The 111,529-nt window shown below is 46.1% G+C and overlaps 1 protein-coding gene across 7 annotated transcripts; it reads right to left on the reverse strand.

Moving 5' to 3' along the window:
- Window positions 1-790: 790 nt before the first annotated feature.
- Window positions 791-79,048, reverse strand: LOC143822371 (gamma-aminobutyric acid receptor subunit alpha-3-like). Of its 7 annotated transcripts, none has more exons than XM_077307414.1 (11): window positions 78,951-79,048; window positions 69,316-69,450; window positions 63,588-63,709; window positions 46,674-46,744; window positions 37,736-37,956; window positions 36,851-36,933; window positions 32,297-32,431; window positions 31,331-31,483; window positions 27,974-28,185; window positions 24,510-24,731; window positions 791-1,185 (listed from the first exon to the last, which is right to left on the reverse strand). In XM_077307414.1, exons 2-11 carry the CDS (start codon window positions 69,405-69,407, stop codon window positions 1,048-1,050), a joined length of 1,449 nt encoding a protein of 482 aa, XP_077163529.1. In that variant the 5' UTR covers window positions 69,408-69,450; window positions 78,951-79,048; the 3' UTR covers window positions 791-1,047. The 7 variants fall into 7 exon arrangements, with proteins under 7 accessions (XP_077163529.1, XP_077163530.1, XP_077163531.1 ...); XM_077307415.1 differs by lacking the exon at window positions 78,951-79,048 and adding an exon at window positions 77,618-77,706; XM_077307416.1 differs by lacking the exon at window positions 78,951-79,048 and adding an exon at window positions 78,561-78,830 and having other exon boundaries at window positions 792-1,185; window positions 46,674-46,741.
- Window positions 79,049-111,529: the final 32,481 nt, after the last annotated feature.

Here is a 111,529-nt window from a genome sequence, read left to right on the forward strand (position 1 = left end):
GTCTCCAGGGGCCTGTTGTTATATTTGTGTTCCTACTTTATTTATACTTTGCCACCTTTTCTATTAGTTGTTGGATTTCAAGGATTTTTCCTTTCCTGTTCTCCTCCTCCCTGTTGTTTTTGAAATTATTTATCAATATCAATTAATTGTTATTAATAATATTAATAGTAAAAGAGTGCAAAATGACCATAGTAGAAATGAAATTCCTTTGTCATGTGGCACCACATGGAATTTAAGTGATCTTGGCTATAAGCATAGAATGAGGCAAAATATAAATAAATAAGTAAATAAACAGCAATCTGATCCAGCCTCATTGTCTTCTTGCTCTTGATTCCCTCTGTGTATGTGATTCCTGAGTCTTGCGCTATTTATTGTTCATTTAGAAAATCTTTGAGCAGCTTGAGGTGGCACGCAAACAATACAATAAAATAACCAAAACAGCATAAGGGTTTTTTTTGTGTGAAAACCAAGCAATAAAACTAAGCGGGGGCATATGAATAGCTTACAGTAGCCTAAAAATGATATTTATTAAGCAGTCCTCAGAGTGGAATCATACCATATGAACAGCTAAAAAGAGTAAAATCCCTCAAAAGCCTCTGTTTTTTTAAAAAGGGAAGGTTTTCGCATGACGCCTAAAAGAGAGTAAGGTAAGTGTCAAGAGATTCTCAAAGGCAAGAGCAGTTCATTGCCAACGTGCCCCCACTTGCAAGGGGGAGCACAGAGAGAAGAGCTTGGGAAGGTAGTCCCTTTTGCCTTTCCTGCTCTGCTCTGCTCTATAGCCTCCAGCCTTTCCTGCTCTGCTCATTTCACCACAGCTGTGCCAGAGCACTGGGTTCACATTAAGATATACTGATTGAAATCCCTGCTTAGCTGCAAAGCTCACAGGGCAAACCCTGGGGCAAATTTTTCCCTCTGAATGAGGCTTAAATGCCAATTTTGAACTCCTTGGGAAAAGGGCAGGATCCAAGTCACACAGAAATAGCCACCCTGCGTTGTCCTGGCTGAACACTCAAGTCCCATCATCTTGCAATTAGCAAAGTGCTGGTGTCACAGTGAGGTGATCAATTTGTTCCACTGTTCTGCTAGGCCTCTGGAGTGGTGGAGTTTCATTAGAAGCACAGACTGCTGGCAGTTCCGCAATTTGGCCTCTCTCTTCCCTTCTGTTCTGGTCATGGAACTCTGCTCCTGGCCATGAAATAGGAAGATTGTTAATGTGACTGAAGTTCATAAGGCTCCCTCTTCCACCAGCTCAGGTTTGAGGGTATTCCCCAGGGAACACTTCGAGGGATGCTGCATACTTCCCAGACTCATTTTCCCTCTCATCTGTATTTCCCCTGGTATTAGCATTATTAGTCAAAACCAGGGCCTAGTCTGCACACATAGGATAATGCACTTTCAATGTGCTTTGGCAGCTGGATTCTTCTGTGCAGAACAGGAAAATCTACTTCTAAAGTGCATTGAAAGTGCATTATCTATTGTGTGCAGACTAGGCCCAGGTCTGCAGCTACTTTGGCCCTCTTAAATAGCAATCCTCTTTCCTGCTTTTCTCCCTTACAGAGAAGAGACTCTCAAGGCCCAACCAGCTGTGAGTTCCACAGCCAAAGAACTCACTCATTTATAAAATTCACTCTTTAGGTGTACGTAGCTTGAGAAATCATAGAATCATAGAATGTTAGAGTTTGAAGAAACCTCCTGGGTCATTTAGTCCAGCTCCCTACACATTCACAACCGTATCACTCATCCACTGTAACTTTCCTAGTAGTGACCAGAACTGTAAACATGATCCAAGGAAATATCAGCCACGGCAAGTTTGACATAACCATTTGTTTCTGTTCTGGTTCTGAAATGATTTGATTGATTTCAGATTTTTGTATTCAAAATCTGCTGACACTTCTGTACTTGGTCCACAACCTAGTAGGTTCTTTAGAATACTGGATCATAAAGTGTTTTTACCTCCTATCTGTTCCACTTAATATTTCTGGTAAGGCTTTGGAGGAGGAGCATGTCTTGTGGCTTAAGTGCCACTCAGTGCTTAACACCCAATCTGGGTGGCTGTCCCGCCCCTGAGTGCATCCTCCTCCAACCGGCTTGCCTGTCTGTCCAGCAGCCAGCCAATCACCTTCCGTCCCCCACCCCTGACCACCCCCTCCTCCTTCAACTTCCCTCTGAGGCTTGGAGGTTGTAGATCCCTGCTGAGTGAGAACTTCCCCTGCCGGTGAATTCCCTAACAGCTGCCTTTCCAGGTCCTGGGGGAGGGAGAGGCTGTCCGCAGAATTCTTCCACTCCACCCCCCAATCTAGTGCCCATTGTATTCCTGAATGCAATGGGCTTGGCCCCTAGTCTAATCAGAATATCCTACATTTCCTCTGACCTTTGATTTAGCCCTTAATAAAGAGGTTTGCAGCATATTAACTAACAGTGACTAAAGAAAACAAAATTAGGTTCTCTGGTTGTCAGCAGGGGAATATTTTTGTTCCAGATACTTGTTCCCGCAGAGAAAGAGGTTCCAAGCATCACCTGTGTTTGTGTGGGATGAGTCCACCAGACAAATGCCCAAACCGGCATTTAATTTCATCTGTACTGCTGTATTCAGGATGCTGGGAACATAAAGAGTTCTCCAGGGAATGAAATTCTTTCCTGTTCCCTCAGGGCAAAAGAGGGATTTCCTGCTCCAACTGGCTGCAGAACAGTGCTTTGGATTTCACTTTCCGAAACTGTGGTGGAGCCCCTTTTCCCACACTCCACTGGTCCCTTCCCATCTCACCTGCAGGGGCCTCCATAGCCAAGAAGTTGCCATGACAACACAGCTAGTCAGCCCAAGCCATTTGTTGTTCAAAGGACACCATGACCAGCTGGAACCCAAGCACGGTACATGTTTCATTTCCGAAAACAATGGGGTTTTGAATAGAAAAGGAGAGTAGGTCAGGACAATCGAACTACCTGGTCCTCAAAGAAATAGATTTGCATCGTGGACTACAAAATGTCTACCAGGCCTGGAGAGTAATATTTCCACACATCCTTCATGCTTATATAAGTACCGGTTGCTTGCCTGCTCTTGGTTTTTTCTCCTTGTGTTGAGGTAACATCCCATGCAACTGTACACAAGAGTTCAGTGGAGACTGGAACAGTAGCCTCCCAATGCTCTCAGCTCATGGCTGGGAGCTGCCTTTCCCTACTGGCAGTGATGTGTCAGAACTTTCACACAAGCTGTCGTCTGGTGCCTGAATCTGCGTTGCCCCTACCTGAAGTTTGATAGCGAGACTAAAAGCATTGGCTTTGTTTGCCAAGAATTGTATTCTCAACAAACAGCATGTATGTGATGTGCAAGGTTATATTTCAGGCAACACTTCAGTACAGTTCAGCATACTTCTTAGCGACCAGCCTGACTTTTGTGAAGCAATTAAGTTTTGCTGTTGTTGACAATTGTGTCCGAAGGCTGTAAGTCCCAGTGCTGGAACACATGCAGATAGGTGTCTATGATACGGAACCAAGACTTTTGTCACCACGCAACCTTGAGTCCTTGATGGCCCAATGGTTCTGCCAGTCATGAGAAGAAATGGAATGACATTCAGCCAAGCGATTGAGATCTAGTTCACGTAAGGGGTGTTGTGTCTGATGGATCCAGACCAGGGGTAGACAAACTGCGGCCCTCCAGATGTCCGTGGACTACAATTCCCAGGAGCCCCTGCCAGCGACTGTTGGCAGGGGCTTCTGGGAATTGTAGTCCATGGACATCTGGAGGGCCACAGTTTGACTACCCCATATAACAAGCTTTTTAAAACCCAGATGTTCAATAAATACAGATAACAATCAAACCAAACACATTTGTCTGAGAAAGGGCAGTTTTGCAGGTAAAAAGCCAGCAATTGAAACTCCCCCTCCAAAATGTTTGGCAGCTTGTGAATGCTGGCAGGGGCTCCTGGGAATTGTAGTCCACGGACATCTCGAGGGCCGCAGTTTGACTACCCCTGATCCAGACAGAGCTTGCTGTGCGGCAAAGCAATAATGTGACTGATTCATATGGCATCATTTGCTGCCCCAGTGCAAAAACTTCCAAAATGGAAGAGCACCCCAAAGGCAGTCTTCGATGCTGTTGTTGACCTCAATGCTGGGCCACACTTGCTCCCTGGAAGGCCACGCAACAGAGGAAGACCTGTCAGCCGTAATACAGTAGAAGAAAAAAGTCTCAAGCTGGCGTTGGCAAAGTGATTTAATGTTCAAACCAAATTCACAATATCCAAAGCAATTTCAAAATGGATTCCCAGGTATATGTCCATTTTCGGTTTCTTCATCAGTGAATTCTAAATCTCAGTGTTGTAATAAAATACTCTAATAATGTTTTTTGGTTGTTGAATATAACTCAGTCTCTATAATACCTTGGGTGTGTAATTCAATCCCAAACTGGTCTCATAAATTCAAATTTGTAGGGGATCTACTAATATTAGCTTCACTACATGTAATTCCTCTATAAGCAATGACCCCTGGAACGCCACGGTCAGGCAGATGATGGATTGCACAATTGGACTCTCATTGGGAAGAAAGGTGATGTGTAAATGAAGTAAATAAACAAATTAAAAAGGACCGAGGGATGTTCCACTTTCTCTTTTCTCCTCCAACTAAACAATGTTTTCTTCCTGAAGATTGCAGCACTCCTTCATTGATCTCCCTGCAAATGACAAGTAAGGAACTCAGGAGAAAGAGAACACCCCCCCCCCCAAATTTCACAACAATCTTTTCCAGTAAGGATGTTTCCCATTGGCGGAACATGTTCCAACCAAGGTGTTAATGCTATTTCCAAACATAATTCCAGAGTAATAGCCATGTTTATCATTTGAATAAAAATCAAGCAGGATTCCAGTACCGCCTTAAAAGATGAACATTCATTCCAGCATAAGCTTTTGTTAGTTAGAACTCACTTCATCAGATGCAAAGAGTGTCCATCTGATGCAGCTATATTTATAAGTGTTTCAGCAACAGAATAGGGGGAGAAGTGGGAAGAAGGCGCTAATGTCTCTCACCCTTAACAAATGTTAAATAGAATCATAGACTCATATGACCTCCAGGGTCGAGCCTCACCCCCTGCAGAATATAGAAAACTCACAACTATCTGCCCACCCACAGTGAGCCCAATTCCATGTCCAGTTGATGCCCCCCCTCCCCCTGCAAAACCAGATTTCCTGGCCAGTCTGGCCTGGAGGAAATTCGCCTCCCAATCCCAAAATAGGGCATGCAAGAAAGGGCCACAAGAGCCACACATGGATACAACCCTTCCTGCCCACCCACTCACAGTCTGCCTAAGTTAACAGAATCAGCATTTCTATGAAGTGGCTATCTCACCTGTGCTTAAAAACCTCCAAGGAAGGAGAACTTGCCACCTCTTTAGGGAGCCTGTTCCACTGAGGAACCACTCATTCATCTGTATCATTGCATGGTCCCTGCATTCTCTAATGCCTTAGTGAATTGGAGTAACATGTCTCCCACTCTTTATTTCTTTGTAACATCTCTACTCATACACACGCATGCACACTCTTCCCCTGACTCCAACGTATCTGATGAAGAGTGCTCTGGCTTATGCAAATTTATGTTCATAGAATCATAGAATCATAGAATCATAGAGTTGGAAGGGGCCATACAGGCCATCTAGTCCAACCCCCTGCTCAACGCAGGATCAGCCCAAAGCATCCTAAAGCATCCAAGAAAAGTGTGTATCCAACCTTTGCTTGAAGACTTCCAGTGAGGGGGCACTCACCACCTCCTTAGGCAGCCTATGTTGGAATAAGTTTTGTCAACTTTTAAAGTGACACAGGAGAAAGTACACCATACCTGCAATAGGCGTGCCATTCCAAGGACACAGGAGATTCTTAGAAAAAGATTTCCACAGAATTCATAACTCCTGGGAGTGTGCCCAGACTTTCTCCCTTTTTAATGTCCTCTCAAGTCCGGACCAGCATGTGACCTCCTAGTGTCAGATGTTGAGGACTAGTCTCACATGTTAGAAAGTCTTCACGTCTACTACAAAATGTGATGTGAGTTTGTGCCTCCTGGATGCACATGGACTGTATTCTGCTTGTGACTGTGGCATGCAGAAGGAAGGGGCTTCAACCTCCCCCCCATCCCTTCCCCATTTTTGCATCTTGAATGTGATTTGCATCCAGAAGATACCAAGTTCAATCCCCAACCTCTCCACTGTAAAGGATGAGGGACCAGGTGATGTGAAAGACCTCCGCTTGAGACCCTGGAGAGCCACTACCAGTTTGAGTTGATAGACCAGTGGTCTGAACGCATGTAAAGGAGCTGTGAGTGTTGTTTTGTCCTGCCAGCCAGCAAGGCCTTGATGCAACATTCTGAGGGGATCCAGAAGGAAGCGGGATGGGCTCTTTTTTCTCCTGCGGTTACCAAGCTGTAGGTTATGCATTTGATTTCTGCTTGCCCACACCCAACCCAGACAATTTCCTGGTTTTTTGCTTTGGTGAAGAAGGAAGCGGCTATCAGAAATGCTATTGATCTCTACCCTTAACAAATGGGGTATCTAAAAGAATCTTCTTTCAAGGGAACCTACCCAGACTCTGAGATTATCTGTTTCCCATTCTTATTGAGTCTTTTCAGTAGCATCAATCAGAAATAGGAATAACCTCCCCTGGGAAATTCTGTTGTCATGCTTCCCAACAGTTTTTGTGAAGGTGGCCAAACACACCTATTTCCCTGAGTGTCGTGGCTATTTCAGACTCTTTTCTGATCTCTTCTGACTTCTAACTTTTACCTGTCAACTGTTTTAGACATTCTGAAATGGGTTTTATTGTGGTTCTTTGGGTTATTGTTTTATTATATTTGCATTTGATACTCTGTAAACCACTTAGGTGGTACATTGTGCAAAAAGCTGGAATGTAGGTATTGTTAACAGACAAAGCATAGGGGTGCACATGACCAAATAAAAGAGCTCTCCCAACCCCTTGTGTTTTTGCCATTAGAAGGATTTGCAGGAGTGTGATGACTCTAGGACATGTACATAGTACAACTGAAAGCACCCACTGCTCTCCTGAACGCTTCTCAGGGACCGATATCAGTAGCAGCTAGGGACTCCTGAGATGTGGTCTGCAGCCTGTTTACCCATACTGGGAAAACCCCTCCTCTATATGTGTAAAGTGGCAATTGAAGCTGGGTCAGAGCTTAAGAGCTGCAGCGTGGCCTGGGAGCCTGATAAGGCTACTTGCAAAAGCCACCATGTATGAGAATCTGGCCCCTGATAGCCCAGGCTAGCCCAATCTGGTCAGAACTCAGAACTTTGTTTCTTTGAGGTGCCGCTAGACTCTGTTTTAATTTCCTGTTACAATTACGCATCGCTTCCAGTCAGACAGCTGCATCATCTCCCTATGTGGCCTACCAGATGTGTCAATTGTGCAAATCTATAAGGAAAAAAAATAGCTCAGTTTTCTGTTAAAATATGAATTTTATTGGTTTGCTTCTGTTGGATTTCGAGTGTGTGCAGAGTGAGTGCCAATATGATTCACTTTGGCAAGGAGGCCGGGCAGACCCAGCTCACAGATCTTGGAAGAGGAGGACGTGATTAGAAAGATCCTCATCCACTCAGATTGGTGGTTTGGCCCACCTGGTTTCCACGGCTGATTCTTCTTTTCCATTGCATTACCACAGTTGGTAGCAGTAGTATTTATTTTTCCCCTTTCCCCAAAAACAGTTTACATTGCTTTAACTTATTGAAAAAGCTAAGAGCTGAAAAAAATGCAGGACTAAAAATCCTGCCAGTTAAAACCAGCTGAATGAGGTCTCCAGCAGATGCTGAAAAATACAATTCAGAATACAAACAGGCATTAAACATGGCACCAGAAGCAGTCGAAACACCGATCTCAGACAGGAGAGAAAGAGAGAGAGAAAGAGAGAGAGAAAGAGAAAGAGAGAGAGAGTCACAGTTTCCATAAGTTACACCCCTTAAGAAGGTGGCTATCAGCCAGCTCAAAAAAAGAAAATACAACCAAAAAATAAAGGAGGAGATGTACCTTTTTTCTAATCACAAAATATTTACAGCTGTGGTCTGAGGGATATTCGGAGGATTGTCATGCATTCAACTACTGCTGGCTTGTTTCTCTCTCTTCAGTTGAGTAAGGACAGTCCCATGTGAGATGAGAGAGGAAACACAAGGAGGCCAGGCGGGAGCGGACACAACGTAAGGCAGTTGGATAAGGGCCTCTTGGGGACATTCTTGCTGCTGTGATGGACTGTCCTGGTACTTCACTCATGGCTAGAACCCACATGGGACACCAGCACTGCAGCTAATAAAAATGGCTGGTGCCACCATCTAGAGACTTGGCTAGACCCTACCCCACACAGACATCTGATCTGAGGAATCTGTGAGGGACTTAGGAGACGTCATTCTTTCTCCAACGTTGTCAAATGCCAAGTTGAAGGGTGAGCAATAAGTTGCATCCAGCTGGCCAACCCCTTCCCCATGGAAACCACTTCCTCCTCCTCTTTCTCGTGAAATGGCTAACCTGCAAGTGAGTGGCCACAGATATGAGGCTCTGCTAGGCAGGAGACATGTCTGGCTAAGCTAAGCAGAGTCTTTGGGCCTTACATTTCCTGCCACCAGTATTAACGCATCTTAGATTATAAGGTCCTTAGCAGAAACCAGGTAATGGAATAATTCTTGAAGCGGGGAGGAAGTGTCAGACTTAACTAAATCTGTCATGGACTTCTGGCCCCTCTGCATCAAATGAGAAAGACCCATGTACATAGTGTGAAAGAAATACACTGGATTTCTTCTTTTCCTGTTTCTTTTTTTGGAGTGGTGTTGGTGTTGGTGGTAATGAAAATATGAATATGAAAACTGAGAAAGAGGAGGAAGTGATAAAAGCAGAGCTTGAAAAACCCACAGTGTCTGTTCTTTTTAGGAGGAAAGGCAGATTTCAAGTTGGCAAGGAGCCAATGACTTTGTGTTGCGTTTCGTAAACAGGATAAGATAACTGGACCTATATCAGAATCGCTGCTTCACCATCTGTTTTCCTGGTCAGAATAATGGTCTCTATATGGCGGAGGATACCTTGACATGCCAGTTCAGATAGGGTGCAAATGAGGAGCATGGCAAGGATGATAGACGCAAGAACTCCCTCCCACCCATGCTTAGGACAATGTATCAATGATCCAGCTATTCCTAGCCATTGCTAAGGCAGAAATGAGGGTGCAATTGCTAGGTGTTGTCTGCGAGATCAGCTGTGGCAACTATTGCATGGAAATCTTCATGACATAGCTGGATCTCTCTCCTTCAGCATCGGCACATCCTGAGACTGAAAAAATTCTATAAGAGCAAGCCAATGTTGCCTTCCCTGATCAATCAGTTCTGTCAGATGTTTTCTTGCCCGTTACTCTGCTCACCTGGAATTAACATGGTTGAAAGAGAGGATGTAAATTGGCTTTTCTTGTGGCTGGCTAGAAAGATCTGTGCATTCAGTTTGCAAGAAAAGGAAGAAACTAATGTGTATTTCTCGGCCTAGATCGAAGATGTGGATTCTCATATTATTCTAGCACAAGAAGTTTCTAGAGATGGGGAGCTGTGGCTGAAGGCCATCTAATGCAAACTTCTGTCTTGAGGCATCCTTATTAATACAGCAGAACAAAGACTGGTTCATAGGGTTGTTAGCTTTGGGTTGGGATCTACCTGGAGACTTTGAGGGTAGAGCTGGGAATGAGTGAGATTTGGGGTGGGAACGGACCTGAGTGGAGTATAATGCTGTGGAGTCCCCCTTCCAAAGCAGCCATTTCCCCCAGAAGAACTGATCTCTGTCACCTGGAGGTGAGCTATAATTCCAGGAGATCACCATGTCTCACCTGGATCCTGGCATCCCTACTGGTTTATAATAACCAGTGGTCCATCTAGTACAGCATTCTTCTTCACACAGTAGCCAGTCAGTTGCCCTGGAGGGCCAAGAAACAGAACTTTGAACCTAGGGTTACCAGCCTCCAGGTGCTGGTTGGAGTTCTCCTGCTATTACAATTGATCTCGAGATATCAATAATCAATGCCAGCATCAATACTAATATCAGTTTACCTGGAGAGTGCACTCTATGGCATTATATCCCGCAAAGGCCCCTCCTTTCTCTAAATCTTGCTGTCCCCAAGCTCCACTCCCAAAATCTCCTTATATTTCCCAACCGAAAGCTGGCAACCCTAATTGAACCTGAAGCCATCTGGTGTTGCTTCCTGGTATTCTTATATTAACTGCTTTTCTATGTGGAGGAGCCATTTAGTCACCATGGCAAGTGGAAAGAACACTGAGTTACTTCAGACGACTCCCATTAGCTGAAGTGGACAGGGTGCTAACTGCAATGAGGTCAACCACTTGCCCACTAGACCCATGCCCATCGTGGCTCCTAAAAACAAGGGGCATAAGAATACGAGCCACCCTCTGGGAAATAATCAACCTCTCTCTCTCAATGGGAGAATTCCAGAAAGGATTAAAAGAGGCAGTGGTATCCCTGTTGCTCAAAAAACCATCCCTGGACCTGCAGAAGCCTGACAACTACTGCCCTGTTCCGCACCTAGAGTTCCTGGAGAAGTTAGTTGAACAGGCTGCTGGGGACCAAATATCAGCATTCTTGGAGGAAACTTCAGTCCTTGACCCATTCCAGTCAGGTTTCCAAATGTGCTATATGAACAGACTGGATGTAGCCAGGATGAAATGTCCCTGGGCAGCACTAATGTAGGAATCCTCTGGCAATTCTGAATTTTCTTGAGGGCGGTCCCTGTTTTTTTTTTGGGGGGGGGGGAGGGGGTGCTCCTGTGTCCAGTGATGAGAACTCTCCATTTTGATTTGATCTTGTCAAGTGGTTGATGAAAGTGCCAAATGGCCACTTCCCGTGTCCTGTGTCATAATGTGGCAATATGAGTCAGAGGCTGGGACATCTGCTCAGTCTTCAGAGGTCTGAAAGTCATTCTCATTTTCAGCAGTGCCCCATTGCTCAGCTCGCTAATAAAAAGGTGGCATCAGTAAAACCAGTGTCCCTCCTTGACCAATTTTCCTGACCAATGCTTGGTGGCACTCCTAGCAGTGTCCTTGGTTGAAGCATCAAATATTGACTATGAATGCAAATCTGATTATCCTCTACCTTGTATAGAAAGGCCCTTTCACTTTGTTACTTTTTTTAAATTTCATTTTTTCACACAGAGGAAAACATTACAAAAATCCTGACATTCCCCCCTGCCCTAGAAGAAAAATGTCCACCCCCCCTCACCCTTTAAACTCAAAGGATTTATGAGCTACAAAATTAGAACCCCTGTAGCATTTGGCTGCCTGAACAATAACAAGGTCAAGCACTAAATATTTATACCTTGCAGCCATCAATATCATACCAAGTCACGGCCTCTTTCCAGTTTAGCTTCATATACTCACAAAGATTGTTTTAATTTGGCGTCACTAAAGTGTTTAAGCTTTCATGAATGGCGGCTGCTTTAACCCCCTCCCCTGCCCAGAGGCCAAAATGAAGACCTTGTTGCCTCGGAGGCAAGCGCTGAAGGGCAATTCTCAAGTGGAACCGGCCTGAAAGAAGCTATCAGAGCATCTTGATCTCTTTTATATTCTTATTTTGTGTGTGTGCATGTATGTGTGTGTGTGTGTGTGTGTGTGTGTACGGGGGGGGGGTACATTTTTGTTATAGCTAGTAGAGTTGCTCATGCCAGAGTTGATTCTTTTTTCCCTCAATGCAAAAGCAGCTTCCACCCCCCCCCCCCCCGCAAGCACACCCACTGGAGCTTTTTGCTAGCCAGAAAGAAGAAAAATTACAGAGGAATATCAGGAAAAAGGAGGGAAGTGACAGGGGAATGAAGGCAGTATTCATCTTGCTTTCCCCTCCCCAGCTGCCTTATATTCTTTCTCATCTATTATCGAGAAAAAAACCTCACAACTTATTAAACAACAGGTACGCAATTGCACAAAGCCTTGGTTTCTACTTGGACTTGTTTTTTCCTACTGCACAAAACTGAGTCCAGCTGCATGTTAGAATAGACTCTGTTTCTCCTGTGGATCGTCCTTACTCTGGGAGATGGGCTGTTCTTGTCGTCCCCTTGCTGTGTACCTCCCCCCCCCCCCCCTCTTGCATCTCACTGCTTCTTTTCATAATTTCTCCATTTTGCCTAATGTGGTGCATTCAAATGCTGGCTTTCCTCATCCTCCTCACCTATTCTGACTTCTGTGTCTCACTCCTCACTTGTATCCAGTTCTACGGTCTTTCCAATGAAGTTTCTTTCTTTCTCGTATAAAATGTTATTGGCCATGGGTCTCTTCCTGAACTCCCACCCACATGTTTTTTTGTGGAAGGCAGAAGGGGAAATTGGACTTCCCTTGGTGATTTCCCATTTTCATCACAATTAGTTTCCATCTTTAATACATTTCTGCATGTGAAATTTGGGCTGCTCATTTGGTCTGTCCTTCAATTTTGCACCTGGCCATTCCTTCATGGCCTACATATCACAAGGATTTCTTTCCTCCCTGTTCCCACCTCTCCATCTTCCTTTCTTCATATTTGCCCTGTAATGATTTTAATAGACAAGCTAATGTAGCTTCACAATTACTGTGTGATGATTTCTCTCTCTAAATCCTAAGATTTTCTTCTCTTCCCCCAACACTCTTACAGCTGTCTCTTAGATCTTGTCCTTACCCACTGCTGTCTTTTTGTGACTTGAGTGTATCCCCCATTCTTTTATCAACTAATGATTTTAAGTAGTGCTACATTAAATTTTCATGCAATTTTTACTGCAGAAGCCACCATTTTGAGGAATGGGTTCAAAGGCTGGCCCAATCTTTTCTTTCATGGATTTTTGTGCCAAATCAGTTCACAGCTATTATGTGCCCGCTCTGCCCTGGCTTAAGCACCATTTTTTTTTAAAAAAAGAAAAACCTTGAAAAGAATTCATCATTATGTGATCCCAGCCAATCAAGTTTCATATGGTGAACATGATGACATCATGCAGCCGGTAGACAATTAAAACAGCAGTCCAACCGAGATTAGCCAAATTTATTGCTGCATAAACTTATGTGAGTCAGATCTCGCTTGATTGGATGCTCTAACTCACTAAAATTCATGCTGGAATACATGCTGTTAGTCTTTAAAGTGTCTCTGGACTTTTGCTTTATTCAGCCGCTACAGACTGTTTTGAAGGACTTAGTACGCGTGGACATTGGCGTGTGTGCAGTATATCACACCAAGTCAAGCTTTCTCAACCAGGGTTTTGTGAAACCCTGGGGTTTCTTTACAGCCCTGGAAGAGTTTTCTGAATAGGTGGGAGTTAATTAATTTAATATATTTTTTAATAATCGCTAAACATTTATTGGGAGATATGATGATATATGGTCATGTTGACCTCCCCTCACTCAAAATGGCTGATGATGGGCCTGGAGGGGGTGGGAAGGGGAAGGGTCCCCAGTGGGAGTGAACACAGCTATGCTTCCCTACCATATTCTGCACCATTGTGCCACTTCTGGGGTTTCTTGAAGTAAAAAAGTTGAGAAAGGTCTCAGTGCATATAAGGTGTTATCTCCTTGAGGGGATGCCTCTTGTGGGTTTAACCTGGGAGATGCCCTCTGATCCCTCCTTTCTCTCACACGCTTAGTCCTCTCTCTCTGCACATGGCCTTCCATGGGGATGAATGTATCCGCAGCTCTCTTTGAAGATGCAGTGCCTTCATACTCCCATGATGCTGGCCAAGCTGGCCATTTGTGATAGGGAAAGTATTCTTTAGGTTAGGCTACCTTTCTCTTCTTTCACCTGCAACCTGAATGCGAACTGGATCTATTTGAATAAATACAAGTTTACTTCCCCCCCCCCCCCGCTATATACTTCTTTGGATATTTATTTACTGCACTCAGTATCACTGGGCAAAACTTTGCTATATTATCCAAATCCCTAAACTAAAAATGCTACCAATCTGGAATTATCATCATACAGAACAGGGGTGGACAATGGTGGCCCTCCAGATGTCCATGGACTACAATTCCCATGAGCCCCCACCACTCTGTGGGATCACATGCTGGCAAGGGCTCATGGGAATTATAGTCCATGGATATCTAACGAGCCACAGTTTGGCCACCCCTGAGGTAGACAAATCACGAGGCCCAGATGGCACATGTTCAAGTGCAATGGCACCTGGTTTTTGGCCACTGTATGACATGGAATGTTGGACCATATGAGCCATTGGCCTGATCCTACCTGGCTTCTCTTAAGTAAGATTTGGTTCTATCCTGGAGGGCAAACAAAGCCTTCCCCTTGCCCTAAGACTGACCAGGAAGAGGAGAAATAGCCCAGAAAATTGATGCTATTGCCAAGACTTTTGCTTTGATCCAGCACTACAACTGCATATAGTTATGTGTGACTACCTGGGGCAGAATGTGGATGGGATGTACATTTGGAGGCTCACTCCACTGAAAGACACACTATGTGGATGGACAACATCCACATCTACAGACACTTCTAGATAGGGATGTTTCCATCCATCCTTCTATCCATTCAAATGTATATCCCTATCTTATTCTGTCCCAGAATGTCACACTGCTGGATCAGGGAGAGGGAACATGGATCTGGTTGCCTCTGCAGTAGAAAAGTATTTCTTATTCCTTCCACACCTGCATCCTTGCAATTCTCACAATGAAGGAAAAGAGGGGCACATTTCATTGGGAAGGGGAGAGGAAACATTTGCAAAACATGTGCATTTTAGCTCCACAACACATTTAATTCCAGCTGCCTGGTCCCTGCACAAATTATTTTTGTTCTTTTCTTCCCCTCTGTCCCCCCTCCCCATTTTAAAAATTCTCTTTTCTTTGATGTTTAACCTGCACATTTTTTTCTTCCTTGATCTTTTTGCTTCAATCACAAGATCCCCCCTGCTTGGTTTGCTTCATTTACATTGGCGCTACCAAATGATCACAAGGAAGAAAAATCTCAGTCTTGTTTTGGACTTGCTCTGCAATTGTTTGTCTCTTGCTGCGTCCGCTCCTAATTTTCTCTAGTTTGATATAATCGTCTTCATTTTCCCCTTGTTTATTTTCTGCCTTCAATGATCTTTCCCCACTCCCATTCCTTCCTTTTTATCATTACTTCAAGTTTCCTGAATATTTTATTAAGACCTGTCATTCATCATATGTCATATTTTTACTCCTGCAGTTCCTTATCCTTCTTCCTGCCTCTTCCATTTCCTTCTTCTTTTGTTCTAGCTTTTCTTACCAAAGTAGATTTCATACTTTTCTTCTCTAGGCATGCCTCTGGATCAGTTTCCTGCCATTTGACTCTTAACCTTATTAATTGAAATTTGACCAGTCCCTCTTTCACAATGATTGTCCCATTTCTCTTGTGTATTTTCTTTATGACTGTTGTAGATTTCCACCATCCCCCCCGCTGAAAAAAACCCAAGTTTGGGATCTAACTTTGCAGAGGTAGTCAAACTACAGCCCTCCAGATGTCCATGGACTACAATTCCCATGAGCCCCTGCCAGCGACCGCTAGCAGGGGCTCATGGGAATTGTAGTCCATGGACATCTGGAGGGCCGCAGTTTGACTACCCCAAGGTCTCCAGTGATTTTTTTCTGTATCAGTTATATCACTGTTCACTAATATTCTTTGGTTTCTGATCTTAATACTTCCTTTGATCCTTCCATTTATTTCCCCTCCTAGTCACAGAAGAAATAAAGTCTTTAGATTTCAAAAATCCATTCATTTATTATGTTTGATGTTGCTAAATCTCTTGTACAGACCTTAGTCATCGTAGAACTTCACTATTGAAATTTTCCCCTGATTGGTTTTTCACATTCTCACATTAAACCTTTGATTTCAGTACTTAATTCTGCAGCCTGTATTAATTTTCTTGCCCATTATTTTGATCAACTTGTACTCCTTTAACATGCTTGGTCTCCATCAGCGTCTTGTTCTTCGACAGATTCAAAATGAGCACATTAATTTTAAATCTTTCTAAAGTTTTGCCTTTTCTGATTCCCCCTTTCTCTACATTCACCTGCCCATACCAGCCATTCTTCTGAACCAACAGTGCAATCCCGTTTCTACCAGTGTAGGCAAGTTGAACAAGGATTTGGCATTGGTCAGTGTTACCACAGCCCTTTCTGAATCCTGCTTGGATCCGGTGTATAATTCAGATTCAACCAAAGTAATTAACTGTTTTACGGCTCTCATGGTACTTTTAACATAATATTTAATATTTATATCTGTGTTTATTTGTATATTGTATACTGTTTCACTTGTGATGGCCAATGGCTAGATACAATAAACTTGACTGCAGCACTATTATATGGAGTTGCCACTGGAGACTCACTGGTGACATATGGCTGCCTATCCCATTGGGAACTCATGAAAAATTTCATGTGTAGTTTGGCCCTATGTCCATTGACTTCAATGGAGTTAGAAGAATGTACACGACATATCTTCTCCGCAAGGCTACTTACCATCATTTCTTGTCTTCACCATAGCTATTCCCTGCCCATTCAATCTGCTGTCTCACCCCCCGCATCTTCCAAACAATAGTTGAGATGTGCATGTTTAATAATGCTGTTGTATCCCTTCCTGTCACATGGGTAGCATCAATTTCCTATTCCTTTTTTTTCTTCCCAGGACTCTGTCCTGTAGATTTCCCTTTCAGCTGATGAACTAGAACAGCAGTGCAACTGAAAATTAGGTCAACTTGGATGATTCCAGCCTCCTACCACCCTTCTCCCAAATCTTTGAATTTACTTGCAAAATGTGCACATCTCAGTTATTGTTTAGAAGATTGGTGTGTGGGTGTATGTGTGGGGGGGGGGAGACAACAAGACAGCAGAATGAATGGGCAAGGAAAGGCTATGGGGAAGCCAAGAAATGATGGTAAGGAACCTTGCAGAGAAGATATGCTGTGTACATTCTTCTAACTTCATTTTGGGTTGGGGAAAATAGTGTCATGGGATTGGTGGGACACAGGTCTTCCTTCTTCTCCCAGAATCTTCCTTCCTTCTCCCAGAATCTGCCTCTACTAACCAAGTTCCCTTGGGAAACTTGCAGTTCGTGTATGGCTGCAATCCCTCTGGTGAATACTTGATAAATGTGGTGTCTAGTTTGGCCAAACCTTTCTGAGTTGGATCTGTCAATTTTGCCTGCATTGTTAGTGTTGTGTATTATTCTTCTGATCATAGTATGCTGTGCTTTTATTAAAAAACCTTGACTGGGGCCATAAGGACATAAAAGAAGCCATGCTGGACCAGGCCAATGGCTCGTCCAGTCCAACACCTTCTGAAGAATTACTTCCCTTTATCTGTTCTAAGCCCGCTAGTCATTCATTTCATTGAGTTCCCACAACTTCCTGTATTGTGACAAAGGGAGAAAAGTACTTCTTTGTCTGCCTTCTCTGTCCCGTGTGTAATTTTATAAATCTCTGTCATGTCACCCCTCAATCATCATTTTTCCAAACTAAAGAGCCCCAACCTCTTTAACCTTTCTTTAACCTTTCTTCATGGGGAAGGTTCTCCATCCCCTTATGCCATTTCAGTTGCCCTTTCCTGCACCTTTTCTAGTGCTATAATAGCTTTTTTGCAGTCTGGTGACCAGAACTTTGCCCACTGTTCCAAATGAGGCTGCACCATAGATTTATCCTGGCTGATTTGTTTTCAGTCCCCTTCTTAATAATCCCCAGCATAGCATCTGTCTTTTCTTATTGCCTTCACACACTCATGCCACATCTGTGGTTAATTACCTATCAGAACTCCATGATGTGGAGTTATTGCCAGCCCAAACCCCAGTTACAGCATGGAGATGTTGCACACTAAAGTTCATATGCAGAAAAACCTTTGACATGAATGCTCTAGCAAACATTTAATAAAAATTAACTTCCTCCAAGCTTCTTACAGACTTCTATCCCATAAACCAATTTCTCCACTAAAGGAGCTCTTGCCTTTAAGAAACACTCCACTCTAACACTCTTTTCCCTTTAGCAGCAAGTCTATCCTTTTAACACTGTTGTCCTGGAAGCAGCTCTATCTTTTTAAGAGTATTACTATCTTAAACCTCTTATTTGACAGTCTTAAGTGTCTCTATCCCTTTCAAAGTCTTCTGCTGTAGCTTCTTTTGCATTTTTTGAGACATTGCTTTGCTAGACTAGATGAGAAGTTTTATCTCCACTGAAGTCCAGAACATAGGTATCTCCTAAATGGGTCTCAATAGATGCAACTATCTTCCCTGCTGCTTATCCTCAGTATCAGTCTATGCTACCCTTGAATTTTTTTTTGGGGGGGGGAGGGACAGGTTACCATAGCTGACAGTTTGAAGTCACATTCCCACGAATCATTTCAGACCTTGAATGAAAGCTGTAAAAAGCAGTGATTCTCAGATATCCTTGTGCTTGAGTCATAATCTGATCGCACTAAAAAAAGAGAACCTTTTATTGAGTGCTTGAAATTGTTTTAAACTACATTACAAATGTTTGGTCCATGCTAGTCTCTTTCTTGTTGCTGTTCCTGTTCCCTTCTCCCATTTGCCAAACCCATCTAACAGAAAAAAATTAACTTACAAAACTGGCGATTTCCTTGACTATCCTGATTCTCATGACTTGGGAGAGAGGAGATTACAACCTTCCCCTTTTTTCCCACCTGACTTGAAAAGCTGTCTTTTCTAAACTGGCTTCCAAATACATTGCACATTCTTGCACTGCTGTCTGGGAATTGTAGTTTAATACTGTAAATTCTGAGGACATTTCCGCACATATAAAAAAATAGCGTTACGCTAGCATAATGATGTAGCTCTAAATATAATCGCGCCTCCGGCCACTCCTCACCTTCTTCCTGTCATGTTTTTGTCTGCTGTCTTTTTGCACTTTTTATACTTCACATTGCCTGCTTGAAATGGTGGAGGAGAGCAAAGTACACATGACTCTCTTCTGCCTGTCAATCAAGCAAGGCAACCAATCCCCTTTCTCAATGTTTTAAAGGGCCTGCAATGTCACTTTAAAAAATGCAAACTTTCTCTGTTGAAATGCCTATGCATCTAATCATAGGCACATAGTGTTTTTTGAATGCCACCCATTATAGAATCACAGGTCTTGAAACTTAAGAAAACTAACCTCGTTCCTGATCTTTTTTGGGGGGTGGGAACTTTAGAGAAGCATGCTTTGTGTGACAACTTTGGGAGAAATTTATTTTTGGCTTTGCCTACATGCTTGTATGCCTTTTCATTGCTCTAGGCAGTTCACTTAAAAAAAAACTCCCATCCCTTGAAGAAGGGAGAGGGAGGGAGGTGTGAGGGTGGGACATTGGAGGCAGAGATAGCGCTTCTTCGCCTCCATATATTTCTTTGGCTGGTGGCCCACTGGTTGCTCTCCTGTAGGTCGCTCTACATAGGTTGGGGAATCCACTTTATGTGATTTCCCAAATTCCACTTTAAAATGGTGGATGTAGCGAGCAGTTTGCTGCTTGGATGCTGGATATTGGTGACATCATGTGGAATGTCTGGAATATAACAACTACCTAAGGTAAGCATTACACTATATTTATAGGGTACATCCTGAACAGGGGCCAGCAGTGGCCATTTGGCCAACCATCTTGCCAAATAATGCTAATTGCACAGACATGAATCCACTCAAAATACCCTTTTTTACCCAACACATGAGAATGCACTGTTGAATGAGAACGGGGCAAATGCAGCGAGTGGTGGTTTTTGGGATTATATTTTAAACTATGGGCTCCAAATCAGACAATTTTTAGATTAATTGGAGCAGCACCGTACAGACCTTCTTTACCACCTAGCAAGCCCCAGAATTCTAGGGATTAGAGCATTTTAAAACTATAGACCACTGAGGAAGACCCTTTGGGTCGAAACATGTTTGGTCTCAGTTCCATGTGTAGTTGTGAAATGATATATGGCATACCAGAGGTAGTCAACCTGTGGTCCTCCAGATGTTCATGGACTACAATACCCATGAGCTCCTGCCAGCATTTGATGGCAGGGGCTCATGGGAATTGTAGTCCATGAATATCTGGCGGACCACAGGTTGACTACCCCTGTGGTATACAATTGTGAATTATTCTAAGTTTTACATTTTTGACTTGTGCCGTTTACTGTAATAAGTCTTTGTATTTTCAAATTATACTTGTAGCTCAACCTTCGGGTTCCTAACCTGTCCACTCAAAACACTGACAGCTTTCAAAGATTAACAGATCATTAATGTGAATGCAGGGCGTGCTGCGCTTGAAGGTGACTACGTCCTTTGTGAAAATCGAGTAATCATTATTGTAAATCGGCTGTACTCTTCCCCTCTGGCATTCCCAGGTGAAGAGCCCAGTGTCCCGTCTGGCTTGCCTCTCTACCAAACTTCCTATGCTTCTTGTGCTCACAAAGTTTTCTTGCTGCATATCACAAAAAAAAAACCCTGCAAGCAGCAAAGATAAGAGTTGAAGAAGGAAAGCAAAACCCCAGAGCAGAGCCCCAACCACTGTTACGGATGAGGAGTTGAAAACAGATAAATTCCTTCAGAGATATCAAACTTCCTGCTAATGAAGAAACACAACAACATCTCACGGAGAACTGTGTGGTTTTGTGTTTGTCTGGGGAACTGGAAGTAGAACTGCCACCTTCTTTATTGGCCCTGCGGCTCCGAGACTTTTCACAGAGCTTCTTATTTGCGTGCCAGCAAAAAGTGTCGCTTCTTATAAGTTTGAGTGAGGAAGAAAGTGGGAACTCTGAGATTACGATGCTGTTGTATTTCTCCAGTGGAGCTGGAGGGAGTGGAAGGATTTCTTTCTGAAGGAATCAAAGAAAGAGGCATCCCCTGGGGGGAAGAAAACCCCGAACTGCTTAGTCTTATCTAAAGATATATGGAAAATGGCAGGCAGTGTGCTGGGGGACGATTAGGAAAAAGAGTGTGAAATTACTGACTGCATCCCTAGGAAGGAAAGCTCAAATTCTATGAAAGGTAGATCCAGTCTAAGCCGACCGAAGTAATCATTGCATAGGACTGCACTGTAAGCCTCTGCTGCCAACGCAGCTAATCTCCCTCTCCTCCCTCCCCTCCATCCTTATTAAAAGCAGGTAAGAAAAGCCTTTCCACTGTTTGGTAGACCACCGAATGCTCCCTGGCAAGCATTCAGCAGAGTAGGAAGAAGCAGGGAGTCTTGGCAAGAGAATTTTTTAAAAAGAAACAGCAGCTCTGTTGCAACAAGTGAGGGATGGAGACACAGGCGTCAGCATGAGCCTGAGCTGGCCGGCAGTCCGTGAGGATAAGAGGGAAGGTAGATCTCTGCGGGACATGCCAGCGGTGCCCCTCCTGCCTCCTAAGCTCCCGTGCACCTTCACCCACCTGTGGGGGAAGTAACGGAAGTGAAACAGATGGGCTTCAGATGGGCTCGGGAGCTCTTTGTGTCCTAAGTCCAGTTAGAACATCTTTGCATAGATATTTGCAGCCAAGGGCCGGATAGCACAGAGAGGAAAGGACAAGGTGGCCACCTACAGGAAGAAGACTTGACAGAGGAAGCTCCTTCAGTTCCGGCTGAGGTCTACGATGGTGTGAAGAAGCCTGATTTCGTGCACAAAGCGACTCAGGCAGCGCCCTGGACCTGTGTAAAACAGGACAGCTTTGCTTCCATTCCAGAAAGCAAGCTCTTTCCGTGGAGAAAGCCAGTTTCACTGCCGCAAAATCCTATTTTGAATAAGGCAGACCAGGAATGTGGGAGGGAGGAGAAGGAGGAGGAGGTGGTGGAACAAAGAGTCACCCAGAAAACATGCGCTGGAACTCAGCACCCCCAATTCCAGTTGAGCCCTTTCCTCCACACAGCATGTCAGAGACTCTGGATGGGACAGATGGGGTGGGTGTCGGGGTGCTCCCTGAGACTCACTCATGGCAGGAGCGCCTTTTGGGTGGCGCGGTGTCAAGACTAATGAGATTTGCTGGATGCATTCAGGTTGTTTACCTCAGATGTTTACACGTTTAATAATTTAGAGAGGGGACACATTAAGCAGACATCAAAAGATAGCATGCAGCACTCATCTGTTGACGGCAGGAAAGCTGCGATGGGCCCAGGAATTTGCTTCTCTCGCCTCAAAGCAGATTAAGGGGATGGGCATCTGCAGCCCTTTAGAACATGTCGCTTATCAATCCCCCAGACAGCCTGGCGATTATGCAAGGCTTACATAGCAGCTTGCGTTCAATGTAATTTATATTGTCCAGAGATTATATTTTGCATTAGAATGTAGTTGTTTTCATGAGATCAGTTACTTCTGTTGAAATACTTTGGGGATGATCTGCACAGAGGAAGACATGAGCCCCAAATTGGTTTCCACCTCCCGTGGATTTTCAGGTCCTGAGCCGAAGCTGGGAAATTCAGAGGCTTCAGCTAGTGTTGCATTAAAAAAAGTTATTTATGCATAATTAGTTATGCCAGAATGTGTATGCACATCCCATTGCAGAGAGGTTCTAGAGGGGAGGCCTACAGGGATCTCCTTTATTAAAGGTAGTAGGGTCAGTTACGGGGAAAGCTATTTCCAGATATTTTAAGATCTGCAGCTTCAAACTCTCTAAATAAATGCAATAATTAATGATTAAGACAGTCAATGTCTCATGCTCTCCATCTTCAAATCTCTCTCTGTCTCTTTAGTGAATGCACACACTCAAACACCCCTTCTCCATTACCAGACTAGCTTTTAAGTGGTGAAATTAATGTCAGCGCATACATCCACACCTTTCTAAGTTGTTATTGGTGCTGTTTTCCAAAATTCTGATTGGCTGTATATTGTAAATTCTGATCTGTCAACTTCTTTGAGGGTGCATAGCTCAAAAGTGTGCTAGATAAAATAAGTTCTCATGCTAATTTTGTGTGTGTGTGTGTGTGTGTGTGTTAAACCAGCTACTTCATGATGCATCTCAAGGTGCCCCCTTTTGAGTGCATGAGTGCAAGAAAGCAAGCCTGGTATTATGGGATGAGGTAGAGGGGAAACAAAAGAAGCCATTGGATGGGCAACATCTGGTTGGATGAAATGAGCCCCAGCAGGAAGTGCACAATACTTAATTCTGGGAAAGTGAGTGCAAAATTAAAGAATTGCAACAAGAGCCTTGCTTCCTTCCTTTGCAAAAATATGCAAAAGATGGCAGCTTTTTCTGCATCTGTGGCCTGCCTCTGCCCCAAAGGGAAATTTACAGCTGGGGAAACAGAGAATGACTTGCTCAGCATGACTCCAGCACCAGCCCAAGCTGTGTTAACTGAGGGCTTCCTGGGGCCACTTCAGAGAGAGAAAGAGAGAGAGAGAGAGAGAGAGAGAGAGAGAGAGAGCTATTGTGTTATCTGAAAGCCCCTAAAAGAATGTATGGACTACGGACACTCCATGAAAGGGCAAAATGGACATGCACAAAATGATGTACTCATGCATACAAATGCATAAATGCATTCTCAATAAACCATTGCACATGGCTGTTTTTCAATGTGCACGTAGGTTTTGTGGGAAGAAAAAGACACAAAGGGGTAGAATGCTGCAATGTGTGCCTGCACAGCTAACTTTGTGACATCAGGAAACTCAGTTCATAACATCGGCAGGGGAATAATGCATAGATGCCACCTTGTGACCTGGAACGGGTAATCCAGAACCACAAAGTCCAGAGCAAGAGAATTTCCTAAGCACCCCGAGGAGAACAAGGGATGCAATGTAATACTGCCGACAGGTGGCTAAAGAGGGTGCCTTTGCCAGTTGAGTGCTATAGCCTGCTCATGCGGAATCACTGATGTGCATATTTGAACTTAACAACCGCAGAACTTTGCACCAAGCCCAGCCTGGTGCACTTCCGGGTTAGGAGGTCTCGACTCCCTCTTCCCACCCCTTTCTTTGTGACAGCCCTCCAGTGGAGCTTGCTTGCTTTCCCAAAGGGAACTTCTTTCTCTCTGAGGCACCCAAGCCTGATCAGATTAGTCACCATTAGCCTGGCTGACCAGATTGCAGCAGGGGCCAGAGGACTTCTGCTTGCAAGAAAGAAAACTGGAATGACCAGGGCAGTCCATCAGAGGGCAGGGGAGGCCTGGGAAGAGAAACAGCTCAGCTCTCCTCAGCAGAATTAGCATGGAAGGCAAGGGGCAGGCAGCCAGCTTCCAGGGAGGGGGCAGGCAGGGGAAGCTGGGAAGGTGGACATTAGATTCACCAGGTTAGAGGCACACTTTCCCATGGAACCTCCCCCCTCCTCAACAATACAAACAGAACCAAACAGAAGAAATTAAAGGTCCTTGTAAAATCACAGTTTGGTTTGTGTGGGGGAGAGTCAGGAACTCAACAGAAGAAAATCAGAAAAAAGAGAAAACGAATCTCTAATCAGCCAAGTGATCAAGGAACCCCACAGAGATTCCTCCGCCTGGTTCACATGAGCAGAGGGAAGGTTTTATGTGCCTTGTCTCATTGTTTGGCGATGATGCCCTTGATGGCTGACTCCCGGTTTACATAGGTAGCCCAGTACACCATATTGAAAATGGCGAACAAGACAGGAAAGACGATGCGGGACATTTTGTCTACCTTGCTGACACTGTTGTAGGTCTTCTTGTTCTCAGGGGGCTTCTCTTCCATTCGGGGCACCTTAGGAGGGACAACAACAGCAGCGGGTGTGGTTGTGGTGGCACCAGCGCTCTTGGCAATGGTGGGCAAGCCTGGTTCCTTGGTGATGTTGAGGGCATATGTCGTTCCCACAATGTTATAAGTGTTGTTGGTTTTCTTTGCCAGCGTGACAGGCTCTTTCTTCTGAGAAGGAAAGGAAAGAACCTCTGTATATTGGCATGATTGTATAGATGAAAGATGCACTTATATACAGCAATGAGAAATGGCTGCTGTTGCAGAAATAAATCCACCAAGGCCCATTCCTCATACTCTGTTAGAAGTAATCCCCAAATGTGGCACCCATGGGTGCCATGGTGCCTGCCAATGGGTTTCCAGGTGACCTTTGGCTCCTTCAACATTCTCTTCCCTAAAGCAAATATGGCATTTACGGCAGTAAGATTTTGACAAATATTGGATGCCATTGCTTTTTGAAGTAATGTGCCTTTCATGGCTTATATATTAAAACCATGCTGAGTGACAACCATGGTATGTTGCAGGTGAGCTTCATTGGCTAGTGGTATAGCTTAGATAAACATTCAAAATTATCTGTGTGACAGGATATGCACAGTAGGACTTCTTAGCATGTGCACTGATGAACAAGCTAATTGACCTCTCATCTCGCAAAAACTGCTTCTCAGTCACAGGCATTCCCAGATCTCATTTTGTGATGTGTAAAAAGTCAGATAGTGAAAGCAGGCAGCTGCTGACTCTCTTGGCTGGAGACTGTATTATTGCTGAACTAGTGCCATCATTTATAACTGAACTGTCCAAAGCAGCCTTTCTCAACTTTTTTTTTACCATTGAACCCCCCTGAATTATTCTTTAGGCTTCAAGAAATCCCAGAAGTGATGCAAAATGCTGAATATTATTAGGAAGCAAGGCTGTGTATATGCCCATCTGGGGCACGTCCCCTCCCTACCATTCCAGGCCTATCATCAGCCATTGGGGGGAGCAGGTCAACATGAGCATACATGGTCATATCACCCAATAATTATTTAACAGATTTAAAAAATATATTAAAAATTAATTAACTCCCACCCATTCAGGGAACCCTTCCAGGGCCATCAAGAAATTCCAGGGTTTCATGAAACCCAAGTTCAGAAAACCTGGTCCAGAGGAAAATTCATTCACACATTATGTTCGGATCCTTTCCAACCTCCATCCCATCCCTCAAGACACTAGGGTGGAGGCAAAGGCGAACAACCCACCTCCAATACTGATGCTGTGTAATGCCAGGGTGATTAATAATAAGACCCACATCTTGCAAGACTACTTTGCAAATAACACTGTGGACCTGGCATGTGTGATGGAGACATGCGTCAGGGAGGGTGTGACAGTCTCCCTTGAAGAGCTAGCCCCTGCTGGGTTCTCTGTCTTGGACTATGCAGTGGAGAGGTTTTCTCCTTCAGGGCTCTTCCAATTCTGTCAGTCCCAGGAACTGAATGTGTAGGCCTCTAGTGGACCTCAACTGAGAGTGGGGCCATCTAGTTGGTGTACTGTGCACCCAATGCACCTCTAGATGCCCTGCCAACCATGCTAGAGGAGGTTGAGGACAGATACTACTGTTCCCTAGACTTTTAATTCTGGGAGACTTTAATGTCCATGCTGAGCTACCACCCTCTAGAAATGGGCTGGACCAGTGTCAACCATGGCAATGCTAGGGCTCTCGTAATTTGTTGTTGGCCATACCCATCAAGCAGGCCATACCCTGGTCCTCATTTTCAGCATGGGGCTGAACATGGATCAGCTAAGGCCATGCCATGGTCAGACAACTATGCCCTAAGGGCCTGGCTAAGGCTGCCACTCCCTCCTCAATTGGTCACCAAGCAGATTTCAGGTCTCCCGCAGAGACTTATGGATCCGATTGTATTCCTGAATGCTCTGTGGAACCCAGTGCCTCCAGGCACTTCTCTAAATGGTCTGGTCAGTGACTGGCACAACAGAATGCTGGCCACCATTGATGAGAAAGCTCTTCGACTTCCTCTTTGCTCCCGTCTCAAGCTGGCCCCTTGGTATACCGAGGAGCTTCCCAAGAAGAAATGGGAACAGAGTTGAATAGAGTGAGTCTGGAGGAAGACTCATGATGAAGCTTCAAGAACATCTTATAGAATTCAGTTGAGAATTCAGGTGGTGAAGTTGGCAAAATGCAAATTTTACTCGCCCACAATCTAACTCATGCCCAGCACAATTATTTAGAATAGTTTGATCTCTTACTGCCCTGGAGGAAGGGTGCCAAAATAATAACTGATTGGACATCAACTGTGAGGCATTTGCAAGTCATTTTGCAGACAAAATCTTGACACTCCGCCACGACCTCCCTCAAACCTTAGTTGCAGAAAGTGAACTAAAGTCCCCTTGGCCATCTTTGGAGAGTACCCTAAGTAACTTCATACAACTCATCCTGACTGAAGTGGACAAGATGCTAAAGGCAGTGAAGCTAACCACATGCCTTTTGGACCCTTGCCCATCATGGCTGCTAAACACAACTGATATAAGAATAATATCCCCCCTTCATGAGATAGTAAAACTTTCTCTCTCAACAGGAGAATTCCTGGAAGGGCTAAAAGAGGTAGTAGTTTGAGCACTGCTATTGTCCCATCTTGCACTTAGTGTTTCTGGGGAAGATGCTTGAAAGAGCTGTCGTGTACCAACTGTCAGCATTCTTGGAAGAAGCTTCAGTCTTAGACCCATCCCTGTCAGCCTGGCCATGGGATAGAAACAGCGCTAGTTGCCCTGATGGATGATCTCCATCACCAGTTGTACTGGGATGGCACTGCTCGTGTTATTAGATCTCTCAGCAACATTTGACACAGTTGACCATGAGTTTCTAGCTCACTGCCTCGCTGATGCCGGGATTAGAGGGACTGCCCTTCAGTGACTGATCTCCTTTCTCTGGGATTGTAGACAGAGAACCTGAATCAGTCACCTTCCATTGGCCCCCCAGCCTCCCTCCCATGAAAACAACCACCCATTTGTCCAACCCATGAGGCTGTCAGTATGCTGTTCTCACCATTGTTCTATTGCTCTATTATATTATTCTGTTTGTTATCACTGTATTGTTACTGTTTATAACTACTGAGTTACTTGTATTGTTTCCCTGCTTTATGTAAACTGCCCTGAGCCTCAGGGGAGGGCAGTAAAGAAATATAATAAACAAACAAACAAACAAATAATAAATAATCCATATCACACAATGATAGTGCAATATCCAACTCTCCTGTGGATGTATACTGGGTCTACTTGATGGACTCCAAGCATCACTGCTGATGAATTCAAAATTCGGTACTGTTTGGAGAAAAATTGGACACTTTGGACATCCCTACCGAAAAGTGAGGTATATTTATGCCTGGCTGGCCCTTTTGGCCATCCCTTCTCCATGATCTCACCTTCAGTTCCTGAGCCTCCAGAACCTTCTTGCCGTCCCAGGCCCAGCTGCGTTTTGTGAAGTAGTTGACTGCTGCAAATTCAATCAGTGCAGAAAACACAAAGGCATAACAGACAGCCATGAACCAGTCCATAGCTGTTGCATATGCCACTTTCGGCAAGGAGTTTCTTGCGCTGATGCTCAGAGTAGTCATGGTAAGCACGGTGGTGACACCTGCAGAAACAAAACCAGAGAATTTGTTGCTGAAAAGGGCAAAGTGTTTCTCTCAAGCTGACTTGACCGGCTTGCTATGTACACTCCTCCTTTGGCCGCTCTGCCACAGAAGCCTCCACCCTGAGATGCTATGAAAGATGCATCAAAGGTCAAAGGAACTGGTGTCACTACTGGCCACAGCCTGGTTGATGTTAGTGGGACTGTGTCCCACTGTACTATCATCACATTTATCCACAAGCACCTTTTATACCTGATGGCAGGCACTGAGGCCAATTGTAAAGGAAACAGGAAGCTGGTAAAAAGGGAAAGGCACCTCAGTGTCAGACCTCAGATCAGTACCTGTTTCCTCCACCCATGAGTGCAGCAACTGCATTTTCCCCATGCCTCTGTTTTCTTAACTATCCAGACAATTCCAGCTGTCCATTATGAAGAGGCTTGATGGCATCTGGCCAGGAGGACCCACCTGTCCTGTTTCAGGGCATAACAAGGGAGAAAGGCTGCCTTTACTAGGCAAAGACATAGGGAGGTGTTTGCTGCTTTTGGCTTTGAGCAACAACTATTCTGAGGAAGTGTGCATGCGCATGAAAGCTCACACCTTGAACAAAACTTTGTTTGGACTCACAATTTGTTTAACCAGTCTTAAGGCAACTTGAAGATCTGGCTGATAGATGGGAAAAGGACTCTGGCTGTGTACATAATTCCCACCTGAGGAGGCAGGAGGGAGAATCTGGAGATGCCCACTGGATTGGATTAGACCAGGGGTAGTCAAACTGCGGCCCTCCAGATGTCCATGGACTACAATTCCCAGGAGCCCCTGCCAGCAAATGCTGGCAGGGGCTCCTGGGAATTGTAGTCCATGGACATCTGGAGGGCCGCAGTTTGACTACCCCTGGATTAGACTGTGCTGTAAACATCTTGAAAGGAAGGGCTGGTTGGGTAGCAGGAGCATTTAAATCATTCCAAGTACAACCTATTCCATACCTGACTAGGAATGATTCATTAGAAGACTCAGGTAAGGGTGCAGTAAAACTAGAATATCCACTTGCATGACTTCTAGCCATACCATCTTGTATGGCTTCACCCCACGGTGCTGTGATGGGAAGTGGAGAAAAAGGGGGCACAGTAAGCTTGCAGTGGACATGGCCCTGACCAGAAAATGTGGGGAGGCAGCTGATCTTTCTGCTACTGAAAACTCAGCCATAATTTGCACATGCAGATACATTGTCCTTTTGGATTCTCACTCTGAGTCCCCAAAGCAAGATGCAGTCTGGGATACTAGAAAATGCAGCCTCTAATATCAGGGAGGTTGGTTTTCCTTTGCAGACATTTTAAAGATGTGTATGTACTTTTCAAGGAAAGCTGAGACTGAAGTCCAAAGCATGGGTTAGATTCTGGTCTTTTCACTCAGTTGCCGTACTTACTACAGCCCTGTCTCACATGGTTATGTCCATTCAAGATAAAGATCCTATGATATCTGGCATAGCCTTTTTGATGGTCAACCAAGGTACCTCCTTCACATTTTCACCAGGAGCAAAGCTGTTTGGCATTGATAAATTCATCCAGTGAGTGGCAGATTTATACTAGATTATGGCTCTTCTAAGATTTCTAGGTCACCTCCCCCAGCTGGTGGCCGTTTCCACAGGACTGTCCTTCAACAAAGCAACAATTTGTAGGCTTTCAGTCCCAGCATCAAGAAAGATACCGGCAGTAACCAGACAGGAAGTAAATATCTGCATTCAGTAAATACCTGCATTAATTTAGACATGACACCTAGGAGAAAGCTCCTGCTACAGAGAAAATGTCATATTCTTAGGTTATATGAGCACATACAATTTTAAAAAGTCAATGCTCTTTTCTCTCTGGATCCCCCAGAACCTATTTCTGGTGGAAAGGAGATGTAAGGAAGGCTCTTCCTCCCCTCTCCAGCCATGAATGCCCCCTGTCCACATCTAACAGTGCAGGAGTGGCAGGATATAAATTTAAATAGAAATAAATAGAAATAAATAAAAAATAATAATTTGTTCTGACAGACTGACTCTCAGAGGGTATGTGGGACACGTATCTGCTCTGGAATGGCTTTGTCAGGGCCTCTCCCTCCCTCCCTCCCTAACACACACACACACACACACAGAAACTGCCTTCCCTCCCTCCCATTTCACCCCTTACCTGTTGGTTTCCCAACCTCCTCCCTATTTCCTCTCCCTTCCCGCCCTCACAAACACACACACACAAACACACACACAGACTCCCTCCCCTTCCCCCCCTCCCATTTTCCCCTTTACCTATCGGTTTCCCAACCTCCCTCCCTCCAAGCAAGCAAACAGATGCACACACACACACACTCCCTCCCTTTCCCCTCCTGCTTACTTGCTCCTCTGCTGCTGCCTTGGCACACCTGCGAGTATGCATGTGCATGCACACAAGTGTGTGTAAACGTGTGCACTCTTTTCCCCCTCCCCCCCTCCTATTTACCTGCTCCTCCTCTGCTGTCTCGGCCCCCATGGGTTGCACAGTGGCTACCTAGACCCCAGAGGCTGGCACAACTGCCGTGAAGGCCTCGGGGGCAGGACAGCAGCTGTGAATACCTTGAGGGTAGGGCAGCCACTACCTCAGCCCCCATGGGGCTTGCAGCAGCTGCCCAGGCCTCAGAAGCCAGCACAGCCACTGGCTGGGCCATCCATCTTCTGGCTTGCTTCGTGGGTGGAACGACAGACATCATGTCCATCTGCATTTCCGTTGCACAAGGCATGCAAGAAGATGTGTCCCACATCAAAAACCAAGATTCCTTTATGTGTGTTCAATGTCACCACTTCTTGACCCTAGTTGCTGGGCTCTCCCTTATAATCCTTCCCACCATCCCATTCTCTACGGGACACAAACTCAGTTCTCACTTCTGTTATTTGTTCCTTTATCATTTGTATGCCAATTTGCTGCTATTTACATGTCTTGCCAATTGTAGTCCATGGACATGGCGTTTGCTGGCAGGGGCTCATGGGACCTGTAGTCCACGGACATCTGGAGGGCCGCAGTTTGACTGCCCCTGGTTTAAACCTTATCGAAATGGAATTACAGAGAGTCATGCAGAAGGTACTCTTGTCCCTTCCCCCCGTGGGCTGCCCTGAGGTCCTTTACACCAGAAACTCACCAAATACAGTTCGTGCTGGGACACTCTCCCTGTTGAGCCAGAAGGACACCTGGGACAGGATGACGGTCATGATGCAGGGCAAGTAGGTCTGGATCACAAAGTAGCCGATCTTGCGCTTGAGATGGAAGTAAGTGATCATCATAACATACACCCCTGGAGGAACCAGTAAGGGAGGCAAGGGGAAAGGGACACATCACTCAATGCAGTTGCTGAATCCATGCTTTGCTAACCGGGAAGGCCATCTGGAGAGGGGAGGCAAATCTCCCGTGTCCGGAAACACTGCCAGGGCATGTTGTGATTACTGACTGCCTCTAAAGAATCCAGCGGAATGCAGGGCAAACGGTTCCAAAAGCAATCGTGGGCCAGTCCTGTAATCCTCTCACAGATGTTCTGAAGCCCTTTGCCCTTGCAGCCTGGACAATGTGTCCCGAGGGCAAGGAGGCAGCTGTGCTTCTCATTGGCTCCTGGTGTGTGTGTGTGAGGGGGGGGGAGGAACTCCTACAGGGCAAAGGCACCTATCAAGGACAAGGGCTTGGCTCCCATGCTTGACTCACCAGGAGTCTTGAAGTCTTGAAACTGGCCTGACTTCCAATGAGATGCAAGGGAGAGAAGAAATCTCCTCTGGAATACTCCCATCTGCTGCCAGCATTTGTGGCCACTTCCCTACCACTCCCCTACTCTCCTAGACCAAGGGTTTGTCTCACACTAGAGATGGTGCTTAATTATCTCCACATGATTGCCTTGGCTGGATCAGAAAACGTGTTTCTCTCTGTTCCCTCTAGGCGTCTGGCAGTTAAGGGCCTCCCCTCCATCTGCACCCTCACCCAGCCTTGACTGAGGTTTAGGACCCTGACATCGATGAACTAGGATTGCGGCTCATGCCAGTTGTGGGGAAATTGCCCTCCTGAGCCCTTCTGCCATGATGCGGCTGGCTGCAGCCCCAGAAGAACCAGGTTGCTCTCTTGCCTGTGCTAGTTTCAATGTCCTCTCTTGAAACAACATGGCCCAAAAGGTCGTACTGATTGAGACGTGACCCTCCTTCTGCCACCTCCACTTTCCCCAGGGTCCAGTTGTAGTTCACCTCGGACTTGGTGTAGGCATCTAGGGAGGAAGGAGAAAAGAAAGACTGTGAGTTGCCATCTGCAGCCCCTGCCCAACCTAAATTGGGGCATAATTTGCACTGAGAGCTGGTAAAGGCCACCAATGCAACTCCAAGGTCAGGAATGAAGGCAGGAATCAACCCTGCCATGCCTGGCACAGAAAGGTCCAGAACCACCCTGTCTCTGCATGAAGACTGGATGTGAGCCAGTTAGAAAACAGGTCCCTCTCGATCAGGCTTCCTCAACCAGGATTTTGTAAAATCCTGGGGTTTCTTGACAGCCCTGGAAGGGTTCCCTGGATGAGTGAGAGTTAATTAATGCTTACATATATTTTTAAAGTAAAAAATTCATGGAGTGATATGATCACTTACGGCCATGTCGAACCCCTCTCCTAAAATGGCCACTGATGGGCCTGGAGGGGGTGTGAAGGGAAGAGGCCCCGGGTTGGTGTGTCCACAGCTATGTTTCCTAGCCATGTTCTGCATGATCTGGGGTTTCTTGAAACCTAAAGAATGTTTCGGGGGATTCTCAATGATAAAAAAGTTGAGCCAATCTGCTCTAGAGCCTTCAGTCTAGTAAGGGTTCAAGCCCTTTGAGTTCTTTGCCTTCCTATTCCCACTCCGGCACCAAACTACAGTGCCCCCAGCTGGAATAGAGTGGATATAATTTTCAGGTGCATGCCGGCCCAAAACTACAGCGCCTATTCAGCCTAGGAACCCGCACAACCTACAGATGACTGGGTAGCTCTCCAAGGCTTCTCCCTTACAAGCTCACTCCATTCCCTGAAACAGCCACAGGAAAGGGACTTCCTGACCTTGAGACAGGCAAGGCTGCTAATCATGGGGTTCTCTCCACCCAGTGCTGCTGCTCTAGGCAAACAAAGGAAAGCTAACCAACAGCTGAGGAAGCACATGGTTATGTGGGATGCAGCCAGGAATTCCAGGTCATTAAAAAAAAAAAACACCACCTGCTTATCCTCCCAATGAAATAAAAATATGCTGGCAAATATTTATTGTAGGGAAGTGTGCTTCATTATCATTTTAATTGCTGGAGTAGACTGAAATAGTGATCTGGTGGTGACTTTGAATACACAAAGATGGGGCTGCCAGGCTGCTCTCAGGGGCAGGAAGGCACCACCCCTGGGCTGAAAGATCTGAACTGACTGCCCCTTCCCTGCTTGGCCCACAATAAGATCTTTCTTCCTGAAAGAAAGGGAGGCAGGGGTAGTCAACCTGTGGCCCTCCAGATGTCCATGGACTACAATCCCCAGGAGCCCATGCCAGTGAACTCTGGCAGGGGCTCATGGGAATTGTAGTCCATGGACATCTGGAGGACCACAGGTTGACTACCCCTGGACTAGAGCATTCTCTCAGCAAAGGGGACAAATGTATTGGGAACAAGAGGGGAATTAAATAGTTAAAATTATATATTTAAAATATAGTAGGCCATTTTTAGGACATTATAAATGAAAATAAGGCTATAAATAAAACCTTACCATCCTTAATTAATTCCCTTGGTGGCTCTTTAGGCCTCATAGTGGTCAGAATCTTTAGAAACTTGAAAGTTAGCCTGTTAAAAAGCAACAGACTCAAATCTAGCTAGAGAGGTTTGACTGGGAGACTTTGGGCTAGTCACAGTTCTCTTAGAGCTGTTCTCACAAATCATTTCTCTTAGAGCTCTCTCAGACCCACCTACCTCAGAGGGTGTTTGTTATGGGGAGAGGAAGGGAATGGTGTTTTTAAGCCTCTTTGAAATTCCTCTGAGTAGTGAAAAGTGGGGTGTAAAACCCCAGCTCTTCTTCTTTTTCTTAGAGAATCCTGGGCTGTACATGCAGAAATTGTCATCTTGTGTGTGAATGGCCTCACTTCACCGGCCAATTGAACAGCCCTCATGTATGGCGTAGTTGTCTGAGTTCTGGACTGGGGCCCAGGAGACCAAGTTCAAGTCTCCACTCAGTCATGAAGCTCATGGGATGATCTCGGCCAGTCACCCGCCTCACAGAACTGCTGACAAGACAAAATTCAGGAATCTGTGCTCCTTGAGGGAATGGTGGGATACAGAAGTGATCAGGAAGCACTATGGACTTTGTTACACAACCCAAATCTCTCCCTCCAGAGGCTACAAGCTCTTAGGGACTTTACCTGAAGGTCAATTAGGGATGCTTCAAAATTCATGGCAAACAGGTGCGCATGCCTTGTTGGACCACTGCAATCACTCATGAGCCAGCCAATGCTTGGATGCAGCCTGTCCACTGCCTTGTGAGCAGAACAGCCATCTAACAGATCTGTGGCTGCACAGGAGCTGTGAGAGCGGACGTGTATTTCCTTCTGGCAGAGGAGTCATTTCCCCCTTGCAAGTGTTTTGCATCTGCATCGTATGTGAAATCAATTCTCCCCGAGTGCCACGGATGGCCAGGTCGGGTAATTAAATAACATGGCAGGGGAACCAGGCCTTTCAAAAGGTGGTTCAGAAATGTGCATGCACAAAACAACTTCGATGATGCCAATTTAAATGAACACCGCTCTGTAGGGCTTCCAGCCCCATCCTCCAATGTTTATTTATAATCACTGATGGATGGATTGTGTGGCTCACTATTTATTCATACAATTGACTGTCAAGTATCTTGTGGCGATAACAAGCCTGTGGGACCGCGGGGAACTCGAATTCTCATGGAGCTGTGTGAGGACATGTATGTGTCAAGTGCTGCTAATTACCCTGTACTGTGCTTTTTCCTGCTTGAATACATGAAAAGTAGCCCAAATGAACAGATTCAAACTGATCACAAATGTCTGAGTAACTAACAACAACAACAACAACAAAAAACCAGCTCCATGTTTGTGAGCTGTACTGGTGGGTGTTTGAACACCCCAGTCCCAAGCATTCTTTATATTGCATGCCTCCTAAACAATGCTCAATTCTCATCAACTCACTAAAGAGGGTGTATTTTAATCAATCTAGGAGGGCATCTTTGTCTGCATTCCTGGGAAGTCCTTTGAATTAGAAACTTCCCCTTTTCCATGGACAGTCAGAATTTGTTGTCTTCATGACTGGCACAAGGTATTAAATCTGCATGGAACTTGTCCTAGGGTTCTATAGGGCATGGTCCTCCCCTTGATGCTATTTGCTCTTTATTTAAAGCCCGCAGGAGAAGTCATTTATAGCTCTGAATTGGTTGTCACCAGCATGCTGATGACATCCACCTCAGCCTCTGTATGTCCACATTTTGTGACTATGCAGTCAAGTCTGACTGCTGTGAACAAAATAAAATGGAATCCTGATAAGATGGAAATAATGTTGGGTGGGAAAACTGAGGCCCTGAAGGACAATGTGCTTCTCACTTTCAATGGAATTCAGCTGGCCTTTGCTGATTCAGTTAGGAGCCTAAGGAGAAACTGCTGAAACTAGTTAATATAGCCACGAAAAATGCTTTCTTCCAACTTTGGCTCCTTCCCTGATTTAGCTGGTCTAGTCAGCTATATCCAGGCAATAGTAGCATCAAGGTTAGACTATTATAATGCATTATTATACAAAGGTTTGCCCTTGAAGTTACCTTGGAGATTCCATTTGGTACAGAATGCCACAGCTTCTTTATTAATAGGAGCTAGGTGGAGCATGCATATTACAGCCATTCTGCAGTCACTCCATTGGCTTCCCTTCGATTACCAGGTTCCATCTATCTCTCTCTCTCTTCCTATGTTCTACCCTGACAGCTTTGCTTGTCGGTTAAAGGCCTTTAGCTGGTGCCACCCTCCAAATGGACAAGAGGCACAACAGCTTTCTCTGCTGTAGCCCGCATCTTTTGGAATGGTCTGTCTGAGGAGGTTAGGAGGGCTCCCACTCCTTTGCCGTTCCACAAACTATGCAAAATGGATTTGTTCAGAAGGGCTTTTCCTGTTAGTGTAGTTGACCCATTCAAACAATGGAATGGTTCAGGAAGGTTCTTTGTAATGGGAAAGGAGCAGACTGTACCTCTGCATATGGTGTGTATTATCTACTCTTACATGCATTACCTTGTCGGTGCTGCATTGTTTTCTACTGATGTAATACCATTTTTTCTGTATTCTATCTGCACTCTGCATCATGTCAAATATGCTATGCTTATTCAGATTTCTGTAATCCTCGTCCTCTGCCAAGTTTATATGGATGGTATCAATTTACACTGTTTAATCTGCTTTGAATCTCAGTGAGAAAGGTGGACTGTGCATATCGTAAACCAACAAGCATGTAAAGTAAGCTATAAGAGAGTGTAATAGGACACATTAAAATAAAATAGATGCTAGTCAATGGACTGATGAATGTAGGCTGTCACTTGAGCTCATACTCAGAAGTTCTGGCTTGCCTAATTAATAGGCTATTAAATCCCTGCCCACTGAAAAGCATGAAAGCAAAGTTTTGTGTTCCCTTGAAGTCTAGTACTTACAGCTTCCAAACTTCAGTGGACAGGCATGGACATCCATTGGGAAGTCTTCCAGATGCATGGGGCACTCTGCATGAATAGTCAATCTGCAAGACATAATGGCCACTGCTAATGGGATTGTTGAGTGTGAAACCTACTGGAAGAATCCCATTGCCAATTCTGTTTTCCCAGGCCCAAGCAATGATTTTTGGAAGAAATCTACATGCATTCTTATCATGCAACTGAGCTTCCTCAACTGATCACTTTAATCCAGGTCCCAGATGTTAACACACTGACAAAAAATGGTCTTTCCCAATATTTGATATTTGATTTTTCATTAACAAATTCATTAACAAATCCTTAGGCTGCCTAAGGAGGTGATGAACTCCCCCTCACTGGCAGTCTTCAAGTAAAGGTTGGATACACACTTTTCTTGGATGCTTTAGGATGCTTTGGGCTGATCCTGCATTGAGCAGGGGGTTGGACTAGATGGCCCATATGGCCCCTTCCAACCCTATGACTCTATGATTCTATGATTTACAGTCTTTCAGACCAGATTTTTCATCTGGAGATGCTGGTGACTGAATCTGGGACTTTTTGTATGCAAAAAAAATGTACTCCTGGCCACAACCTCTACCCTCTGAACCACAGCTCCGTATTGAGATTTGGCTTGATGAAAATTACATTGAATATCAAATGACAGTAGAGTGATATGTCACATCATACCCAGGATATAGGGCAGGAATTATACACAGGAAGGTCTGGGATCAAGCTGCGTTAAGCTGTGCAAAGCCGTGGAAAGGGTTTGGAGCTCTTTATACCTTCTTTCCTGGGGGGCTCGGAGCACCAGTTCATGATCTTATATTGGTCAAAGAAATAAAAGCACTTAGAACATAAAGTGATACCTACCTCATGGTATAGAGAAGAGTGCCATTATCTACCAGCCGAAGCAATTTGTTGGGTGTGGTCATGTTGTGGGCCACTGATTTCTTGCCATTGTGGAAAAAGGTATCTGGGGTCCAGATCTTACTGGCCAATAAGTTGTTAAGGGGGAGGATCTTCATTGGACCATCAAATTTTAGCCTCTCATCTCGCCAGGACTGCCGGAAGAAAACATCAATGGTGTATTCCTGCCAGAGAAGATAGATTAAATTGTAAGCATTATTACCAAAAATCACAGAAATAAGACCAAAAAAACCCCCCAACAATCCACCATTGGTCTTTTGGGCTGCACAAGCTTTAAACACCTTTCAACTGGGTTCACAAGAGATCTATAACCTTGAAGACGCAAAGCTATGGATAACGTTTTGTTTCGAAACTAACTCACACTTCCCCATCATTAAGGAAGATTGCCATAGCTATCAAAAGTGCAGGGGAGTTTTTATCCTGCCTCCTTCCAACTGTATTAAATTAGCAGAACAGCAAGGAGATTTCTAAAGCTGTCTAACCTAGAATTGAACCTTGGATCCCTTGTAGTAGTTGGGAGTTGCCTTGACAAGTGAGTGATATTAAGGGCAATTTTTGATGGATAGGGCTTATGCATTCATTTATGAATCTAAACATTAATTCCTTTCATGGGCTATTATTATACTGGCTCACCCCACACAGTTTTTCTTTCTTTGGATGATATTGCCCTAAAGATGGTTGCCAAAGGTTCAATTACTTTTTTTTAATCTCAGGGGGACCTGAACATAAGACATACAAAATCTAACAAATTTATCAATGACTGGGTGAGCTACATAGATACTTAAGCTTCTTGTCTTAGGCTGCTGTCCAGCCTGTCACCAAGAGACAAGCATTCCATCAATAGGATATTCAGGACCATGGCCAGCTCACCTAGAGAGCTAGATGACTGGAGGAGGTGTAAGTATTGTTCTAGCATGGATCTGGGGCAGAATTAAGTTTAAAGAGCCTGACACCTCATGGAGACTCATGTCACAAGACTAATTTCCCCCTTTACTCTGGAAGAGCTGGAATGCCTCCTACTGCTTTCAGGTCTGGTAGAGTAGTGTTGGAAGTCCCTCCAGATAATCTGGTGGCTTGACCCATTCTCATAGGGTGAAGCCAAGAAACCCTTTACAGGGACAGGGGTTGGGGCATCACTATACTTTTTTATTTAATTTATTGACCACTACTCCCATTCCATGCTGGCTTGGGGTGATTTACAATAAAACCCTCATAAAATAACAGTGAAATACAGTTATAAAAGCCTCCAGGCATCATAATCCCTATTTGTCTCTCCGAAACCCCCAGTTCAGTGCGGGTCAAAAACGCCTGCTGCCTACACTGACCACCCAGCTGGCCTTGGGGGGAAGGGATACCTCCTGTCCTAGGTTTATGGGGCATCCTGAAGAAAGACTCTAGATCCTCCGCGGCCTGGCTTCAACCAAATACCTGGTGGAGGAGCTCTGTCTTGTAGGCCCTGTGGAACTGTGCCAGCCCTGTCAGGGCCCTCAGCTCTTCTAGGAGCTCATTACACCAGGTTGGGATCAGGACTGAGACCCTGGACCTGGTTGAGGCCAGGCTCACCTCCCGTTGGATGGGGTCTACCAGCAGATTCATGGGAATTGTAGTCCATGGCCATCTGGAGAGCCGCAGTTTGACTACCTCTGCCCTAGATGATACTTATTGTAGGTGAAGGGAACTGGTTTTAAGGTCTAGATCAACTGCTGATAATTGCATTTATGTCATTCTGTAAAAATTGGAATAGCAACTGGGGGTGGAGGAGTTGATATTCTCCTCTCTCTTTCTTCTTCTTACTTGTGCACTTGGTGGATAGATTTTTGCAGGGCTGACAGCTCTATAAACATTCAAATCTAATAGGGAGTACTGCAGCATTGTCTGCAGCTCTTTCCCATTTTTTCTCAATGATTCATCCTGGGCAAAAACACAGAAGACCCAGTGACAAGTGCAGACAAACAGTGCAGACAAGTACAGACAAAGCCCCAAATGTTGGTTTCCACAGTAACAGTAGGGGGGATTGGCAAGTATAAACAGTGCCGGAAACTTGTACCCTGTAGCCGCCAAAACCACTTATCGTGGTAAGCACAGCAAGCTGCCTTCTTACTGGGTCATTCTTGCTTGTTTGCATTGCATTCAATGGACACAAAAACCTTGATTCACACTGGGCATTTTCTCTCTTCTGCTGATTCCCTTCTGCTCTTTGGAACAGTAGGATCACTGCAGTGAGGCTGTTTTTGCCTTCTGCTGCCTCTTAGAGTCACAGGTGGCTGTGCAGTTACAGGTGGTTCTGGAACCTCTTTTCTTTTGTGCTTAGGCCAGCAGGTCACCCAAATCTGAGCCTAATGGATCTAAAGCTGTGGGTGGATTCCCTCTCCACTCCCCAGGGAGCAAAAGCACATACCTGCTCTGGAGCCCTCTGCTGAAATTACCATATATAATCGCGTATAAGCCTAGTTTTTCAGCACCTTTTTCACACTGAAAAAGCCCTCCTCAGCTTATATGTGGGTATATATGGTAATCATTGCATGGCCTTTTGCAAATGCGTACTGCAAGCTGAGCTTGCTCTGGCAGCTTGTAGGACATCAACGGATTGACTGTTGGACTCTGATCTTTTTTCCCTTTTGTCTTCACTTCATACTCTTCTTAATCACTTCTTCCAAACTATTCTTTTGGTTTCTGTGGGTGGGGTGGGTTGGGATTTGGGGGTGCGTTGGGATTTACTATTTCTTTCTCCAAGTGTTTCTTCTTTTATCTGAGGGGCAGCATTGTTTGCCTTTTCTTCTTGGGGTTGTGTTTCTTTTAAAAGTTGATTTTTACAGATCTTTCCTTCAGTGTTCAGTTTTACAGTTCTTTATTCCAGTGTTTTGTTCTTGGGGGGGGGGGACTGCAGTTGTAGTTAGAGTTGTCCATTCTCCCAGTTTGGTAGCTGTTGTACTTGTTGTAGTAGGTTGGCAACTTCAGGTACTGTTGTTCTGCTCTGGTTTGCTGGCCTAGGGGACACTGTTTGGTTTTCCTGCCAGAGCTGTTCTCACAGAGCAATTCTCTCAGAGCTCTCTCAGAGTATCTGGCATGAGGAGAGGAAGGGAAGGCAATTGTAAGCCACTTTGAGACTCCTTTGGTTAGTGAAAAGTGGGGTACAAAAACCAGCAACTATTTGTCCTCTTGACTTTTCTGTATTTGTGTGTGTGGGGGGGAGGCTGGATGAGAGAGTCTGTGATGATGCAGCATTTCCCACCCTTGACTTATATGCGTGTCAATAACATTGCCCAGATTTTGTGGTAAAATTAGGCGCCTCGGCTTATATGCGGGTCGAGCTATATGCGAATATATGCGGTGCCTATCCACCAAAGTCCACTAAAGTCTCTGCTTAGCAACCACCTACTCCTCTGCTAAGGTGACCAGATTTTAACATTGGTAAAGTGGGACACCATTGACCGGGGGGGGGGGTCTTGATTAAAACTTTATATGGAGCAACAACAATTTTCATAGAACGCAAAAATAGTATTGTAATATATACATTTTTAAATTTCAACATAAGTACAATTTGCCAGGTGCCCCCAGATGTCCCTCCAAAAGTGGGACAATCTGGTCACCTTACTCCTGCCCCATGAACTGGAGATGGGGTTTCATGTTTTAATACTGCCATAGTCGACATCCAATCGTGCCACAACCCACAACTGATTTTCATGCTCAAAGAGCCAGGGATGGAGAAAGAGGCCAGGAGTGAGACCCCCTCCTCTCTTTCTCTTTGGCCGGATGGTGCTAGTTGGTTTGCTCTTTGTCCGGGAGCCCCTGAAGCATCACAGTTGCTACGCATGGGCCAACAGGGTGGAACAAGCAAGCAAGGTACAGTGGGGATGAGACATGATGTTCTATATCTGCCTCCCTCATAGTAAGTATATTTGGTTAAAAAAAATCACTCAGCAGAGAATACCTTCCATTTCTCAATACCTTTACATTTCCCCCTTCTTCACAGTTCATTATACATGCTCCCTTAATCAAATATGCTCCACCTTAGAAGTAATTATGAGATACTCCCCGAGGGTTGGATGGCTGAATACATTAAGGTTCTTTGCTTTGGTGTGAAAGGGAAGAAGGTAGTGTGACAGCAAGAGAGAGACACCAGGCCAAATTAAAAGCAGCGGCTCGAGTGACATAGAATTAACTTCTCCCCCCAGAGGGAGAGGGCCTTCCAGGGCCAGAAAGAGCCCATTGATGGGGAACTCACAGAAATGGAATATTATAAAGCATTAATTATTTCCCAACCCCCTGGGACCAGTCATTTTGCTTTTGGACTTTTCAGAGAAGAACAGCCTTGTAGCCTCCTTCTGTGCTAGGCAGCCTAGCCCACGAGGCCTCAGCAAGAACCCTTTGTCTGGCTGACCTGCCAAGATTATGTTCCTTCTTGCAGGGGTCAGGCCAGAAGCCTGGCTCATAAACAACGCTGAATGGTGGGCCTGATTAAGTCTCCCAGGAGGGCCAAATCTAGCTACCCCTGGCCCACAGGGAAAAAGATATAAGTTGGAACAGTCGCCACCATACTGAACCATAGCAAATAAGTGTAGGTCTTGGGCATTATCAAGGGTCTCTTGGTCCACTATGCTTAGGGATATCTGGCTAGTGTGATAAAATTCATAAGGACCGGGAAAATGCAGTTCCAAGCAAGGTGGGTTTCTACAGATACTGCCCACTTCATTCTGTGAAGTTTTTGTGAATGGGGGAATGCCAGGAAGGAATAAATCCTCATCATTCAGAACAGGAATGGATCTTTCAGTAGCACGGGGATTTTTACCAAATCTATTGGCATGAAGCTACCAGGGCTGGTTTGGGAAGACTTACAGTAAGTTACCCTCCCCATTTCTGTTTTAATTAGACAAACTGTTGTGGGAAGAGAAGCTTTGATTCAGCTGCTAACTTTTCATTAACTGGTTTCTCTTGGCAATCCAGGCCTAGCTGTCATTCTTTCTCTTCTACTCACTCCCCCCCCCCCGGAATGGTCTCATGTTTTTTTTTTTTTTCTCTTCCATTTGCCCCTTCTGGTTCCTTTGGTGGAGAGACAGGTTATTTTATTTACCAAGATATTTATCCTCTGTGTTGCTCACAAAAATGGACCCAGAGCATCTTAAAACAGTTTTTCCATTTCCTCCCACTTTCTCTCACAACAACCTTGTAAGGTAGGTTAGCCTGATAGAAAGTGACTGGCCCAAGGCCTCTCAGCGAGTTTCCATGGCAGAGCAGAGCCAGCTTGGGGTAGTGGTTAGAAGCACGGACTTCTAATCTGGCAAGCTGGGTGGCCTTGGGCTTGCCACAGCACTGATAGAGCAGGAATATCAGGGCTCTCTCAGCCTCACCTCCCTCACAGGGTGTCTGTTGTGGGGAGAGGATGGGAAGCCGCTTTGAGATACCTTCAGGTAGAGAAAAGTGGCATATAAGAACCAACTCTTCTTCTTCTATCAAAGTCAGTCCTGTAACTCTTCACGCTGGAAAGCTATTGCTGGTCAGAGCGGAAGTCTTCCACATCACCTACTTTTTGTTGTTGTTATGTGCGAAGTCGTGTCCGACCCATCGCGACCCCATGGACAATGATCCTCCAGGCCTTCCTGTCCTCTACCATTCCCCGGAGTCCATTTAAGTTTGCACCTACTGCTTCAGTGACTCCATCCAGCCATCTCATTCTCTGTCGTCCCCTTCTTCTTTTGCCCTCGATCGCTCCCAGCATTAGGCTCTTCTCCAGGGAGTCCTTCCTTCTCATGAGGTGGCCAAAGTATTTGAGTTTCATCTTCAGGATCTGGCCTTCTAAAGAGCAGTCAGGGTTGATCTCCTCTAGGACTGACCGGTTTGTTCGCCTTGCAGTCCAAGGGACTCGCAAAAGTCTTCTCCAGCACCAGAGTTCAAAAGCCTCAATTCTTTGACGCTCGGCCTTCCTTATGGTCCAACTTTCGCAGCCATACATTGCAACTGGGAAGACCATAGCCTTGACTAAACGCACTTTTGTTGGCAGGGTGATGTCTCTGCTTTTTAGGATGCTGTCTAGATTTGCCATAGCTTTCCTCCCCAGGAGCAAGCGTCTTTTAATTTCTTTGCTGCAGTCCCCATCTGCAGTGATCTTAGAGCCCAGGAAAATAAAATCTGTCACTATCTCCATTTCTTCCCCATCTATATGCCAGGAATTGAGAGGGCCGGATGCCATGATCTTTGTTTTCTTGATGTTGAGTTTCAAGCCAACCTTTGCACTCTCCTCCTTCACCCGCATCAACAGGCTCTTTAGTTCCTCTTCACTTTCTGCCATTAGAGTGGTATCATCTGCATATCTGAGGTTGTTGATATTTCTCCCTGCAATCTTGATCCCAATTTGTGACTCCTCTAATCCCGCATTTCTCATGATGTGCTCTGCATACAAGTTAAATAGGCAAGGCGACAGTATACAGCCTTGCCGAACTCCTTTCTCAATTTTGAACCAGTCAGTGATTCCATGTTCAGTTCTCACTGTTGCTTCTTGACCTGCATATAAGTTTCTCAAGAGACAAATAAGATGCTCTGGTATTCCCATCTCTTTAAGAACTTGCCACAATTTGTTGTGCTCCACACAATCAAAGGCTTTAGCATAGTCAATGAAGCAGAAGTAGACGTTCTTCTGGTACTCCCTAGCTTTCTCCATGATCCAGCGTATGTTGGCAATTTGATCTCTAGTTCCTCTGCCTCTTCGAAATCCTGCCTGTACTTCTGGAAGTTCTCGGTCCACATATTGCTGGAGCCTAGCTTGTAGGATTTTGAGCATAACTTTGCTAGCATGAGAAATTAGTGCAATGGTGCGGTAGTTTGAACATTCTTTGGCATTGCCCTTCTTTGGGATTGGAATGTAAACTGACCTTTTCCAATCCTGTGGCCATTGTTGAGTTTTCCAAATTTGCTGGCATATTGAGTGTAGCACTTTTACTGCATCGTCCTTTAAGATTTTGAATAGTTCAACTGGAATGCTGTCACCACCACTAGCTTTATTGTTGCTCAGACTTCCTAAGGCCCACTTGACTTCACATTCCAGGATGTCTGGCTCCAGGTCAGTAACTACCCCACTGTGGTCATCAGTGATGTTAAGTTCGCTCTTGTATAGTTGTTCTGTATAATTTTGCCACCTTTGTTTAATCTCTTCTGCTTCTGTGAGGTCCCTACCATTTTGGTCCCTTATCATACCCAACTTTGCATGAAACGTTCTCTTCATATCTCCAATTTTCTTGAAAAGATCTCTGGTCCTCCCCATTCTATTGTTTTCTTCTATTTGTTTGCACTGTTCATTTAAGAAGGCATTCTTATCTCTTCTAGCTTTTCTCTGGAATTCTGCATTCAATTGGGTGTATCTTTCTCTTTCTCCCTTGCCTTTCACTTCCCTTCTCTCCTTAGCTATTTGTAAAGCTTCCTCAGACAGCCATTTTGATTTCTTGCATTTCTTTTTCTTTGGGATGGTCTTAGTTGCTACCTCTTGTACAATGTTGCGAACCTCCGTCCACAGTTCTTCAGGCACTCTGTCTATCAGATCTAATTCCTTAAATCTATTTGTCACCTCTACTGTGTATTCGTCGGGGATATGATTTAGTTCATACCTGAGTGGCCTAGTGCTTTTCCCTATTTTCTTCAATTTAAGCCTAAATTTTGCAACAAGAAGCTCATGATCTGAACCACAATCAGCTCCTGGTCTTGTTTTTATTGACTGGATAGAACTTTTCCATCTTTGGCTGCAGAGCACATAGTCAATCTGATTTCTGTGTTGACCGTCTGGTGATGTCCATGTGTAGAGTCGTCTCTTGGGTTGTTGGAAAAGAGTGTTTGCTATGACCATTGTATTCTCTTGACAAAATTCTACCAGCCTGTGCCCTGCTTCATTTTGTACTCCAAGGCCAAACTTGCCTGTTATCCCGGTTATCTTTTGGCTTCCTACTTTAGCATTCCAATCTCCCATGATGATAAGCACATCATTTTTTGGCGTTGTTTCTAGAAGGTGTTGTAGGGCTTCATAGAACTGATCAACTTCATCCTCTTCAGCAGCAGTGGTTGGGGCATAGACCTGGATCACTGTGATGTTGAATGGTTTGCCTTGGATTCGAACTGAGATTATTCTGTCATTTTGGGGATTGTATCCCAAGACTGCGTTTCCTGCTCTCTTATTGATTATGAAGGCTACTCCATTTCTTCTGCGAGATTCTTGTCCACAGTAGTATACCTGATGGTCATCTGAATTAAATTCACCCATTCCTGTCCATTTTAGTTCACTGATTCCTAAAATGTCGATGTTCAGTCTTGTCATTTCTTGTTTGACCACGTCCAGCTTGCCTTGATTCATGGATCTGACGTTCCAGGTTCCTATGGAATAAAAATCTTTACAGCATCGGACTGTCTTTTCGCCACCAGTTACTTCCACAACTGAGCGTCCTTTCGGCTTTGGCCCAGCCGCTTCATTCATTCTGGCGCTACTCGTACTAGCCGTCTGCTCATCCCCAGTAGCATATTGGACACCTTCCGACCTGAGGGGCTCATCTTCCAGCGTCATATCGTTATGCCTATTGGAACTGTCCATAGAGTTTTCATGGCAAAGATACTGGAGTGGTTTGCCATTGCCTTCTCCAGTGGATCACCTTTTGTCAGAGCTCTCAGCTATGACCTGTCCGTCTTGGGTGGCCCTGCACGGCATAGCTCATAGCTTCACTGAACTACGCAAGCCCCCTTGCCACAACAAGGCAGCGATCCTTGAAGGGGGACATCACCTACTATCTGACCTTTATAACTGGCCATACTGAGGATTATACCTGAGAGCTTCTGCATGCAAGAGAGATGCTGCACCACTGAGCCACAGCCCCAACCCCTGGTTGCCCACACGGATCGTGCTCCTTACCATATCTGTGTCTGAGACAGGCCCAAAACTTGTCACGTAAATGTTTGTCTTGACTTCAGTTACGTCGTCTGCTGAGAGGGGGAGAAAAAAAAAATCTATTAGGGATGATTTGCATTAGCATAGCGAATGCTTCCCTGTGTAATTTCTACCTTAGTGTTGTCTGAATTTGCTGTGCCAGCTGCTTCCCTGGATTAGCACAGAATGATCCACTATTGTGCTCAGCCATGTACACTGAATAATGGTCAATTTTCTAAACACATGACGGGGCATGCAGGGCTCCACCTAAACCCTCCAGGTTCGTTTCAGGGACGCGTTCCTCCAAGTGCCTTTCAACAAGAAGTACCTTACATCATGCCATTTTTAACCTGGGTGGTTTAAGCCTCCCGTTTTCTATATGAGGAAGAAGAAGAGTTGGTTCTTATATGCCGCTTTTCCCTACCCAAAGGAGGCTCAAAGCGGCTTACAGTCGCCTTCCCATTCCTCCTCCTCCTCCTCCTCCTCCTCCTCCTCCTCCTCCTCCTCCTCCTCCTCCTCCTTCTTCTTCTTCTTCTTCTTTCTATATGTTTTTTTTTAATCCTTCAACAGGAGAGGCATTGAAAGACCCACCAGATTTAGAAAGAGCAATGTGATGGATGCTTTAGATCAGGGGTAGTCAACCTGTGGTCCTCCAGATGTCCATGGACTACAATTCCCATGAGCCCCTGCCAGCGTTCAGGTGTCTCTGCCTGCTTTGCAGGCCCAAATGGGATGCTGAAAATCTACAACTGTCCATTCCTCCAGAGCTCTCCAGATGCTGCTTCTTCTTAAGAAGCCTCTTCTTTAAAGGAGACACAGGGGCAGACCCTCAACATCCATGACACCAAACCCCATGCTCTTCTCAGAGACTCTTTGCATGAAGCCTCTGATGTCACCTCACATTAAGAAAGCAATAATCTACCTCTAACCATCTCACACTAAAGAAAACAATACTCTACCCTGGAACCAAACAAAAGAGAGAGGAATTGTGGGCATACAGAAGTGAACACAACAAGTACAGATTCAAATGGGTGACCTTTCAGTGGCACATCACAGGGTCGCTTCCTTGCCCCTTGTCCTGAACTTGCTCCCTTCATTTGAAGTCTCCCCCTCCCCTCTTCTGGCCTATGCCTTTCTTTGCCCAGGATACCCCCCCCCCATGCCCCGTTGTTTGGGCAATCACTCCCAACTCCCCAGGCAAGTGAGGCGGTGGATCATTTACAATATGACTGAGTGCTATTTTTATTTGCTCCTCTGAAATGCTGGCCGCAACGGGGCCAGCATACTGATGAGCGTCAGCTTTGGGGGTGCTTTTCTTTCCATCCCTTCCCAACTGATTACGAGCTGGAATGGGCGGGGGTGGGAAGCACAGAAGACCGGCTGCTTGCATCACAGAAGGAAGCATTGCCGGAAGGGACCCTCCTTGCCCAGTCTTCCTTTGAGGAGGCCAGGAGGAGCCAGGTGTGTGCCCTGGAAGAACGTCAAAGTGAGTCTGCCGCTTGGGAAACTCCAAATGCAGCTCCTCTTCCTCAAGGCAAGAGTTCCTTCCTGTGCAGATGCTGTGCTTAGGTGACAGATGTGGGATATGAAAGGAGGAGAGCTGACGCCTCCCTCCTATCATGGGAGCAAAGCCAAGCCTAGCTGGGGGAACTGCAAGAGATGGAGGTGTGTTTGGTGGAGGGGGGGGGTGATGTTCCAAATGTATCCAGAGATAAAAGAGCTGCCAGTCTGGGGAAACATACCCAAATGGGGTTATCCCCAAATGACTATTCCAGATGCAGCCTTCACTCTCTGGACTTCCCCTTCCAGGCCTTACACACTAGTCACTCACAGGATGGCTTGTTCTGGGGCTAAACTCCCTCTTGGATGGCCTGGCAGCTGTAAAGCATTTCAGCTCTGGCATCAAAGGGTGCTCCCAAACTCCTTTGGCTACAGAAAGCCAGCGCTGTCCTTGGAGACGCCACAGCTGCCAGGAGAAAAGGCGGTGAGCAGAGTATGAGAAAGGGGCCCACTGGCATTTCCACATGCATAAGCAAGTGCCCACCAGAGTGCGCCTCAAAGATGAGGGAATGGGATGTCGTGGTTCAATTAGGCTTAGGGAGGGCTGGGTTTGCGCGGTAACTCTGCCCTGGAAGCTTGCTGGGTGACTGAAAGCCAGACACTCTCTCTCCACCTGGTCTACCTTGCAGGGTTATGGGGTTAATGATGGGGGCAGGCAGAATGAGGATCTAAGCTGCCATGGGTTTCAGTTGAGGTGGTAATTATGGTACAAACCAACCAATCAAGGTTGGGCTCCATCTATGTGGTTATTATTATTAATTATTATTATATTAATTAATAATAATAATAGTTATTATTATTATTATTGATTTACCATCTTCCCTAGTGGCTCCCTAATTTATGTGGCACTCTCATTGGTTAATTAACAACAGTAAGACATAAACATTAATAAAGCATATCATAAAATCAAAACTACAAACACCTTGGTGCAACCATGCGCATTCTTTCTGATGTAAATTGTCGGAAGTAGTTCTCCAGGGAGGGGGGTGTGTGTCCAGGGGAGGCCCCAATGGATGCCACAGGATCACTGGTTAGAGCAAACCTTCTCAACCAGAGTTTCTTGACAGCCCTGGAAGGGTCTTCTGAATGGGTGGGAGTTATTTATTTATATAAATTTATATTTATCTATAAACATGTGTTAAACATTTATCAAGTGATATAACCATATATAGTCATGTCCACCTGCCCCCCCCCCCAACATGGCCAATGATGGGCCTGGAGGGGGTGGGAAGGGGAGGGGCCCTATGTGGGCGTGTCCACGGCTATGCTCCCCAACCAGATTCTGCACAATCCTGCCACTTCTGGGGTTTCTCAAAGTCTGAAGAATGTTTCAGGGGTCCATCACTGGTATAAAAGTTGAGAAAGGCTGGGATAGGGGCTCTACTAATCCAGGCAAAGACGTGTCTAGGCTCAGCAACGCTTCAGGGCTGGAGACCAATGCAGCTCATCTTGCGATTGAGATTTGTCAGAGTTTTGCACCACTTTGTACAGTTAATTTGCAAGAGACCCTCCCGATGGGGAGAAGCGAACCGCACGGTGCCTGGGCTGAAAAGCCTTCTACCCTTTGCCGTGATCAGAGGGATGAAGCATTTAATTAATAGGAAGCAGACCGTAATTTTGCAGCTGCACACAGGAGCTTCAGCTCCCTCATTCTTCATTTTCTCAGCTCCTCACTTTGGGAATTTAATTTCCTTCCAATTTTAGCCCGCCAAACAAAAGAGGAAGAGAAACTGCTTTCCCTCCAGCGCCCTTTGCTGCGGCCCCAGGAGACAAGCATTCGATTAATGACTCAGGCCCCAGCAGGCCAGCTTCTATCTGTTGCGCTTGGAAAGGGACGATGGTGAGGAGTCGCCTGCCTGGCCTGTCCCTGTCATGTGGTGGGCAGAGGGCCATGCAGCAGTGCAGGCCAGCCTCTCCTGCCCAGCCCTTTCTTTTGGAGCTCCGCAGCACGGCAAGATCAGCTCTCAGTTGAGCGCGTGGAATGTAACACAGCACTTCTTGGCAAGAAGGACTGTGCCACCATCCGAGGCAGCCCCACTGGTTTCTCAAAGCAATCTCCATCATCCTGGCGCCTGCCCACTGCACTCCACCCCCTCCCTGTACATAGCGCCTTTGATCCTGCCCTGCTTAATCAGAGCTTCTTTGGACATCATCACTCATTCACTCTCTCTCCCTGGCTGTTTGGCTGCCCCCGGAATGAGGTTTTGCTCCAAGGATGAAGCCGGATCACTGTGCTTTATTGCTAACATAAACAGACTTGTTTGCCTCATTACAACACCCAGCCTAATTTTCACACGCTCTTTCATTCAAATTTCTGGGCCACATTCCCAAGCAGGATAGAGGGCCAATTCCTCACCATGCCTCCCCAAGCAAGCTGCAAATCCTGACACAAACTGGATTGCAGAGGGAACTTAACTTGCTTGGTGGCCTCCATTGATTGAGAGGTGAGATCCTGACCAGATTGGCTCTAACATTGTCAGGATAAGTGTGGAACAGTTTTTTTTTTTTTTGACTGTGCATTCACCATTTTTTCCCCACAAGGGCAGGTTGTGGAAATTCCAGCTGTGAACCTGGGTGCTGATGTTGCCTTTCAAAATTGTTTTGCTTGAACCTGATACGATGACACCATCTCTAATCTTAGACTATATGCCTGGTGCCACGACCCAATAGTACTCATCAGGGTTGTCAACGGGCTTGGAGGGAAATGCCCTGTACCTTTAACAGAGGTGTGATGGAAATAGGCAGCTGAAGCTTTTCGTGGCAAGGTCGCAAATATCTCATAAAGTCTCTGGAAAATTTTCTCGAAGCTGTTGGCAAGTCTCAGAGGGAAAAGCAGATTAGTGAAGACTGATAATTCTCAAAAGGCATGCAGAGACACCTCAGAAGTAAGTTTCAGTTCCAATGGGTTTTTCTTTTAACTATGTGCCTTTTAAATTCGGTGGTGGCAGCAGCAGCAGCAGACAAGGAGGGATGGGTGGGGAGTCGGCTACTGCAAAAAAATCACTGCAAGCTTTTGAGAAAGCAGCATAATCTTAACAGCTTAAAAAACAATCTGCTCCCTGCTGACAACCTGTGAGCCAGAACGGGAGAGGATGGATGGTAACATGGATTTGTGTTAAAGATTAGGAGAAATCTTCCAGTCCAGTTCATCTCTGGATATTTGCAAATTCAAACTGAAACACACTTGGGTTTGGGGTTTGTTTGTTTTTTTGGGCAATTGTTTCAGTCCAGTACATCAACTCGTCTTCTGGCTTCCATCGAAGGCTCATGAATATTAATGTATGTATAATCAGCCCCTTTAATAATTATACTTACAGATTTAAACATCTTCCTGGGCTTAATCAACCAGGATGAGTAGGTTGAAAGATGCAGTCTGGAATACCTAATTAGAGAAGGAAGACTCCACACACACACACACACACACACACACACACACACAAACAGAGTATAACTGGAGATACACACTACAGATAGCGGGATTCCTTTCCCTTGGGCCAACTTATATTGGATACCTATGTATACTTTCAAGAGACTGAGGAGTCTCCATTATTAGAAAGCTAGCCCAAATTGCTTCCTGTTTTCCCTCACTGTTGTCTGACCTCCACTCAATGGAGAAGGCAAGACCCCTCCTCTGGTAAGATCTCACTTGTAAGTACTATGTTCAGCTTTGGGCTAACAGACAAACTGGAGCGTGTCCAGAGGAGGGCGATGAAAATGCTGAGGGGTTTGGAGGAAAAGTTGGGGGAGCTTGGTCTGGTTAGCCTGGAGAGAAGATGACTAAGAGGTGATCTAATAACCATCTTCAAGTGTATAGAGGAGGTAGCAGAATTGCTTTCTGTTGCCCCAGAGGGTTGGACCCAGAACCAATAGGTGGAAATTAATTTAAAAGAATTTTTGGCTAAACATCCAGAAGAAGTTCCTGACAGAGGTGGTGGGTTCTCTTTTGGGAGGTTTTAAGCAGAGGCTAGATAGCCATCTGACAGAAATGCTGATTCAGTAAACCTAAGCAGATTTTGAGTGTGTGAGCAGCAAGGGTAATGTCCGTCCTTTGCTCTTGTGGCCTTTTTTTGCATGCCCAGGGAGATGCCGATCACCACTTTGAAGACGAGAGACGAATTTCCTCCAAGCCAGATTGGCCAGGGATTCTGGGTTTTTTTTGGGGGGGGGGCATCATCTGGGCATGGGATTTGAGTCACTGTGTAGGTAGTTATGAGTTTCCTGCATTGGGCAGGAGGTTGAACTAAACGAGGTCCCTTCCAGGATTCCGCTACATTCCTGTGCGAAAGCTGTGTGCTTCCTCCTTCTGGTCCTGCATCCTCCCAAATGAGGCCCTCGGGGTTCTACATGGCAGGAGAAAGTGTGGCTCAGTGCTAGAGCATCTGCTTTGAACGCCGAAGGCAGGGGTAGTCAAACTACGGCCCTCCAGATGTCCATGGACTACAATTCCCATGAGCCCCTGCCAGCGTTTGCCCCATTAGCCCCTGCCAGCATTAGCTCATTGTGACACTAACCCAGGGGTAGTCAAACTGCGGCCCTCCAGATGTCCATGGACTACAATTCCCATGAGCCCCTGCCAGCGTTTGCTGGCAGGGGCTCATGGGAATTGTAGTCCATGGACATCTGGAGGGCCGCAGTTTGACTACCCCTGGCCGAAGGTCTACTCCCAGCAACTCCATTTTTAAAAGAATCAGGTAGGAGGCCATACGCAATCCCTCTGCCTGAAAGCCTGGTGAACCCCTGTCAGCCAGACTAGACAAGACTGAACTTGATGACTCAGTGCATTGCAGTTGCGTGTGTACAGAGCCTGGCTTCTCGTGTGTCTGTCTCCCTTCCTAACTTAAAACAAGAATGGCCCACCCACCCCCTCAGCCAGCCTGTCTGCCTCCTGCAGTTAAATATTTTCTGTCTTCCCTGCAAATCGCTTCCTTTTTTCCTGAACTGCAAATTAATTATATGCCAAAGTACATCTAAGATGATTAATGTTACATGACATAAAGAGATTGGACAAGCATCGCCTTTCTACTGATCCAGCACAAGAGGGGGGAAATAATGCATTTTTTTTCTATATGTAACCCTTGTTGGGGGTGGGGAGGGGGGGTGTTCCTGCAGTGGCATCACACCCCGCTTCTAATTTTGTGCCTGCTCTTGTGGAATTACACAAGGGCTCTCTTTAACTCATGAGCACACAATTGAGCACAGCTTTATTCCAGCCAGAAAGGGGGATGCTCCATTTCCCTTGCCCCCAGTGATTGCTGCTTCTTCCTTCTCCCCTGCAGATGTACAATAAAATCAGAGACCGGTAGCACCTTTAAGACTAACAAAGATTTATTCTGGGCGTGAGCTTTCAAGTGCAAGCACTCTTCCTCAGACCATGCACTCAAAAGCTCACGCCCTGAATAAATCTTTGTTGGTCTTAAAGGTGCTACCGGACTCTGATTCTATTGTGTTACTTCAGACCAACACAGCTACCCGTTTGTATCTATCCCTGCAGATGGGAGTGAATTGGGGGGGGGACACAAGGATTCTCTGGCCCTGGGGCATGTTTCTTAGGTTGTTTCTTTGCATCTGAGTTGTCCTGGGCCTCTGCTCCTTTGTCTTCTGAGCTGTCTTGCTTTGCTCCTATTGCAACCCCATCCTATCTCTATCTACTGGCTCTTCTCGGAGGGGCGTCTGTGGAGGTGTCTCCTTAGCTTCCTGTACAGTGCATGACAGTACAAGGACCTGCTCTGACCAAGCATAGTGCCTCTGATTAACTGGCAAGTGGTGCCCTCATTTTCTTGGGATGGTTTTTAGTTTGTATAATCGTTGTATCTTACTGGTTTTATGTGTAAACTCACGAGGGGCAGCATAGAAGTCTGAAAATAAACAAAGAAATACTGCAAAGGAGGGCAGGGAGGGGATTCTGGCACCCTTTGAGTGCCAGGTGTGCTCTTGGGTGGCTGGTGCTGCTCTGAGGGCTTCTGCTTGAGTCTGCCTGGCTCAACATGGCAGCCTCCCCCCCCCTTCCCATTCTGGCTTGCCGTTTATTGAATCAGCGCCACCACTGAACCCTCTCGGAGCCCCAGACAGAAGCCTCAGCAAGGACTTTCCCAAGGGTAGCCTTTGTTCATGGAAACTTTCGGGAAGATTTATTTGCTTTCCTCCCCTTATGAATCACAGTCACAAGGTGACACTGAGCTGCACACTCCCAGACTGTCTGTCGAATCGCCCACCCCTCTTGCTCCCTCCCTCCTCGGCCCCCCTGTTGGGCTCATTATTCTGCTTTGAGCTAGATGCTGCCAGAAAACAAAATGGATGCAACATGCTCTTCTTGGCAGCAAAACCCCATACTGCCCTCTTTCCAGAACAGTCATATCCCAATTACTACTCATGTGGCATCTCTCACCTATTCTGAAGGCTGCCGTAAGTGTCCTTCAGACACAAAGCAGGGAAAAGAAACTCCTGCGTCTGAAAATATGGCTCCTGCAGATGGCTTGCTTTGCCTGGCTTGTTTCTATAAACATCCACGTCTGGCCCCTACCTTGAACTGACTCCAGTTAAATGGTCCCGGGCTCCTTCCAAGAGCTGAGCGCTGGATGGCGGCTTTAGAAGAATTCATCAGGCAGGAACAGGCACTGAAGCAAGGGGAGGGGTTCTTCATGTTTTGAGCAATTATAAGGAAGAAACCCCTTTTTTTTCATCACAATTTTATCAATATAACTTCCAGACGTTCTTAAATGTCTGGGCAGTTCATGGTCTCCAAGCAAATTCATGTTTTTTTCTCAAACAGCAGAGAACCCAGTACAAATATAATTTGTTGCAGCAGTTATTGTGAGTGCAGCTTAATCCTTGACAGCCTGGTGACCTTGGAAGGATGCCTCTCAAGCACTCAACTTATGCCCTAATACTGCATCCTTAAACGTTATTGTTGTTGTCGTTGTTCTTGTTGTTATACTTTAATTTATAGGCTGCCTCTCCCCACAAGTAGGCTCAGGGGACTTACAACAATGTCTCTCCAGCACTGACCCAAGAAAAGCAGCTTGGGGATGCCATTGCAAGCAGATGTAAGGAGAGTCTAACATAATCTTGCTGCCAGAAGCAAGAAACTTGGTGGATCAGGCAGGGATAATAGCCTCCATCAAGACTCCCTGCACTCTAAAGAAGCATCACAGCCCTTTCGTACATCATTTCACAGGTTAAGAAAGGCACAGCCAAGTCTAAAAGAAAGGCTGCATAGTTAACAACACAAGTCAAGGAAGCTATAGAAAGCAAAGAGGATTCTTTTAAAAAGTGGAAGGTTTGTCCCAATGTATTGAACAGGAAGGACCACCGGCCCTGACAAAAGAATTGTAAGTCAATGATTAGGCATGCAAAAACAAATTTTGAAGAATTACATTCTAAAAACAGTATATCCAGAGCAGAAAACAAAACCAGAGAAGCAGTGGGGTCTTTGGATGACAAAGGAATAAAGGGATTGCTAAAGGAAGATGGAGAGATGGCAGAGAAGCCGAATGATTTTTTTTTTTTTGCTTCTGTATTTACAGTGAAGAATGCAGCCATGCCACTGCCCTATTTTCAGGTAGGGAGCCTGAAGAACTGAGCCATAATGAGGTGATCAGAGGTTAAGTGCTAGACCTACTGGGGAAATTAAAGACTCATAAGTTTCCAGGTCCTGATGGCATATAGTGAGTTGGGTTTTGTACCCCACTATTTACTAACTGAAGGAGTGTCAAAATGGCTTATAATTGCCTACCATTCTTTTCTCCACAACAGATACCCTGTGAGGTAGGTGAGGCTGAGAGAGCTCTAAGAGAACTGTCACTGGTTCAGGGTCACCAGCTGGCTGCATGTGAAGGAATGAAAAATCAAACCAGGTTCTCCAGATTAGAGGCCACCACTCTTAACGACTACACCCAAGCTGGCTCTCAAAGAATTCAGATGTGAGATAGTTGATCTATCGCTTAATTAAGCTGCTGTACCAGAAGACTGGAGAGTAGCAAATGTGAAACCAATTTTTAAAAAATGGATCCAGAGGGGAATCAGGAAATTACAGGCCAGTCAGCCTAATATCTGTCCCAGGGTAATTAGTAGAAACTATAAACAAAGAAAGAATGATTACGCACATAGAGGGACAAAGCCTGCTGGGGAGAAATCAGCATGGCTTCAACTTGAAAAAGTGAACAAGCATGTAGATAACATTGACCCGGTAGATGTTATGTACCTGGACTTTCAAAAGGCTTTTGACAAGGTACCTCACTAAAGACTCCTGAGTAAACTTAGCAGTCATAGGATAAGAGGATGGATAAATGACAGATTAAATGGTTAAATGACAGGAAGCAAGAAGTAGGAATAAATGGACAGCTCTCACAATAGAGGGAAATAAGCAGTGGGGGGATCGCTATAGGATCAGTATTGGAGCCAGTAGTATTTAATTTATCTGCAAATGATCTAGAAATAGAGGTGAATTGTGTAGTGACCAAGTTTGCAGATGATGCAAAAAACAGTGGTTCCTGTTGGCAGCAGAGGATAGGACCTACAGTAATGGGTTTAACTATAGTATGGAATGGTATTGGCTAGATATAAGGGGGAAATTTCAAAGTCAGAGTAGTTCAGCAGTGGAATCGGCTGCCTAAGGAGGTAGTGAACTCCATCTCACTGGTGTTTTTTAAGCAGCGGCTGGACAAATACTTACCCTGGATGCTTCAGGCTGATCCTGCATAGTGCATGGGAATGGACTAGATGGCCTGTATGGCCCTTTCTAACTCTAAGATTATGAGATTCTATTCAGGATGGTGAAAACCAAAGCTAATTGTGAAGCACTCCAAGAAGACCTCCACAAACCGGATGTGTGGACAACAATGTGGCAAATCCTGTTCAGTCTCAGTATGTGTAAGGTGATGCACATTGGGACAAAAATCCTAACTTCAAGTTTAGGAGGCAGAACTTGCTGAGACTGAGGGGGAAGAGATCTTGAGGTTATTGTGGATCGCTCAATGAAAGTGTCAACTCAGTGTGCTGCTGCAATGAAAAAGTCAATCTCTGTGTTAGGGATTATTAGGAAAGGGATTGAGAACAAAGTGTCCAGTATTGTAATGCCCCTGCACTGATTTATGGTGCAGCCCCATTTGGAATACTGGATATAATTCTGATCGAAGTATCTAAGAAAAACATTGCAGAGTTGACAAAAGGACAGGGAAGGGCAAGCAAGATGATGAGGGTACTGGAGCATTTTTCCTATGTGGAAAGTTTGAAGAGTCTGGAACTTTTCAGGTTTGAAAGGTGACAGCTAAGAAGTGACATGATGGGGGTTTATAAAATTATGGATGGGGTTTTCCAGTGGCTTTTTTGAAAAGGAAAAAAAAATCCACACACAACAATGGGCCCACCAGTTCCACTTGGTAGCTTTTGGTGGATTGTTCATTAAACGCATTTTGTAACACTTGGTTTTCTAGGAAACCAGATTACAAATGTCTTCTGCACGCAGAAGGAAAATGCTGCAGGCTGCCCTTTGCAAGAGATGTCTTCATTTCCCCCTAAAGCTAACTTCTGTGCATTTCTTTCCTCCTCTTCTAATTTAATATGCTTTGCTGGGTACTCCCATGGGGAAGAGCATGGTGTTACAGCAAGGTCAGTGGAATCCCAGTCTAGGAGACCACATGCCACTGAAAAGTGCTACGATGGGAGAGCCAAATCACACGACTCACAAGACAGAACCAGCCCTCAGCTACTGTCTGCCTGTACTAGAGACCCCAAATTAGCTACAGCAAGTGCTTCCTGCACCCTTGGAGGCTAATTAAATAAAATCACTATTTTGATAGCCTCCATTCTGATTGTATCCCTGAATGTCTGCCAGAGGAAAGCATACTCAGATATAGTTGTGTGTGCGTGTGTGCATGTGTGTTTTACAGAATGAATCCCAAGTGACTAACAGCTGAAATCTTACAGAAGTGATCTTGTTTGTTGAAATTCTCAACCGCAGACATAATTTCTGAGCTTCACAAGCTCCACTGCACTACAGAGCAATTAACTCATAAAGATCCACAGAACCAACCCCCAGAACAGAATTCTGTAACACAACTGCGGCACCACAGGCTTAACACAGTAGCCTGCAATACCAGATACATTTTTGTGCGTACACATTCAGTCAGGGGATCTCCTGGAGATGATGGCTCCGTGTCCCCATTTCCTGCTAACTCTTCAAGTGTCACAGCTTTCCTTGAAATTCATTTCTTACAGCCCTGAAAGGATGGGGAAATTCTGTGCTTAGCAGTTAGCCATGCTGTTCTTCCTTCTGGTTCTACTATTCTGCCCCATCCTCTCAAGCACAATTGGCTTGCCAGGAGCATTCCTTCGTTCACAACCTAATGATATGTAGTACTCAACAGTGCCCCCAGGGGTAGTCAAACTGCGGCCCTCCAGATGTCCATGAACTACAATTCGCAGGAGTCCCTGCCAGCATTTGCTGGCAGGGGCTCCTGGGAATTGTAGTCCATGGACATCTGGAGGGCCACAGTTTGACGACCCCTGCTTTAGACTCATCACAAACCCATCTAAACCTCAGCCTCCCATGAACCAGACTCCTGTGACTGCCCTCCCCAAGCACCCATGAAGCAGATCCCTCTGAGTCTCATTTCAATCAGGCCTGGGTTAGCTTGCCCATCACTAACGCTTATATTTGTGGCACTGATCCTGTAAATACTGAACTTCACAGATAGACTCTGTTGCTTTTCTTTCCTGGTAAGAACCATGGACCACTGGAGGAAGCAAATGTGTGTGCACAGAAGTGCCCAGTTTTAGGTGGCTTGCTGCACTCATATGAGGAGTCATAAGGACCCACACTCTCCTCAAAAGGGTAAAGAATTTACCACAGGCATAAAGTAATGTGACTTATAGTGCAAACAGAGTTTCATCCTTCTAAATCCATTAAAGTGAATGTGCTTAGGAAGAAGTTGCCAACTTTTAAACCGGTCCCTTTACCCACCTCTTTTATCTGCAGCTATTATCACATGACATTATTGAAGTTCTTACCTTAAACCCCTGCATATTTCTGCATTTTAAAAAGAAGAGTTGGGTTTTTCTTTGGTTCCTCTCTTCACTACCTGAAGGGCTCTCAAAGGGGCTTATAATTGCCTTCCCTTCTCTCCACAACAAACACCCTGCAAGGTAGGTTGAGGCTGAGAGGAACTGGCTGCCTTAGCTTGGAAGGCTGTCATTCTGCTTGGGATCACCTGGTTAGAGAGACCCAAGTTCTAATATCAAGGTGTTTTTGCATAGGATTGTAGCCTTAGTTCCTTCCCCTTCATTTAATGTTAGTTCCTTCCCCTTCATTTAATGTTAGTTCCTTCCCCTTCATTATCGCCCTTCACAAGACTGGATAAGGTCACTAAGAAGACCCAGCCCCTTTCTCTCTACAGAAGCAAAGGACTGGAAGTGTGTGTGTGTGTTACAAGAAAGCAAGAATAACACAGTTGTAAGGTACAATAGTAAATACATCTGTTCACTCCTTGTGGGTCCCTCAGTTCCATTTCAGCTTTCTCCCCTCTAAATCTACCCTGATTTCACAAGGCCACACCAAACGTGCTCCTTGTTTTTCACTCTGTGTCTCTCTTTCTGGTGGGAGTTGTTTTGTCATCATGATTCTGTTAGACCATAAGCCAGAAGTCTAGGGTGCTGATGCTAGACACACCCATGCACTTGGACCGTAGCATTTTCCTGGATACATCAAGCTGGAGGAGTCAGTAGAGTAGATGGGAGCAGATGGGGAAATATCAGGGCTAAGAAAACAAACATGAATGGACAAGAGGTAGCCGGGCAACACAGATGGCCTGTTTACACATATCCTTCCCAACACCAGCCAACCCAGAGCAGGTGCCATGTGGCATTCTTGGCAATTGGGCAAAGTGTTTCCACACAGAACTTGAAATTTTTCAGCCTGATCTGGATGCCTTGTGAAATATTTACTGGTTGGTGGCTAAGCGTGCCACAAAGCCTCTCTCTATTTGTTTGTCGTTCCCTCACACCCACCATTTTCTTTTCACCCCCACAATGCTCTAGGTCATTTAAACATATGAAGCTTAAATCAATGTTGTTTTGTGTTGATGTCTAGCAATGCATGAAATGAAGTGAATGCTTTGTTTTTCATCCAAATTCTCTCTCATACATGGCAACCACAGCACAACAGAAACAGAATTGTATGTCTGGGTTCATAAATAAGTTGAAGATGCTTGTTGGCTTTGCTCCTACCAAAGAACTGTGGGAACTGTAGTTCAGTTACTGTATGGGTACTGAGATTTATTTGTTGAAAATCCCTATCCCCCTCACATTGCCTGCAAAACCCAGGGCATTTCCACACCTGTTAAATGTTGTGAAATGCTTACCATACATAGTCATTATATTCTGGCCCCTCCATATGACGCTGTCAACATCCAGCATATGGGCAGTAACTGGCTGGCTACATCCTCAATTTTAAAGTGCGAGTTGGGGAATCACATAAAGTGGATTCCCCAACCTATTTAGCATGAACTTACTGGAGCAACGAATAGGCAGACATGCATGCAGGCAATGCCAGAAATAAAATATTTTTTTAAAGTTGTAACACAAAGCATGCCTCTCTAAAGTTTTCTCCGCCCATACACACACACGAAATCAGGAATGAGATTAATTTTTTAAAGTATCAAAGGACTCGTGATCCCATAAGGGGTGGCATTCAAAAGGCACTATGCATCTATGATTCTATGCATAGGCATTTCAATGGAGAAGTATGAATTAAAAAAAAACTTAGTGGGCATTGCGGGACCTTTAAAACATGGAGAACGGGGATTGGTTGCCTGCATTGATTGACAGGTGGAAGCAAAACACGTATAAGATGTGTTGCTCTCTTCCGCCATTTCTAGCAGCAGTTGTGGAGGGTGAGATGCATGAAAAGGCAGAGACAAAGGTGAGACAGCAGAAAAGGTGAGGAGGGGATCAGAAGTGCAAAAAAAAATTAGCGCTTTGCCATTTAGCTGGCGTAACTTTTTAAACTGATGTGCGGAAATGCCCCCATGGATCCCTGCGGGGAGAAAAATGCCCATTAAACCAATATAAAGGCTCAGAAAGAGGAGATGAAGATCACATGTCTTTTGGCTTTATAAAATGCAATCTTCAAATACCTGAAGTCCCTCTTTACTTTGGGTTAAGGCTCTTTGACACTACTTACAGCTAGGCTCTCTTGCTTTGCTATCATCTTAATAAAGAGCCTTTATTATTATTTTTTAAATTAATGTACATTTTATGCTAACAACAAATAGTTTCAAGTGATGTGTAGAGATGGATGGGCAGCAGGGACAGCTGCTGCCTCCAAATTGAGGTCTGGGCCAGATGCCCCTTGTGGCTTCTTTGCAGGTTCTCCGTGTCTTCCAGAGACAAAGAATGATGGTTTTATAGACTCAGAAGCCATTCGCCCACATGACACCATTGTTCCATATTTTGTGTTTGTTCACATGGGATGGGATGCAGAAGAGACATGAGGCAAACTTGCAGGCTGTTGCAGGATTTAAATTCCCATTAAGACAATGTAACCACTAATGCATGAAGATACCCAGAGAATCGTCTTAGCTTAGTGGTCATGCTGGGCTGATTTTTCACTCTCGTGCACAGTGGGAAACAATTGCACAGAGGCATCTTGTCTGGGCTGCTGCCAGACATGGCAAAACTTCCTAAAATGGCGCTGAAATAGCAGCAGCTACAGAGGCAGCCCAATTGCCCCAGTTACCCCCACCCCCGCTTTCTCATTCCCTACAGTTGTCCTCTCCACCCCTCTCATATCAGTGTGCATGTGACCTGGGCTGATTCGGCATTTACTTTGGTTCTTTTTCTGTTGTGGATCCTGATGAATTCAGATCAATTTGAAATTTGGGTCTTCCTCTATCCCCCCCCCCCCCGAATTGAAACAGAAAGTGTTCTGCACTTGATTGGGGAAGCTCAGGACAGGGAGGGGTGCCAATTGCAGCATGAGTCTCTTTCTTTCTTTTCTTGAATGGGTGGCGGGGGAGGATTGGAGACAGTAGAGGAGAGGGAAATAACAAGAGGCAAATCTATGCTGAGAGAAGTTAGGGCTTCTGGAGCACAGTCACTTTAAGGGAAGCCTTGCAACCGGGAACCAGGAAGTCTTTGAACGGATGCGCTAGCCTAGCCAATCAGGGAAGACTGCTTTGCTACATCAGCGTTGGAGGCAGGAGGCAGAAAATTAATTAGCAAAAAGCAGAGAGCTGCACTCATGGTGGCTTTTGAAATACTGAGGCTTATATCCACTTCAGGATATCATGGGGGAAAGGTAGGGTCACCACGAATCAATCATGCATGTCGCAGAGGGAAAATTTAAAGCACCCCAAATCAAAATGGAAATCGAACTCAGTGTAGACTGCAGGGATTTAGTCGATTGGAGTGGTTAAAAAGCCCCGTGCAGCCTACACCCTCTGTCACTGTCTTTGTCAAAGCAGGCCCCAAATGAAACCAAACAGAGCAGCACCCTCAACTTCCCCTCTTAGAAATGCTGCTCAGGGCCTCAGGTCCAGCTCTCAGCCCTTCTTTCCTGGTGGGCTTCCCTGGGTAGGCGGAAACAGGGATAGTCCCTTCTTTGTCTCAGGGACATGCTCTGGAGCAAAGGCCACCAGCATACAATCTGCTGTGTTGTAACCATCTTGTCTGTGGGTACTGCAGTGTCAGGCCATTTGGCTGTGGGACTAACAACTTCAGCTCCCAGCTCCCTTTAAAGCTTTGTCTCTGTCCCTGGCTGAGAGCAGCTATTCAGAAGCACAGCAGGAACAGAAAGGTGGTGGTGGGGGGGGGATGGGGAGGCAGTAGCTTGAAACAGCCTGCACTGGCTCTGAGAGAAACAATTCATTATCTTAACAGTTGGGCAGAAGAGCCTAAAGCAATATGCTGGAGATGCTCCCGGGAAATCACATTTCTCCAGAAGAAGTTCCAGCAAATACTGGGATTAATAGCCAGCCTCCAGGAGCTAAGAGGATCCCCTCCTGCATGCAAAGAGGTTTGGGGTGGATGCCAGACCCCAGGTGAGAACTGGGGATCTCCCTGAAATTCAATTCATCTCCAGACTAAAGAGATCAATTCTCAAGAGACAATTGCTGCTTAGGGGAGGATTCGCTGGCATTTTACTCCATTGAGTTTCTTGTCCTCACCAGGTTCCATCCCCAAATCTCCAGGAGTTTCCAATCCGGATCTGGCAACCCTACTCTTCCATCCCCCGTCAGTAGCCAAGGAAGACCTAGGAAGGTTGTATAGTTTATTAGGGGTCAGAGAGCGACCAGGCATCAAACAAGATCAAATCAGCATGCAGCCCCCATGCAATTGCCTGACCTCCAAGCCCAGGTCGCAGCCGGTTGTCATATCCGTCCAGCAGCCGGTCAAGGATGCGTGTAAAGATGGTGATGTTGTCCTTGCTGTCATCAATAATATCTGGGCCATGCTTCTGAGCAAATCTATAACATCAAGGGAGAGAACGAGAAATCAGACTGTTCCCATAGGGCAAGATGCGAGAGGACCAGCGGAAGCAGCAGGTTGCACCTTCTGGCTTGGCTTTTTCTGTATATGGTGCTTCATCACTGGTGAGACCCATTCTGCCAGGTCATATTTGAAGGGTTTCTACTGCAGAACCCCTAAGTAGACATCATGTCACAATTGTCTACATTCCTAGATGGCCACTAGTTTCACCATTGAGGTAGTTTAAGAAGGCTGTGGAGGATGGTGAGACAGACCACCTCCTAGGAATATTTGAGGTATTTTTGTCACCACCTCCCATGGAAGGAAGTCATCTTCCCATGGGAGTGGTGCTGCCAGATCCTCAAGGGGTTGGTTCAGACCTGGCCAGAAGAAGTGCAGATTGGAGAGGCTCTGCAATACCCTCTGCTTCTCCAGAATCAGCAGCTGGGAGGAAGCACATTTCTAGTAACATAAGAACATAAGAGGAGCCATGTTGGATCAGGCCAATGACCCAGCCAGGCCAACATTCTGTGTGCCACATGGTGGACAAAACCCAGGTTCCATTAGGAGGTCCACCAGCATAACCAGAATTCCAGAAGACCTCCCACTGTTGCCCCCTAGCACCAAGAACACAGAGCATCTCTGCCCTAGACATGGAGTTTCCTCTATATAGTGTGTCTAATAGCCCCTGAAGGACCGCTGTTCCATAGGTTTATTTAGTCCTCTCTTGAAGCTGCCTAAGCTTGTAGCCTGTGGCAGTGAATTCCATGTGTTAATTACTCTTTGGATGAATGTGTACTCTCTTTTATCTGTTCTAAATATATTGTTCATTAATTTCATTGAGCATCCATGACTATTGTGAGAAAAGGAGAAAGGTACTTCTCTCTCTCTGCTTTCTCTATACCATACATCATTTTGTAAACCCCTATCATGTCACCCCTCAATATAGCCAAGGGAAATCTGTTTGGTGTAGCCCCAACAAATGCTTCTGTAGTATAAGCTTTTTTCCTGACACACATGTAATGCATTCTCTATGCCGAATAATAGCTGAGAGTGGTGATCCTAGACATTGTATATCTGAGAAGGTGGGCTCCAAAAAGAAACACTATTTGTTGGGGCTACACCAAACGGATTTCCCTTGACCACCCAGCTAAACTTCAGAATTGGTTTCAGATAGGAGTGCATTGTATAATAATATGGAGACCCATGACAGTCAAAACGCATTTGGTCTGTTCATGTGCAGTTAGATCTGTATAGTTTTTACCTTGTTTTTAACATCATATTGGTGCACTTTAATAAATATTCATTATAATTTGTTATTGTTTTATAGCTCAACTTTTGAGTTCCTGACTTTGTTAAGGTTGGGTTTCCATTCCTTTTTGGTTTTGCAACCCCTCAATATAGCTCTAACCTCTTTGACCTTTCTTCATGGGGAAGGTGTTCCATCCCCTAAATCAGTTCAGTTGCCCATTCCTGCATTTTTTCCAGTGCTTATAATACCTTTTTTGAGAGACGCTGACCAGAACGGTACACAGTATTCCAAATGAGGCCACACCATAGATTTATGCAGGGGCATTATGATACTGGCTGATCTGCTTTCAATCCTCTTCCTAATAATCCCCAGCATAACATTTTCCTTTTTTATTGTTGTTGCACACTGAGTTGACATCTTTAGGGAGTTATCTACCCTGGCTCCAAGATCTCTCTCCTGGTCAGTTACTGCTAGTTCAGATCTCTTCAGCATATATTAGAATTTTTTGCTCCAATGTGCATTACTTTGCATTTGCCCACTTTGAACCTCATTTGCCACACTGATGCCCACTTGACCAGCCTCTGCCGGTCTCTCTGAAGTGCATCACAGTTTTCCCTGGTTCTTACTGCCCTGAACATCTTAGTGTCATCCACTAACTTACTCACTTCACTGCTTTCTCCCAACTCCAAATAATTAATGAATGAGTTAAAATGCTAGTACCGGACCTAGTACTGAGTTCTGTGGTACCCCACTACTCACCACTTTCCACTGTGAAAACTGCCTATTTATACTCACTCTCTAGTTCCTGTTAATTAAGCAGTTTTTAATCCACAAGAGCAAAGCCTGCACAAGGACTCCTTTCTTCCCAGGTTTCCCCTTGCCCTGGCAGCCATTTCCAACCCTAGGAAAATATATTCTTAGGTCAGCCTCTTGGTGATTCTTGGAGATCTCCCAGAATTATAGGTGATCTCTAAAGCAGGGGTAGTCAACCTGTGGTCCTCCAGATCTTCATGGACTACAATTCCCATGGCATGGCAGGAGCTCATGGGAATTGTAGTCCATGAACATCTGGAGGACCACAGGTTGACTACCCCTGCTCTAAAGCACATAGATAATTTCAGCTGAGAATTGCTGCTTTGCATGGTGGGCTTTATGACCGTTGAGATCAATGCTTCCTTCTTTTGCTCAGGAAAGGTAAAATGAAATTAGCTTCTTATTTAGCAAGCATTTTTTAAAAATGAGTGATGCCATGCATACTGTAAACATGGGGCTTCCGGAGGTGTGGCAGGCAGGCATGGCCAACTGGCATCACTTCTGGGGTTACTCGATGCCTGAAGAATATTTCTCAGAAGTTGAGAAAGGTTGGTTTCAGTAAACAAGATCTACTGGGTCACTCTTGTCCACATGCTTATCCACCCCCTTAAAGAATTCTAAAAGATTATTGAGTCAAGATCTTCCCTTGTAGATTCTGCTGATTCCTTCTCAATAGCTTTTGTTATTCTAATCCCATCTTTAATAATGGATTCCGCTAATTGACAGCAGGCATGCAGGCTCCACCCCCTCCCAGGCACAGAAACTATGAGAGAACTAACTCACACTTGCGAGGGTGGGGGAGAACAATGGAAGCAGCTGGTTCCCTAGCTTGTGGTCAAACCCATTAAGGCAGGAGGGGAAAGGCTGTGGATCCCCTCCAAAGTTCTTGCAGCCCCCTACAGAGCTTCAGCAGACCCCCATGGGTCCATGGACCACTGGTTGGGAATCCCTGCCTCCTTCCATGGCCACATACATCAGCTGGCAGGTTCTTCTTTGCCCTGTTCTGCAGTCAAAGGGGAACAGGAGGTTAGTACATCTGCACTAAACCAGTGTATTAAGCCACTAAACCAGTGTATGGGATGATGAAGGCCTGCAGAATCTTGTCGGTCTTTCTTATTTCTCTCCACACTTGAGAAGCGAAGAAGCGAGACTGATAGACACTCAGGCTGGTTAAAATTCCAAGGTGCATTCTAAATGTCACTGCTCTTAAGTCACCTTAAAGGTTTAATTAGGAGATAGGGCCAGCTTAAGGCATGCTGGGGCCCTAAATTCTGTCAAGTTTAAAGGGCTTAATACAATTAGCCAAAAAGCCAAAATATTCTAACATAGAAATGTAGTACTTTTTTATACTTAAAGGCAACTACAATCTGAGGTTCTGAACTGTAACTTACTTAGTTTGTGTATCTATCCAGCCTTGATTGGAGGGAAACTGTGACATCCAGAATGTCTCCCCCCCCCCACCACCCCATTGGTGCATTAAGCACCGCAGAACTGCAGAAGGCTGTGGTGCTCTCCTTTTTGTAAGCTTGCTGATTGTTAGGGGATCCCTTTTGTGCATAGCTGGATCCTAGGTATTTTGCATGAGCTGCCTTCTACTGTTATAATGCAGTTATCCTATTTGTCAGTGTTTGGAGCAAGGTAAGCAGGAAACACCTTCTCTAAGGCTGGGGAATGGCTGTTTGAAACAGCCCTGACCCAAATCTCCTCCGCAGGATGCTAAAGGTTGTCAGTGACTTAAGCAGCCCCAAGGTTCCTTTCCTTCTTGGTAACTTTTCCCCTTCAGCTGATACTCTTCTACCTTCAGTGTTCTGTGGCTCACAGAATATACACAGAGTATTTTGAGGGAGGGGGAGATTCTTTTATTTTTTTGAACTGAATATTTTCCTACATACTTCGGGAATCTCCTAAGTATACCAAAGCCCTTTTTTCTCTGGGTAGGGGCTCTTTGGTTGCTTTCACACAACAGGCTCAACCATGACGTTTGCTATTAGAAGCATCAAGCGGGAGGTCTGAGGAACTGTAGGAGAGGGAACAATAGTTTGGAACTGTGCCCTGCATCCCTCCCTCCAGGATTATATAAATCCCCTGGCTTGTACAGGCCAGTTTCCTGCCCCCCCCACTGTTATTCTTTACCTGGTTCTTAGCCTCTCCCAACATAGAATCACAGAATCATAGAGTTGGAAGGGGCCATACAGGCCATCTAGTCCAACCCCCTGCTCAATGCAGGATCAGCCCTAAGCATCCCAAAGCATCCTTTAGCAGGATGTTATGTTATGCCCCTTGTTATGTTATGTTATGTTATGCCCCTTGGAAATGCTCAGTCCTTATCTGTGAAAAAGTGAATGAAATTCCTACTTGATATGTGGGTGGCCTAATTCTGCTGCTTTATGATGGGAATGAGCTCCCCACTTTCTGTAAGATATCATTAATGATGATGATAATCATGAGATGCTACAAGTAATATGAGAGAAGGCTGTGTCCCTTTGGTAATTATCCCCCTAGTACATGGACCAGCTGGCGTGTTATCCAAGCCGGCAGCTCCTCCAATAGGGGAAAGCAGGTGGTACTTTCCACTGACCCCCCTCCCACTTTTGATTGCCACTTTGCCCACTCCAGTATTCCCCTGATTCCCTCCATCCCAAACAAAATTTAGGGAGATTCAGCATGTTGCAGCATGCAGAATGGGGAACTGGGAAACTCACACTCTGCTAGGTCTGTGGATGGCTGGATATGCTCATTGTTTATATTGTGGACAAGATCTGGAGGGAAAAGCACCATTTGCAGGTTAAGATTTGTAGATTTCCTCAAGTACTGATGACGAGTTTTTCCTGAGCCAGCTGGGGAGTGGCAAACCCTTCTCACAGGGGACTTGGTTTTACTGTCAACCACAAGGGTCATCTGAAAAACCAAAGCTAATGTACAGTAGCTACCAAGTTTTTCTTTTGTACTTCTGCTGAAAAGGAAATCGTTGTTCGGCAATCAGAAGACTTCAGAAGCCATGTAACAATATATCCATCTCTCACACACACACCCAGCTCTTCTGAAGGCAGAACCTATATTCAGAAATGGCTGTTAACTACCTCTGCAAACCCTTGTTTGTGCAGAATCCCTGGACTTTCAGCTGGGTGACCTTGGGCTCGCCATGGCGCTGATAAAACTGTTCTGACCGGGCAGTGATATCAGCACTCTCTCAGCCTCACCCACCCCACAGGGTGTCTGTTGTGGGGAGAGGAATGGGAAGGCAACTGTAAGCCGCTTTGAGCCTCCTTCGGGTATAGAAAAGCGGCATATAAAAACCTTCTTCTTCTTCTTCTACTTGTGTACTTTTGTAATCAATGACTGCTCGTATAGTGTGTGTATAGGGAATATATAGCAAAATTGATTTGAAGGGGTGGGTGATTATACTCCCTTTCTTCTGTCTCATCAGATCCCACATGTTCTTACCATCTTCTCCCTATTATTTCTTTTTAAAAAATCAGTATGAGATACAGGACAGTAAATATAAAAACAAACGGCACCACCCCAGTAACTCTGTCTTACCCGGCTTCAGCAGACAGAGCATAAACCACAAGCAGAATCGCAAGACTAGCAGTACGGAAAGGAAATATTGCCTGGAGCCTCCAGAGGTCCATCACTTCAGCATGCAGCAGTGGACAGCCAGCAGATCTGCCTCACCTGCCAAGGAGGAAGAGAAAAGGGAAAAGTCATAAGGTGCGACAAAAGATAATGGTTTGCTCAGTGTACATGCAGATGCTTCAGTTGGGTCGCCAAAGGCCAGCTGGCCTGTATCTGTGGTGGAAGAGCCTGAAATGCCTAATGGGGCCTTGTTTGAACTACTGAGAGTATGGACATGTCTCCAAACACTAGGTCAGCACCATTGAGGAAGCCTGGATGGAAGCCAGGCCTAGGTCAGAAATGCTGGTTTCCACTTGCATATCACATGACTGCCCCCCTTGATTTCAGCCTGCCTCTTGAGAGATCTCCATGCCTTTTGTGCTGTGGTGAGCCAGCTTGGTGCAGTGGTTATGCGTGCCAACTTCTAACCCGGTGAGCTGTATTTGATTCCCCACCCCTTCAAATCAATTTTGCTATGTATTCCCTGCCATGTAAGAAGATCATAGTCTGGCGAAGGGTGCTTGCACTCGAAAGCTCACGCCTTGAATAAAGGCGCTACTGGACTCTGTTGTTGTTGTTGTTAATTCGATTTCTAGCCTGCCACTCCCAAAATGGCTCGTGGCAGGCCATTTTGATATGACCATATGGTCATAACCCACTTCCCAAAATGGCCGTTGATGGGCCTAGAGGGGATAGGAAGGAGAGGGGCCCCAGGTGGGTATGTATACAGCTATGCTTCCCAACCATATTCTGAACTCCTGGGGTTTCTTGATGCATGAAGAATATCTTAGGGGCTTCTCACCTGTCAAATAGTTGAGAAAGATATGGGTCATGTTCAACATTCTGTCTCCAGAATAGTTCAGAACACTTCCCTGCTAGAAGTAGGACCATTATAGTGGCAGCTCCTAAACTTCCTCCATGAAGAAGTTAGAAAGACTTATTCTAGTTCTAGTAATTCTAGTTCAGCTGATCTGGGTGTTCCAGCAGTTCATTTTTTGTGATTTTCATATCCTACTAGGGGCGAAGCCTGATGCTCCCAGGAATGCACTGGGTGCTAAGACGCAGGCTTGTGCAAACCTTTAGACGCTACCTACCTAGATTTAGGGGCTGCCCTATAATACTCTGATTTAATTGAGAAGGTCGAGGACAGGAAACATCTAATTGGGAGGATGCTTATCTGCACATGCCTTAAGGGAAAAAGATGTCTTTGCAAGAAAAACCTGTACTTTTTGAGCAATCATACAGGAAAACACCCTAGTCTGTTGACTGAAAGGAAGTTTCCAAGAACCCCCTAGCTCATTCTCCGTTTTGTGTCTCAGCCCTAGACATTCAGAGGAACTGATACCACAAGGACGAAGACTGTCTTTAAAACTGCTGTACTGTTGTTTTACATTCCCCCCCCCGCCCACACACATTTCTGCCTTCTTTTTCTCCACCTGCTCTTGCACAGTTAATTTATTGAAGGCACAGTTTATCATGCACTTATAAGAAGGTAATTTGTATCAATTTGGTCATGTCTTGTAACCACAGACTAAAATGACCCAGCAAAAGAAGAGTTCCTTAGCAGCGTTTCTGCGCATTTGGAATTTGCTTTGAGAACCAAGAATACAGCTTCTATACAGGACACCATCAGTTCCTGGGGAAAATGGGCCACTCAGGAAGGAAGGCAATTTTGGAAGAAGTCATGATACCCACAAATACAACAGTCGTATGAACAAGAGAACACATCTTTGCTCCACGATGTGCTGAGACCTTCCCTGTGCTCTTGTGCTCTAAGTCCTGCCTCCTTCACATTCCGCACAAGCCTCAACCTTCCTTCTTATTGTCTCTCCCTTACGGGGTTTAGTCCTTGTCCTTTTTTCCTGTCTAAATGAATTAATAATATGAGAAATCTTCCCTTGGCTTAGCATGAGATTTCACTGTCCAAAGCCTCATACTTGAATGGATTAGGAAAGAGCTCTGAGGACCCGCATCTTTTGGAGTTGTGTTACAAGGCAAAAGATGGATCAAGCCCCAATGCGAGGGTTTAACCATCCTCCATGAGTCCACAGGAAATGAAAATTGAGGGATATGTTTATCTGAAAGGTATCCATTAAGTGAGTTTTGGTTTTGGGTTGATCATCATCAGCAAACCACTGTACGTGCTTTTCCAGTGGCAAAACAGATACCTCCAGGAAGCCAATAAGCAGGATACAAGGCTGAAGCCCTCCTCTCCTGTTCCCCCTCCTCCAAACACAGTATTCAGAGGTAAACTGACAGTGCTTGATAGATCTCTCCTCCATAATTTCGTCTGAATCCCTCTTGGAGCCATCTCCGATGTCCATGCTATTATTTTATTAATAATAAAAGGCTTTTGAAAGCATTCATGGCTCATTACGCGTTGGTTGTTGCTTTCACCCCAAAGTTTGCCTCCTATTTTTCAACACCAGAAGCTCCAGGTTATTAAAAGTTATCTTCTCTGTTTATTTGCAGCATCTAAAATGAAAAAGTTTAGTTTTCCTTGCTTGGAGGAAAGAAAGAAGGAGGGAGGGTTTTTTTTTTAAACAGGAGGGAGATATGAAAGAAACAAATGGGATAGTTCCTTTTCTGTTGATCATGGAAGATTTGTGGAGCTTTGGCAGGAATCTGGGTTTTGCTTTGTTTTTATGGCAGAAAATAATCACAGCCATTGTCACCATTCCTCATGCCAAGTGGCTGTCCAAGGAAAGGCAGATCCAGGCTAGAGTAGGTGTGGCTACACCTTTCTGTGTTTTATGTCCTGAAATCTTAACCACAATTGTTCTAAGCTAGGATTGAAGGCAAGAGAAGATGCCCCTTGTAAGTACAACTCTCTGTACCAAGAGCTCTGGTTAATACCAGCATTACTCCATGTGCTTTAATGCACAAATACACAAATAGATACATTAAAATAACACACCCAGACCTATCCAATATCACCACCAACAGCACTACATCTATCAGAAACTAATAAAAGCCGAGAAAAACAGCAGCGCTATTACAATTGCTTAAAACCCAGCAGATTCCATATCAGGTAAGCCAATAAAGGGAGAGCATTCCAATCACAATGCAATACAGTAATCTAGCTGTGATATGATCCATATTTGGGAAATTAGGGCAGGTCATGATATTCAAAGTGCAATCTATGCCAATACAGGTACTCAGTACAGATTTTGCTCATGGGGGAAAGATGCATAGAAATCCTAGTTTATGTCTCCTTTCCCTGCAATAGGTAGGCAAGCAGCTATGACTCAGTGGAAGAGCATCTGCTTGGCAGGTTCAGGTTCAGTCCCCAGCATCTCCAGTTAAAAGGACCAAGCAGTTGGTGATGTGAAAGACCCTCCCCATAGGAGACTCTGGCCAGCTACTGCCAATCTGAGTAGATGAGAACAGACCTTGATGGACTAATGGTCTGATTCAGTATAATCAGACTTCAGCACCTTCATGAATGTTCATGTAGGCAACATTAGTCCAACTCCCTGCAGGGCACAAGGGAATCCTTTACACCTACTAACTTGCAGGCTGGCAGAGCTGGGAGTAAATAGAGACAGATAACCAAGTCTTGTTTCCTTCCGACATGGTCTTAGGTACACTTGTCTGACATGCAGACCGTCAGAGGAGGTAAAGGGGGAGACTAAAGGTTGAGACTCAGCAATGGAAATACACCAGCCTAGGCAAGATGCAGAAAATCAGTGACGAGGAACTCTCTCTCTAGGCAAAAGAGAATTGCTGATTCAGGATCAGAGATCTCTCTGAGTCCGTCATTCTGGGTGAAAACATTAAGCAGCTGTATCTTTGTTGTCAATACAAATCATCCCTGGTTGCTGTTAGCCCAGTTAAAAGAGAAAAGACAAGTGCATGTAGTTTTCAAAAAGGGATGGAGGTTCTGTTTTGAAACAGAAATGGACTATGCCAGTCACAGAAGCTAAACCCTGCCACACCCACCTCCTCAATTCTTTATCTGATGCTTTCAGCATTTCCCCCTTAGCTTTCAGCTAAGGAGAAAAATGCTGAACACGCCTGAGTGTAGTTAGTGGTTAAGAGTGGCAGCCTCTAAAATGGAGCACAGGGTTCAACTCCCCACTCCTCCCCATGCAGAGAGCTGGGTGACCTTAGGCTAGTCACAGTTCTCTCAGAGCTCTCTCAGCCTCACCTAGCTCATCAGGTGTCTGATGTGGGGAGAGGAAGGGAAGGTGATTGTAAGACACTTTGGGACTCCTTCATGTAGTAAAAAAAAATAAGGTACAAAAAACCTTCAGCAACCAGGAAGATATGAAAAGAAGGTGCAGGGTTCTTCTCCTTTCACATGTGTTCAGGGGAGGACTGGGATGTCCATATAGCCTTGGTGCAAGTTGAGCCCAGTGTCTCCTGTGGTGCCGGCAGAGAGGCAGGGGCTTGGCCATGGGCTGTAGCAATGCTGACACAGGTGTAAGCTCACCAAAGGGGTCCCCACTTGCCTCTGCTGGCTCCCAGGTGCCAGGGCTCTTCCCAGCAACAGCCCTCTGGGAAATAAAGGGAAAGTCCTGCCTTGCCAGGGGTCCCCAGTTTTGTTTATAAACATCCCTTCATCCTCCCCCAGACACATATTCAAAGGTCCACAGGAAAAGGGGAAAGCTCATTCCTGTGCAAATTCATGGCTACCTGTATCCATTGGATAATTTTGATCATCTATATATCCATTGCAAGAATTTTAATAGCCTGTGGAATGGGGTTTTTTTCTGCCTGGGGTATATAATTCTTATTAGTAGGTAGGGGAGTCCTGGACATACTTTTAGATTGGTTTTCTAATGCAACTCATTTACTTTCCACTTTTAGAAAATCTCAGGTTTTGCACACTCCTAATGATGACACAAGACACAAGAAATACAAGAGGCTAGCGGATCTCCTCTCTGCATGCTCTGGCATAATCCTGACCTCTAACTTGCTGAATGTTTTGGTTGATGCTGCTGAGGACAGAGCCAGTTTCTCTCTGTGCCTTGTGTTTAACCTCAGTCACTCCCCTTGGAGTAATATCTGTGTTCAGCTTGGGGCCCATCAATGGTATGGGAACCTGTCCAGCTTTTTGTTCTCATTCTCACAGATTTTTTTTTGCTTTGTTTCGGCCTTTGGCCAAACCAGAGCAAGCCAGAGCCAGACACTGCAGAAGCCAGAAGGAGCATCAGTGTGCCCTCCCAGTCTTGGAAATTTGCCCACAGATTTGAGAGGTGGCTGATGACTGAGCAGTCCTTGCTTTCCCCTTGCTTGGCCTCAGACAACCCAGTATATGCTCCATGCTCACAAGAACTCAAGAGCACCCAGAAGTCACTGACACATCTCACTTTCTGAATTAAAGTCACCCAAGAACAAAACAAAGAAAGTGGTCAGAAAGTGGTCAGCCTTCTTTCACCTTGTGTCCAGCTCAGAGGAGGTTCTTTAGAAGCCATAGTCTGAAATCTCAGTACACCACTCAAAAAATTGGTCCTACACACATACAATCTAGGGCAGGGGTAGTCAACCTGTGGTCCTCCAGATATTCATGGACTACAATTCCCATGAGCCCCTGCCAGCATTCCCACAGGTTGACTACCCCTGATCTAGGGCATGTGACCTCAAACAGCCAAGGATGTTTTTGAGCAATATTGAAGTCCAATTGCATTTTAAAGAGTAACAAGATATAAACTTTTGAGTGTCAACACTTTCTTTGTCAGGAATCTGAAGAAGTGAGCATTGACTTGAAAGCTTCTACCCTGGAAACCTTGTTGGGCTTTAAGGTGCTACCAGACTCAACTATTGCCCTTGAACTGAAGACAAGCATGGTGACCTACCTGAAACAATGGCACCTGGGACTCAAAAGGGGGATATTTCTGAAGTGGTTTAGCCCCAAATGTCATTTTCATCAACCTAAACTAAGCAAAACCAGTGTGCTTTTCTGCCAAAAGTGCAGTTGATGGTTTCCAACCAAGTCACTGGACTTCTTGGGTGGCCAAATACTCCATCTCAGCTTTACAACTTCAGGCAAACAACTCTGATGCACCACCAGCCCATTCATCATGATACTGCAGACCAAACAGTTACCAGAAAGTCTCCTGGGAGTTATTGTGGACATGACTTGCTGTGCCCCCAGAGGGGTGGTATTCATCCCCTTACTCCTATGCCTCCAGTTCTATGTTCCCCAGGGAAGAGTTTGAGTGGCAAGAAGATCATGTCTTGGATGAGTTTGTGACTGAAACAGCCGAATGGACCAGTTAACAAGGACTAAAATCAGGCAAAGCCCCACTCTGTACACACAGAGAGAGACAAAGAAGGATCCTGACTATACTCCAAGGGCTGGGCAGCTGACCTCTCCCTGGTGCTTCCGGATAAGAGGGAGAAGGTGACAGATAGATCCCATTCACTTGAACCAGGCTTCCTAACCTGCTTTCAGGGCAATGTCTCCTTCAAACGTCCCCCATCTGCCTGCAGAAATATTCTTCTTCTTCTCAACAGGTAGACCCTAGATGTGTCCCAGCAACATCTGTTAATACCCAAGATAAAGAAAGGCAAAATCCCCGAGGGAGGTAGCAGCTCAAGACGGGGGCGTACTCAACAGCTGGCTTATTTACTACACTGTCTCTGTCTGTGTGTATAATTACACTGGGATCCGGTCTGTACATTGAGCTACTCGTTGTAAACATTTGGCAGGAATACACCCACAGAGAGAATGGGATGAGGTTGCTTTTTTTTTCTTTTTCCTGGAGACACAGCAAAACTAAGGGGGAGGAGAAAACGGAAGGGAATCGCTGCTGGTGGTGGGGAGCAAGCGAGAGAATGGCTGAGGTAGGAAAAAAGCAGTGTGTGCTGGAGAAATGCTTGAGCCGGAAGGTCATGGACAAAAGAGAGCAGACCCTTTATTCTCTTTCAGGGTTTTTGTGATGGATCGTGTTTTGTTTTTTGTAAAGGGAGGACCCAATAGGGCTCAAGGGGGGAGGTAAACAGAGGCAGAGAGAGAGGATCGCTCCAGGGGAGAAGGCATCAGCAGAAAGAAAGCAGAGATTGCCGAATGCAGCAAGAGCCGCCAGCATGGAGATGTGGAGCATGCTGGCTCCTCTCCGGCAGCCAAGAGACAGACCCTGGGCGAGGAGGAAGGCAGGCGGACACCTGCCTAGGAGACCCGAAGGTGGGACACCTGCTTTGTGCCTTCCACAGCTTTAAGTAAGGAGGAAGTCTCTGCAACCCTCTGGATGGGGAGGGGAGAGGCTCAGTTCGAGAGGGAGAGTGACACACCAGGAATGGTGCCATACACAGGACACTTGGCAGAGTCCTTCCGCGGAGAGGACAGGGGAAGGTACTTTGCAGAGAGCAAAGGCTGTAAGCCACACACACATACACACACACACACACAAACACACCTCCTCTCCCAACTGCAGGACTAAATTTTATTCCCAGTGGCTGGCTTCCCTGGCCACCAGATCTCTCCCTCCCCCGTTCCTTTGCTTCCTCCCCTCTCTTTTGTTTCTCAAACAGGTCCTTTCTTTGTGGTGTGAACATGGCCACTTCTAAGCCGGCTCACTCCCGCGAGGGGGGGGGGAGGGTGCAGATGTCTGGCTTGCTCGAGCACCCATCGGGAAGGCTCCCATTCTCCAAAGGCTGCCGAGGGACACCGACCCTGTGCTCGCCTCTCCCTCGGCTTCAGCTTCTTCCCTGGCCGGCCTTGGGCGCTGTCCATGGTGGAAAGCCGGGGAGGGGAGGGGACGAGGGCCTGGCTGGGAGCGGCAGCTTCTGCGGCCAGTGGGAGACTCCGCCGCTGCCCGGAGCCACGCCGCCAGAGAGCCCCGAGGGTGGCCGGTCCGTGCCCAGAACAGGGGCGAGGGGGGCGCAGTCCTTCCCCTGCTGGAACCTTCTCCGGCGGCAGGATGGGTGTGGAGAGAGCGGCCCCGGGCGGGCACCAGGGCCAGGGAGCCGGCGGGAGCGTGCGGGGGGCTGTTGCTTCGCCAAGGCTCAGCTGTATCAGGACGGCCTGGGGGGCGGTCTCCACGGCCAGCCCTGTGGCCCCCTCCTTCGGCAGATCAAGCACGCCTGAGCGGAGAAGGGGGCGCTCCCCACCCGTCTCCCAGCCCCGCTTCCTTGTCTGCCCCCTTTCCACACACACCGGGGGAGGGGGACTGGGGGGGGGCTCCTGCAGGGTCTCCGGCGTCTCACAAGCACGACTCTGGTTCTCTCCCCCCCCCCGCCCAAGCACACAGACACACGCACAGCCCTGCTGGAGGCTCACAGGTGTGTCGACAGACAGAAGCACGATGCTGGAGGGGGGCATTGACCAAACCAGGCCCCCCGCGCAGGCCCCTCTGGAGCCCCCCGAGCTCTCGCCTGTTTGCAGGAGGGGCCGCTGGAAAATGCCACCGCGGCGGCGACCACTGGGCTGGGAGGCGCCATATCCGCTAGCCCCCCACGTCAGCCCGTCGCCTGCTTGCTCTGTGCAGCGCGGCGCTTGCGGGAGGAGGGGGGGGAGAGGAAACCCCGGGCGGGGGGAAGGACGGCGAGACCGGCCCGCCCCCCCCCCCCCCGCCGCCGTGGCTGCTGCAACAAATGGATCATCGCAGGCACCCAAAGGTGCTGGGCGGGGCGGGGCGAAGACGCCACGAGGGTCCCTGCCGGGGTGCATAAAGCGCGTCTCTATCCGTTCAACCCCCCCCCCCGGCGCCCTCTGGAGCCCGGGACGCCCAAGCGAGCGCTGCCGCGTCCATCGCCCGGGAGGACGACGGCAGCGAGAAGCTCCAGGCTCCCGAGAGCCGTGCCCGGCAAGGACAGCCCCCCCCCCGTGTCCCTGGGCCTGCCCAGGACCCCCGAGCCACGCCCGGCCCTCCGTCGAGGGAGAAGCAGATCCGCGTGCCCCGAGCCTGCCCGCGCCCCTCGCTCCCCGGCCCTTTCCCACGAGTCCCTTCAGGCACCGGCGAACTTTCCCGGGCACTCGCGCTGCGCCGGGCGGCGGGGACGGGGAGCGCGCGGGGGAAGCCTGGGCCTGGGCGGCGGGGGTCTCTGCATCGGGTGGGAGGGGGGCCCGCGTGGGCGGCAGCGCCAGACAGCCCGGAAGCCCCCCCCCTCCAACCCCGGGAAGGCGCCTCCCGTTCCCCGGCGCTGGCCGGCTGGGAGGCAGCCTCGGTCCGCAGCGAGATCCCCGGCCTCCCCTCCCCGCGCCGCCACCGCGCCTGGCTCACCTCCTGCAGAGCCGCGGCGAGGAGAGAGCGGCGAGGGGGGAGCTGAGCCGCCAGACAGGCTGCCGGTCGCCCGCCGCTCGCCTAGCGGGAGGGGCTTCCTCGCGGGCTCGCCGCCGCTCCCCGGGGCCCGATCCCCAGAGCGCCTTCCCCCTGCGCGGCCGCTCTGCCTCTCCGTCTGCGCGGCGCTGGTGAGCCGGAGGTCTGCTTGCGCCCTTCGCCTTGCCCAGACTGCCGGTGGGGAGACGAGGCAACGCGAGGCAGCCGCCTCCCTCCCCCTCCCCCTCCGCCTCCCCCCCTCCCTCCCTCCCTCCGCGTTCGGGAGGAGGGTTTAGCCAGCCTGCCCCCCCCCCCCAGAAGAGACGGGGCGCGCATCGATGGGGCACCTTCTACCTGCCAGCAGCAAAGCCCGTGGGGTATGGCCAAAGGTGGGCAGCGAGGCAGGCGGGAGCTGTCCAGAGTCCTGAGCCGGCAGGCAGGGGGCTGTGCGCCAGCGACCTGTTGGAATGACGTCCATCACCATGCCCAGATTTCGACCTGTTGAGCGGTTGACTCTTCAGAGCCAGGCAGATCCCTCCCCCCCCACACACACACACACATACACAGAAGTGACCATTCCCAATAGACAATAGACAAGGTGCCACTCTGGACCTTGGGCATAAAAGGCGTGGCTGGCAACGCCTGGCAAACTGAACAGAAATGGAAAGAGAAATGCAGAACAGCTGGGAGCGCCAGGCTGCTCTTGGCCACATGCCTTCCAGGGAGGCCAGAAGCTGGTTCCAAGAGGCAGATAATGAACTCAGGAACCCACAAGAGCAATCAAATAGCTATGGAGCCAGTGCAAATGCAAGGGCACCCTCAGAGAGAGGAAACGGGGCCTGAAACTCACAACTGACAAATAATCAAAATGCAACTTCAGCATCACTTCATTTTAAAACTCCTCTGCAAAAAGAAATTTTTTTGAAGCTCCAGTTTTCCAGCATCATGCAGGAGATGATGTGAAGACCTGAGCATTCAGGACTTTCACAACATCACTGCAAGTTCTGGGCACAAGCTGCCTGGACTGCAGGTAAAGGTAAAGGTATCCCCTGTGCAAGCACCGGGTCATCTCTGACCCTTGGGGTGACACCCTCTAGCGTTTTCATGGCAGACTCAATGCTGGGTGGTTTGCCAGGGCCTTCCCCAAACTGCAGGAGCGGTGCTCAAAATCAGAAACCAGCCAACTGGGCGTTAGTTACTGGGATGCTCTTGGGTGTCAACATTTCTGCGAGGAAAAGCTGCAGCCATCCACCAAGTGGAATTACTGGGGCAGTGGAAGTGTGGGAGGCCAGCTATGCACAAGCAAGAGAAGCTAAGAATTTGCACCAGAGAGCTGGAATGTGTAGATGAGCCTCATCTAGATTTAATAGCCAGAAGAAATTGTTGTGTTTAGAGGTGTGACATTCACTACTGACGTTTACAAGAGGCTGAGACTGCCTGGAATAGAAACTCCAATCAACTACAGGAGAATGGCTCTATGGTGGCAGATGCAGGGGCAGGGCAAGGGCAAGGGTCAAGCTTTCCCTGAAGTCTGAAGAATGATGCTATGGTGGCTGAGTCTGAGTTGACAATCCCTTAGAGGCAGAAGAGCCATGGATGCCAGCTGTGCTGTACAGAAGTTCCTACGACATGGTCCCCCTGGGGCCACCGCACTCCACAAGAAACACAGCGAGGCTTTGTGGCATGGACCGCAACAGGCATTGTCTCCCTTTCATTCTACAGGGATGTGCCTGAAGGGTTTTTCTTGCTTCCTCCTTTGCTAATTACACCCAGCTGTCAAGAAGCAAGAGAAACTGGGGGAGGGAGTTGGCAATGGTCTTCTTGGCTGGATTCTGTTTCCTTACAGAGAATGCCAAGAGCAGGGGTAGTCAAGCTGCGGCCCTCCAGATGTCCATGGACTACAATTCCCATGAGCCCCTGCCAGCATTCGCTGGCAGGGGCTCATGGGAACTGTAGTCCATGGACATCTGGAGGGCCGCCGTTTGACTACCCCTGGCCAAGAGTCTCCACTGTCCTTTGCTCAAAGGTGCACTTTGTGGAGGAAAACAAATTGAACAACCCACCCCACATACTAGATAAGCTTTCTTAGGTAGGTTCCTTCAAAATAAAAAGCAACATCCAGCATCTTCCTGCACCACTGCAGGGCAGAAACGTGTGTGTCTAAACATCTCAAGGACATTTAAAAAATGTTAATTGCTAAGATTCTTCTTTATACTCTGCTAATGGTAGTTGGTCAAAATGAAGGGTTGAACAGCTAGCTGTCTCCCAAACTTGCTGTTTGTCTGTGTGCAGAAGAGTCCCCATTTTAATCTGGGTGCAGAAACATGCTACTCCCCCCCCCCCGTGAGTTGCACTATTCAGGACCAGGTTTCCTACATTCCACAGAATCAATACAATCGTAACATAACTGGAAGCTCCCAAGCCAGTTTGGTGTAGTGGTTAGGAGTGTGGACTTCTAATCTGGCATGCCAGGTTCGGTTCTGCACTCCCCCACATGCAGCCAGCTGGGTGACCTTGGGCTCGCCACGGCACTGATAAAACTGTTCTGACCAAGCAGTGATATCAGGGTTCTCTTAGCCTCACCCACCTCACAGGGTGTCTGTTGTGGGGAGAGGAATGGGAAGGTGACTGTAAGCCGCTTTGAGCCTCCTTTGGGTAGGGAAAAGCAGCATATAAGAACCAACTCTTCTTCTTCTTCTTCTTCAATCATGTATGGGCTCAGAATGGGTCAGTATCTCTCCTGCTGCCTATATTGCCCTTCCTCGGTGTTAACTGGTGGCCACCAGAATTTTCTGCTCTCTTTGGCTCTCAACAACCCTTGCAAAAAGAATCAGCTAGGGGATGGGAACTGTCAACTGGCTACGTTTGCTTCTTTGACTTTGCTCTCTTCAGGTTTCCCCAGAGTCCTGATTGGTCTGTTCCCGCCCCCCAGCCCTATCCAGGTATGCCACCAGATCTCTGGCTACCTCCCCCTCCCCCATTGCCTGTTCCAGACTTTGGAAAACCGGGCAGGCAGGTAGAGGGGGGAAAGAACTATTGTGGCAGAGCCTTTTGAGTGACTGGCTAAGACCCTCACTTGATGGATCAGTCCCAGTGGCAGAACCCACCAGCCCTTGTGACTTCACTAAACTCTACTAGGCTTAAGTTCAAGGGCTCAGAACAGGCCTTGGTTCTTCTCAGTTGGACAATGCCAAAGCACAGAAGGCAGTGGCTCATTTTGTCATCAGAATGACCTTGAAAGTTGCATGAGAAGGATCTGTGCACTTCATGGCTGAATGTTCATTTGGACCTCAGTTTTGGCCCTAAAACGTTCAAGCAAAGGTTTGTGTGCACTCGGTATCTGAATTAGCAAGCTCGGGACTTGAACTCTTACTTTTGTAACACAGCAGAGCAACAAATTGTCAAATACCACGCATCCACTAATGCCCTTGTCTTTGCCCTTGCCTGTGGTCCTCAGGGCTTTTTCCATGGTGACCCAACAATGAGAGCAGTGGAGAGGCCAGCTTTAGTCCTGTCCTGTGGGGGCCTCAGTTAAAAAGTGTGGCCTCATTTGACGCAGCAGGAGATTCTTGCCTTTCTGTCACTGGCACCTTTTCAAACAAACAGGTCCCAGATATGGCACTCCATGTGAACTTGTTTTCACTCATTTTTCTTAATTAAGCAGCACTGCAAAACTAATTAACACATCATTTTAAAAATAACTTGTCAGAATATTCACACTGATGCATTGAAAAAAAATTGGGTCATAAGAAGCCTGGACTTTGGTAGAACATAATAGACATCTTTAAGTCTTGTCTCCCACAAAGCAGGTAGGCTTGAAAGGCAGGCTCAGATGTCCTGGGCATTGCCACCCTCAGGCATTGCCACTCCTATGGAATTCTGTGGTGGGGGGCAACATCTCCTCTGTGATGCCAAGATGTCCATGGAAGGAGGAGGAGGAGGAGGAGGAGGAGGAGGAGGAGGAGGAGGAGGAGGAGGAGGAGGAAGAAGAAGAAGAAGAAGAAGAAGAAGAAGAAGAAGAAGAAGAAGAAGAAGAAGAAGAAGAAGAAGAAGAAGAAGAAGAAGAAGAGCTGGCTTTTTACTACCTGAAGGCATCTCTCCCTACAACTGACACCTTGTGAGATACATGGGACCCTCTCCCCTCCCTCGAATCAACCAAGTAATATCTTTATTAGAAGCAACACAATGAGACATAACAGTATGCAAACTTTTGGGTCCATGGGAATTCTTCATCCAGCCAGATGTTACAAAATATAAAAAGAGTGAAAAAGCAAATTCTTCAGTTCAGGCTGCTGCAGGCCATGGGGAATTTTCTGACAGGCAAAGAAGATTCAGGTTTCAGGCTGCTGCAGACCATGAACCATAAAAGCAAGAGATAAGAAAACAAACTCCATAACAACACCCCCTCAAGTCTCTAATCTCTCCCTTAAACAAGACTTAAGTCTCTTTTTCAAAGGAGGAGTAGAAATTATATGAAAGCAAAGTGAATCCATGGCTTCCCTACACTTTCTACTGTCAGAGATTTTTATCTTTTTCTTTCAGCTTTTCTTTGTCCCATCAGGAGGCCTTGGTCAAGACTGAACCATTTATCTGTTTGTGTACATAGCACAGGCTGAATGCTCATGACAAGAGTAACCTTCTGTTTGGTTCAGGACCTGTTGCCTAGTTTCTTGGCCTACCACCTGTTCATAGAATCATAGAGTAGGAAGGGATCTCCAAGGTCATCTAGTCCAACCCACTGCAGAATCCAAGAAATTCACACCTATCTGCCCGCCCACAGTGACCCCAATTCCATGCCCAGATGATGCCCACCCCAAAAACAGTATCCCAGGCCAGACTGGCCTGGAGGATATTGGCCTCCCACCTCCAAAGTGATGATCGGCATTTCCCTGGGCATACATGGAAGGGTTACAAGAACCAATAGGCTGATTCTCTCCATTTTTCAGGTCCACCCTGCCCGGTTCCTTCACCCAAGTTGCATATTCATGTAGAGGAAACATTAATGGCCACTGAGTTAAGGTAGCCAACAGTTTCTGTGATTGTGTCTGCAGTTTGTTCAGTCACCACAGTTAAAGTGACATTACCTCCATGCCAATGCATGTCAGAGCCAGCATAGAGCAGTGGCTAGATTTTTGGACTAGGATCCAGGAGAACTATGCTCAGACCCACATTCTGCCATTTGAGCTTCTTTGGGAACCTTGGGTGAGCAACATTCTTGCTCAGTCTAATCTACCTCAAAGGGTCGCTGTGAGGATAGCATGGATGAGGTGAGGACAATGTAAGCATGAATGGGTTTAGAATGGGAGGGGGGACTGGGATATAAATATTTAAATAAATATATTCTAGTTCTCTTTAGACCTTCTTGTTTACCCGTCCACAGACCCTTATGGAGGAATAGGGCAGACTGAGCTGGTTGATGTTCATTTTAATGGTTATGCACCGCTTTCTCCATCGTTTTTGTTGAATTTGGGTCTTTTGGCTGAAGTAACCACTAAAGGAAGAGGACGTTGTGAAGCCAACTAAAACCAGAGCTCCACATTCTGCCTGGTAGCCATCGTCCATTACGGCAAAGGCCATCTGACCTTGGTCTCGCCTCCTACCTGTATCTGAGGAAATTTCAAGAACAGCCTGGGTGTGATGCACTAAAACAGGGGCAGGGGAAACCCACCAATCATTCAAAGAGGTCATTTTTTTCACCCCAGCAAGTAGAGAAAATCATTCAGCCAATAAAGAAGCCAATGACTTTTGGCACCCAGGTGTTTTATGGTGACACTTTTAATAAAGATACAGTGGCAGAGGCTGCCTCTTTAAAAAGTCAGCAGGAGGCTGGGAGGAGCAGAAACCAGTGGCCACTTTCGAATAGAACTCTTGGTAAGTGGGAAGGCCCTTCTCTGGTCAGGAAAGCAGAAAGAGAAGAAGAAGAGTTGGTTCTTATATGCCGCTTTTCCCTACCCGAAGGAGGCTCAAAGCGGCTTACAGTCGCCTTCCCATTCCTCTCCCCACAACAGACACCCTGTGGGGTGGGTGAGGCTGAGAGAGCCCTGATATCACGGCCCGGTCAGAACAGCTTTATCAGTGCCGTGGCGAGCCCAAGGTCACCCAGCTGGTTGCATGTGGGGGAGCGCAGAATCGAACCCGGCATGCCAGATTAGAAGTCCGCACTCCTAACCACTACACCAAACTGGCTCTCCTAACCACTACACCAAACAAGAGAGCTTGTTCCAAGACCAATGAGTCTCATTCTTTTATCTCAGCACACCCACCAGGGTCATGTAGCTTTTAGGGAAGGGCCACAAGAAAGAAAGAAAAACGAGGGGAGGAAGGGGTGGGAGCTTGGGTGGAAGGGTCAGGTGGATGGAGGACGGGGGAGATTCCCAACAGGAACTTGCTGAGGCCTGACCTGGGTCTCTCCTTGAGATTTCCCCGTTGGATTCCAAGTCTCTCTGTGCTTGCCGTGAAGGCCCTGGAAGGCTTTGCCTCCCTGTGGCTACAGACATGCCAAGTGAGACCTCTGGTTCATGGGGAATGGTGTTCCCCACCTCAAACCTGCCTCAGCTCAGACCTTGCGTCCCCCTTCCACCTTCACACACACACACACACACACACACACAGAGCGCTGTGATTCTGTTTTGCTTCCGTATCAGGGGATGCATTGTCAAAGCCAGCTGCTGCCTAGGGCTTCATTAGCCAGTCTCCATGGCAACGTATCTGCGGCTTAACTCCAAGAGACCCTCGTCTCTCTGTGGCTAGAAGTCAGCTGCCTGACTTTGGCCCATCCAGGATGCTTCAAGGTCTACGCCCAGTGAGAGAGCATGTGCTCCGGGTTAATGAGTCTGCCAGAGTTAGCACACCCTGCTGCCACACAATCAAGGCTGCGGATCAGAACCTGGCTTTGCCTATCAGCATGCACCGAAGACCAGGGGGAAGGGAGATTCTCCCTAGGTGTGCCTCCAAACTCCCCCAGTTGTAACTCTGACCAGGCAATCAAAGAAGGTTAGGAGATCTCACAAGAACCTCACTTGTCCAAAGCCCTTTCAAAGGCTCTGTGATGTGCGGGCATGCAAGGACAGAACCATTTCCTGCCTCCTGGTCATGTTAACGGTATCTCAGTTCTGTTGTTCTTACAGGAACCAACAGTATATTCAGCTCCTCCTCTCTGGTGAAATATTTACTGTTCGGTCTTGCAATTAGCATTGGTGCTCTAAGACAGGGGTAGTCAACCTGTGGTCCTCCAGATGTCCATGGACTACAATTCCCATGAGCCCCTGCCAGCAAATGCTGGCAGGGGCTCATGGGAATTGTAGTCCATGGACATTTGGAGGACCACAGGTTGACTATCCCTGCTCTAAGAGACTGAAGTGGCAGCCAGACCAACAGTGGGAGGGTCTGCAGGGGAGGAGGCGGCCTTGATCAATTCCTTTCCTCCTCACACTTTCCACCCACTGCAGTCTCCCCTTCTCTCACCTCCACCCTGTGCAGTTGTGCACCATTCTTGCTGCTGGTCTCACTGACTTCAGTTGGATGGGACTGATGGGAATCCATTTTAAACAGTAAATGGATTTCATTGATTCTAAATTTACTGTCAAAGAAGTTCATGCCAAGCTACTGTGGAAACAATCCATCCTAATACTGGGTAGCAGAAGAGTCAGGCTCTGTCTTCGCCAGGAATAAAACCTTTCTTGCAGGTTTTTTGCAACAGAGTGAACAACACCGCACCCTTCCACCTCACTTCCCCTGGGCTGCCTCTCCTGGGGACCTCCTCTGCTTCCTTGTCGCCAAGGCACCTCCAAACCATCCTTGAAAGTGAGGAGGGCCAACTGAGTGGTCTACTTTTATAATCTTACAGTTACAGGGTTCGAAAGCATCCATGTAAAATAGTTTCATGTGCACTCTAAGAACAAAGGTTCAAAGGTACCATCTTCTGCTTGGAATGAAACACATTGAGATGGTTGGATACTTAGAGTTCCACCCAAATCTTCTGTCTTGTCTCCAGAAGTCAGTGGCAGCAGTCACAGTTTGTTTAAGGAGATGTCTATACTTTGAGTGATGAACGATATGTGATAAGTATCTCATTCAGTAGAGTTCCCTGGAAATCTTCTCATGCTGTCATTTAGGAAATATATTCTGATGTTCATTGTGCTTTAGCTGGGTGCATAACATCCTGAGTCAGCCCACTGCTCTGTCTAGGTCAGTCTTGTCTATTCTGATTGACAGATATCGTCCAGGGCATTAGAGGACTTTCACTTTACCTGCTACTTGACCCCTTTAACTAAAACTGCAAAGCAGGTGCTCTGTCTCAGAACAAAGCAGGATCCTTCACCAGAAGGAAAATGTTCTTGGAGATTCTATAGCGCAGTAGTGCCAGGGTTGCCCCTGAGTACTAGAGATTGGTGTTCGGATTGAATTCTGAATATTCTGTTTTGAGAAGGATTTTCAGATGAGCGACTGCCCCTTCCTAAATTGTTTTGGGTCATCCTTCAAAAGCTTCTCGGATATTGAAAAGGGGCCAAGTTCCTCTTCTGTTTCCTTTTTTCTCTAAGTCAAACGTACTAAGCAACATCTTCTGACAAGCTGCCTATGTGATGTATCCCAAATTCTTTATCATCTCCAGTTTCTTTCTTAAAATCTTAGGATGATCTCTCTCCTGTGGGAGTCTGGATCCTGTTGTCCAGGTCTGAAGTCAAGGTCTGCTTTCCTTCACCCAGGAGATGGCTCCCCACCCCCCATGGAGCAGCTAAGCAACAAGAACATTAAAGAATGGCATGGGGCAGGGGTAGTCAAACTGCGGCCCTCCAGATGTCCATGGACTACAATTCCCATGAGCCCGTGCTCTGAGCCTACATGGGAATTGTAGTCCATGGACATCTGGAGGGCCGCAGTTTGACTACCGCTGGCATGGAGGAAGAAGGAGAACCCTTGAGGACAGGTGCTCATCAGACACCCAGGGAATCTCCTAATGTATCAATGCACAAAAGTATTTAGCATCCTGGAGAGGCAAAAGATGCAGGAAATCAGAGGAAGCTCCAGCTGCCGTGGAGGGTCCCTCTGGGGTTTTCAGGATATGTCTGACTGAAGTGAAAATCAATATGAGATTGGCATTAACGCTTCCAGAGGCAGATAGACAGAAGAGAGCCTTTTCTGCTCAAGCCAACTTCTCTGCCCAGCAGGCAACATCTAGGGATTGGTCAGTAAGAGTTTATTAGAGCAGGGATTTAACACATACACAAATGTATCAAGATACAATTTTAAACTCGGTTCACATCTCGTGCTCATGCCTTGGGTTGACCTGAAAATGAAAATGTTGGGGGAGGAAATTATACAACCGGCTTTAATGCCTGTCTGACCTTAAAGTCCAGTTGTGGTTACCATTGAGGAATGCTTTGGACGTTCTCGCACTACAGGGCCCAGCAGATCTTGCAAAGGAGCAATTCAAAATAGCAAAGAAAGGAAACAGAGGCTGAATCAGCATTCCGTTCCTGGAGGTTTTAGTGATCTTTCCACCTGTCAGAGGAACCCTGAGGACAGACTGTGGATCAATGCTTACTGCCTATATCTATATCTACATGTTCATATGGAAGAGAGGGATGATGAGTAGAGCAATGTTAGACAACCCCAGGAGAGCTAATCATGCCAAGATAATAGATTTTGCCCATGCACCATTCAGCACCTCCAAGAATGAGGCTAAAGGCATTTCCCTAAAAAGAGAAATGGTTTGGTTGGTGAAAATACCCACTCAAAACAGAGCAATGCCTTGGCTACACTCTCGGGCACAGTACTGGGCAAACAAATGTATAGGTAAGGGTTTAGAACATGCACCTCTGCCCCTTTTACATGATATGAAAAACTCTCCAGGGTTGTCCTGAGCTTTCATGCGTGGGAAGGAGGATTCGGCTGTAAGTGTGGATCTTTTCCAGGCCCAGTATAATGGAAGCAATTATTCCCCAAGGGTGCAAAGGAACTCTCTGACTACTAGCTCTCCTTCTTTACATCCCAACTATCAATGGCACTCCATTAGTTGTTCTCCTTTTGCTTTCAGCCCTGAGGGCAGCTGGGCAGTGGCTTCAGAAGGATTCAAATGCAGGGCTTTTCTCTCTGCTGCAGGAGAACGGGCTTTGGTTTTCTGGATTCTGCTGCTCTCTGCTGGCTGAAGTGGATCCTACAAAGGCACAATTAATACTAGCAAGGAGTGGAAATGAGCGGTTATTTGGCAGAATCACGTTTATCCAGGTGCGGGACAGATTGCAGCCAGACTATCTGGACACAACCTTAAATACAAGAAGCCTCAGCCCTGCCATACGAATTGCACCTTGGCAAATTCAGATTTACACTTTTGTGCGGATTTGGTGTAGTGCCAGGATGGTGTTATGGTTAGACCCAGGAGACCCAAAATGCAAAGCTCCTCTCTGCCGTGGACACTTGCAGGATTACCTGGGGCCAGCCACATACTCTCAACCACATCTGTCTCCCTGGGTTGCTGTGAGGATTAAAATGAAGGAAAGGAAAAGCACACGTTTAAAGTTAGGGCTGCATGAAGCCGTAAGGCTGTGCAACCCATGGCATGATTTCCACAAATAGAGAAAGACAGCAAGATTACTGATCAGCATGACACAGAGAAGGGGTGAATCTTCCTCAACTTGTGCGTGAACCTGCCCCCCTCCCATCCCATGGCATTGTGGCCATTGCCTTAGAATTGCCAGGTAAGAAGCCTCAGAGAGGAGAGTTCTCCCTTCTGTGCACATCCAAATTTCCCAGGGGCAGAATTTTTCTCTCTTGGCTTCAAAGCTCTCAGCACTCAAGACATTCCTCAGTTCCTGGGTCCTCCACTGCTTATTCTGTGCTCTTCCTTCAGTTTTCCTGTCTCTGAACTTTCAGTTTCCTGCTCCCTCCCCCCTGTTGCAAAGGCAACATCTGGTGTACAAAGAGGAATTGATGAATGCCTTGCAGGGAGCAGCAAGAAGACAATGAGATAGGATCCTGAGGTCAGCAGCTTCTCTATTTTTAAGGGTCATTCCTTGTCTGCCTCCAGATTTCTGCTCTCTGGGCAGTTCTTCTCTGACATTCCACACTCAGTCTTACCTTTCTGCTCAGCTAGTTAGGAACCTAGTTAGGCTCCCACACTAATAAAATATATCCAAATATATCTCTTGGAGCCACCCAATTAAAATATCTATTCTTCAGAATGCCACCCTCACTACACTCTATGAGACACTTGAGAATACATTCAGGTTGAGAGAGGGCTTCAATGAGGGTGGCACTTTGAAGAATAGATATTCTAATTGGGGGATCCAAGAGATATAATTGGGTGCATTTTATTAGTAGCCACACCCATGAGCAATCCAGTTTGGAATGCTTGAATGCTCTTTCCAAAGGGGCTTAGGGATGCTGCTTATGATTTGAAATATTCCCATTGGATATCAGCCTTCATACAAAGTGCCGGCTAGTCAATGCCGTTGTCTTCCCCATAACAACCTTTGGATGCGAAAGCTGGACCCTGAAGAAGGAAGACAGGAGGACAATAGATGCTTTCGAATTACGGTGTTGAAGATGAATGCTGCGAATACCATGGACAGCCAAAGTTACCAACTAGATAGTTTCAGAGAGGAGCAAACCAACCATGTCATTAGAAGCCATTACAGCTAAAGCCCACTTACTTTGGACACATCATGTGATCAGACTTGCTAGAAAAATCATTAATGCTCGGCATGGTCAATGGCAAAAGGAAACATGATGGCCAAAGGATCCACTGGCTCAACACAATCAAAGCTGATACAGGGATGACCATGAACCAACTAAAAGAAGCAGTCAGAGACAGGGGCGCATGGCAAAGACTTTCCCATGGAATCACTGAGGGTCGGACATGACTGAACGGATAACATCATCATCATCATCATCCCACTGGAACAGTGGAGAGTTTGCTTGTTTTTAAAAAGGAACATTCGCTGGCAGGGGGCTCCTGGGAATTGTAGTCCATGGACATATGGAGGGCCGCGGTTTGACTACCCCTGAAGTTTCCTTTTACAACTCAGTAATGATGACATGACTCTCTCACAGGTTCTGCTGTCTGCTTTGCTCACCTACCTGGATTCAGCATTTGCAAATTATAGATTTCACTTCTTGAGTCGGTGCACCCATGATGAAATTCAGTTCCCAGGCTAAGCTTGACTTTTAAGAGCTGTCTCCAAAATGAGTAAATTGCCTTGTAAGTTTTATTCTGAAGATAAAGAGCCCAAATGGCCGGTGGTTTTCCAAAGTCAAAATCCATTTGCTCAGCATAATGATTGTATTTCTAGTGCTGGTCAAATGCTGCAGGGAATGGGGTCAGCTCCACTGGTGAATGGCTGTATCAATACAAACAAATCAATTTGGTTCTACTTGCAAGCCCTGCAGGATTTGCTTTAAGCCAAGAGAGCCAGCTTGATGCCCCTCGGATGCACCTTCCAGAGGAGTTAAGAACTGAATCCATCAATTCTAGTGATGGGCAAATTTCCCTATCCTCAGTTCTCAAGAAGTTTGTCAATTGTAGGCATGCTGGCACATGGCCAGTAGACTGGAAAAGGTCCATTTTTATCCCATTGTTAAAGAAAGGCAATGCTTGCATCTGCTCAAACTATTGAACTCTAGCCCTGATCTCCCACGCAAGTAAAACCTTATTGAAGATCATCCAGAATCGTCTCAAACAACTATTGATGCTCAACTACCAGATGTCCAGGGTGGTTTTCAACATGGTCGCGGCACCTGAGACCACATTGCAAATTTGCGCTAGATTCTTAAAAAAAACACATGGATACCAAAAGGCTATCTATTTATAGACTTTCCTATAGAATCGCTGAGGGCCAGACACGACTGAACGGATAACATCATCATCATCATGGAGCATTCTTTAAAAAACTTATCACTCAGTCCTAAATTAGGGTTTTTTGGGGTGTGGGGTTTTGCATATTTGCAGTTCTTTTATAGCAAGTGGGAAGGGAAGTCCTGTGTGAGTTCTTGCTCCACCACTTGGGAATTGTGTGGTTTCTCCAAAATAGTGTAACAGTAAACAAAAGCTGGGTTTTGTTCTGTTTTTTTAACTCTCTAGGGAGTGCCTCATTTGTATTTTGGACAGTTCATCACACGTGACTGATTGAGATCTGGGTGGCATGCATTTTTGCTTTGTTTCATTCTTTGTAAGAAAGGTTTTGAGAGGGTTACAAGAGAGATTTCAGGGATCTCCTTCCCAGAATTATACTACTAATCATCACCCCCTTCCTGGTGGTTGAAAAAATTGCACTGACACATTGGCAAGTCCTGCCCTTAGGGAGTAGGTGAGCATTTCCAACTTGAAAATTGCTGGGCCAGAGACCTCTAGGGCCGAGAGATTGTTCTGAATATTACACACATTGTTCCCTTTCAATTCCCAAGTTCATTTCAACAATCAGCAAACATGCACCAAATTGCCAACACAGCAGCTGCCTTTTTGAGTGCTGTCTAGTCTGAGGAATTCATACCATGCAGACACAAAAAGGGAGCATATGCTCTAGGGATGCACAAATGTGCCCTTTTGCGGTTCGTTTTATTTATGTATGCTGTCATCAAGAGCCTTTTTGTTTCAAGCGTTTCTGCTACTGGTGTTTCCAATTAATTTGTTTTGTTTTATGGGATTTTTACTCCACTTAGATGCTAGATGCCATTTTTACACCAATTACGTGCTACTGATGCAGAAAGAAAGAAAGAAAGAAAGAAAGAAAGAAAGAAAGAAAGAAAGAAAGAAAGAAAGAAAGAAAGAAAGAAAGAAAGAAAGAAAGAAAGAAAGAAAGAAAGAAAGAAAGAAAGGCATCTATCTTATTTTATTTAAAACTGTTCTATCCAGCATAATACCTTGGGCTCAATGAAAGAATTTTAATAGTAATTGTTCTATCAAATTTTGTTAGTGTGAGTATTAAAGAAGACGATAGCCATTTCATCCATTATGGAGACAAACTATTTCAAAAGGTGGGATATATTCCTAACTTAAATGGTATGTTCATGAAATCTGGTAACATCTGTTATATGTTCAATTGAAAAACTCTCATCAGAAAAATGTTTGAGGCGACAAGGTTCTCTCCAAACCACTTCTGGGCATTATGAGCAGGATACGTTCGTGTTCAGCATTTTGCAGTTCCCAAACAACCTTGCTAATCAATTGCAATTTGTGCAAGTCATGCCCATCAGAGAGCCTAACCGTACCTTTCTCCACCCTTCATGTCAGGTTGCCTGAGTGATACATGAGCAAGTCTACCTTCTAAACCCTGCCTCTGCTGTCAGACTTCCCCTTTTCTGTCACAGCTTCGTGTTGGCATGGCTACAGCTGGTTGACTGTGATTTGGTCAAAGAACTCAGACATCCTTCACCACAAGAAGCCAGTTCCCCAACTGAGGTTGCCAGGGAGTTCTTTCACAGGGAAAAATTCAGACTTGACACATGACTCCCTGGTCCCCAATTTTTGCAGTGTACAAATTTAGCAACATAGGAAGTGAGTGCTCTTATTTCATTGGCTTCTGTGTGATTCCCAGCATCCCTGCCCCTCTTGCCCCCCACATTGAGTAAGATATTTATAGCTCAGTTGTTTGCTTGACACTATTTTTGTGGTTTGACACTTAAATTCCCTGTTAGGTGGCAATGCAGTGTGCACACATGAATATTTGCATAAGCTGCCTTCTACCTAATCAGACCATTGCTTTGGCCAAGACCATTTCTGCAGTACAGACTTGCTTCCCTCACCCTGCATGTTGAGTACCCGTAGGATTATTTGAATCTGCACCAGCCATTCTGTGCCTTTGGGATGCAGTCTGCTGTATGCCGCCCGCATTTTCTTCAGAATTGTGTGCAGACTCCTGTCATGCAATTTAGCTTTTTAAATTTTTGTTTTGTGCATGTGTGGTAATACAATCGCATAATAACAATATTAAAATATCAAACCCAAGCATCTCCAACATTTTGTCATCTGTGATCTATCTCTCTTCCCCCCATGTTCGCAAAAAGTTAACCTTTTAAAAAATGGTTCTATTTGGTGTTAATCCATTGCAAAGTAATGATTACTGATTACTGCATATTCCCGACCCCTTCTTTGCATAGTTGTCAATTACATTGTCAGTAGTACTTTCGATTTCCAATGGGAGTCCTTTAAACAGTTCTTTGACTCCTAATGTTTGGTATGTCTTTATATTGTCATTTTTTTATACTTGGGCTGTATCCACAGAGGCATCACATCAAAATCACTAGATGTCATAGTCCCATTGTATACTGCATTAGTCAGACCCCACCTGTGTGACTGTGTACAGTTGTAGTGAGAGCTCATTACAAAAAGGTTATTGAGAGGGTTTGGAGGAGATAGCCAAGGATGATCTGGGGCTTGGGGACCAAGCCCTATGAGGAAGCCTGAGGGTCCTGGGAATGTTCAGCCTGGAGAAGAGGAGGCTGACAGGGGACATGATGGCTCTCTTTAAGTATTTGAAAGGTTGTCCCTTAGGGGAGGGGAGGGAAAGGTTCCTGTTGGCAACAGAGGATAGGACCAGCAGTAATAGGTTTAAATTACATGGAGAACTATATTGGCTAGAAATCAGGGGAGGGGAAAAATCTCAGCTAGAGTAGTTCAGCAGTGGAATCAGCTGCCTAAGGAGGTGGTGAGCTCCCCTTCACTGGCGGCCTTCAAGCAGCAGCTGGACAGATCCTTATCCTGGTTCCTTTAGACTGATCCTGCATTGAGCAGCGGGTTGAACTAGATGGCAATGGTCCCTTCCAACTCTATAATTCTGCTGGAATTCATCACGAAGAATTTCTGAGTTAACATCCAATGAAAAATTTTAAAATCGATGTATTGGAGGATTCAGAAACTGCAGGATAAGTGGGCATGAAATTCAAATTTCCTCCTGAGGAGGCTGATTTCTGTGTGCAGTTATTTGCTTTCTTTGGATCCTTAAAAACACTGATGTGTGGGTTTACAGTACTGCTGAAATGGTACAGGTCAGTGCTGTTTGCTCCAACTAGCAGGGGCTCGCCAGCATCCCAGGTGGAGATCTTTCACATCACTTACAACCGGGTCCTTTCTTCTTAGCTGGAGATGCCTGGGGCCTTCTTCATGCAAAGCAGTCATTCTGTCCTTGAGCCATGATGACTCACCCCTGCAAATGGAGCAAGAGGCAGCCTCCTCATAGGCCAGGGTAAGAGACTGCCCCACATATGGCTGCTCTGCCAATCACCATCCCTTGCAGTTCTTAGATCTCTCTCCAGGCAAGCAGCTCTCCCCTTCTGCAGTGTGGCATAGCCAAGGTAACATGGTCAGGCAGAGAAGGGCCAGCCTCCCCACCATCACATTTAAAGTTACTGATATTATACATTTGTTCTCAGCTGTGCACCAAGGAACCACTCATATCCTAAAATGCACACTGTTGTAGAGAATTATATTTGTGATTTGCTCATGAAGCAGACAAAGGCGAGTCTGGAGAGCCCTTCTGGGTATTCCTGCCTCGTATCTTGCTTAGTTCCCTGCATGCAGGTAAGACTTTCCCTACAAACATTTTCATCACAGGTACGACCTGTAGAGCACTCCTTTGGGAATCAACAGTGCCGCAGTGGAGAAAGGAAGAGATGTAGGAGCCAAGATTTCTTCCCATTTCATTTATTCTGCCTCAAGAGAACCAGACCCAACCATCTTCTCATACAGAATGGCTTCCCAGGAAAAGGAGAACAACTAATGGAGCACCATTGATAGTTGGGATGTAAAGAAAAAGAGCAAACAGCCAGCCCAGAATGCAGATATCTTTCTGTTTATGAAGCATAGGAGTTTGTACTTCCTTGAGATTGCCAACCCCCCCCCCCCACGGAGGACAGCATCTCTAGCAATGTGTGAAAGTCAAATGTAGGTGGGAGTGGGGTGAGTCTAGATATGTCAATTCTGGTGACACGGGAAGAGGCCTGGGAATCCCAATTCCTGTGATGGGAAAGCACCAGTGTGCGTAGCATCACTAATAAAATAAAATGTTTGTTAAATAAGAATTTAGGGCATTTCTGCACATCGGTAAAAATAGTGTTATGCCAGCTGTATGGCATAGCACTAAAATTTATCGTGCCTCCTGGCCAGTCCTCACCTTTTTGCTGTCTCACTCTAGTCTGCCGCCTTTTCTCGCTTCTCACCCTTCACAATTGTTGCTGGAAATGGCGGAAGAGAGCAATGCACTTTACACGTGACTCTCTTCCACCTGTCAATCAAGCCAGGCAGCCATGTTTTAAAGGTCCCGCAATGCCCGCTAATTTTGTTTTAATTAATACTTCTCCATTTAAATGCCACAATTTTGGGAAAAAATATTTTTATTTCTGGCATCGCCTACACGCTTGTGTGCCTATTTGTTGCTCCAGGCTGTTCTTCATTTTTTAAAAACACTTTCCATCCCTCGTAAGAAGAGAGAGGGAGGTGGGTGCAAGGGCAGGACATTGGAGGCGGAGTTAACGCTTCTTCGCTTCCATACATTTCTTTGGCTGGTGGCCTACTGATTGTCCGCTGGGGGAAAGTGCTTTTCCTTTGTTGAAGCCACTTTATGCAATTCCCCAATTAGTGTTTTAAAATGGTGGATATAGCGAGCAGTTTGCTGGCCAGGCATGGGAGGTTGGCGACATCATGCAGAGCGCCCGGACTATAGCATCCTCAGAGGGCAAGTATGATGCTAAATTTAGGGCGTGCAGAAAAGCCTTTTGTTTCATTTTTGTGTATGTAATATGCTAAATAGCAAAACAAGGAAGTATTCATCTCAACTGTCATAAAGCCCACCATGCAAAGCAGCAATTCTCCTCAGGGAAAATGATCTGTGTGATTTGGACATGTTCTGGAGAGATCCCAGGCAACACCCAGGAAGGTGGCAAGCCTAGGACCTGAGAATATATTTTCTCAGAGCCAGAAATGGCTGCCAGACAAAAGGAAACCTGGGAAGAAAGGAATCATTATGCAGGCCTTGCACTGGATCCAGGTGCATTAGCTCTTGGCTACGGATGTCGGTCCCCAGATAAGGGATCCCCTGGAATTACTGCTCATCTCCAGATGACAGAGATCAGTTCCCCTAGAGAAGATGGCTGCTTTGGAGGGTGGACTCTGAGGCATTGTGCCCCACTTAGGGTCAGGGATGCCAGATTCCAGGTGAGACTCCCTACTTTCTTCCTTACTATTGGAGCATGCAACAGGAGAGGGAGCAGGGAGAGGGGCTATGGGCTAGCCTCCTCTCCTCCCCCCCCCTCTGCCAGCCACCCTCCCCACACAAGCCCTGGCTCCCTTTCCTTTGCAAGTACACCAGTTTCAGGCAGAACCCATCCCTTTCCTTTGCAAGTACACCAGTTTCAGGCAGAACTCTCTGCCTTTTTCCTTGCTATGGGGCATATAGCAGGAGAGGGAGCAGGGGGACAGGCTATGGGCAGTTAAGAACCAGCCTTGTGTCTCCCCCTTGCATCTCCCACCTTTGATCTCCCCCTCAAATCCTGCCATGGGCTGCCATTCCATGTAGCCAGCTGAGAAAGAGAAGGTATATTCTTCTGAACTTGGTGGAGAATTAAAGTAGCGCACAAGCACATTGCTGAAGGCAGACTTTCTCTCTCCGGGTGTAAGTGAGAAATGCCGATGAAGCCGAAACCTCCGTAAAAGTGCTCCTGTCAGCAGAACCAGCTGTCAGGTGAACATGGTTCTGTACCTCATCAGTCATGAGAGGAGGGTGCTGGAGACCAGGCTACATCCCTCACTGCTTAATTGCGACAGTTAATCATAATTTCATTAACATGGACCATTACTACCCACACTCCTCTCCTTTTTCTTGCTCCCTGGAGTTGATTCTTATACTGTACACAGAAAGGCTGGGTTTTTTTTTTTTGCATCATTCATGAGGATGGCGTCATCTTGAACCCCTGCCAAAAAGGACCATCTTGGCCCTTGCCCATACGAAAGATCACTGGCACCAAAATAAAATTCTCCTGTCCTATGAATTTTTCCTTGACATGTCCACAATAGTCGACTCATATCTGAGAGAATCTGTATCCAGAGGTCCCTCTGCCCTAATCCTTAAGCCTAATGATAACACAGGAAATAAAATCTCCTTTGGCTCTATTTAAGGTCTGCCCGGATATTTTTCCAGGCTTTTTGTGTCTCTTCCTTGCAGGTGCTCCACTTTCCTGTTAACTTTTTTTCTGCCTGGAGGTAAGCACAGTTGCTCAGAGTGTGATGCAATTCCAAGAAAATGTACTTGGGACTGCATTAGTCTTGGGGTAACAGCATCACATCCTCCACCTCTCCAGATCCCAGTTTGCTATCTGTGGTGTTCATTTATAATGTATCTTGGCAAGTTTGCTGTGAAGTTGGAGTCTGAAACTGTGGGCAAGCAAGGACTCCTTGGTGAACTCAGCTTGGCCCAGGTGAGCCGCAAGGCTTCTGATTAGCTACTGCTTGAAAAATGCAGGACCTGCAGCTTCAAAGCGATGCCCAGTAGCTTCAAAGAAGGACTACAGAATGTTAAAAGCAACTAAAATTGAGCAGGACCCCAGACATATGGTGCATTCATTCATTCATTCATTCATTCATTCATTCATTCATTCATTCATTCATTCATTCATATACCGTCCTCCCCAGAGGCTCATTTTCGAAAGAAAGAAAGAAAGAAAGAAAGAAAGAAAGAAAGAAAGAAAGAAAGAAAGAAAGAAAGAAAGAAAGAAAGAAAGAAAGAAAGAAAGTTAAGCTGTGTGATATCAGGAAGATAACAATAATGATGTTTCTGCCTGACTAGTTTTAAGGGCATTTCTGCATCCCTTAAATGTAGTGAAATGCTTACCTTACATAGTCGGTATCTTCTGGCCCCTCTAGATGATGCTGCCAACTGCTAGTTGGGGAATTGCATAAAGTGCATGTTTTTCTCTGTTCAGTAGTTGTGGTCTGTTGCTGAAGTTGCTAAATAAAAAGAGCTGTTCTGAAGACTTGGAGTCTGTGATCACCGAACCCACAGACTTAATACCCCCAAATCAGTCCCTGATTTGAAACCACTGCAGCTCATCACCTGCAACACTGGTCCAGCCATAAGATGCAAGCCCAGGGAATAGACAGAGCAAGCAACACAGACACCAACTTTGTCTACTCAGGTAGCTCTTTTATGGTGGTAGAAAGTGCCATCAAGCCACAGCTGACTTATGGCAACCCCATAGGGTGCTAAAGGCAAGTGACATTCAGAGGTGGCTTGACACTGTTTGCCCCCACATCACAAACCTGGGACTTCTTGGAGGTCTCCCACCTAAATACTAGCCAGAGCCAACCCTGCTTAGCATCCAAGATCTGAGGAGATTGGGTTAGCCTGGGTCATCCAGGTCAGGGAGTTCTCTTATAGACCCCACAAATGTCAGCCATACTCATTTGCTCCTTGCCCAACATGATCTGTACAATCATCTTTCAACAGTTGTCTTCTGCAGTCTATGCAGGACAAGCAGTTTGCTTTTTATGCAAAAGACGGAGCAGATAAACATCTGATATTTAAAAAAACCCAGCAATATTCAGAAAACATTGAGAGAACATTTCAGTCTTCTGTGACACTCTGCTCTTCAACAAAGGCACCATTCTTCAATGAAAGCACTTCAAAGGGAGACTCCAGCATGAGATTGCCAAATTACAATTTATCAGGGAGTTTCTTTGGTGGAGGTTCTCGCCTCTATAATCATCAGTTACTATTCTGTTGTGATGCTTATCTTGCATACCTTCAAGTTCTTTTGCATAGTAAGAACTTGGACTTTGAGCATTTCATGGGAAGTTTACCGTAATCTTCTAAATCTTCTAATCCCCCCCCAATATTCCCCCTGTAGAGGCCCACACATCTGCCACCGAAAGACATACTTTCCACATCTGACAGATCTGGATTCTAGTCCATGAAAGCTTCTCAGTCTGGAAACGATGCTTGTATTCCAGTGCCCACTCCTGGGGTGATCAAAATGCATTCAAGGGAGATCTGGCACCTTCTGCTGCTCACTTAGGCAGACCTGCAGGCTGCTTGGAGCCCTTTGGACATTCCCTTGTCCTTCCCTCCCATCTCCTAGGACAGTCAGAGCAAAGGCAGGGAGGGAGAGAAGAGGGCTCACTCTAGCCTTCCCATGCCTTCTTTGCTTAGGGAGTCGATTCACACACTAATAGAAAGCCTACTGGTTTAGCTGCTTGCTCACTTGTTTATTTGTTAAAAATAGTTTTGTCTTGCTGTGTCTCTTTTGACTCAAGGAGCAATAGCTGCAAGACGTAAGAGCAACAGAAGTGACCAGTAAAAAACATTAAAACCATACGAACCCAGTTAAAATGCAGCCAAATCTGCCAGGTGAGCCTGCACACCGTCAAATATGGCCCGCTTATAGAACCATCTTGCAAACCTTCCTGAAAGTAGTTGAACGATGGCACTTTCATGGCAGCCCATTCCAAAAGAACAGGCCTGTCAGTCTAGGGCTGCCAGCTCCGGGTAGAGAAAATACTGGAGATCTGGGGATGGAAACTAGGAAGAGTGGAGTTTGGAGAGGGGTGGAGCTCAGGAGGGAAGCTGACATTTTCTCCAGGAGAACTGGCCTTGGTGATCTAAAGATCATTTTAATTCCATGAGAACTCCAAGCCCCTACATGGCTTCTGGCAAATCACTCTGATACAGAACAAGTCTGTGACTGAATTGTTGCCATAAAGGCAATTCTAGGAGACAGTAGGAATATAGAGGCCATACAGAAGTATACTGGGACATGTAGCCTGAAGTTATTGGTGCCATATTATTTACTCTGTTTATCATCTGGAGGAGATCAGAGCCCTAGTGGAGCTTCTGCAAGGTTCTGCAAGCCCTGCAAAAAGGGAGCTCTTCTGCCAGGCTTTTGGTTGAGGTCGACCTGAATTCAATCACTTCCCATTGGCCCTTAAGTGCCCACCCATGAAAACCAGCAACAACATGTCCATCCCACAAGGCCACCGGTATGTTACAGTTAAATGGATGTTCTCACTATGTTTGTTCCATTATTTTATTGTTCTCTTGTTATGACTGTATCACTATTGTTCCGTTTATCATGTTAATTGTACTCTTTTTTCTCCAGTTCCATGTAAACCACCCTGAGCCTCAGGGGAGGGCAGTATATAAATATGATGGATGGATGGAGAGAGAGAGAGAGAGGGAGAGAGAGAGAGGGAGGGAGGGAGGGAGGGAGAGGGAGAGGGAGAATCTTTAGAAGAAGAAGAAGAAGAAGAAGAAGAAGAAGAAGAAGAAGAAGAAGAAGAAGAAGAAGAAGAAGAGTTGGTTCTTATATGCCACTTTCCCTACCAGAAGGAGGCTCAAAGCGGTTTACAGCCACCTTCCCATTCCTTCCCACAGACACCCCGGGGGGGGGGGTGAGGCTGAGAGAGCCCTGATATCACTGCTCGGTCAGAACAGTTTTTATCAGTGTCATGGTGAGCCCAAGGCCACCCAGCTGGCTGCATGTGGGGGACTGCAGAATCGAACCTGGCATGCCAGATTAGAAGTCCACACTCCTAACCACTACACCAAACTGGCTCTCTTAGCAGTAGCAAGTAGCATAAAGTGAATCAAAAACCCAACCTGAAGTACAGGTGAGAACCAAAAAGGTTAGGGACAAAATACATTTTAAAAATATATAAACAGTTTATTATAAGAGCTCAAATGTTTGAAAACTTAAAACATGTAAGTGCATTCACTAATAATGCCAAAAAGTTTAGACCCTGACCTAGAGCAATTCTTTGTTATTATTCGCTTACTCACTTGCTTCTGGCTGTTCTGGCAGAATCCTCAGCCAGCAAATAATTCTTATCCGTAATAGATAACTTAGAATTAATAAATGTGGATTGACATCTTTAAAATATATAGCACAGATTTCATGTTCATAAAACTGCCAGGCTCCCTTAAGTACTGGATAATCCTAGTGTGTGTTTCTCTGAAGACAAGTCCAAAACATGAGATGATTTCTGTGCTCACAGGAAATTATAAGGCTTGGGTAGCCTCAGATGATACAAAAGCCTGCATGTTTCTCTGACCTGCAATAGGCTGTGTCATGCAAAGAAGGGGTGGGGTGTGGAAATGGGATCTTTGCGAACTGGTTTTTTGTGCAATACAAAATACCAACAATTTACATATGGAACCCAGGTCTTACACAAGGAAAACCCCATGTATAAATTACAAGCCCAACGAGTCTATTTCAGAATTAAGGCCTGCTGGTTCGAGAGACATCAGTGTATAGATCCAAGAAGTCTCTCTCCTTCTCAGTAGTCTAGGGAAGGGGTAGTCAACCTGTGGTCCTCCAGATGTTCATGGACTACAATTCCCATGAGCCCCTGACAGTGTTTGCTGGCAGGGGCTCATGGGAATTAGAGTCCATGAACATCTGGAGGACCACAGGTTGACTACCCCTGCAATAGATTACATTTGACACATTCAATGCCATATATAATACCTTTAGAATTTCACTTTACAAAGTCCATAAGCAAAGAAACATTTGGGTGTATGCACTTATATGTTTTATTTTCAAATGGGTAGCCGTGTTGGTCTGAAGTAGCACAATAAAATCAGAGTCCTCTTTGTCAAACCATGAACTACTTACATGTATATATTGCCTGTCACGTAAGGAGTTCATGGTCTGAGGAAGAGTGCTTGCACTCGAAAGCTCATGCCCTGAATCAATCTTTGTTGGTCTTAAAGGTGCTACTGGGCTCTGATTCTATTATTATATGTTTTATGTCTGCCAAATAGATATTCTTTTATAGTTTTTTAAACCTTTGAGCTCTAGTAATAAACTGTTTATATTTTTCTAAAATTGATTTTATCACTAGCCTTTTGGGTCTCATCATTGGCAGTAGACCTTCACTAAAGAGTTTAGTGAAGTCCACCCCTGTCCCCTGAAAATACCCCCAAGAGATACTTGTTCAGGAAATCTGATGCCTTGAACTATATATATAGAATCACAAAGATTTTTTGTCCTGGGTGTTACTAACTTGTGGTTTTCAAAGAAAACTTGCTTCACTACATTCCTTACCTTACTTGGGCTATGATTCTATGTTATTTTTCCCATTGGGTGGTCACCTGTTTGCTTCGCATTCATTTTCCTGATCCCAAGTGGTTAACTTGGAAGAGATTCTGGTCCTTGATCTGCTGAAACACACATGCACTGCCCTATTCAAACAGATTTAGAATTTTTACGATGATATAAAGCTGAACAGGCTGACTTTCCAGATCAAGAAGGGCTGGCTGTGGTTATTAGATGCTCAGGGGCATTATCCCCTTCCTTCACACATCTCTGTGTGAGGCTCCAAGCCTGAGCTCTCACTCACAATGATCCTGCTCCTCCATAAAAATCCATGTGGGAGGTTCGTTCGTTTTGGAAAAAGCATTTCCCAGATCAGACACCCTGCATGGGTTGCCAGAAAGAATTCTTATATATGCCAGTAAGTCAACTCTCTACCTTACAGCAAGGGCAGAAAGTCCTGGTAGGGACAGTGAGGACGTAGTGAGAAAAAGTGACAGCTCTTTAGGGCCTCTCTCCTTCTGAAACCACTTGCAGCCTGGGGAATTTACAGCATTCCTTGGGACCCTGGCAGCGGTGGAGTTACATATAAGCTAAGTAAGCTAACAAACCAAAATCAAAGCCCAGTAGCACCTTTAAGACCAACAAAGATTTATTCAAGGCCTCGATTATATCTTTGTTGGTCTTAAAGGTGCCAGTGGACTCTGATTTTGTTTTGTTGTGCTGCTTCAGACAAACACGGCTACCCACTTGAATCTAAGTAAGCTAAGTTTGCTAAAGGAGCAGTGTTTGGGGCAATCCAAAGGGGCCTCTGAAACCTGACTCAGCTGAGTGGCTCAGCATGTCTTAGTCCACCTCTGGACTCAAGGGAAGACTCTTTGTTCCCTGACGGCTTCCGTTCTCAAGGCTTAAATGAGGCCATGAAGCCCACAGTTTTAGAACAGCGTCTCTGCCACTCATAAGGGCCCAGTCTTTCCTCAGTATGCCATCACCTCTCTCCGGCAGAGTTCACATGTTTTCACTAAGCAAAGCGCAAACGTGTTAATGGAAACGCATTGCTCCTGGGCAGAGGGAGGGTGTGATATGGCACTCAGTGTGGGACTGAGACCCAGAGCATATATTTATGTCCACTTCAAGAAAAAGTACTGGGTTATATATAGGCAAGGCTTTGGCTGGTTCCGGTGAGCAGAGCTGACAGCCCTTCGACACGGCCCTCAATTCCCAGAGAAGCCAGCATTTTCTTCCCCCATGCTCAATGCGTGTAAGTGTTCCGGGGTTCAGTTAGGGTGAACCAAGTGCCTTTGTTATCTATATTTCCACGGGAAATGTCGCTCGCTACATGATGTCTCACCATTTGTGCTTTTTCAGTTTCCACTCTGGATTTTTTTTTTTTTTACTAGAGGCTGACTAGCCCATTTTCTGCACAGTAAACGATGGTTAAGGAACGCAAGGGCCCAGCAGAAGGCCAAGAAGCAATCATGTGATAGAGACATCTGAGAGAGAAATCCACAAGGATGGCATCCAACAGTACGGTCCTCAAGCCAAATCCTGCTCATATGGAACCAAATCATGGTCATCTTGTGTTGCCAAGAGCATGAAGGGCCTGCAGAGAAAGGCCTGCAAAGTGACTCATGCAAATGCCTAGAGGCCCAGCGGAGGAAGCAATCCTCTTGCAGCAGGAAACCAGATATTAAGAATAAAACAGGAGAAATCCCACACGCATGGCGAGGGCCACTCATTGCTCAATGGAATAAAATAATCTTACAATTGGATCCTTTTGAAGGATCCTCAATCTGGGTATATAGTTTACTTCTGAACAAAAATGAATTGTGCTGGTCTATCATCATCATCATCATTCAATTTATTTCCCCCCACTCCCTCAACAATAGTCTTAACCCCATTAAAATTCCCATTAGATAAAGGTAAAGGTATCCCCTGTGCAAGCACTGAGTCATGTCTGACCCTCTAGCGTTTTCATGGCAGACTCAATACGGGGTGGTTTGCCAGTGCCTTCCCCAGTCATTACCGTTTACCCCCCAGCAAGCTGGGTACTCATTTTACCGACCTCGGAAGGATGGAAGGCTGAGTCAACCTTGAGCCGGCTGCTGGGATTGAACTCCCAGCCTCATGGGCAAAGCTTTCAGACGGCTGCCTTACCACTCTGCGCCATAAGAGGCTCTAAAAATTCCCATTAAAAGACTTTAAAAAATCCCAACATGAAGGAAAGAGTTCCATTCCCACCCAACTACCGAAGCGACGGTGAGAATGGCCAAGGAGCTATGTACATTTCCAACCCCGGGAGGGGGGGGGGATGATGACTCTAGTTCGCTGACCCCAGCCTCAACCATAGACCTGGTGGAAGAGCTCTGTTTTACAGGCCCCGCGGAACCCCACTTGCACCCCACTTACTACTCTGCCTCTTTTCTTTTCAATATTTTGCCCTGCACCCCTCCAGAATAGAAACCATGCTTCTTCCAACAATGGAATTCAGCTCATCTGCAGGCTCACCCATATTAGGTCACCTGAATAGGTCACGCTGTAGTCAGTTTTAAATAAAAGATACAGAGACATCTCTTCACAATGTTCCAGTCCCCTAAGTGTTTGTGTTAGTTGTCAGTGGGACAATGTGTAGGGGCTGTGGATTTTTTATTCTTAATGGCTGGCCTCCTGCCCCAAATGGATTGCTTCCTGTCCTGGGCCTTCAGGCTCTTGCTGTTTTTCGCAAATTAGCCGTGCCACCCACTGCTGCAGGGGGAAGGAGCCTGACATTCCTCTCTGTCCCCTCCTCCAGTCTGAATCTGCCAGCCTGCCAGCCAGGAGGTGCAAGCAGTGGATTTCCTAATGTAATAAAGAAACCTGTTTGTCCTTTTGAGACTTAAAGAACACAACAGACGGATAAATGAAACAGACATTAAAATAAGAAACAACAGTTAATTAAAACGAGACAAACAGCAGAAATGGAAAAGATCTCATGAATAAAACAAGCTCTGGAAAGACACATCTGTCTTTATTCTGTTTACCTTTTTGTCCCGCTCTTATTTGCATCGCGATTTACTTGGTCGTTCCATTTATGCCATTGCTTGACATATCATCTCCGATACTTTTCGTAGACTTTCATTTATAATCCCTGTCATATTGCATTGCTTATCAGATCTCTCACGTTCTTTACTTGCATTGGTTTATGCTGTGTAATCTGCCCTGAGTGTCAGTGAGAAAATCAGGCTCAAAATGATGTAAGTAAAACAAATAAAAATCCTGCCTTTCCTCCCAGAGCTCAAGTTGGTATGCCTGTTTTGTTTTTCCTGTCTTCCATTTTACCATTGCAACAACCCTGTAGGGAGGGTTAGAGGAAGAGTCTGACTGGCCTAGAGTCACTCATTGAGTTTTTCAGGCAAGCAGGGGTGTGGAGCTGGCTCTGCCTGGGCCCACTCCATCTCCAGGGAGGGCTCCCATTCTTAAAAAAAAAAATGTGAATGACTGAAAATGCAGCTGAGGATAAAACACTTTGCTGACATTAATATCCTATAATCAGAATTCCTTCCCCTCCTCACACTTTGCAGCAACAAAGGATGCATTGTTACTTCCTTATAGAAAAGCTAGACTTTGCCATCACTGCAACAGTACAATCTGAAGGTGATCAGAGCCAAGACCACAGCAGGGGAAATATTGAGGAACACACTCGGGGGAGCTGGAGGCAGAGAAATTAGTTGCCTTCCTGCTGTGGGTCAGAAGATCCCACTGCACTACTTTCAAGATGCTTGTGCATTGCCTCATGAAATGCTCAGCGCAATTCTATGCAGAGTTACTCCAGTCTAAGCCCACTGGAATCACTGGCTGAGACAAGAGCAGTTCTGCATCAAACTGTGCTGTCCGGGCAGCAGAGCTTTTAAACAAGAGCCACCCTGGCTGGCTGGCTGGCAGTTGTCAGCATCTGCTTCTTCATTTCCTGCCAGTGGAGATGAAGCCATACCTTGGGATTCTCTCGCTGAAACTGGGAAGATTGGAAGTCATAGTGATGCCTTCCTGCAGGTCCCTCGTGCAGGGTCAGCCTTCCCAATTGGCCACTATGGAGATTTGTGGTCCTTCTTTCAAGACGATTGTATGCTTGTGAAAGAGAGGGGAGAGAAGGATGCCACCAGACAGGCCAGCCAACAGCCTCATTCCCCCTCCCCTCCCAGTGAATGTTTGAAGCAATTCTTCCTCTCCCTGCAGGACAATCTACTCACGGTATTTCCGCATGAAGGAGAGGAAGAATGAAATGCTGACTTGGTTTTTATACCCTGATTTTTACTCCCCGAAGGAATCTCAAAGCTGTTTACAAATGCCTTCCTTTCCTCTCCCCACAAGAGATACCCTGTGAGGTAGGTGGGGCTGAGAGAGCTCTGAACGAACTGTTCTGTGAGAACACTGACAGGACAGTGGCTGGCCCAAGGTCACCCAGCTGCCTGCGTGTGGAGGAGGAGCAGGGAATCGAACCCAGCTCGCCAGATTAGAAGCTGCCATTCTTAACTACTACACCAGGGGTGGGCAAACTGTGGCCCTCCAGATGTCCATGGACTACAATTCCCATGAGCCCCTTGCAGGGGCTCATGGGAATTGTAGTCCATGGACATCTGGAGGGCCACAGCTTGCCCACCCCTGCATTACACCATGCTGGCTCTCACTGCATCATTGACGTCTGCAGTGGGACTTTAAGGCTGGCGGTAGGCTGATGGGGAAATGGGCAGCTTTTGACGTAAGAAGAGACGTACTGATGTTTTAAAATGAGTTTTTTGCCTGGATTTGAAACCATTTCTCATCTGGAGGCCATTTCTTGCAGCGTACAGTTGGAGGCAATAGAAAAGTTCCTATCTACCCTTTACAATATGGGAAGGTAATGTATGGGCCTGATGAGGCAGACACATGTGAAAATCCCAGGAAAGTCTCTGTCCCCATATGATTGTATCAGGCAGGGGCTTGCAACTTGAAGTTCCAAAATAAACTGGGTGTTCTGATGGGGAAGATACTGCCCCCCTCATGGGGGGCCTGCCTCTTCTATACCTAAAAACAGCCACATTGCTCTCCCTGTGCCTTCCCCAAACTCTCCCTTTCCGCACACATTAGACACACACTCGCATACCCCATCACATGGACATGACATCTTCCGATGATTCTCTGTCTTCACTGAGTAGGGAAGGAGCTGCGTGTCCTGCATCAGTAGCCCCAGTCTGTTGCTAAGCAACACAGCATCAAACGGAGTTCATCCCAATATACGGAGGAAACCTCCTTGTTTCTTTTTCAGGTTGGACACTCCCACATTCTGAGCAGTGTTTTGGGCAATGCCTCTCTTCAGCAAGGAGGTAGGTTGTAGGCAAGCCGTGTGCCGGGAACTGCTTTGGACCTCCGCGTCAGGGCAGCTTTGTAAAGAAGCCCAAAACGTGAGCAAACCTCTGAGGAGATGGAGAGGACCTGCAGGAAACCAAGAATGGCTGTTCCCTCCCAGTGATGCTCAAGGGAGTGTTTTGAATTTTGGCAACAAAACCCCAAAGCCCAGAGTCCCACTTGACATCTTTGAGGGTTGCTTAATTTTAACACACACACTGAGCTTGCAAGTAGAGGAACTGGCTGGCTTCATCTCTGCTTCTCTGACATGCCGCTATTAGGATAGCCAAAAAGGGAGCTTCAGCTTCCTGCCTAGAAGGATCAGGCTGCTGGAGGATCCCACGAGATCCACTTGAGCTTCACGCAAGCCCTGACTCTGACCCTTCATCACTCAGCTGCAAGCTGAATGGCTCACGGATCCTTGCAAGCCCTGCCTGAATCATTCTTGTTCTTCTGCCAGTTTGCATACTTGCCTGTTTCCATGGCCACCAGTCCTCCCATGGCAGCCACTGGCCAATTTAAAAAGCAACCGTTTGGCCCACAGCCCCAACAAGAGTATCACCCCTCATCCATTTATTTTTTACATGTATATGTGTGTGTGTGTGGGGGGGTGTATGTTGTTCTGCCCAAAGTTCCAAATGGCTTACAACCACGTAGTCAAACTGCGGCCCTCCAGATGTCCATGGACTACAATTCCCAGAAGCCCCTGCCAGCATTCGCTGGCAGGGGCTTCTGGGAATTGTAGTCCATGGACATCTGGAGGGCCACAGTTTGACTATCCCATATAACAAGCTTTTTAAAACCCAGATGTTCAATAAAGACAGATAACAATCAAGCCAAATATATTTGTCCGAGAAAGGGCAGTTTTGCAGGTAAAAAGCCAGCAATAGAAACGCCCCCTCCAAAATGCTTGGCAGCTTGCCACCAGGAAGGCCTGTGCCCTGGCCATGGAGATCCTCTCCCCACAGTGACCTGACAGAGACTGGACCGCAGTTGGCCTGTGACTTCCTACGGGGAGAGGCAATCTGCTAGAAGAGTTATCTCCTGACCAATATGGGAGTTTCAACAAAGACTGCATCTAGTTCATAATAAAGTATCTAGTCACTGGAAGTAGGGTTACCAGTACTCCATGGAGAAATACCTGGAGATTTTGAGGGTGGGGTCCATGGAGGGACCTCAGCAGAATACCATGCCATAAATGCCACCTTCCAACACTGCTATTTTCTCCAGGGGACCTGATCTCTATTGTCTGGAATTCAGTTGTGATAACAGGTCTCCAGGCCCCACCTGGAGGTTAGCAACAAAATCAGAGTCCATACTAAGGGCAGAGTTATACTTGTTGCCAGTTTTTCCTCCATAGTTGCTTATAATAAATCCTGAGTTAATGAAGTTAAGCCTTGGTTGTATTTGCACGATCCATTAAAACATAGTGTCAGAAGTGTAAGTGTGAGGTGAGTGGGCATCAGCTGCCCAAGCCCCAGATGAGGCAAGTTCTTCCCCCCTTCTTTGAAAGAAGGGTTCATGGGCAGTTATGGCCCCTCTAGTATGGGGCACAGGGCAGCTGTTGCCCATTGGCTAAGACCACCATTGATGTTATCCTCTTAGCAAGATGTATGAGGGAAAGAGTGTGACCAGCAGAGGATCATCCTCTGAGAGAGGCTTTGAACCCAAGGCTTCTCTGCCCAACCTTCTAGCCATTATAACACACAATCTTTCCTTTTCTGCTTTTCTGTGAACCAGCATGCAGCTGCCAACTTCAATTTCAGGCAGGAAAACTTGCGGACATGCTGACAGTTACTGCGATCAGCTTCCTGTATCAGTCGCAGTTCCTGGAGTAGATGAGATCCAATCTACATTTTCTTGTGTTGCTATAACAGGTAGAAAGGCACCATTCCAGGCAGGGTAATTCAGAGTAGAATCAGAGGAGGCTAGCCAGCAGCATTCCTGTCCCTCTCTCTAACAATCAATTAGTTTTTCTTCCTCTAGAAGATGTAGAACTCTTTGGGCATGACCTTCTGCAACCACTCTAGAACTAGTGTCTCCTAGACTCTATGTTATAGCACACCACCCCCACTCACCCAAGTTGTCATGTCTTCCAGGAAACTGTTCTATGTAGTCTTCAGGTCAGTTGTAATTCTGGGGATCTCCAGGCCTCGCCTTGGGGTTGTTAATTCTACCTGCAATTGATAGGATGGGCAAACAGAGGTTACAGGGCTATTAGCAGCACAAGATGGCTACTGCCCTTGCCAAGGTTGTGCACAGGATTGTCTGTATTTGCTGGTCTGTCTGCTTCCAAGTGGGAAAAGGGGTAGGGCTATATTTGTGGTATAGTCACAGTGCCTATAATCCACAGTTGGGACAGGCAGGAGGCTCAGGAAATGTCCCTAAAAAGGGAGACATTTTTCAACAATAATGTATTGAGATGACTGTGGGAACCTTCTCCTATAATCTTCCCCAGGTCTCCTGGGAGATTCCTGACCAGGCACATGGAAATGACCTTAGAAGGCTTAGGACTCATCAGGTTCATTTGCAAAGAATGGTGAGGGGGGGTGGTTTCTGTTTATTTGTTCTATGTGTACCATGGGTGCTATATAAAGGATCTTCCTCTGTGTCAATTTCTGGGGCAGGGGTCAATACCTCTTTGTCTGTTCCAGTGACCCTCAGTGCAACCTGAAATCTGTTTTTGCACCTCAAATGGCCCAACCAAATTAACATTACAATCCTAAGAACACTTGCCTTGAAATAAGCACCATTGACCAGACCTGAGTAGGGTTTTGACTTGAGTAGACCTGCTTAGGATGTCCCTGTAAGTCTGAATGACACCTCCAGTGCACCATCTTCAGACTAGTATGAACTGTAGTCTGTGGGACTTCTCCATCACGGCTGAAACGGTTTTCTTCAGTCTCTCTTTTTTTGAAAAGAACATAAGGTCCAAAAAAACATTCTGGGGAATTCAAACATTTTCTTACAACTTTGTGACATTGTAATTAGTCTCAAGAAGAGTGGTGTTTTTTCTGGACTAGCATGGCTACTTGCCATCTTGCATTGACATTGTTTATGTTACCACTACTACTAATGCTGCTACTATTGCTACCCATTGCATTTTTATTTTTATAAAGTTCAAAGTGGTATGCAAACCACCCCATCTTATTCCCCACCCCAATATTGTTTGGAATTCATGCTAATGGAATCTGCTCATGCCCAAATACTGGGGGGAGGAGATTTCAGGCAGTTTTGGCAACAGGAGCCCCAGTGGCTACCATATTTATTTGAAAGGAAGTTGACCGTAAATGTAAAATGACTCCTTTCCAAATGTCACACACACCATTAAGTGTCTTCCTTGGTCCTGGCAGAAGACACAGGCCACATGAGTGCACAAGACAAACTGGGGGGTGCCCCTGAAAGCCCACCGAAGAGGGGTGAGAAACACTATGGGAGAGGATATCCATCTAGCAAAGCTTCCTAGAAATCAGGTTTAGCTGTGTGTGTGTGTTACATTTTTAAAAATGGGCCTCAGGATGAGCTCTTCTGAAAGGGTGAGGGTGGATTCTACCTCC

Source organism: Paroedura picta, chromosome 13 (assembly GCF_049243985.1).
Source record: "Paroedura picta isolate Pp20150507F chromosome 13, Ppicta_v3.0, whole genome shotgun sequence".
Classification (NCBI taxonomy): domain Eukaryota; kingdom Metazoa; phylum Chordata; class Lepidosauria; order Squamata; family Gekkonidae; genus Paroedura; species Paroedura picta.

What these genes read in the sequence shown, in the direction of transcription:
- LOC143822371 (XM_077307414.1), bottom strand. Translation starts at nt 69,407, where the DNA reads ATGGACCTCTGGAGGCTCCAGGCAATATTTCCTTTCCGTACTGCTAGT. An exon ending in CTGTCTCAGACACAGATATG is followed by an intron (nt 37,957 to 46,673) that starts GTAAGGAGCACG and finishes CTTCTCTGGCAG; the next exon opens with GAATACACCATTGATGTTTT. An exon ending in CCCAGCACGAACTGTATTTG is followed by an intron (nt 28,186 to 31,330) that starts GTGAGTTTCTGG and finishes TTGTTTCTGCAG; the next exon opens with GTGTCACCACCGTGCTTACC.